Source organism: Ceratotherium simum, chromosome 29 (genome assembly GCF_057802395.1).
Source record: "Ceratotherium simum simum isolate JZ-2026a chromosome 29, ASM5780239v1, whole genome shotgun sequence".
NCBI lineage: Eukaryota > Metazoa > Chordata > Mammalia > Perissodactyla > Rhinocerotidae > Ceratotherium > Ceratotherium simum.
In genome coordinates, this window is record NC_141928.1 from 1,941,862 (window position 1) to 2,063,757 (window position 121,896).

Below are 121,896 nucleotides of genomic sequence, written 5' to 3' on the forward strand. Positions count from 1 at the left end.
TTGCGCTGGGTGGCCCTTGGACAGGTGGACAGGTGCAGGCATGAAGAGGGGGCTCGGACAGTCCAAATTTTACCACGACCTCGCTGGGCACAGGAGGAAGTGGGCAGCAGGGCCTCTCTGGGCACGCAGCTCCCCATCCCCCACAGCTGTCCCCCTCGACCCCGGGTCCATTAACCCCTCTTGTCACCCCGTGACTAGGGGAAGTCAGAGGAGACAGTTCCATTGAAATACTCCTCGGAGGGTTTGTTAAAGATGGTGACAGGAGGCGGGCCGGCCAGCCTCTGGGGGGGTGGGGCTTGGGCCCTCCTAGACCCTTGGGAGCGCCTCCCTACCCGCCTGCCTGCCCGCCCGCCTGCCTCCCATGCACAAAGGGCCAGATGGACGAGATGGATGGCCAGATGCAGGGGTGGGGGATGCGGGCCACCGGGATGGGTGTGTGGTTGGACAGGCGTCTTCCCAGGGGCCCACCCTCCAGAGTCAGTCCCCCAGACCCACTGGGTGCCCTCCAGCTCATGGGCACAGTGGGGCGGCCACACACCTGCATCCCTGCGCCAGAGGAGTGGCGGGGAGCCAGTGATGGAGAGCGCCGTCCAGGGGCTACGAGATAAGGATGGTGTGGAGGTGGGGGACCCCGCCCGAGGGCCCCCAAAGCCTGGAGGTGAGATGGGCCAGCAGAGGCAAGGTGGGCGCCATCTCTAGTGAGGGCGACAATGACGATGACACCATTACAGGAACGGATAAGAATGAGAAACAGCGACTGCTGTTCCTGTGGGAGGCACCGTAGGCCCAGCCTGTTCGAGGTTCTTCTCTGGGCAGCTGGGACGTGCCTCAAGGTTTTCCTCCACCTCCCCACGCGCCCTCTTCCTGCGGCTCCCCCCCACCAGCTGCTCCCCAGGTGCCTTCTCCTCCAGCCTTGGTTGTCACCGTCATCGCCCCATGCTCCGCAGATGCCAGGCTGAAGAGTACCCAAAGCCAACATCTAACCCAGACACGAACCCTCCTCTGATGGGCCGATGTGCCTCCATATCAGCTGCCCCCTAGAGACCCCTCGCGCTCTCTCAGCTGCCCCCCAAGTCCTCCCTAAGCCCACAACCACACTCACCCACCCCGAGGCCCGAGCCACCCCCCGGCACAACACACCACGTCAGAGACTTGCTCGGAGCACCCAGGAGCTCAGAGAGCAGCGGCCCTTCTGCTGAAGTTTGAGAAATTCCACATTACCAAACCAGGGACCCCGGGGGAGGAGGAGAGGGCTGGGGGTGGGGTGGGAGCCATGGAGGCGACCATGGGCTCCTCAAAACTGTGCTCAGAGCCCCATCAGAGACAAGGAGGATTAGGGACGGGGGACAGGGAATGGCCTTGGCATGGGAACATTCTAGAAAGGAAGAGGAAGTCTGTTTAGGGTTGTTCCCTTTGGCCAGATGCCCATGGAGAGGGAAGATGCTGATGCTTCCTGGGTGGAAACCCTCCGGACTCTAGGGCATGGAGGAGGGGCAGGTGTGCCCATGTGGCCCCCACAGCCCGGTGAGCTGCCCTCTCCCCCCTAGGCTGGGCTTGGTCCACGCTGCCAGGAGCTGACGTCCCAGGAGCCCCGTGGACACGGTGAGAGGGGCCAGGACAGATGCCAGAACTCAGATAAGGACACCAGCAGAAAGCATCTTGGGAGGGACATCTGACGGCCCAGGAAAAGGTCGTGGTGTCACACTAAAGTGAGGAAGCATGTCACAAAGCAGTTGGGTATAAACACAACCGTGCAAGACACGCCTGCGCGCAGCATATAAAAGTCTGGAATGAGCAACACCAAAATGGTGTCTGGTTAGAGGAATTAAGTGCACTGGGGGAAAGAGGTTGTTTTTTTACTTTTTCCAAATTTTCCCCAATGAGCATGTAGTACTTCCGTTTATAAACACTGAGAGTGGCCTCCCCACCCTGGTGGGGGTGACCAGGCCAGCCCCAGAGCCTGGGAGATGGGACAGAAGGGGAGAGACCCCCAGGGAGGGCCCAGGGCAGGAGGACCCAGTGGCCCCAGAAAGGATGGATGCATCACCCGCCAGCCGCCGGCCCACCTTTCAAATACGTGATGGGTCCGGGCTCGGTGGTCCCCACCGGTTACATCATCTCTCCGGGCTGCGGCGTGTCCCACGCCTGCGTATTTCACCCCGACAGCCTCACTACCAGCCGGCCCAGCTCCTCCCCCAGGTTCTGCCGCCGATGTCACCTGAAGGAGAGAATTCCGCCCACCTGAGTTACGACCCACCTTGCAGCAGCCAAGGCCGCTGTAAAATTCCTGCCTCGTGATCCGTCTCTGCCCCATCAGCCGTCTAGCCCAATCCCGCCCCCACCTGGCTTCATTTTAACTAATAGGACACTTAGTTTAATGAGGAGAGTTTGCATAAGAGGAACTTGCTAATTAAATTTTAAACCTTGTCATTCTGAAGATTAGCTGGAGCTGCGAACAAAGCATTAGTCAGGGAGAGAGGAGCCACGAGCCTCACCCCGAGGAAAGGCTGTTGGGGGTCTTGGGTGCGAACTACACAGAGGCCTCTGGCTGACTAGCTCAAAAGGAATCTTCTGGAAGGCGTGGGAGACTCGTGGCCCCAGGACGAGCCTGGCTATTCGGGCCGTTGCCCTGAGGAATGGTAAGGGGAGGTCTCACACACCCCACCCCTGGATGCCCGGGGCCTGGGGGGAGGTGGCAGCCCCCTTCTCAGGAGCCCGACCACACAGGTCTCGGGTTTTCTGGAGGAATAAGTGCCACGTGAGGTGCTGGCGGATGGTGGGGGCCCAGGGGTCCGTCTCCCTGTCATCCTTTTCTTCACCCCGCCTGCCATTGCCTGGGGGCAGGCCCCTCGCTCAGAGCTGGTGGCTGCTGGCTGGCCAGCGCCTCCCTGTCCTCCAGGGAGGCCACTGCAAGCCCCTGCGGAGTGTGGACGCCACAGCAGCCACCCCCAGTGCTGGCCGCCTGTCCTGTGTGCTGCCAGCATTGTTCCCTAAGCAAAGAAAGAAATGGAAGGGACACGTGAACCTCCAGCCGTGTCAGCCTGGAACATCACAGGTCTCGACCTCTGACCTTTCTGGAGGTCAAACGAGGCTGGTGGTGAGGGCAGGCCGGCCCAGCGACGACAGCGACAATGGCCAGGGGCCTCTTGCAGAGCTTTTAACGGGGGTCGGGGAGGGGGGGAGGTGGGACGACGGACACGGGACCACGACAGGACAGAGCCACTTTACAAATGATCACCAGGCCCCAGGGGCCAGCGGGTCGTGGGGACTGGATACACACTTCCTGCTGTGTCCAGGGGCCTCCGCCCCCACAGGTGGGGGTCTCCAGGTAGAACCTTCCTGTCCAGACACTAGCCCTTTCTGGGGAGGGGGCAGGTTGTTCACGTCCATTACTGTCACTCCCCAGCAGCTGACGACACCAGGCCGGCTGGACTCTGCTGCCCGCCTGCCCGCATTGCAGGTCAAGACCACGGACGCTGAGCACAGGAACACTCATGTACATGTGCCAGCGGCGCCTCAGGCCTCCGTGTGCTCGGGGTGGGGGGGGGGTGGATTGGAGGCGGGGGTCTCCCAGGAGGGGTGGCATTTGGAGTGGGTGGGACGGTGATGCTGACTCCGTGACCTGATGGTGGGGGTCCTCCCACGGGCGGGCCCCAGGCTGCTGTCGTTAATCACGGGATCCCCTGTTTGCCAGGAGCAGGGCCTGCCGCGGAGGGGTGCGTGGTACCCTCTTTTATTTTTATTTGTTTATTTATTTTTAGGAAGATGGGCCCTGAGCTAACATCCGTTGCCAATCTTCCTCCTTTTTTTCCTTTTTTCTCCCCAACGCCCCAGTACATAGTTGTGTATCCTAGTTGCAGGTCCTTCTAGTTGCTCTATACGGGACACTGCCTCAGCATGGCTTGATGAGCGGTGAGTAGGTCAGTGCCCAGGATCCGAACCAGCCAAACCCTGGGCCACTTAAGCGGAGCACCCGAACCAGGCCGGCACTGCCCCCTTTTTAAAATTGAGGTGAGGGCCGGCCTTGTGGCGCAGCGGTTAAGGGCGCGCGCTCCACTGCGGCGGCCCGGGGTTCTAAGGTTCAGACCCCGGACGTGCACCGATGCACCGCTTGGCAGGCCATGCTATGGTGGCGTCCCATATAAAGTAGAGGAAGATGGGCATGGATATTAGCTCAGGGCCAGTCTTCCTCAGCAAAAAATAAATAAATAAACAAAACAAAATAAAATAAAATTGAGGTGTGTGACCACCACCTCAGTCTAGTCCCCAAATGTTTCCATCCCCCAGAAAGAAACCCCGGCCCCATCAGTAGTCCCTCCCTCTCCCCGCCCGTGACCACTGATCTACTCATCATCTCTGTGGATTCACTTGTCCTGTACGTTCTATATAAACTGAATTATACACTGTGTGGCCTTTCGTGTCTGGCTTCTTTCACTGAGTGTGATGTTTTCAAGGTTCGTCCATGATGTAGCGTGTCAGGACTTACTTCTTTTCGTGGCTGAATGATATCCCACTGTATGGATGGAACCCATGTTTCAATTCTGTGGTTTTACTATTATTGTGGCCCCCCTGTGGGTGTGAAGTGGTATCTTTCTGTGGCTCCATTTCCCTGGTGATCTCCTGTGCTTGGTGACCAGGATCATCCCTTTTACAGATGAGGAAATCCAGGCTCACAGAGGTGCTGAGCTACTGACCGCCCGGTCCCACGGCTGGCAGGCCGTGGGGGTAAGGGGTAGGACGACAGTTTCCCTCCTGGCCCTCAGGTTCTGAGGTGGGGCCTGCTGGGACAATGTGTCTTGAGCCCTCAACTTCCTCCCACCATTCCGCCGCACCTTCCCTCTGCCTGCCCGCCAGTGGACCAGACAGGGGCGGGAGCCGGGCAGACGGACATGAACCAGCTCCCATCTGCCTGGGTTCTCCGCCCTGGCGCCCAGATTTGGAAATGCTCCATTCAGAAGCACCAAGAACACCAGCGCCCCCAGGACCTCAGGGCACAGGCCGTGCTTCACTCACAGTGACTGGAGACCTACCTGTTAGGAAGGAAGTCCTGGGGTCAGTCAGTCCATCCCCTGCCTCGGGGCAAGTCTGGTCTGGCCTGACAAGGGGCAGGAGGCCAAGGGGCATTTTGGCCTCTGTTACAATGGACAGGAGGTCCCCCTGACAAGGACACTCCAGCCACCACAGTTCACGTATCCTTGTCCTCTGAGAGTCTGGGTGGGGTGTGTGAGTGAGTGTGAGCTGCGTGTGCATGTGTAACTGCATAGAGGTGGGTGACACGTGTGACAGTGCGTGTGTGTGCACACGTGCTGGCACAAAGCACTGGGTTCCGAGTCTTGAGGATGCGTGGGATCCTTGGGTCAGCGGGATTTGCCCTCAGAACCTGAGGATGGAGGCTTAGGCACTGCCCCCAGGTTTGCCAAGCACTTCATTTGTGCCTGTTCCCGGCTTCGCCTCAGTGAGCGTCACAGAAACCCTGGAAAACAGGTGTGTTTGCTGCTCTTTGCAGGCTCAGAGAGGTTGAGCCTCGCACCCAAGGTCACACAGCTGCAGTGAGCAAGTAGCATGGATGGTAGGGTACCCGGGTCAATTCGCCCTGAGCCTGTGCTCGGGTCCCTGGCTCTACCAGGTCCTTAATGACAGATTAGAGGGACTCTTCAGGGAGCCCAGGCCAGCCCCACGCCGTGTTTCTCCGGCTCCCGGGACCTAGCTCAGCTCCAGCTCTGCAGATGTCGGGTTGACCCCCGACATGTCACGTCCAGAGACCTGGCTGAGACCACACCCCTGGGCATCTCTTGGAAACACGTGGAACTGAGGGTCTGGGGGCTGCAGCCACCCCTCCAGGGATGACTCCACACCGGTGTGCTGCAACACGATCACACACATTCACGCACCCTCGTGCACACCATCACACGTGTGCATCGCTGAGTCTGGGCTCTGCAGAATCTGTAGTCTTCTCCCAGGGCCTGCCTGGGACTCCATCCCAGTGACGCCCCGGTGACAGCTGCTTCTTAGCCTCATATCTATTTTTGAACGCCAGGAGGGGGCTCCGCTGGTCAGGAGGGAATATTTTTATGGTAAAAAATGAGGCTTGTTGCATCAGCTCCAGGAGGGGTGGGAACCGTTACCTCGGGTCGCCCGGGCAGACTGATGAAAATTCTGCTTATGAAGTCGCTGCTCCCCCATTAATTAAGGGGGGAGGGGGGCGCTCGCAGCACCGTGCACCGCGCCCACGGCCAAAAGCTTGTCAACATTTTCCACGAAGAATGAAAATGTAAATAACTTTCAGATTATTCAATGTCACCAAGGTATGGAAAAAGGTCGCAATGCTGGGTGTCATTTATCTCGTTGCGGATTTAAAGAGCTTTTTTCTATTAAATTTCTTAAAATTAATGTTTTATGTTCCTCAGAGTAATTTGAACAATTATGGGCTTAAAGAATTGATCATTACAGCCGCTGGGATTCAGCGCTCCAGACAGACTTCTTTGAAAACCCACTGATTTATCACCGTGCTGCTCAGCCAGGCCAGCCCTGGGGTTGGCACCCCAGCCCCTCCCATCCACATCTGAGGGGCCAGCACCCACGTTAAACCCCCGGGTTCTGCCATCAGATGGGGAGGAGGGAGATGAGGAGAGGAGTAGGTGGGTCCCTGATGCGGGAGGGTCCTTTGCACCATCGTTCAAATTTTATATTTAAAAGAAAAGAGGTCCTTTTATGTATTGGTCGAAATTATTTGTGTTATTTAGGTATTTGCCTTTGATGATGTAATACAATCGCTGAGTTCAAAAGTTAACAAGCTCAAGTGGGTCCGGCAAGCCCGCCAGGGGGCCCCAACCGGAGCCCGGGCGCCCCTCCGGCTCGCCCCTTTGTGCCCCAGTTCAGGTCGGGGTCCTGCGCAGGGCGCGGTGCCGCCCCTCCTGCCGGCCTCCCGTCCAAACAGCGGAAGGCACGACCCCCGCCCCAGCGCTCCGCGCCCACTGGCTTCGCAGCGCCCTTCCCCACTGGGTCCCCAACCAGCCGCGCCTCCACGGGCGGACAGGACGCGCCCGCTCGGGCGTTGCGCGAGATCCACAGAGACCACCCTCCCCCACTGTGCCCGGTCTGAGGCCCCCAGATCCCAGGCCGTGGGCCGGATCTCAGACTTGGAGCTGGGCGCCCCCCGGCCGGTTCCGTGGAGAGAGGGGGCGCCCCGAACCCCGCACCCTGGGCTGACACCCACGCGCGCCGGACGCTCTGCCCGGGGTTCATCGTGGAAAGTAAGTCGTCGTCTCCGGGTGACTCCTGCAGACGGCCCGGAATGATGGGGCGGAGGCCTCCTTCCCTTCACCTGCAGACGCCCGCAGCCCGAGGTCCTCCCGGCCTGAGGTCTGCCCGCCTACCACCTGCCGGCGGCGGGCTCGGAGGTCCCTGGTCCACGTGCGCCGGCTGAGCGGGACCCCGGAGGCGGAGCCGGGTCACCCCGCCCCCCTATCAGGATAATGTGAGAGCGGGCGGCTCCGCCCAGATGGGGAAACTGAGGCCAGCGGTCAGGGTAACGGGGCGGGTCTGACTCAGCTGAGCCCCACCACCAGGCCCAGCGGGTCACGCTGCTCCCCACGCGGGGGCCGGGCCTGGGGCCGCAGGGGGCTCGGACACCGTCTGCTCCTCCCGCCTCTCCTCTCTCCAAGTCGGCGATCGGCGATCGACGCGCGGGCAGCTGGAGCAAGCGCCGGGGGCTGCTTCCAGGCGGAGGGTCCCGCGGGGACATTTAGCACTTGATTAACCTGTCAGCGCCTAAAAGGTCCCGGGCGGCCTGGGGGAGGGGCTGGAGGCTGGGGGGCCGTGACTGGAGGATTTATACCCCCCTCCTCAGGGCTGCCAGCCCAGACAGCGCCTGCCTCACTGGGGCCACCGCTTTCCCTGCCCCCACCGGGGACTCTTTGAGCTCAGAGAGGGTCCCAAATTGTCCCCTCCAGCACACCACCCCACCTGCCACTGCCCATCCCTGACCTGAGAGCATCGTCCCCCAGGCCATCCCAGGACACTGCTGCACACCTTTGCTCACAACAGTCATGGTCCCCAGTGCTCCACCCCCACGTCCACTCTGCTGCAGCGCACGCTCTTCCCGGGTGGAACCAGCCGGGTAGACTGAGTGGCCCCTCTCCCACCCCCGCATCTTGTCCCAGGTGCCTCCTGTTTCCAGTCCCTGGCATCCCCATCCCGAGGCCTGCCCCAAGCACCCCTGACCGTGAGACACCACGAGGACACTCGAGGACACTCGGGTCTGTGGCTGCTGGCAACATTCCTCTAGGGTGGGCCACGTGCTCTGGATCCTGGGGTGCGGCTGGCGGTGGGGCCCTGGCTATCCCTGCCCGGCAGGTGATGGTGGGGGCGACTTGACCACGTCCCGTGGGCTGCTTAGCTGAGGGGATGTCTGGGGAGTGCCCCCTCCTCCTCCCCCACCTGGGGGACCCTCAGCCTAGCCTCCATGGGTTTCCTACCCACCTCAGTGCTCCACTGTCCAGTGGGGGGCATAACAACAGCCAGGCCACTGCTCTCTAGAGAGCACTCACTGCCGGGTTAGGGGGGCCCCATATGCATTGACCCCTCTTCAGTTTCCCTTCCAGAGGGCTGTCACCACTGTCTCCACTTCACAGGCTGACAGTGGGGCTCAGAGGGGCGAGTCATTTGCCCAGGGTCACACGAGTTAGCAGATGGCTGGGGTTGGAATCCAAGTTGGAGGGACCCCATGACCCTGTGCCATGAATCTCCTGACCAGCTGACCCCAGTGCCCCCTCCCCCTGCTGGTGCCAGCTCCAAGTGGTGAGCAGTTGTGGTCACGTTCCCTGGCCACCCCGGCCCCTCCCCTCCATCACAATGGACGGTCTGTTCTCCCATGTCTCCTTCCAGTGCTCAGAAGTTTGGCCAAGATCCAGGGACAAAGCAGCCCCAATTCACAGGTGTCATCCCTGGCAAGGAGCCAGCAGCTACTCCAAAGGCCCCCAGCTTTCAAAGAACCATCCACCACCCCCAACTCCCTCCTCCACCCGTGCCCCCCAGACTCACTAAAGACGGGGACCTTCCAATGACTGTAACTGACAAATTTATTGAAACTTTGGAAAGAGCCGATGGTAAGAGAATAAATAAAAGACACGGGACGTTCACAGAACCAACAGGTAGCTCGGGTGCAGGTTTGCGGAGATCACCTGGACTTGCGGGGGCCAGCCTGTGTCTGGGGCAGGCAGCAGGAGAGTGTCCGGGGCAGGAGGCAGGGCAGGCTCCGAGGGGCCCAGAGCCAGCCCCCTCCAGCGGGCGTACAATCCTCGGGCAGTCAGAGCCGGCTTGGAGAGGGAGGGCCCAAAGCTGTTTGGCAACTGAAATCAGTGGGCTGGGTGTGGGCTGGGTGTGGGCTGGGTGTAGCCTGGACGCTGAGGGCCTGGGGGTGGCTGTGAGTGGGGGGAGGGACTGAAAAGTTAGCCTGGGCTGGGAGGGAGCTCCTTATGGGCTTAGAGAGTTGATCAGGGAGAAGAAGGGCCCCCAGGTAATGAGTCCAGAGGAACAAAAAGATCTAGAACCAGCTGCCCGAGGGAACAGGGGTGAGAAGGCTCCTGGGAAAGGTGAGGGTGGTGGCAGGGAGGCCCCCAGAGGGACCAGGAAGGACGTGGCTCCCCCACCACCACCTCCCTCCTGGACAGATGAGGCCCATCTCTGACCCAGAGTTGGGGGTGAAGGGGCTACACCATTCAGACATACAGAGCCTGGGAAAGGAACGCATGGTTAGTGTTATTTTTTAATTTTAGAAATGAAAGCATCTTCCAGCCTGAGGGCTGTGCTGGTCCGGGCTGAGGACAGGCCCCAGAGCAGAGGTCTGGCCTAGGCGGGGCGACATTTCATGTCTAGAAAGAGCAGCAAGCACTCACTTAACTCGTCGAGAAAGGGAGAAATCTGCTTACAAAACAGGCTTGCTGGGGGGACACCAGCCGCCAGCCCTGTGTCCCAGGAGGAGCGGGCACGGACAGGAGCCAAATGAGCCCGTGGGCCCCAGGGAGGCGGCTGCGTGGCTGGGTGCTCCGCAGAAACCAGCCCTCCCTTGATGTCCTCGTCCTGTCCCCCGCCGGTGGCACCTGCTTCCCGCTGAGGTCCTGGGCTTCAGGAAAGGAAGAGAGCACAGCTCCAGGCGGCCCAGCCAGGGGCAGCACCGCTGCCCACACCCCTCATGTCCGCTGCGGTGGAGCGGGGGCGGGGGGGGGGGGCCTCCGTCAGAACTGAGCGTGGTCCACCTCGTCCAGCCAGGAGGCGGGGCTGGCAGGGAAGTCAGGGTAGCCCCCGCTGCTCCCCGTGGACAGATCAGAGCTGGGTCCGTTCCCTGCCAGCACCCTCATGGGTGGGGGCCCACCTGGGGCCCCCGCGGGCACGAGGCCCAAGCCGGCATCTGGGTACACCAAGCTGGAGAGGAGGGGCTGGGGGCCAGGAAGGCTCTGCAGGGCAGCTGGGGAGGGGGGGACGCCGTAGGGGCTGCTGGCGCGCAGCTCCCGGTACTGCTCCGGGCCGGCCAGGCCTCCATGCTCCAGCGGGAAGCTGCCTGGGGCTCCCGTGGGCCGGCCCAAGGCCGGGGTGGGCTCCCCCAGGCTGCCGTAGAGGCCGTTGGCAGGGCCCATTTCGGCCATGGACGGCTCTTCTGCAACGGAAGCGGAGGGCACTGCTCAGAGCCCGCCCTCCTCCACCTCGCCCCTCAGGACCCCTCCTGCAGGGACGACCTGCCCCACGTCATACAACAGGCCAGCCCAAGTCCCTTCTGCTCTTAGAATAGACAGCTGCCTTCTGTCCCCACCCTCCCACCTCGGTGTCCAGCTCAGTCCCACACGGTGTCTAAAGAATGATGGCTGTAGTCCAGTCAGAACCCAGGGTTCCATGACCATCCCCAAGTTAAAGAGGCCCAGAGAGGCTGGGTGAGCAGCCTAAGGTCATCATGCAGCCCAAAAGAGTCTCTTGCACAAACTCTCTGAGGATGGGAATTAAGGGGTGGGATTGAAGTCTCCCTGGTATGGAGAATGAGGTCATCGGATCCCACAGAGGAGGGTGGACCCTCAACTCCAAACAGCCAGAAATTTGTAATCATTTACCCCAAAATCGTGCTGCCCGCTTTTCTAAAAATCATCGCAAGGGCGGGGAGCCAGAAAGATGGTCGCGACGCCCCCCCATGAGAAAGCCTGCTGAGGGCCAGGCCGGGTCATAGGGGTTCTGGCCCCCACCAGGGGAAGAGCAGTGGTCCTGAGTGGCCAGCCCACAGTGTTTGGGGATGGGGGACCAGGGTCCATAAATGAATTTTTTTTTAAGTAAGGCTAAAGAGGCCACTGACTAGGAAATTTAGATTTCCCTGCAACCAGTCAACCCAACGTTCTTCCCGGCGCGGGGCTGCGCGCTTCCGAGGCCGCCCGCACCGGTGAAGGAGACTTCGGCGTCGCTGTCCTGCCCCTCCTCCTGGACGCTGTCCTTGTCGGACTTGGAGCCGCCGCGGGCGCGCTTCATGCTGCGGAAATACTGGCCCCAGCGCTGCCGGCCCGCGTCCTTCTTGAGCCTCTTTTCCTTGGCCCGGCGGTTCTGGAACCACACCTGCGGGCGGGGGCGGGTGAGTGGCCGCAGGGCGCGCGGGGGCGAGTGAGTGGCCGCAGGGCGCGCGGGGGCGGGCAGGGTGGCGGCGGGCGCGGGGCGCTGACCTGCACGACGCGCATGTCGAGGCCGGTCTCGGACGAGAGCTGCTCGCGCACGTGGCGCGCCGGCTTGGGCGACGTGTTGTAGGCGCTCTTGAGCGTCTCCAGCTGCTTGGCCGTGATGGTCGTGCGCGGCCGCTTGGCTGTGGCCTCGGCCTCTGCACCGCGGGCGGGCGGTGGTGAGGCGGAGCCTGCTCCTCCGGCACCCCAGCGCTCCACACCACACCCTCCTGGGCGCGGGGACCTCGGGGCCCCTAATACCGCCCCCCCAGCGACCGACCGCCGTGGCCGCGGGGTCAGGGGGCTTCGCGGGCCGCGGGGCACTGGGAGCAATGGAGAAAACCCGGGTGGGGGCGTTGGGCCTGGGCGGAGGGGCGGCTCGGCTGCGGCCTTCATTGGGGACCCGCGCGGCCGGTGATCGCGGCGCTGCCACCTCCTGCCTCGGCCCCCCAGTGGCAAGCGCCCCGCGCCCCCGCAGTTCCTCTTTGTTCCAAGGGTGTGGGTAATGCCAGATCTCCACCGTAAGGATTTAGGGTGATAATTCAGACCAGGGTGAGAATCCACATAATTCGACCAACTTCCCTGTGCTCCAGAGTCAGGCGGCCGCTGTGACCCCAGACCCCGGCTTCCCCAGAGCCGGGCTGTTAATTGTCCCCACCCGGCTCTGGCCCCGGCTCCGGCCTGGGGGTGGCGGTGCCCCCACCGCCCCGGCCTGTAGGGAAGGCGGGTAAATTCGCGTCCCTCAGGGAGCGCTCCGAGGCGGTCGCTGGAGGCGAGGATCCCTCCGCGCCCCGACCCCGACTGGCCTCAGTCCCACTTCGCAGGGGAGGAAGAGGGGCCCTACCCAGACCGTTGCCCGCTCCCGCTGACCTCGCTGCTTGGCAGTCTCGTAGTCCGCCTTGCACACGAGTCGGCTGTCCTCCATGAGGTAGAATTCGTCGCCCGTGGCAAGCTGCCGCTTGCACACGACGCAGGCGAAGCACTGCAGGTGGTACACGAAGTCCTGGGCGCGGCGCACCACCTGCGTGGGCGGGATGCCCAGCTGGCACGCGGCGCACTTGGTCCCGAACCGCCTGCGGGACGCACAGGGCGCGGCTCAGCACGGCGCGTGCGGCTCCTTCGCCCCGAGCGGGTCGGAGAGCGGCGAGCGCAGCGCCGCGCAGGGCGGCTCTGGGAGGAAGGCTCGCCCGGGCCCTGCCCCTGGTCACCCGCCCGCAGCGCCGGCACAGCCGCACAGACTACGGAGAGGGGGACCCGGAGGCCCTGGGGAGCAGAACCGCGCGTGGTGCTCGGTCGGGAAGGTGAATGTTTTAGACCCCGGAGGCCTGTGTTCGGAAGGCGCCGGCTCCCCAGCATTAAGGACAAAAACAGGACCAAAATTAAGAGGAAGTAAGTCCAATAGAGTTCCACAAACTTGGGGTTATCTTTTTTAACGATTGCTTCGATGATTCACAAAATTAATTACTCTAAAAAAAATTTGCTGATGTGCCAACCAGGCTGGGCCACCCAGGGAGAGGCCCCAGGGGCCTCAGCCGCCCTCCCCCAGAGGCCCCAGGGGGCTCTGCCGTGACAGGAGGGGGCCTGGAGGTGGAGGCTTCCCGGGCTCTGGACGTGATTATTGTGAGGGGTCAGGGGAGTCCCTCCAGGGCCCACTCCGGCCTCCTTTCCCCCCGGGGCAGACAGTGCCGCTCGTCCCCCTCCAGCAGCCCTGGGCTCACTTGAAGAAGTCTTCCTTGCAGTAGACGCTCTCCCCGCGGCTGAAGCAGCGCTCGGCCAGCGGCGTGTGACAGTCGCTGCATTTGAGGCACTTGCTGTGCCAGTGGCGGTCCAGAGCCTTGAGGATGAAGCGGTCCAGGATGTGCTGGTCGCAGCCGGCACACAGCGGGATCTCTGGAGGCCGAGGAGTCGCTGCGGTCATGGGCACGGCACAGAGTGGGCGGCATCAAAGTCACTTCCCACCCCAGCCCCCAGGACCCAGGGCTGCTGAGGGAGACCCCCTTCCCTGTGCACCCTCGTCCCCAGGCGGTTTGAGCAGCTGCCTGGCACCCCGGAGCTGGCAGTGCATGGTACCAAAGTCCACAGCCTGGCTCACAGCTAAAATTCAGGTAAACTGAAAATGGATTTAGAAATGTGCCGGTGAGCAGGAAGGTGCCCAGGCGATTCCATTGGGCCAGATACCGTCAACCACAAAATGTTCCCAGCACGCATGAAGGGTGCACACTGAGTTCAAGTTAAAACTCCTCCCCAGGGGCTCTCTCAGAGGCCAGGCTGGAAAACGGGCCCTTACCATCACCCAGAGGCTGGGCATATGTGGTCCTGGGGCACCCACCACCCAGTCATCCTCACTACCTTGCACAATTAAGCATCATAGCGGCTAGAGGCTCCTTGTGCGTGTGGCTGCCCAGCCCCGTGGCCCTGTCTGCGGGCCACCAAGGTAAAAACCGACGCCCTCTCCATCTTTGGGTGGCTTCGGGGTACTTGTGAGTGGACTGGACAAATGGATCTGCTGTCCTCACGCTCCAGGTGGGTGCCTGAGCACACAGAAGGTGGTTTGCCCTCCCCACATGGTCATAGTTACTCCAACACATGGGTTCTGGCGCGTTCTGCTCCCCCAGGACTGCAGGTCTTTGGGGGACCAGGTTGGGGAAATGCAAGGGTGGCCTGTGGGGTCCACGGGGCTTTTCGGGGTGCTAATGGGTGAGGACTCCTTGTTAATTTAGAAAAGGTCTCCCGGGGGAGGAGAGAGCCAGGAGCAGGAGGTGGAACCTACGCAAATATTGCTCCCACTTCTCCGCACTCATCTCGCTGCCCCCGGACCCATCTGGCTCCAGGCCGGCCCCACAGTGGGTGGGAAGACCAGAGAAGGACCTCCTTTGGCCCCAGACCCAGGGAACCGGATCCACCTCCCTCCTGAAGCGGCAGGAAACCTGCGAAGGACGCGACCCCGCGTCGGGCAAAACCTCAGCCCTGGGTGCTGAGCGTGGGGATCCGAGCCCTCCGGGCCCCCATCTCGGGCGCGACGGCAGGTTGGCGAGGACACCGGGCATAGAGTTGGTAGCTGCACAGGCCCGCACCGCGCGGATTCAGCACCGAGGCCCGGACAGCGCCCCGGCCTTGCCGCCCCTGGAGCCCGCGTCTGGCAAAAGCCGCTCCCGCCGCGCCCCTCGCGCTCCCCGCAGCCCCGGCGACGCGGGCCTTACGCTGCATGACGACTCCGGCCTCGGCGGGTCTCCTGCCCTCGGCGCCGGCGGGGCCCGCAGAGCCTCGCGCCCGCCCGTCCCGGCCAGCTCTCCTCAGCCGTGGCTCTCCGAGCCCGCCTCCCCTCCCTCCCTCTCCCTCAGCCCTCCCACCCTTTCCTCCCAGCCTCTGCGGCCAACCCCTCCCAGGAACCGTTGGAAAATAAATAAATAAATAGGGGACGGATGAGACCCCACAGCCTGGAGGTAACCCCTTTCCCACCTGCTCCCTCCCTGCCGCTCCCCACTGCGCCAGGGTCGCCTGTCTCCATCCAGTGGTCCCGCCAGCCCGGAAGCCCCGGGAGAAGGATCCCGGTTCTCCGGGAGCCAAAGCGCTGGGGGCGAGACTGGTGCCACCAGGAAGTTGGGGGTTTTCCTGTAGAAGGGTTCTGAGGACCAGCCGGGAGCAGGCCAACAAAGCAGGTGTGTGTGGGTGCAGATGCCAGACCCCAGCTGGGGGCGATCTGCGGATGGGCTTCGGCTCCACCCCGGCCCCTGCATCTGACTCTCTTCCTCTGGAAAGTGCGGCGGGTCTGGGTGGGGGCGGCCCTCTTGAGGATCCTCCTGCTCAGTGGTCACTGAACCCCACTTGCTCCCTGCACACTCTCCCGATCAGGGAGAGGACTTCCTCAACCGGTCCTGGGGCCCCGAGGGCTCCCCGGCCTGAGCGGCGCAGCTTCGGGACCACACAGCCGACAGCACAGCTGCAGGGGCCCCGACGCAAACTCGCCGCTGGGGCGCCCAGGAGGGGACGTGCTGGGACCCTCGCATACAGTCCTGCCGGGTCCCCTGGCTCCCGCCACCTCCGTGGCCAGGCCCGGAAAGGAGAGAGGACCTCCGGGTCTCGCCGGGGTCCGCCCTCCCCGGTGCAGGCCCCTTGGCGCGGGCACCCACCTCGGCGCAGGTCCTCCCTCCGCGCCAGCAGCGCCAGCAGCAGGTCGCCGCCCGCCGACTCCCGGCCCGGGCCCAGCTCCCCGCGCGCCTCCATGGGTCCCGTGGCCCGGCGACGCCGCTCTCCGACCCCGAACTTTCCCGGGGCTCGGCGAGGCCACGGCCGCAGTGGCCCCGGGCCGGCGTCTGAGCGATTCCCGCCGTTGCTGGGCGCTGCGCCCACGGGCCGCCCTGGGGCCCGGAGCCTCCGGCCGCGCGGAGGGCGGGGCCGCGGGGCGGGGCGGGGCCGCAGGGCGGGGCCGGGGGCCGCGGGGCGGGGCGGGGGCGTCCGGCGGCACTGCACTCCTATGCGCGGGGACCCGCGGTGCCCAGACGCCACCCGAGTGCGGGCCTGAGGGTGGGGACAGGCAGGGGAGGAGCCGGACCAGGGCTGCCCGTGGGCGCTGCAGCTGCTTGCCCCCGCGCCGGCCGCGGGCTGAGGCCTGGGCTCGGGCGTGCAGGCGCGGAGAGGCTGACGGTCCCGGGAGGGGGGTCAGGGAGGGAGCCGCGTCCTGCCGCCGCTGAGGCTCCGACTTGAGAGAGCAGAGAGCCGAGCTGGGAGGCTTGGGGACAACGTCAGGTTGGCACGAACGCGACTCGAGACCCAGAGAGGGTGAGTGTGGCGCCCAAGGGCTCACAGTGAAGCCACCAGGCGCCGGACGGGACCTCGGACCTGCCAGCTCCGGCCAGCTTTTGGGCACCACTCTTGGAACTGCAGCCCAGAGTGGGAGCAGGAAAGAAGGGCGCTTCTTGGGAGGGAAACCCAGTGTCCTGGGCCTGGACACGCAGCCAAGACTCCAGGTCAGGAGGGACACCGGGGCTGGGAAAGCCGGGCATCCGTCTGCACATCCCTCCACCCCCAGCACCCCAGCTTGCACAGAACGCAGCCCCTGTGCCTCCTTTTCCAACATCCTGCCCCCAATCCAAGCAGGTGAGCCCGCAGGAACCCACCCATCCTTGTCTGTAGAGATGCACCCACACGAGGGTGGCTGCTGCTGCCCAGAGGGCACACAGCATCTGGACACAGGCCAGCGCCATCTCCCCCTCCCCCCGCTGTCACCCACAATCAGGACAGCAGTGTGGGCCTCTTGCAGGGAGGGGTATGATTAGGGCAGGGGCCCCAGCAAGTGTTGGGGGACTAGCAAGTTGATGCCATTCTCCAGGTCTCTCCACCTCAGAGCCCACAGCAGCGTCCCCATCCACCCTGCCTTCTCTTGGCCTCCAGCTGCCTGGTCTGTGTGCTGTAACACGGAGACCGGCCTGGAAGGACCCAGGCAGGAAGAGCACAGCCGCCTCCCAGATCCCAGCAGACCTGAGGCCTCACAGGTTTGAGCAAAGGCCCATCGGCCTCCACACCCCTTTACTTGGCCCCACACGTGTTACCCAGCAGCACAGGGAGGGGTGCACAAGCCAGGGGCTGAGTGGTGCTGGGTGCGCTGGGGTGTCGGCCATTGAGTGTCAGCTGTTGCAGAGGCGTGCCCCAGAGGGGCCATGTGTGGTTGGACTGGGGAAGGGGTGGGCGGGCGGGCAGCCAGTCCAGGAGGTGGCGGCCCCACGCGCTCGGCATCTGGCAGGTCCGCCAACAATGCCTCCATTATTTCCCAGCGCCTGTGGCGATCGAATGGCCCTTGAGGAGGGCGGTTCAGGCGGGAGACTCGGCCCAGGTCTCCCGGTGCTGCACTGCTGGACCGTTGGGAGAGGTCTGGGCCGGGCTGTGGTGGGAGCTGAGGGGCGTGAGGTCTCTGGAGGAACTTGGTGCCACTTGCTCTGCCCCGTCCCTTCCCCTCAGCAGTGTCTGGGAGACCCCTTCTGTTCTCGGGCGCTCCAACAACTCGAGTCAGGGCCTCCCGAACCATCCAGGGAGCTCCAGGTCCTCCACCCACCACGGGATCTGCCAGACTTGCCTCCCCTCGCCCCACTCTGTCTCCCATGTCCTACCCACGTTCTCTCTGGACTCTTCCTCTCTGCCGTCCGTGCACCGTGCCCCTTCCTTCCCACCTCTGCCGCCCTGGCCGTTCCTCCCCTTGGGGCCCTCCTGCCCGGGCTGGAGGCAACAGGGTGCCAGGGCTCTTACCCCGAGTCCCGCCGAAGGTGCAGACGGCAGCGGCCGCCGGGGCCCCAGGCCCATCTCGGTCACGCTGGAGCTCTGTTTTCAGCAGCATCGTGGTGCCAGGCCAGGGCTGGGGCTGAGTTTTTCCGGGCGCTCCTCCCTCTTCCTCTTCGACCCCTGGCAGGGCTTGGAGCTCCCCGAGGCCCGTCGCACCGCCCGCGTCCCTGTGCGCACGGCCTCGCCAGACTCGGGAGCCTCTGGGCTTGGTGCTGTCCACGGTGCTGAAGGCGGCACGCAGCTCCCCACCTCCCCCGACCTTAACCACCGCCCTCTGTTCCCCCAGCCCGCCACCCCCTCCCCCCTCCCCAGGTCCCCTGTCCCTCCGCCCGCCTCCTCACCCCACCCCCCACCCCCCGCTGGCTCACCAGGCACAGCTCCACCCTGAGCTCCAGGCCGTTGGAAGGCGTGGGGATTCGCTGCAAGCGGGTGCTCCACCTTGCCGTTCCTGCTCACAGCCTTCTGGAGGGGAGAGTCCAGGCCACGGGCCCAGGGTGGCCCCTCCAGCCCCACTGGCCTCCAGCCCAGGTCCCCACTGAGGCCTTGGCTCCAGGTGCAGTTCAGAGGCGTTCAACTGTTGCTGCTGGGCTGAGGAACTTTCTGGACTCACAACCTCTCCAACACTCAACCTCTCCCAGATTTCAGGCCACAGCCCCACCCCCAGGGCAGCCAGGAGGAAGGGCACCTGGGGCGTCCCCAACAGAAACTACTCAGGACTCAAGGGCCACGAGCTCCAAGACTCGGCTGTAACCCGTTACCGGATGGTGGGTCTACACCAACACCAGTACCACACAGACCCGGGCTGGCGGGCAGGGTACCCACTGGTCACTCAGTGCCCTGACAGGGTGCCAGATCAGGGGCTGCCCTGAGGGAGGGACCTGGGCAAAGCCAGGGACGGCGTAACCGTCCAGCCTGGCTGGGAAGGTGGATCCACAGGAACCACAGCCAGCAGGTCTCCCCTGAAGTCCGTACGTGGCTACTGGAGACCTTCCCACCACAGGACAAAACTGGGGACAGAAGAAATCAAATCGTTCAGAGGCTGAGGCAGCAAACAGGTGTCCGGGCAAAGCCTGCCAGCGACGCTGGGGCACTCAGGCCCGGGCAGCAGGGGGCCAGTGTGAGCCGCAGTCTGGAACTGGGTGGGTGGGCGCTCCCTTCACCAGGCGCCTCTGGGGCAGTTCCTGCCACCTGTCACCACTCCTACTCCCTCCACCGTGTGAGATGAAGGGCACTCAGTCCAGACCAGCCCCAAGAAAATAATCGACCACTGATTTCCCATCTCTCACTCCACCCGACCCCTGGGCCATCTCCAAAAAGCCTCAGTTCAAAACAAGAAATTCTAGAATTTCAGGTGTCCATTCCATGAACTCTAGAGGGGAAAGAAGGCTCCATCTGCACACCCACCCGACACCCGGACCACCACTGGTGAGCCAGTTCACGTGTCAGACGCATGACAATTTTTTCAAATGTCAGATTTCTTTATTTTTAAAACATGTACATTATAGTTGACTTAAATACAAAACTTTCCTGGCAGGTAAGAAATTTCACTGACATCACCAAGTCAATTAGCTTCTTTTTAATCAAAGTCCTTCCATTAAAAATAAATACACATTTAAATTACCGAACTATTTATTCATTAGTCTCAATACTTACAACTTTAGAAAACAGACCTTAAACCTAGCCTAAAAGTGGGTCCACTCCTGAGCGGGCCCCGGGAGATGTGCAAGGCTGTGTTCACACCCGCACAGAGATACACTCCCTGCAGCCACCTGGGCACACCCCTCTCCCTGACCACTCTGTCTGCTGAGAACCTTGCCCCTCGGAAGTCGTAAACTGGTCCTCAAACAGTGGTGACCTCCAACGGCAGGGTCAGTGTGAACCGGGGAGCCGACCCTGTGCTTCCGAGGGGCCTGGCACAGGTCACCACACACGATGGCGCACTGCAACATCGTCCGGGTCACTCCAGCGACAGAAACTCACTGAAGGGGAGAAAAGATGTTCCACACACACCAGAAGGCAGTTTAGTTGATGGTTCTAAGTATTTCCCTTTGGATTCCGTGTGTAAATCTGCCTGGTTTTCAAGTTGAAAAGAAACAACATGGTGTCTTCAATGACCCAGGCACACAGCGAGCTATGAGGACCAGCTCATGGGTTTTAAAACACAGAGGCTTCTGGGGGTTAAAAAAGTGTCAGACAAGAAGGAACCTCCTCTCTCGGGGCAGAGTGGGGAAGCAGTGGCTTGGAGTGGCTTCCTGGCCAGAGGCCTCCAGACCACGCCCGCAGGGCTCCGCTGCCCTCCTCCGCCGCTCCTTCCCTGAAGGCGCTAACGCCAGTTGTCCGGGGGACCAGCTATCCATTTCCCCAAACTGCAACAGTACTACAGTGGTCTTATAAACACCCCACGCCAGCCACCGTGATTAGTAAACACATGAGTATAAGATGGGCAAAGCAGAAAAAACGACTTACAACCATCACAGTGACACACACATACATGCACACACCCGCACCTGCGAGATAAACCAATGGCCGTGACGGATCTCATGGAAAGGTTCCCAGGCACTGTTAGTTTTGTTTACATCTTCAGAGGCAAATTTACCTCTGAATGTTTTGGGTTTACAAATACTGTGTTGAAATCATTAAATGGTAAAAAAATTAATCACCAAAGTCCGGAGGTCCAGGGCCCTGTGCCAGAACCCACCATAAAACAGCTCTAGGCAAACGAAGTTTGGCCTTAAAGGCACCAGCGGGACCACCCGGCTACCCCCTGTTCTTAACTCTGTTTAGTTCAACAGCGGGCCTTGCAGGTGCTGGACGAAGAGCTCCTTCAGAGAGCCCCCTGGAGACTCCGGCCTGAGAGAGGAGACCACCCCTCACACCCCTCCCAGGACGCAGCTCTGCTTTCAGGCCTCGGAGGACAGACAGACCAGGGCGGCCCTCACTCACTTCTCTCGTCGCCAGACTCACAAACAAAAGGGTGCCTATGAAGAATCAAACGGGCCACTGCCCTGTCCACTCCACAAGGCCTCTGGAGTTATTTTTGAAATGCAGCCAAGCCACAAACCTGTCAGTGCCTCCCTCCCCGTCCCCCTCCCGCTCCGCGTCTGCAGCGAAAGCTGCGGCAGGGCACGGAGACCCCCGACGGGTCCCCTCCGGCTCGGAGCTGCCTCAGCACCACTGAGGCGATCTCTTGCTTCAGCAGCAACAACCAAGCAGCTGAAAAGCACAGACGCACCACTGAGGACCAGACTGGCTTCAAGGAGCAGCCCGCAGGGAGGCGTCTGGAGAGGCCCTGCACCGGCTCTGCGCCGGGTCTGCGGCTACATTACATCGCCCAGCAGCCTCCCGGAGGGAAGGGCTTGGTTCTTCTCCAAATCCCCAAACACGGCCTAGTGGAACAAGACACGTGGTCCAGTAAACTCCAGATGAAAGTGGGTGGGAAGAGTTCTGTTCATTGGCCCGGACTCCCCACCCCACTGTTAGACCTAAGAGAATAAAAATATAGAATTCTTTCTGCCATAGGCTCTGTACAAGGCGTCCACTGAGTATGCCAGCAATGAGCAGTCCCACCACACACGCCGGCCTGCCCCTTGCAGGGAGAGCGTCTGTAAAACGAGGACTCGCCGAAGGTGCCATCCGATGTGAAACCAGGCCCAAGGTGTTTATAAAATCCCTGATGTTGAACAGTAAAGCAGCAGGTGGCGTGGGGGGGCTGTTTTCCCAGAGGCGCTTCCACGGTCTTGCTAAGTTCTACACGGACGGGTGGTGATGCCTGACTTTCCACCGCTTGGACCGCACTCGGAAGAAAAAGTACATCACCATGAGAAACAGGGAGGAGGCCACATAGAGCACGACGCAGAGGCTCATGTCCAGGCTGGAGAAGCCCAGCCCGAGAAAGGGCATGGCTGCCCCCGCCTCCCTGCGGCCCGCGGCCCCGTTCAGACTCTCGAGTTTCAGGTCCAGTCCTTGGTGCAACCCCTCTGACCGGCGAGGTCGGGGAGGCTGCGCGCTGGGCGGATGGAGACTCTTGGCCTGGTCTCTATGCGGCTTCTCTGGGGAAGGGCGGCCCCTCTCCCCATCCTGGCCCTCGGCCGGGGGACCTCCTTCGCTGGCATCTCCCAGGTCCGCGGAATATGTGTCTACAAGGTTGTCGCTGCCGTAGTGCCGCTTCAAGAACAGGAGCACCTGACCTTCGTTCCAGCTGTCCAGGCCCTTAATTTCCTCGTGGCAGGGTGGACAGAGGTCCGGAGTAGGCCAAGGAACCTTTGGAAACTGGGGGTCCTCACTCAGATGGCCTGGGAGGAAGAGGAGGAGGGAGAGCAACATGGAGAGGCCTTTCAGTGACAAGACAAGACAGTGGGCGCACCATGGCCCCCCGCGGCTGCTCCCAGTACTCCAGCCCGCCTACCACCTGTCCCCTCCACTCACCCCCGCGGCAACCTCCCAGGGGGTCTAGACAATGCCCTATTCCCTCTCCCCTCACTCCCACCTTTCCTGCACAGCTGCCAGCCCTTTTCCCTAAAGCACCCCACATAAATGTCGCGTCTTCCCTTCCACCTCTGACGGGTTCCTGTGCCCCCAGCAGAGGAAGTGTCTGTACTCGGACACTGCCACTCTCCTGGCCAAACCCTGCTCCAATCCACCCAGCTACTTTGCTTCCAAAATGGGCCATGCCAGGTTCTTACCACTGTACCTTTCACCCTGAGGCCCCTGCTCAAGGTGCACCCCATCCTCCTTCCCTAAAGGTGCATCTGAGGCCCACGGCCCACCAAAGCCCCCAGGGGTACCTGCCCCTGGACACTCGCCATCCAGCTGTTTCCACAGCACTTCGGGTACACAATGCCTGTGCTGGCCCCTTCCAGACCCTAAACACCCTTTAAGGATCTCTAAGAAATATTCCGGGAGTGAGACTTGTCCACTTCAGGAAAAGCTAAGAACTACTGAGGTACAGGACACGCAGCCGGCTCCCCATGCTGTCCCGGAGGTCGCAGCGCTGAGCTGGGTCCGTCCCAGCCTGTCCTGCACGTGCAGACGTGTGCTCGTCTCTGTACAAAATGGACCATACCACACACACAGGCGTAACTGGATTTGCCCTTCCACCAGCAGTAACAGACCTGCCTCAGTATTCCTGACAACCGTACGGCACCCAGCACTGGTTACCACGGTCTATCCAGTCAGTCCCCTGTGGACGGGCAGGTACACAGTTGTGCAATGGACGTCAGCTTTGCATACTGCCTGATAACTTCTAAAAGTGGAATTTGATTCAAAAAGTATCCACATTTTCAAGGTTTTTGATACTTACCGCTCACTGACTCTTCACAAAGGCAGTTCACTTCACTCCCCTCAGCCACACACAAGAGACCATAATTTACCCCTTTCCTATCCCCTCGCCCCTGTTCAATCACTCTCTCCTCTGATCCATACGGACTGACGGAGCACCGCCCCAGGGAGCGCCTGGTGCAATCGGCACCCGTCCGTGTGCAGGCCTGGGGGCGGGCAGGGCCATACAGCCAGCCTGCACCCAAGCTTGCAGCCCTCAGTTCCTGCCTTTCCCCAGTGAGCAGTGACCACCCAGCGCAGGGCCTCTGCCGAGGACACAAGGAGCACACAGGCCCGCCGCACAGGAAGTGCAGCACAGGGCCCGTCTCAGCCCCCAGATCTTCCCGACCTGACCTGGGGACATCTGGCCCTCTCAAAGTGCTTCTCAAAGAAAGCAAAAAAGAAGTCACTTTGTCGGTGGGCCTCCGAGGTGCCTGAAACCAGTGGAGACGGTCTACTCCGGCCCATTCACAAGCGAGCATCTCTCCTGCTCTGCTTACTACAGGCCCGGCACTGCGCACGGAGCCGGGAGGGCGACGCGGACCAGCACTGCCCCAGCACTGCCCTCCGGCTGGCATCCAGCGGGGGGTTTGGATCCTCTCACACGGAGACGAAGGAAGAGCATGGAGTCAGGAGCTAACACTGGACAGGGAGGCCCAGGTCAGGTCTCGGGGCCTCTGAGGAGTCTGAGCCTCCATCCAGAGGCTGGGGATGGGCTGGAGGACGTATGGACTCTAAGGACTGACACAATTCCATGGGCTGCAGCATAGCGACCCAGGGCCCACGCAGGCCAGGGGCAGGGGCACACAGGGCTCCAGAAAGGGGCAGGCCTGGCTGGAGTCTCATCCGGCTGCCTCCGAGCTGAGTGCGGCTGGGACAGCCAGGTGGACCTCTGTGAGGAGCGAGGGAGGCGGGGGACAGGGGGAGGGAGAAGTCTCTGGACGGGTCACAGCGAAGCATCTTAAACCAAGCCGACCGAGATGGACAAGTCCCGGCAGACAGAAAAGGTGCCACTGTCACATGACCCAAGCCCCGGCAGTCGGCTCTCATGCAAAGAAAAACCAATTTCCTTTAGTGCTTCAGTGGTAATATGTTTTTATAATACAGTGGATTAAATAAAAACCAATAGTTTAGTGGCATTTTCTATTCATCTCTACTAAGATTTATTTCTTAGTGGAATTATTTTTAAGCCTAATTTTAATCTGCCACTGATTTAGGAACAGTTTGAATTACTTAACTCTGAGAAAATATATGCACCTTATTTAGTTTTTTTAAATAAAACCACTTTGAGGGGTTTGGTTTATAGTCTGAGAGCAGATTGTAACGACACTAAAATTCCTGACTGAAAATTAATTGTATTTCTAGTTTTCCAGCGTCAAATTTACTCAGGGGCCTAGTGGGCCACCTGAGGGTGTGAGGGGAGAAGGACGCACATCAATTCCCACGCCGCCCAGGAGCCCTGAAGAGACAGAACAATCTGGAAACCCAGGGACACTGCAGCCGGGAACGGCTGCTGTCTATGGCAGCCCTCCGCCAAGGTCGCCGTGGTACTAAAGTCTGACCAGGGCAGAGGCCTGGCCGTGAGCCGGGTGTGTGCAGGAAGCCTGGGCACAGTGGGCAGGCAGCATGGCGGCAAAGCTCAGACACCATCGCCTAGCCCATGCCATCCCCACTGCCCGCAGGACACGGTGACAGGGCCGCCCGCCCACACGGCCTCAATCACTGTCTGGCCCCTCAGCACCCAGGCTCCCGCCACCCAGTGTGGCTTCTGCTCACCTGCCAGGCGGTTGTTTACCAGGTTATGTTTCTTCCACAGCCAGAGAATTGCTTGGTCTGGGGTTTTCACAGAATCCATGGATTCTTTAGCCATTTCCTCAAAATGCTCACCACATTCCTTACAGCCAAAGAAGGTGTGAATGTACCTCCTGATGGTCTGCAGCACTGCCTGGGGGTCGTCTTCAAACCCTGCGGAGGGAACCAACACCTTTGCGTGAGCCTGTCTCCACTAGAACCACAGTGGAGCCAGGGAGCCAGGAACGCGGTGAGTGCCTGACCTGGGACAGGGGACAGCCCCGCCTGTCTGCACAGGGACATGGGAAGGAACCAACACCTCCCCAGACGCCTATTGCAACCAGAAGGTGCCCGCTCACTCTCACAATACTGTGCCAAACACGCACACCTCGAAGAGTAGGCACGTCACCTGTGTCCAGCGCAGGACGTGCCCCAGAACACGCGCTGATAGCCAGGACAAAGAGCAGTGGGCTCCAAGATGCCACAACCCCAAGGAGCCCTCAGAGGGAGGAACTGCACCTTCGCCCAGCCCTCCACCGTCTCAGCCCTCGGCCGCACGACCTAGGAAGCAAGGGCTGTGCCTGGGGGCCGCCTCCTGGACGCAGTTTCTGGGGCCCAAGCCACCCCCACAGGCTGGTGCCGGGGCAGCGGTGGCTACTCATTCTGAACTTGCAGATGTTTGGTTTTGAAATCCTTGCAAAACACAAGCCCAAGTGTGAACATGCCTTAGGAAGTGCCTCGGGCTTGCTGCCAGCCCCCCTGCTGTGGATGATCTTTCATGAGAGGGGGCAGCGTCGGGGCAGCAAGAGTCACGGACCGCCAGGTGAGGGCCCGCACTCTTTTTTAAAAGGCTAAACCTCTCCATGTGAGGAGATCTCCAGCACCTACCAGCACACAGACAGTCTCCACCCCCGTACACAGACGCACTGCTAACGGGACATGGGTGCCTGCGAAGACACTGCGAACGAGTCCCACACCGAATTTCAAGGAGGCCATCCCCCGACAGCAGAAGGAAGCAGCCAGCGTCACACTGACACGACCCCAGCGCCCCGTTCAGACAACTAATACGAGGGATTGAGCGTACAGACAAGAGACCAAGAGATTAAAACAGATTAAATGTTGGCATTAAAAGAAATGCAGCAAGATAATTGGAAAAAAGAAGACGTGCTTTTGAGACTGAATCCGTCTTAATCAGCAGCAGGCCTCCCCAGTGATCTCTCTTCACACAGCATGGCCCGAGGCTTCTCGGGGTTTTCCTCCCGAGGGCAATGCTCCCTCCATAGGCCCTGGAGCCAGAGCCCTGGGCGAACTTTCCGCATCCGTCATTAACCTTGGTGGCCCTCGTTCATTTCCTCACGGAAGGCCCAGACTGAGGACCGCCAGCTTCTCCTCGGCCCTGAGTGTGTTCAAGGGCAGCCGGGCGGCGCCCAGGGTGGGAGCCAGCACACACAGCCTAAGCACACGCTGCTGGCTGGGCCCCTGGCCCCTCAACACGGCTCGTCTGCCCCCTCTCGCCAGCCGGCAGATCTTGGGCTGACATCTGCCACGCATCACTGGGTAATCCTCCTTTTCTGGTTCCCCACCAAACCGAGGCACACTCGGGGCCACCCTAATCTTTAAAGTGGACAAGAAGCATAAACGTCTACCTGTGGGGATTAGAGGACGCGGCAGGCTTTTTAGCCGATGGGGTTTAAACACGCCGTAAGGAGAGGAAAACCTTCCAAGACATAATCCGGCGGCCTCGGCCTGACCCAATTCTTTTGGCAGGAGACGTACTCCTCGGATATTGCTTCAATTTACGCCGATAAAGGGAAAGAATGCTGAAGATCTTTGTGTGTGCTTTATCATCCTGCTGCCTTTATGACCTCACGAGACTGGCGTCAGTTCTGTCACATCTTCATAGAACACCCTGGTCACCACCTCCTTCCCTGGCTGCCACCGTAATGCCCTTCAAGTGCTCGTCCTTCCCTCAGCAGAACCCCCCGGGAAACACCAGGTTTCCGTAACTGGGGCTCATGTTTGAGAAGTGGGTTCTGATGGCCTGGTTTGCGTTAAATCAGGCAGTGTCAATGTTCTGGTTTCACTGTCTGTTTGGGAGCTCTGACGTTTCTCCTGAAAAACACACTGCTGTTTTTTCTGCATGATTCTTAAAGTAACTTGTGGGTCAGAGCCCCCCTCCCCCAACAGGACCCCTGGGAAGCAGAAAGCCAAGGTCCCCTTAAGGAGAGCCGGGTAGGGAGGAGTCCCCAGGACAGCCACACGCCTCTTTTGAAATGTGGCTTTGCCGCTTTGGACAGGTGGACTCTATTTCCCCACCATGAATCTGGGCTGGACGAGACCTACATGACCAACAGGACACAGTGGGAGTGATGCCATGTGCCCCTCGCCCCAGCTGGGGCCTCGAGAGGTCCTTCCTGACTGTGGTGTTGCCCCCGGGGGGTAGGGGAGAAGAGGGCGGCCTGCAGAGTCTGACCTGGGAGTCTAGACCAATTGGCTGTGGCCACACGAGCGAGCCTCCCGGGGCAGACAGAAGAGCCACCCAGCTGAGCCCCAGAACCGTGAGCATGTCCGGTGGCGGCTGTTCTGAGCCACAGCATTTTGGAGTAGTTTGTTACACCGTAAAAGAGAACTGTGTGAGAATTTTACAATTTTACTAGAAAGAATATTGATGTGTGTGAGTCAAAACACTCCACTTTCGACTTAATACAAACATTAGTGACCCTGAATGAGCTAAAAACAAGTACAAGATAAGCCATTCTTCCCGAGGCTGCAGGGGCCTGCTTCAACTGTGCACAGCCCAAGTGGATACAAACCCAACACTTTCTTAGTGACTCGTGCAGGAAATAAAACATGACAATGCTGATTGCGCTATGTCCTGATAACTGAAATGATGAAACCCAGCTCACAGTTCTGTAGTTCTAACCTCTTGCAGCAGGCAGCCTGAGACAGCCCCGTGGTCCCCCTCCCTCTGTGAGCAGTCTGGGCTCACTGCCAACGCCAGGCCTCACACTCAGAAGGACGCCCCTCACTCGCTTGCTCCAGTGGAGTGGGCTGCTGTGGTGCGAGCCTCCCATGGCGAGGCCACAGGGTGAGGCACTGAGGCTGGCCTCTGGCCAACAGCCAACAAGGGCCGGGATCCAGCCGCCACCTTGAGAGTGAACACGGGGGGGCACTCTTTCCAGTCCAGCCTTCAGATGAGGCCCAGCCCTGGCCAACGCCTTGCCTGAGGCTCGCCAGAGCCCGAAGCAGAGGACCCTGTTAAGCCACATCTGAGCTCCCAACCCACACGCACCGTGAGACATCCATGTGCGTTGTTGTAAGCTCCTAAGTTTTAGAGTGATTTGTTACCCAACAATAGATACTAATACTCCTCTCCAAATATGTTTCACTTATTCTCATGTTTTTTAAAGCAAAATAAAGAAGCGCATACACTGCAGAGGAACTCTTGGCCAGTGTCCTCATTCCTCCCTATGATTTATTTCCTGCAGCTCAGCCGTGCACACTTCTCACTCAGGGAGGTGGGCACTCACACTCCAGCATCCAGCGCCCGTGCAGGGCCCACAGACTCCTGAAGAGATGCTCACTCTACGCTCCTCAGCTCCCCAGGGGCACCCTCACGACATGCTGCCTCACACACAGCACAACAAGCCTGCACGTGTGCTTCTGACAGCACCTGGAGGCTCCCGTGTAAGCGTGTCCCGTGGACTAACGGCGCCCCACCACGCAGGATGGGTTACCTGTGTCGTCCAGCGCCTCTGGGTGGGCCCCAGCCTCCACAGTCAGAGTGTGGAACAACTTCCAGAGCGAACACGTGTAACCCCTCAACTCTGGTCGGCTCCCCTGACATCCAACCCACTTTATGTGACTAGGAAGGAATAGTCCAGAAATCTAAAAAAAAAAAAAAAAGGAAAAAGTAAGAGAGAATTGAACTGTTAAAATTAAAAACAGTTGGTGAAGGTCCTCTATCTTCACTGGGTGGTGGTGACCCTGGGCGTTTATCAAAATTTGCAGCTGGACAATTGACCAGTAAATTTAAAATTCAATACCAAACAAACGAGAAGAAAAAGTCTATTTTACTACAGGCGTTCTCAAAATACGGGAATGTAGCCTGTTCTTTCCAGTGTTTGGGGAGAAGGGAAGAGTTTGTCTGTATCTTGAGAAATTAGCACTAGGAAACACAAGAACACCCACCTTTTCTCTTAAATTAGGATCAGTTATAATGAAATTCATAGGAGAAGACCAATGAAATAGAAATAAAAATTTAAAAATTTCAATTGCCAAACGCTTCTCAGCCAGAATGAGTAATGACCTTCATTTGACAAGCAGCAAGCTCAGGGCCGCACACAGTGCTCACAGCTCAGGAACCAAGGCCCTGAGCGCTCGGGGTCACGAACACTTCGATGAGCCGTCCCGGCCGCTCTGGGAGCCCCCGGCGGGCTGACCATCGAAGGGCTACCCACAGTTGGGTCTGACGTGCTCTATCCCGGCACCCTCCCCGCTCTGAGCCCGGTCCACGTGCTCCCACGTGGGCCCTGTGCTGGAGGACGCTGTGACGACCTCAAGCTCGGACTAGCGGTGGAGAAGACCAAGGCAAGAACCCCCCACCACTCGTTTCTCCGAGGCAGACAGCAACGAGGCCATGAGAGCACAGCACAACAGCCCGCCGTGCCCCTGCGAGACGGCGAGCGCTGACTGTGCCAACGTCTCGACGAGCGTGACGCCGGTTTACTTCTGGTGAGTAAACTCTCCGGGTGGCCACAGGCGCCACCGAGCCGGCCGGAGGAAGGAGCTCTGAGGCCCTCCCCTGCCAGCACCCAGCCTGTGGCAGCCCCAGCAGGGCTCCCACACTTCTTATTGAACACATTATTAGCTTTTTAGGTGTAAAATTTAGCTGAGTTTACTAAAAAAAAATTTTTTTTTTTTTAAAGAGTGAACTGTAGACTTTATTTTTTTATTTATTTATTTTTTAAATTTATTTTTTGTGAGGAAGATCAGCCCTGAGCTAACATCCGTTGCCAACCCTCCTCTTCTTGTTAAGGAAGACCGGCCCTGGGCTAACATCTGCGCCCATCTTCCTCTACTTTATATGGGACCCCGCCACAGCACGGCTTGACAAGTGGTGCCTTGGTCCACGACCGGGATCCGAACCTGCGAACCCAGGGCCTCCAAATGAGAACTTAACCACCACGCCCCCAGGCTGGCCCCTAAAAATTTAAATAATAAAAAAAAAGCCCTACAGTGCTAGAATGCTTGAGAAAACCACCTATTCTCTCTGTAGGACGGTTGTCACAGCTCGTTTCTGCTCAACTGTGCTGAAATTGAGGGCTTCAGTATGATGGTGACAGCACTACAGAGGAGGGAGCGGATGTGAAGTCGTCATGGAAATGGGGACGCTGAAAATTGCTGGGCCATCACGTGGAGGGTAACGAGGGCCCGTGAGGCTGCGGGCATGAAGGTGTCTGCCACGCTGTTGGGCCAGGAGGCAGGTCCACACGCACTCACAGTTTCCTCTCCCCACGTGCTGCGTCGGGGCCCAGCAGGTCAGTTACAGAGGACAATGAGAGCAGGAGGGGCTGGCTCACCCGCATTTTGTTGTTGACCAGGTCGACGACGGCATTGTAGGGGATCCTGTCCAGGGGGAGGTTGGCCAGCCACTCCTGCAGCGTCTCCAACAGCTTCCTCACTGGCGGCCGGCCGGGGAACAGCTGAGCGAGGAAGGACCACATCAGAGACCATTCAGGCCAAGTGTCACTCACGGCGCAGCCGTCCCCGGGACCGAGACCAGGCCCCACCCTGACACCGACCACCAGGGCTGGTGGGAAGAAATGTCTCCCATCCATCCAGGGCCTTAACCTGGGGGGTGGGGGGGGGGGCGTCTCTGGAGGAACTGGAATTTCTCCAGAAGACAGAGGGGTACTTGAGGTGCTGGCTGCAGGGTGGGCTTCTGGCCAACCCTTCCAGGAACTTGAGCCAGAGCCCCTTCCTCCAGCCTCTTTCTTCGGCGTCTCGCCCACCCGCTCAGCACCGTGCCGATGGCTGCCTGTCCCCACGCCAGGTAGCCACTTCACAGTGACAGAGGACACGCCACACTGTGCCTTATTTATCATGCTGTCAAGGGCATTGTGGTCCTTTCTGAAATCACTGCCTACTTACTTATTCCGTGTTCCTCATGGTAATTTATGCTAATCTGCCTGCTGCACACTCTCGCCCTCCGCCTCCTGCCTGTCTCTGGCTGCGTAACTACTAGGAAAAGGTGTGCACACTACTGAGGATTTTATGCAGAAAGGGGCGACCTGCTGGCTCACTGACTGTGGACACTCGTGCTGTGCTAGCTATGCAGCTGGCCGCGCAGCAGCAGCCCGGACAAGCATCGAGCTCAGTGATCCCGAGGTACCGTGGCCCTTCTGGCAGGAACTTCAATTAGGTGTTGCCTATTAAGTGTGCAAAATGAAGGCTGCCGAAAAAGCTTCCAAAAACCTGAGCCAAAGCCTCACTAATCACGATACTAAAATAAACAGAGCAGAACCATCACGTTTTCAATCCTATAACGTCTTTTCTTCCCTACACAGATTACAAATTACCACTAAACCTACCAGCATTTATTTTTACCAGCATTTGATTTAAAGTTTAAGTAAACTTTAGACAAATTATGAAGTCATCCGGACTCACAGAGCTTTGCAGCACGTGTGTACAACCGCATTGTTACCCTAACCGAAATGAGGGTAAAGGAGAGAGAGAGCTCCTCCGCGGAGGGCAGCTCTCATCTACTCTCAGCTGGAGACTCGAGCGCAGCCCGGGGGATCACACGAGGGACAGATTAGCAGGCACTTTCTTTCTTTTTTGTTTTTTGTGAGGAGAACAGTCCTGTGCTAATATCTGCCAATCCTCCTGTTTTTGCTGAGGAAGACTGGCCCCGGGCTAACATCCGTGCCCACCTTCCTCCACTTTATATGGGACACGGCCACAGCATGGTTTGCCAAGCAGTGTGTTGGTGCGCGCCCGGGGTTCTGAACCAGCGAACCCCGGGCCGCCGCAGCGGAGCGCAAGCACTTAACCGCTTGTGCCACCCGGCCGGCACCTAGCAGGCACTTTCTTAAAGGAATGAGGACAGCTGGAGATTTCTGAACTCTGACAGCATGAGGGGGTAAAAACCCGTCTAGATGATTTTCATCTCTTCATTTGAAATATATCACGAGACTCATTCCTTTAAACATTAATTCTATCTCCTTCATTTTCTTAAAAAATCCTACTATATAAGTAAACTCTGACTATCCACAGTGCTGAAAGTGAATTATTGTATGAGGGACCTTTCATTTGGCAAGAGAAATCCTTCTTTTTTTCCTGAGGAAGATTGGCCCTGAGCTAACATCTGTGCCCGTCTTCCTCTATTTTGTATATGGGACGCTGCCACAGCGTGGCTTGATGAGCAGTGCGTAGGTCTGCACCCAGGATCCAAACATGCAAACGATGGGCCGCCGGAGCAGAGTGCGTGAACTTACCCACTACACTACCGGGCTGGCCCAAGAGAAATCTTTTAATTAAGCCTCCTCATCTCTTAGATAACAAGTAATTCAGGTCTCAGCGTTATGACCGAGGCCACTAAAGCAAATATTTCTCCTGTGGCCAGCAGCAGGAGCAAAGGGCCCGGTTCCCAGGCCACTGTGACTGACAGGGTGGGGGCAGGACTGGGGGCTGGGCTATCCCAGAGGTCAGAAAGCAGAAGGGCCACGGCCGGGTCCAGACAGGCCTGCTAGGGCCAACAAGACAAGGGGTCAGGTCCATCCCCAGGGAAGAGGGATGACCTCCTGCTTCCTGCTGCTCTGCCCAAGATAAGAATCCTGGGCCAAGAAAAAGACAATACGCCATGGAATATTAGCCCCGGAGCCAAGAGTTCTTGGCGGGAATGTGACCCTGACAGCCTCTCATCTCTAAACTTTAGCTAACACTCAAGCCATCCACCTGCTCCCTCTACTGCTCAGGGTGGAAGTGCCAGCCCGGCCCACCCACGAGCTCCTGTCTAACATGACAGATTCCAGCGGACAACGATGGCTATCACCCTCCCTAACACCCCCTGCACCCTCCCTGAGGGAGCTGTCTGTCCAGCATCTCTCCTCCAACCCCCCGCCCAGACGCACCTCTCCTCCTCCACTCACAGTCACCCACGACCATTGGCACGTGCCCCCGTCACACCACGCCAAGTCAAGCTCCTTCCAACCCCGTGCCGCCCCTGGACAGTCCCTGCCCCTCACCTGAGGACAGCAGCACCTCAGGCCTTCCCAATAGGTGCCCAGATCTCAGCCTTCTGCTCAACACCCTGCCCTCCCCACCGCACAGGGCTCAGAACAGGGTCAGGCACCCAGCAGGCATCTGTAACTGTGGCCAAATGAATCCCAGTGCAGGCCTCCAGAGCTGAGAGAGCACACCCGCTAACTGAGGTCGGCGAATTCCCCACACACTGGGGGAGCAAACCTCCCAAGCATCTGCTCTGTGGAGCCGAGCCCCCAGCCCAGCCCGGAGCCCGCGCACCTTGGCAGCGACAGTCACAAAGTCCTTGAGGGTTTTCAGCTCGGCCCCGGCCAGGGACTTGTGGGCAGCCAGCTCCACTCGCAGGAGGTAGTGCAGCCCCGACTCGAGGTCTGCCGTGTACAGTTTCGACCTAAGATGAAACACTACAAAGTCAGGTGAAAATCCACCTTTCTCTTTACGTAAATACCCCTCCTCTCACTCCTACCCCAGAGGGACCCCACTCCCCACAGGGAGACAACAGCGATAATTCCTGAATGGCCAACAGTTCGGCGGTGGGTTCTGAATGAATCGACCCTGCCAACGAGCCAGGCCTGCAGCCCTCCACATCCCGCCCCATGGACGCCACACACGCGGTCGCTCCCCAGGGGCAGTGTGAGCCCAGGAGGAGTACTTGCCTGTCAAACTCTCTCCAAACCACAACTGCAGAACTGTCTTCGTGTGGTTTTTCAGGCAATGCAAGTGATTTTTTCCTCACATCCGGCAACGACTTCAAGTAAGAGGAAAAGAACGATCGGAGAGGCTTCCCACTGTGAGAAAGGGGAGGGCAAGGCGGGCTCAGAGCCGCTCCAGGGCCCAGGCCATCTCTGCAGGGGTCACCCCGTCACCCACGTCAGCAGGCTGAGAACAGCCCCCCTCCACAATTTAGGGGAGTTACTCAGACCTCCCCCTCATTCATTCTTTGGCATTTATGACAGGTAATGTGAGCAGGGGGGCGGGGTGGCGGCAAAGCCCGGGTCTCAGGGAGCTGGCCCTCTACCTGAGAAGGTGAGACAAACCCACAAATAACACCTGAGTTATAGCTGTGGTAAGTACTATGACTCATTTTCGTCCATGGGACACTAAGATGGTTTGTAAAGCTGATCTGAGCATCTGCCAGTATGTTTTATTCAAACTGTGGGTTTGAACATGCCTCAGAGCCATCACCCAGCCAGCTCTGAGTGGGACATCTGGAAGTCGGGGCCGGGGGAGGAGATGGGGGCATCCTGATGGCCCCTCAACTGGATGGGGGGGCGCACCCTGAGGGTGTGTGAGGGCCGTTACAGCGCACTCCCAGTGTAGCTCGGGGTCATCAAAAGCATCCAGAGCTCATGTTCATTCCCAAAGAGAGGACACGGCAGTGTTGTTGGTAAAGACATCAACATCGTTTTATAAGAAGTTGTACAGATGACACTTTTAACATAAAACAAGCATTTTTCTTCGAGACAAAATCTCAGTGTGTTCCGGGAAGCCCCGTTGAGTGCCATGGCCGCCTCGGCTACAGGCCTGGGGGCCCCGGTATGCTGGCCAGGTGCTTCGAGCGCCCTAACGAACTTCACCGCAGAGCGTGACACCAGGGGGCCCAGCTCCAGAAACCTCCTTGCTAACCCTGAAGTCGATTTGTTTTTTCCTTTTTTTGTGAGGAAGATCAGCCCTGAGCTAACATCCATGCCAATCCTCCTCTTTTTGCTGAGGAAGACTGGCCCTGGGCTAACATCCATGCCCATCTTCCTCTACTTTATATGTGATGCCTCCACAGCATGGCTTGACAAGCGGCGCATCAGTGCGTGCCCAGGATCCAAACCGGCGAACCCAGGGCCACCAAAGCAGAGTGCGCGTACTTAACCGCTGTGCCAACCGCTGTGCCACTGGGCCGGCCCCTCAGTCTGTGTGTTTTTTTTTTTGGGGGGGGCAGGTCAGCCCTGAGCTAACATCCAATGCCAATCCTCCTCTTTTTGCCGAGGAAGACTGGCCCTGGGCTAACATCTGTGCCCATCTTCCTCTACTTTATATGTGACGCCTCCACAATATGGCTTGACAAGCAGTGCATCGGTGCGCGCCTGGGATCTGAACCTGGGAACCCCAGGCCACCGAAGCGGAGCGCGAGCACTTAACTGCTGCCCCACCGGGCCAGCCCCTCAATCTGTTTTTTAAGAACAGCAATATACCTAAGGAACGGGGCGTGTTTGAGGCTTCAGGGTAGGGCACCCTCAGTGCCCAGTTAAATTTTCCAGAAGCTGAAACAGAATCCTGGGGTGGGAGGAAACTCGTCCTGTCTTCTCACTGCTGTGTCCCCAGCACACGGTGACTCCCCAGAACTGCTGGGTAAACACATGCTGTGTTGGCATGAGGCCTCCAGGCCAGTGGGCTACATGGGGACCACCAGGGCAGGGCAGGCCTTCTCCACTGTAAAGAGATGGGACCAGGGCAGACACCACAGGCTTCAGGACATCGCCTAACCTCCTCATCTGTTATGCTTCCCCCAATCTTAATCCAAGCTGTCTACTTTTTAGTCTGCGCCCCATGCAGAGGCAAACGGCATCCGGACGGTTTCTGTTGGCCTTAGCAAGGAGAGCAGAACGTGAGGGGCCTGGAGCCAGAGCCCATCCGCCCCACCTCTCATTCTGGAGCAAGGGAGGGAGCACACTGGGCTGCCCCGACACACAGACTGGACCAATATCCAGCCCAGGGGAGCCCCACACCTGGAGAGGTTTCCCGGATCCCACCAGGTGTCACAAACACTCCTTGAGCCCAACCACACTTACATGTTAATTAATCCGTGTGACCCATTTGGGTAAATCAAGTAACATGAAGGAACAGAGGTAACACCAAGTTTCTCCAGAAAGGCCTTCTCCACACTCAGTGCTCTCTTCACCACGATGTTCTCATATGGAATCAGGTCCAAAATCACCTGGACAACGAGAAATAACGTCACCTGCTCGGTGGACAGCAGTGTTCTCAGCAACTAGTGTGGTGACAAAGGAGCACGCTTACAGAAACGAGAAATACCATCATTCGGAACAAATCTACATTTGTCTTCTCTATAAGCCAGGCCATCATTTATAGCTTAATTTTTATTGCACTTTAAGGCAAATGAATGAGACACAGGCCATGGGCAGAAACTACAATCTCATGTAGTAGTCGTACAGACTAGCCAAGAAAACGAGTGTCAATGAACTTGATGGTGCTTTTAAGTCAGCACATCCTCCACAAAACCGACAGTCATCAGGCAAGTGCGTTCACTGCCACGTGTCCACGTGGGGCCTCGCCCCAGCCCTGAGCTTCCTCTTGATGCATGTGTCCTGCACCAGGCGGTATGTGCCCTGAACCTGGGAGGCTAACAGCACCCTAGACGGCAGCAGGGCCCTGGTCAGCCAGCTGAAGTACCAGCAGGCTCCAGGCTGGCCGTTCCTTCCCTCAGGACCTGCCCGTCTGGTCCTGTTTAGGCTGAAGGTGCAGTGACGGGGTCTCTGTGGCAGAGGACCCACAGGAGTGGCATCTCAGGAGCTAGACCAGAGTGAAAGACGACCCGCAAACCCCACGTGCGCCACCAAGATAATCAGGCGCAGAACCTGCTTCTCTTGACTTCTCTTAGAAGCAACAGAACCAGCCGTGTCCTGAATAGGGGTGTCTGCTGAAAGTGTGGACCAGGCACCCGGGCACAGCAGCCACTGGGACTCTTGTGAACTTAGAGCCAACCACGCTCAAGCCCGGCTGCAGAGCAGCCTCCTGGGGCCTGTGTGCGTGAGGGCAGCACCCGAGAGCGCAAGTGAGAGAGGCGGCCTTGGGAGAGTGGGAGGGTCATGCGAGAACTCTGCATCCCGATGCTGGTGGCTCCTCTGGTCTCCAATGAGAATCCTGGTCAGCCAGAGAAGGCGGCACGATGTCACCACCAAGCCCAGAGGGTGTGGGGCGACGCAGCGAGATGGTCAGATGGCTAACATCCACGGCCTCCTGCTTATGCACGCATCAACAAAAGGGCCCACGGGAGCACAGTGCCTCCTGCCTTCGCCCCCAGGCTCACGGGTGACGGGGCAAAAGCGGCAGCCAGTGCTGAGGACGCAGTTCCCCGAGGAGCCGTTTCCTCTCGACTCGCAGACGACCTGGGAGTCAGGGAACTCCTCTCATCCGTCCCCATATCTGGTACCGGATTCTACTGAGACTCTGCCAAAGGCAAAGGCTTCAGACCCACACGTGAAATGATAGCAGGACAAAGTTTCATGATAGAAACAACATCTTACAGAAGCTTGGACTCAGCAAAAAGTGGAGAGTTCAGAACACAGCAGAGAAAAAATATTGCTAGCAATGCAGAATAGAAAGCAGCCTCGCGGAGAGCCTCCTGTGTGCTCCCTCTCGGCCCCACGCGGAGGATGAGGGCGCACTCACAGGCCTGTTTCTGCTTTACGCTTGTGGGCGCACCCCCACTCTCAGTCTCCTCTGTACACCAGTGAATTCGCTGAATAGCACGAACTACAATTCCAAGAATTAACGAGAACTAACAAAACACGTGAACACAAGTCAGGTGGAAGCAGCTGCTGCTGCCCAGGAACCTAACTGCAGACCCGACAGGGACCCCATCACGTGGTCAGCTGGGAGAAGATGCAGACACAGTACCTCACGTCCAACGTAGGAGCTGTTGCCTTCAAATAAAACCGCCACGTAACGGCCATCACGGTTGTCAAGGAGGGAAAGAACGTCACTGGGCCTTTTAAGAGGAAAAAAGGCTTTTAGTGCTTTTAAGAACAGTGAGCTGGCCATCGCAGACCAGAATCCACAGCAATTCAGGCAAATCTATATTTTACAAAACTAAATTCACCTTGTAATGTGCCACTTTTTTCGAGAACTACGCACCGAATAGGGTCCAAAGATGGGCAGGCAGGAGGCCTGTTTCTGTCAGTGTGGTTCTGCAGGAAATCGATCATCGTTCGTCTCACCGTTTGCAGCTCTCGGTCGGGCCCTGCGGGGAAGCACGCCACGATCACAGCCGCATCTGCTGTGCTGAGCGCCCACGCCCCGAGGGCCCCAGAGGGCCCAGCACGGGCACACGGCCCCACTCAGGGAACCCCAGCAGGGTGCGCCAACGTCGTCAACAGTGCGCGGTACAGACAGTGGTGGGTTCACACAACAGGAGACGACACGGCCAGGAGGGTGGGAACGCATGGGATTCAGGGACACACGGCGATGGGGATGAATGCCACACCCGGCGTGGAGACAAAGGGGCCAGACAAGCTTCGAGTCCATCTACACTAAGTTCAGGAACAGGCAAACGACCTCTGATGCATGAAGAACAGTTGTCACCCGCAGGCTGACGTCTGTGTACTGGCCACCGGTGGGCTCGTTCCTAAAAATTCACCGGGTGTGCCCGTGTGATGTGGGCACTTCTCCAAATGTTTTTTTCAATAAAAAACTTTACTTAAAAAAAGAAAATTCACCACTGTATTTGCCAAAGAAGGCAAAGCACAGAATAAAAAGTTCTCGGTGAAACTATGAATGCTTGAACTCTTAAAGGAAAGACAGGTAGGACGGTGCTGATGCAAACATGCTGAAGTTGGGGGTGGGGACAGACCACATTGAGTGAGTTTTCTAGTCTCCTGAAACCATTTTTACTGTAATAGGTTTATGAGGTGAATCTAGGAGCATAGAATATAATGCTTATGTCCTTACCTTTAAAATTTTCTCCAGTTGTAAAGTCCTTTGTAAATGCTTTAAAATACTAAGAGGAAAAACACAGAACAAATAAGAAACAGCCTTGCCTGGTGTCTGTGTAAATGTTTAATCTTTAAGCAACAAAATGACCATCATCTTAAAAACAGAGCGTCAGTCCATTTCCTCCAGAAAGGTTAGAGTAACTGATGACGAGCCACGTTTCTATGTGTGTCTGCGATATTCGTGTTTCCCACCAGATTCACGAGTGGGTGGTTAGTACCAATCAGAATTCCGTAATTTACATTTTCTGACTCAACAAGGCTAGAACCACAAGGACGGCGCCCTCCCTGTGCTGGTGCTAAATGCGTCCTGATGGTCAGCTCTCACAACAGGGAGGGCTTCCAGGGAGGACGACAGACCCTCTCAAGGATCTCTGAGCACAACAGGAGGATTGATGTTGAAATTAAAAACTTTCTTCATGGGGCTGGCCCCGTGGCTTAGCGGTTAGGTGTGCGCGCTCTGCTGCTGGCGGCCCGAGTTCGGATCCTGGGGTGCACCGACGCACCGCTTCTCTGGCCATGCTGAGGCCGCGTCCCGCATACAGCAACTAGAAGGCTGTGCAACTATGACATACAACTATCTACTGGGACTTTGGGGGAAAAAAATAAATAAATAAAAATTAAAAAAAAAATCATTAAAAAATAAAAAAAAAAATAAAAACTTTCTTCATGAAAAGACATATTAAAGACAGTTACAAACTGGGTGAAGACTTTCCCAATACTCACGACTGAAAGAAAGGTAAGAGGTGAGAACATGCAAAGGGTTCTGTAAACTATAAGAAAACACAAACAGCCCAAGAGGAAAACAGGCAAACACAAAGAGACATTTCACAGATGGGGTGACACACAGGCCACAGACACAGAAGATGTGGTCACTATCACAGTCAGCAGGGATGGTTCGTGTGCCCTGCGGCCCAGCGGCTGCAGTCCAGGCCCTGCCCACAGGGAACTCCTGCCACGGACACAGGAGACGCGTGTGAGAGTGCTCACGCCGCCAAAGCCTGGGGCAGCCCAGGTGCCCAGCAGGGAGAGGGGACAGGAACCCGAGCTACCGTGACACAAGGGGAGATCACTAGGCAACTAAAACCAACAAGCCACAGCCACACCCAACGGTGCTGGTGGTTCTGTGAGAGAGACGGCCCAGGCTTACACACAGCACAGCACCCTGTGCCTACAGTCAAAACAAAGTAGAACAGGAATACATTCGATGTGATAAAACTCTTGGACAAGTGACGCAGGACTCAAGGGGAGGGTCCCTCTGGTGGGGCTGGGCCACCAGGCAGGTCAGAGTGCGTGGTCTGTGTAGGCGACAGATGCACAGCTGCCTTTGCGACAGTCACGGCCCAGCTCAACAGAGAGTGGGGAGCATGGATGCTGCACCACACGGAGCACAGGATTCCAGGGCTGATGGGGGGACGGGTCGCAGAGCTTCCTAAGGGATGCCTTCCAGAGGCACTGCGTTCTTTCTGAGATGGAAATGTCATCGTGAGGCGCTCGTGTGAAGGCATGTGACCTCACACGAGCACAGACAGACATTCACGTGGTTCTTCCCGACCATCCACGGATCCCTGTTTACCCTCTGCCCCCTGGTGGAAGAAACGGGTACAAACCTTTCTTAGGGGCAGACCCAGCAAGCAGGCCGGTGTCACACCAGCACCGGACGGATCACCACACGTGTGGAGCACCGAGGGGGGCCATTCTCACACAGGCCACACGCGTGGGAGACACAGGGGCATTGAGGCCTTAGACCAGGGCCCCAACAGCACCTCCCGATCGTTCCCACACCCACTGGGTATGCAGGCTGTCACCTTGCTGGCTATAAGTGGGGCTGTGTGCGTGCGTGTACAGTCCCATGGCGACTTACACACCCAACAGGGTGGAATGAAGAAAGTGACCCTTTGCAAACAGAAATTCCTACTAACTTTCAAGAAGCACGCCCAAAATGCTAAAAATGTAGGAATTACATATGTGGTGAATTTCAACTTAAAAGAAGCCCCTCGAGAATTAAGGTGGGCACAGATGGCAAGGCGGTCAGGGGAAGGAGCCTGCCCAGAGAGGGCAGGATGGCGCTCACCCGGAAGGTGGGGTAGAAGTGGATGTCGTAGGCTCGGCACACCTCGTGGTTCTTTTCCTCCGCACAGTCCAGGGCGGCGACTCGGACGGCAGCGGCCCAGTCTGAAACACAGGAGCACGGCCTTCAGCGTGGTGGGCGCTGGGCTGGCCCCCTGCAGCCCCACGCCCCGCAGGCCCCAGCCCAGGCCCGAATCCACGTGGGCCACCAGTCCACACCCCCCTCCAGGTCATCAAGTAAGCCCCTCCACGCACAGGACACCCCTGTGTCAAGGCAGAGAAGAGAACGGAACTTCAGCCAACGAGACGGATGTGTCTCCAGCGCTGATGATAACACGGGGAACTGATTTCTGCTGAACTTGCAAATCGCTCCGCAGCCTCCGAGGCTGCGGTCTCCTAATAAAGCAACCCGCTGACGGATGACAGCGCTGGAACAGCAGGGCTGTCAGCGCCTGCGGCCAGCCCTCGGCAGGGACACCAGGGGAGCACGTGCAGATGAATCGGATGCAGTCTGGCTGCGCAGCCAGAACATCCCCACGCACTCATTCAAATGAGTCCGCACCGGCAGCATCCAACCACTGGTCTCTCAAGTCAAAGACGCTGGTGTGTAACAACACGAGGAAGTGGCTTCTAACACTTTCCCAAGACGCCACCCACAAACCCTCGAACGCTGCTGCCATTCTTGCAAACAGAAAAGGAGCCATTTTAAATATCTGTTTTTTCCCATCTTGAAAGTTTTTAATTATGGAAAATTTCCAACATACGAAAAAAATAGAGATAATAATATAACACCCCCAGGTGTCCCTCATCTCAGTACCAAGAGTGCCCAGCTCACGGTGAACTGGTCTCCCCCAATCACCCCCGAAGAACTGTCCAAGCAGACCTCAGACCATGGTCACTTCTTACTCGCCAGCCTGCGCCTCCAAAGGCGCAGCGCTTCTTTCCCAGCACAAGCACGCCGCCACTGTCACACCAACATGCTCGCCAAGAGCAACAGATGGCCGGTCAGGACTCGAATCTCCCTAACTGTCTCATTTTCACTTAAACAGTTAGTCTGAATTGGTCCAAATAAGGCTGGCTCGTTGCGATGGGCAGACACGTTGGCATTCACTTGTCAAAGAACTCGGGTCCCTTGTCCTGTGGGCTCCGGCTGTCTGGATTTTCTGTAAACTTCTGTACCTAGATCTAGACTTGCGTCTGACTCTTTTGGGAAGATTACTTCCCAGGTGGTGTGGTGTGCTTCCGTCAGGAGGTGGGCGACCTCTGGCTGCCTCCCTGCTTACTGACCGCCCACCTCCGCATTAATTCCTGAAGACAGCAGCCAGACGGTGGCGGCTCATCTCATCCCCGCTTCACTAACGGGCTGGGACGCTTCTGCACAGGGGAACCTTCGCTCACAGTGACCCTGAGGCGCAGTTCATACAGGAGAGGTAAGTGCTAGGCTCATCCCTTTAGTCACCACCAATTTTAAAGGAAGCGTTTCCCCAACATCCTCCAAGGGTGACTAGCGAGGTTTTCTCTTTTCCTGGCTCCTCGCTCGCAGGAGACGGCCTAAGGAAGCAGGATAGACGAGCAGTGTGGTGGCCTTGGAGAGACATGAGCAGCAGAGCACACAGCAGGAGCCAGCAGGCAGGGGAAGGGGGCCACTCCCGGGACCAGGCAAGTGCCAATCACCTTCTTCTGCAGCTAAGTGACTTCTGGGTGGAAGCTGACAACCGTCTGTCACTGAGACATTGAGGAGGCTCTTCACTGCCCTGTGTTCCGACACACCACTGGTCTAAACCAGTAATGGGGCTACAAATCATGTAGAAAGAGTTTTCTCTGAGTACTAGCTATGATCTAAAATTTCAGAGGTTATATTAAAAACATGTCTGGGGGGGCCAGCCCCGTGGCTTAGCGGTTGGGTGCGCATGCTCCGCTGCTAGCAGCCCGGGTTCGGATCCTGGGCGCACGCTGACGCACCGCTTTTCCGGCCGTGCTGGGGCGGCATCCCACATACAGCAGCTGGAAGGATGTGCAACTGTGATATGCAGCTGTCTACTGGGGCTTTGGGGAGAAAGAGGGAAAAAAAATAGGAGGAGGATTGACAATAGATGTTGGCTCAGGGCCCGTCTTCCTTGGCAAAAAGAGGAGGATTGGCATGGATGATAGCTCAGGGGTGATCTTCCTCACACACAAAAACAAACATGTCTGGAAGAAGAGAGAAAATATTGACCATCACTAGATACTGTACAAATATGAAGGGGGGTGTGTGTGTGTGTATGTGTGTGTGTGTATATATACACACCACTTTTGCTTTAAAATGCATGCCTTTCTCCTCTGTAATTATAAAAAATATTTACCAATATTAATATAATGCAAAGGATCAAGTGAAAAAACCCCAAAGCTGTCTTTCACAATCAATGACCACATACTGTTCCACTTACATGGCCTCAGTGAAACCAATTCGTGTCCCGAGGTCACTGTAAAGGGTGGAAAACACAGCCACAGAGCACTCCTGCCTCGCAGGTCACATCCCTCTGGAGTCCCACGTGACACAGAACTGAGGAAGGACAGTTAATGCTCCATCCAGGTGTGCAGCAGATGGCACAGGCGCCAAGTGCTGCGCTTCACAGAGGCACCTTCCACTCGACCGCTCTGGCCGCTCTGCTGGTGGCCTTTCCGAGCCTGTCATCCTAGCTTCTCATCCCATTCATCTTGCCAAAGCGGCTCATTGGTGCCACCCCTTCCTTGGCTCATTAACACATGGCTTCATCATTTACTGGGACTTTCCAAGACACACTTTCATTTCAGGCTTAAAAAAAACACCCCACTGCCCAGAAAGAGTATGTAAGAAAACGAGAAACCGCCCCAAGAGCTGACACTGTGTGTGCACCACGGTCACAGGGAAGTAATCACGCCAGCCCAGAGGCAGAAGAGAACAGAGACGCTCTCTACAGTTGGTTGTCAGAGTGGAACTCAGTCCTACTTTTTTGTTTCTCAGATTTCTCTTAATAAGTATGTGTTATTTATAAAAATAAATGTAAAGACAGTCTAATCTCCAGGGTACTTGTGGAGACCGTGTACGGTGCACCATTCACCGCAGGCCGTGTGTTCTGTTTCTGTTTCCACCTTCCTGGAGGTCCGAGTGCAAGGAGGCCCGGCACAGCACCCGGCCACACAGACGCTGGTGTTCACGACGCTGCAGGTGAAGTGATGCTGGACAAAATCTGACCCCAGCCAGGGCAACCTCTTTTTAATAACCCTCTTGAGTCTAACACAGCACTAGAGAAAGCATGGACGCATTGGTCCCAAAGGTGGCTGGCAGGAATGGCTGTCAGCCCTGTGTTACTGGCTTCGTAACCCCGGATGCAGCACCCCAGGCGCTGTGAGCCCGTTCCAGGAGAACTGCAGGCTCCAGCGGCTCTCCTGCACCTCCACCCCAGGCTTGGCCCGCAGGTCTAGATCAGAGCACGGCCTCGACACTGCCCCCTGTTCCCGGGCCCCAGTTCAGCCACCCCGCCACCATGACTGTCACCCTCAACAGTCACTTTGATGACATGGTCCCTCAGACATGGGCCCAGCTCTCAGCACACAGGATGACGTGCGTGTTTCCCTGGGCGGCAGCCAGCAGCTGGGACTTGCAAACCTCCACCAAACTCACCTCATCACTGACTCTTCGAGCTGCTCTGTCTTTCCTGCTAGACTTCAAATTCCCCGAGGGCCACATATCTGCCAGTTGTTCCCACCTACTGTTCTTCCATGATAAGAAAGGACACATTCAAGTCAAGATTTAACTATGTGATTCTTAAAATCCTATTGGAGGGTGTCCAGCCCTCAGCGAGGCTTGCATATCTGGAGGTGTGTCCTCGGGACCTGTCATCAGCTGCAGCGCTCCCCGACTTGCACTCTCCTCTCTCTCTCTCCCTCACCCCTGAGCCAGGTCCGCGTGCACTCCTACCCCGAGACCTTTGCACCTGTTCTTCCTTGGGCGGAGCACTCCTTCCTCTCACCTGTACTTGGCTGCCTTTTCTAAACACTTTCAACACAAATGTCACCTCCTTGGAGGGCCTTCCCTGACTCCCTACCAGGCACAGTTACAACAGCAAGAAAACCTCCCCACCAGTCTTACTTCCAAAACAGAGTAAGTTTACCAAGTTTTCTTACCAAGTAACCCACCGCAGGAGTCTGCCTGGTGATGGAGGTGGGACATCACGGATGAGGAGCTGAGGAACGTGCACCAGGCTCAGAGTCCGCTGGAGGTTCCAGAGCCTGTCGCCCGCCATCACAGGCACGCAGAGCAGACGCCAGTAACAGTGTGGTCCAGGGAGGCGTGCACTTTCATCAAAGTGTTGTGAGTGTCTAATCAGAATATTCTCCTCCCTTCGTCCACTAGCTCCAAGTGCAGACACTCCCCCTTCCGATGCAGTCCACTCCACCACTGCAGCGCAAACATCCCTCCTCTACACCCTTCGATGGTCACAGATGGAGGAAACCAACCGGTTACTTCATCAAAAGACTTCTTTAAAAAGCCTCTGCATGACACTTTTCCTTCTTAAATATGTGGAAAATCAATTCTTTGGGAAAACAAATTATCCTTGTATTCCCACGGTATTTTGTACCTTCTCTCCTCTAGACCGTGGGCCCTGCCCCAGGCGCAGGAACCGTAACAATCCACACGGTAGCCCCCCCCCAAGGGCAGGAGGCGCCCAGTGTTCACCGGACAGAACGCAATGCAACAGCAGGAGAGCAGTCGCTTCCCACTCACAGCATCATTTCTGACCCAGCCCTGACCGACACGACACCGTCTGCTCTGCGAGGACTGTCATCATCACCTCCTTGCATCTTGCTCAGGACTCAATGTTGTAAAAGCACTCTGACCACCGTTATCCCACTTAAGCTTTACATCCAAGCCTGGGATGTGACTGTCACTGTTCCTACTTTACAGCTGAGGAAACTAGGCCCCAAGTCCCCACAGGACAATTGAGGAGGGACTCAGCGTTCTGCCTCCCTAGCCCTGCCCGCCCCGCTCCCCAGCCACAACGAGCCATCCGCCCTTGAGCAGTGCCATCCCTTGACTCCCAGACAGCAACCAGGGAGGCAGAAGAAACGGCCAGGTGGGCAGCCTTCCTCTCCCCCGACGCCCTCTGTTCCTCATTCACTCATGATCCATTAACCTAAGAAATGCTTTCCTCACTGACCTCCGTGCAGGGTGGCCCACACGTAACTGGCAGATCACACTTTCCCAGCTCAGTGTTGACAACACACCAGCCTAGTGGAATGGTGGGAAATTCTTTTCAGCCTGACAAAGGAGACGCTTGGGTGGGGAAAGAGGAGAAGGAGCCGAGCCAGGCCACGACGGGCTTTGCTGGGGTGGGCACCAGCTCACACCAGCACCCTGGGAGCCCTCCTGGGAGGGAGCTGGTGTGCACCCGCCACTCCTTCTTGTGGACAGGCAGCAGCAAGCTGGAACTGGGCCACCGCCCTGAACGGACCTGGATGGCTCCCTGCGGTCTCAGAAGCAAGGCCAGTCTCAACCAGCTACACAGTCTGGATGAGCCCCCGGCCCCTTCTGGTCCTCCAGCCTCACTATGCCCCACCCCTACCCTGCCCCCGACAGCCACACTGCACATCCTTCCAGTTTCTTATTAGGTCACATCCTGGCATCTCTTGGCTTCTGCCTGGACCCCACCCCTGCCCCCTTTACTGAGCTCACTCCCATTTGCCCTCCAGGGTCTCTGTCTAAACGCCACTTCCTCCGGGAGTCTTTCCCGACTGGTCTAGCTCAGTGCCCACGGAGTGGCCCGGGCCGGCCTAGCACCAGCAGGCCCATCCTTGCAGCAGACAGACGGCAGGCAGTGCCCGAAGACGCAAGGACACAGGTCTGCAGGCAGAGGGTCCAGCCACTTGAAGGTTTTGAGAATCCGGGCAACCAGTCAGTCTTTTTGTGCCTCGGTTGCCCACCTGTCAAACGGAGATGCCAGATAACATCTTCCTCCTCAGGGCACTGTGAGGAGCAAGCAGGCTTGCGGCAAGCAGGTAAGTGTCTGCTGCTAGAACGTGTCCTGAGCGCCATCACAGCCAGCTCTGGCTGGCAGAGCAGCGGGAACACGCTCACTCAGACTGATGGCAAACTCACGGTGACCCCGGGAACTGCTGTCCTATTGGACAGCGATCACTGACCAGAGCCCAGAGGAAGGAAAGAGGAGGGAAGACAACTCCAGGCAGAGCCCAGCAAGGTGGGAGGGAGGGTGGCCGCTCCAGCACCTCCCGAGTTAGCGGGCTGGGCCAGTCCCTGCGAGGCTGCAGACCTCGGGAGGGATTCTGTTCTTTGTCCCAAGAGCCACGGCAGCCACTGAGAACTCAGAAACCTCCGTGTGGCGGTGACTCCTGCAGAGTGGCTGCCACCCTCCTCAGTGCCAATGACACGCAGGCAGCCTCCCACGGGGCTCTGGCAGCTACAGAGAACAAGGGCGAGACGGCTCCTCTCCACGTCAGTCCCCTGCCCAACAAGCAGATCCTGGGCAGAGAGAAAGGCCCTCACCCCACCCGCACCCCACAGTCCTTCCCTGATACTAACGTCTCAACCACTACTCTCTGGCCATGGAGATTTTGGAGGAACCAGGCACAGATCACCAGTAGAACAGGAACCTTCTGCCTCATCTGAAGACCCTGGGGTTCAGGGCAGGGTGGAGGGTGGCTGACCCATTGCCTGTCAACCCCCTGACCTCTCCCCACGCTCCAGCCCAGAGTGGAGCATCACCCGGCTACATGCACCTCTATTCAGCTGTCCCAGGCATCCCTCTCGAAACTCAACAGAAAGAGGACTCTTGATCCTCCACCTCCTGCCCTGCACCCACCCCCGCCCCCCAGAAGCGGGGAGCCAGCTCTCCTCCTGAGGCGCCAGCCCAGAGGGACTGGCTGCCTTCCCAGATGCAAGGGGAAGAGGGGAGGCCTGGCTCCGAGGAAATGGATGGTTTTGGCTCAGATGCCTCTATGCAGAGGAAGCGGAGACGGTGCAAACTGTAGTACCCAACTCTGGTTGTTCAGCCTCTGAAGCGCCTTGAACCTTCCCAGGTGTCCAGCAGGTGGACCTTGCCCTTTGAAATAGGGCACAACTGCTGGCGGCTTAAAAATGAAAAAGGAAAACCTCGGTTTTCCCCAGGTTTTAACCAATTGCCTATTCCCATCACGTGGTGAAAAGAGCCACAGTTGCAGTGTGACCCAAAAAGCAGCAGACTGGGCAAGGCCGCCTGCGGGGTGTCGCAGGGAGACCCACACCAGGCTCGTCTGCACCGATGCCTCTGCTCAGGAAAACACTGGCAAACGCATCGCTGTGAGGGTTCCACACTGAGTCCACCCTAAGCCAGCGTCAGGCATGATTTCCAAAAAGCTCATGTCACAACTTGGACACACACAGACGGCACAGGAGTCACTGAACTGCTCACAAAAGGACCCGTCAGGGGTGCGAGGGGATTGTGGGAGATCAAGATTTGGCCACCCTGAAATATATCTCTTTACCTTGATTGTTTTCTCTGACGGACATTTGACCTCCCCCACTACCTGCCTAAAGAATTTGACATGGTGACTCCTTCCTGGAACAGATCTTCCATCTGATGGCTGTAATATAATGTAAAATAGATGTTACAATAGAAAAGGCACCAACAAGCCCATCTTATCGGAAGTTCTGTCTCTCTGGCCACATACTCTGGATGGCCCTGCGAGGAGTTGCCAGACAAACATTTACATTTATAAGGGAAATCTCCATTTGTAAAGGTATCTCCCTCTCTGTATTGGGAAGAGGGGGGATGATCTCCTTTCTAGAAACTTATCAATGTGGAAAGTGAGGCCTTAAATCTGCATAATAACCTTACTCTTGTTTACTGTGCTTTAGTGGTAATCTCCTGTAACTAACTCCCCCCACCCCCAACATCCTCCTTTGTGTTTGGCTGAACATGGTATTTAAGACGAGAATTTCTGCTATTGTGTTGAGAAAGGCAGTGTCCCTGGTTTCTCCCATATATACATGTTATTAAACTTGGTGTTATTTTCTCCTGCTAACCTGTCTTGTTAATTATTTGGCCAGCCATAAGAACCTTAAGGGAAGGGGCAGAGGGGGATTCTCCCTCTTCCCCCACAGGATCGAGCACGTGGCCCGCCGGAAACGGCCCGGCCAGGAGACAAGCTGGCCAGGGCCCCCAAGGGCAAGAAAACCCTCACCTTTGGGGCTCCCTGTTCTCCTGGACAGAAGTTGTTTGTATCTCCACCAGATAAGGTCTGTGAGCTAACGTGCAACCTCAGAGTCTGAGCCCTTAGTTAACATTATTAAGTAAAATCAAACATAGGCCCCAGAAAATCAGCCCTCTGGGAGCCTGTGAAATGACGCCCCAATATGACACTGAGATGACATGCGACCCACTTTTTTTGTCCTATTTCCCAGTTTTAAATAATGTTTCCTGGGCCGGCCCCGTGGCTTAGCGGTTTAAGTGCACGCACTCCGCTACTGGTGGCCCGGGTTCGGATCCCGGGCGCACACCGACGCACTGCTTCTCCGGCCATGCTGAGGCTGCATCCCACATACAGCAACTAGAAGGCTGTGCAACTATGACATACAACTATCTACCGGGGTTTTGGGGGGAAAAAAAAAGGAGGATTGGCAATAGATGTTAGCTCAGAGCCAGTCTTCCTCAGCAAAAAGAGGAGGATTAGCATGATGTTAGCTCAGGGCTGATCTTCCTCACAAAAAATAAATAAATAAATACATACATACAACTGTTTAATAAATAAATAAATAATGTTTCCTACAGCAGGACGTAGACAAAAACCAGCAGGCACTGGGAAGTGACTGGCCAAGGGCAAGGTCATCAGCTGTGCCCTGGAAACACATGTGACTGCGACACTACAGACCCCACATTCAGCTCCAGGAGAGACACTTCTGCGGGAGGTGACACTTCACCTGGCAAACTCTGGCCAAAAACAATCCATCCAAAGATAATTCTACCTGGAAGGCAGTCTTTCCTTCTGTTCACAAACTTGAAGGTCAACCCCAAACCCCTGAACTTGCTCTAGGAAGACAACCTCCTCATTCTCTCCTTCCTCCACCCAGCTGCCATCCCCCCACCCCCGCCTGAAGTCCACCAGCTGCCTCACAGGGCCAGCTGCAGCAGTGGGAGCCACCTCACCTCTCCCTCAGCGTCCCCGTCACGGCCCCTGCTGGTTTCTGGCCCTCAGTTCTCCAGGGAGCACCACAGATTTTTTACACAGAAACCAGATGACAGGACTCCCTGATTAAAACCGCGCTTCTTTCCTGCTGTTCAGGAAGAGCATGGTTTACCCAGCCTGTAAGCCTGGGGCCGCCCACTTCCGCACGCTGCCCGACCCAGCAGAACCTCCCCGATTCGCCACCCTGGAGCCAGTCCCCTGGACTCCACACAGTCCTGCCTGTCTTGGGGCTTTGCACTAGCTGTCCCCTCCATGTGGCATGCCCCTCCCTCAGCTGCCCGGCCTCATCTTCTGAGTCTCAAACGCTGCCCTCCGAGGCCTTCCTCCATTGCCCTGTGCCAGTCCAGTCATCCTGTTTATTTTCGTAGGATGGATCACTTGCAATTCACCTATCCATTTGGTCTCCTTTTCTGCTCACTGTCTGTTCTTCCCCCTGAAGTCCAGGCTCCACTCAGACAGGCACCTACCAGGGTGCTTGGGCAGGGAAGCACGCTGGACATGTTCCAAAACATGCAGGAATTAGCGCAGAGCAGACACCAAATTCCACTTTTGCAGGGAGCACCCTAACCGGAGGGGACAGTGCTGTGCGCCAGGGTGCAGAGGCCGCAACCTGCCCTGGCTTCTCAGGATTCCTGAGAAGCAGCAAGTCGGTCTGCAGAGCTCCACTCCAGCCACAAGGCGGCCCACTCGCACCCAGGCTGGCCGTACTGTTCGAGGGGCACGCCGAACTTCAGGAGGCCTGGTCTGTCTCTGGAAGACGGCCTCCCTGTGCAAGGAAGGGAGGCTCATGAGGGAAGCAGATGAAGGAGAATTTCGGTTACAGAGGCGCCAGAAGTCACTGTAAGTATCCGGCAGATGGACAGCATTCACAGCCACACAATAGAGAGACAGTCTATTTTATCAAATAAAATGCAGACCGTTTCAAAGGTTTAGCTTCAGGGTATCGCCTCATTCAACTTGTCCCCTCCCCTCCGCCTGCCTTGCCCACCTGTCTGGATCCCACCAGACAAAGGAGAGAAACGCTCAAAACCGAATGCAGACAGCCTGCCTCCGGACATCAGGCCACTCCCAACCACACCCGGGGAAAGAGCACCAGCTGGGAGGCACGTGAGGCCCACCTGCCAGGGGCACCCACAGGAAGAAGGCAAGCCACACGCTCACGAGCCTGCCTATTTTTAGTACCACAGGCTTAAAAAATACTTGTGAAATAATTAAGCTTTTATATGCAGTAGAATAAAAATTATTTCAAGTTTACTTAAGTAACTATATTACTTAACCTAACAAGATTAAACCTTATACCATTACTTGTCAAGTTCTAATAAAAAAGTCTATAAAAGTCTGATTTATGGTCAAGCATCAATTAGTTCTAGAAAATGATCACAGTACAGATTAATTAATCTCCTAGGTTTTAAAGAATGCAGCTGGAGTGTGGTTTGTAAGGCAGAGAGCTCCATCGTGGCTTCCTCACCCTTGTGAGAAGTCAGGGCCACGTTGGAGTTTCCAATCCCACATTCTCTCCTCTGGTGTAGGCCCCTTCCTGGCTGAGCAGAGGTCTTTTTAGATAAGCTCCAAGTTCAAGCCACAAGCTTGGGATATATAGGCCTGGGTAGAAATTCAGCCCACATACTAACAAGTGGAGGCTGCTGCCACCAGTTATCCAGTCACCCGGAGTTGGCTTGAGAGTCCAGGTGCTCTATCTCAGCTACACCTTGGAGTCGAGGGCGGGGATGGGGTCTCAGTGGTCCTTTCATCCTCGGTCTTCGGCCCCGTGTGGTCAAAGTAACACTGTACATAGGCTGGCAGGCATTCTAGAGCGCTAAGGGTAAACGGCAACTCCCGGGATGCTCATCATCTCTCACTGGTTCAATACCGAAGCATCACAGCAGTGTGGCATGAGAAAGGAAAACCTTTCGAGAACCTAAGTCCCCCAACTCATCTTCAGAGCCAAGGCGGGGCCGGCAGCATTTACGACCTGCGTTCCTCCCCTCAGTGTCACCGAGCTCCATGTGCAGTGGTGCTCCTCTGGACGCGGTCCTAATGAAGCCTGGGTCTCACAGGTGTGTCTCAGTGGGCCAACCACAGCTACCCGGGAGGAGGCACGACAGGCTTTTCTGGCCCATAGCGGGAGGATGCCACGCTGCCTGCCTCTCAGCTTCCCTTTCCGCCCTCTCCGAGACCCCTCCAGAGCCCAGGTGAGCCCCAAGCAGCCCTCCTGGGGCTCTCTGCTTCGCCACACCCCTGCAGGCCTGCTCAGCCATCACTTCCGTTGCCATCAGCAGCCTCCCCCCTCAGTCCCCTCTTCCTTCTTCCCGTAGGGAACACCAAGTGGTCTAGTTCATCTCCAAGAAACCTGTGACCCGGCCAAGTAGACAGGAGACCGACCAGGTGGTGAATGAAGAGCTCAGTGAAAGGCAAGACTGCCGACACCGTGCAGCGGAAGAACTAAGCGGCCATCTTTGCCCATAAGCTGGGCCCCCGACAGTCTTTGGCAGACACAGGGGGTGAGCCGTCGGGGTTCCGGAGTCACCCAGCCTGTCACTCTGCTGTGTGACCGTAAGTGGATGACTCAGTCTGACTCGGCCTCAGGTGTCACCATCTGTGACCTGAGTGCACCAACCCCCCCCCCTTGCAGGACTGCAGGACTGCAGGGCGGGGGAGAGAAGACGCGTGTTGTGTGTGACTGCCACCAAGTCTCGAGTTCCCCTTCACATCTCTCATCTAGAATTCTGAGGCCAATTACACAACATCTGCTCCTGCTTCCCCTGGCGCTCTGCTTCCCCGAGACGGAGCGAATGAGAGCCGAGAGAGGACAGATACCAAGGACCTGGCAATGCTGACAGGGACAGCGTTGAGGAAAGTTCCGGCAGAGACATCTCAGTGGTGGAGCACTGCCCGGGGCCAGAGGCGCCTCAACTCCCACCCAGAAGGAGGTGGCACCACAAACCAAGCTGACACCGCAGCTCCAGGCCAAGAGTCCAGGAACACAGCAGGCTTTGTTTTGTGAAGGACTCAGAAGTGACAGGCCTAAACCAGGTCTACATAAGCACTGGAATGACATCTGGCTATACCCAACAGTAGACCTTTTGTTTGTTAAGCCACCTTCCTATGAGGAAAAACACTTATTTTCAAAATCTTGAAAATGTCAGTGAAGAGCTAGAGTTCCATCCAAATCTTTTAGGAAACGAAGGTCTCCCTAAGCCATGAACAGAGAGGCCTTGCCAAGCTGCGGACGTGGAGCCCCACCGTCTGTAGACCACCCCCTCCGGCTTTCTGCTCATTCTGAGCAAATGGAAGAGACCAGTTAGGAGGCAATGGTGGGGGAACAGCAACGAAGCAGATGCTCAGCTAGCTCAGTGTTCCCCTCACCCTGAGGCAGTCTCAAGTGAGGGAGCAGAGCCTATACCATAACCACCCACCTTCCAGAAGCCACACTGGTGTAGAGACTGGGAGGGGGCGGCAGACGGGGAAAGCTGGCGGGACGCTCTCCATTTCGAGAGGGGTAGGGAGAGGCACCTGAGGGGTCCTAGTCCAAGGTCTGCGTGCCCCGGGTGACTCAGTGGACAGCCCAATTCACAGGCGACCGACTGGGACCAGAGTGGTGCCAATGGGAGTTTTGAGTGCACCGAGACTAGACCATGTGGGCAATGGGCACCCGCTCCCCTGTGGGACGGCCCACGGTGGGGAGCACGGCGCTGAGCAGAGTGGACTGCCGCCGACATCCAGGGTGAGGGTGAGGGTGGTTCTTCCCAACACATTCTACGGGGAGTTCACTGAAATGAGGCATAGAAGGGTGCTGTGGTCAACACGTGGGAGGCAAATGGTTAAGTGAGGAGCCCCCGCGTGTGGTGGACAACCACGAGGGGGTCACACGCCACACTTCCCTTTCTTGCAGGTGTCTTGTGGGCTTACTGTCCCTGAACAGTGATCCTCCAACTTCGGGGCTTGTGCTGACAGGATGCTGAGCCTCACGCCCAGTTTCTGACCCACCAGGCTGGGTTGGGGCCGATGACACATATTTCTAACAAGTCCTCAGGTGACCTCACTTTGGGGACCCCGAGTGGGACACTCCCCAGTGCCAAGGGCTCTGCCTCCAGGCGGAGCTGGCGCTCGGGCAGTGCTGCTGGCAATTTGGCTCTGGGGGCCCTCTGCCTGGGCACGGGCAGCCCCTCCTCCCCTGTCCCCTGCTCCTGGCCCCCCTGTCTTTCGGGCCTCACCTGTCTTTCACTTTCAGCCATATCTCCCTCATCTCAGGCCTGTTCTTCCTGCCTTGACTTGGACAACATCCAACCCTTTTAAGATAGCCTTATTTAGCTAATAGTTAAGTTAATTACACCATTAGGAATGGATTTCACTATCTTCCCTTTCAGAAATAACCTCCTTCCAAGTTCCAGGGACAACTGCCAAGGCTGGCTCAACTACGGAATAGTTTGCAATATTTGAATCTGGTTTGTGATTTTTATATTTCAGATACTAAACTGGAAAGAATCAAAATATGCACAAAATAGGTGACAAATGTCTTGCCAGAGCTACTTGCATTTTAATTTACATATCTGTGTTTCTGCCACCAAGTAACAAACGAGAACCGAAACGTTCTCTGTATTATTAAAGTGGTTGTTTGTTCTCAAAGCAAAGGCTTAAAAAAAAAACCTACTAAGCCGTGGTCTGTCTACTTCTTAGTCTCTGATCTCAGTTCTGACCAGGGCCGAACACTAGGGACTTAAGGAAACATTAGATCAAAGAACAAACCCTTTAGAATCAAAAGGCCCAACACCTCGAGGTAAGACAAGAAGGCATCTGAAAGACAATCATTTATAACTACCCACCAAACTCTATTTGGACTTTTAAAAAGTGTCTTTCTGAACCTGTTTAGATATGAGACAACTATAACAGGGTTGGATATAAGACTTAAAGACAAAGGTGCAGGAAGAAAGCTCAGCAATTTGTTACCCTCCTGCCCACTGAAACATACAATTAGAGGTTTGCTCAACATCGGCAGGAGTCCTGCCAAACCCTGCTCTTGCTGGGGACCAGCTCCTACTTCAGAACAATTTACCTTCCATTTTAAAGCAGGGCCAGCTTGCAGGAAGGATGCTGCAAATGCTCCCTTCCGCTCCAACTCTGCCTTTAGAGCAGGTGCATAACTTGGTGACTGATGAGCAGTCTGCAGCATGACTGAAGTGCCAAACAACAACGAAGCGTGGGAACACGCCCAGTGGTGTGGTGGATGACACATTTATCAAAGGCTGCGCATCTACGAACGAGGAACCTCCCAGCGAAATGCTCTGAAGGTCGTTTTTTGCTTCTATAGAGAAGTCCGCAGAGTGTTTGCAAGTCTAAGTTAGGGGCTCACTTGGAGTACCCACCATATGGTCAACCATGCACAACACAAGAGGATGAAAAAGAAGGACTTAAAGGGAAAGGGGCTTGGGATAGGAATGGGGATCCTCAAAGAATGGGGACTCCCGGCACTGAAACGGAATACTCAGGATGGGCTGTGCACAGGAAACAGCTAGGATAAAGTCCCCAGGGGGTTAATAAAGCTCTTGGGGGCTGGAAACTAGGTGTCTGGAAAGCTGGGCAATCCTGGGAGGGTTCCCCTGTCCCCCACTGTGGAGTGAGGGCCGGGGAAGAAGAGTTCTTGTCATTCCGACTTGAGACACATTCCCAGGATCTCACGGGGTTCACACGGGGGACATCCGGAGCGCAGGCCAGCGGTGGCCGAAGCGGGGTGGCTCTGTAGGGCAGGGGGAAAAGGGCCCGGGAGGCGCAGCGAGCAGGAGGGCGAGTCCCGCGGGCCGCAGGGTCAGGCCCCGCCGGCCGGGGTCGGAGTCCCGCGCGGGGGCGCGCCTCACCTCGCACATCCCCGGCCAGGGCCCGCCAGGTGGGCGCGTAGCCGATGCAGTGGCCGCACCACGAGGAATAGAACTGCACGAGCCACGCGGCCGAGCTGTTGGCCGTGGCCCCGCGCACGCTGCCGCTGTCCAGCACCCACACGGCGTCCTCGCCCGCGCGGTACAGCCGCGCCGCCCCGCCCGCGCCCGGCCCCGCCGCCGCCGCCAACAGCACGAGCAGCGGGGGCAGCCGCGCGGGCCGCGCCGGGGCGGGTGCCGGGCTCGGGCCGCCGTCCCCGCCGGGGCCCCCGGGCTGCGCGCCGGCACCTCCGCCGCCTCCCCGGCCGCCGCCATGTTGGGAGTGCCGCGGCGCGCCTGACCTTTCACCCTGGCAACCGCCGTCACGTGCGCCGCGCGCGCCTGGCCCCGCCCCGAGCGCCGGCGCAAGCCTCCGACCCCGCCCACAGGCGCCCTCCAGGCCCCGCCCCTGAACCCCGGCCCCGCCCCTCCAGGCCCTGGCCCCACCCCTTCGCCACCTCCGACGACCCCCATCGGAATCTGGGGCAGGGTCGCCGGGTTAACCATATGAAAATACAGGACGCCCACTTAAATGTGAATTTCAGGGGCCGGCGGGGTGGCCTAGTGGTTAAGTTCGTGCTCTCCGCTTGGGCGGCCCCCGGGTTCACAGGTTCGGATCCCTGGCACAGATGTACACACTGCTTGTCAAGCCATGCTGTGGCAGGCGTCCCACATATAAAGTAGAGGAAGATGAGTACAGATGTTAGCCCAGGGCCAATCTTCCTCAGCAAACGACGAGGCTTGGCAACGGATGTCAGCTCAGGGCTAATCTTCCCCACCAAAAAAAAAGTGAATTTCAGATAAGCATCAAATTGTCATTAAGTTTAAGTATGTCCCGGTATGTCCCGTATCTGAAATGCAAATTTAACGGGATATACTTAGACTTAAAAATGATCCGCTGCTTATCTGAAGTTCACATTTAACTGGCATCCTGTGTTTTATTTGGCAACCCCACCTGGAGCTTCAGAGGATCTGCCACCTGACCTTTACTTCTTAATAGATTGTAACTCTTGGAAAATGTAGCAAAACGTGCATGCAAACTCAGATGTGTTAGGTGCTGAATTTTAGGACTTTCGAGTCGACCACAGCTGATTTCTCTGCAAACCTAGGAAATAAAGGTTCATTGGACTTATTTGCTTAAGTCAACAGGAGACCTGGTTTTCTAATTGCTCTTCCTAATTGTTATGCATATCAAGATTTTCTCTGAACTGTGTGACCAAAACAAGAAAGGAAGGAAGTGGATCATAGAGCGATATGAGTCAGCAAGGGTCATCCATTGTCCTGGAAATTCACATTCTTACATTCCAGGCCGCCTTGCTCCTGTGGGTGATTAACTCTTCAATAAGTAGACGATACGATTTAAACTTAAACTACATTTACAGTCGTCCCCCCATAATCGCGGGGGATACGTTCCAAGACCCCACGTGGATGCCTGAAATGCTGGGTAGTACCAAACCCTCTGTATACTGTGTTTTTTCCTATACATACATATCTATGATAAAAGTTTAACTTATAAACTAGGCACAGTAAGAGATTAACAACAGTAACTAATAGTAAAATAGAACAATTATAACAATACACTGTCATAAAAGTCATATGAATGTGGTCTCTCTCTCTCTCTCTCTCAAAATGTCTTATTGTACTGTACTCACCTTTCTTCTTGTGATGATGTGAGATGATACAATGCCCATGTGATGAGATGAAAGGGGAATGACAGCGTTATTTTCAGACTGCGGTTGAACGCGGGTAACTGAACCAGCGGAAAGCGAAACCACAGATAAGGGGGACTACTGTATACCAGTGCAATCATCTCGCTGCTCACATTCCAGGGGGCTGCGTAAGACTGTTTGAGAAGAGGGTTTTGTTGTTGACAAAGGTCAGAACACCCTGGATAAGATGATCCAAACCAAAGGGCCCCTGGCCGAGACCCTGGTGCCCTCCCCGTGTCCCACCTCTCCCAGTTCACTGTTCCCCCCTTCCTTTTTTTTTTTTTTTGTGAGGAAGATCAGCCCTGAGCTAACATCCATGCTAATCCTCCTCTTTTTGCTGAGCAAGACCGACTCTGAGCTAACATCTATTGACAATCCTCCTTTTTTTTTTTCCCCCAAAGCCCCAGTAGATAGTTGTATGTAATAGTTGCACATCCTTCTAGTTGCTGTATGTGGGACTTGGCCTCAGCATGGCTGGAGAAGCGGTGCGTCGGTGGGCGCACCTGGGATCCGAACCCGGGCCGCCAGTAGCGGAGCACGCGCACTTAACCACTAAGCCACGGGGCCGGCCCCTGCCTTCCTTCACTAACATTCACTGGGCTTCTGCTCCAAGCCAAGCCCTGGAGACCAAGCAGGAATAAAACCAAGCCCTGGTGCCACTGGGTCTGCCTTCCAGGAGAGACACCCCAAACAAGTAAATAAGTAAGACGGAGATAAATGCTATAAAAAGCAGTAAAGCAGGGCAGGGGGAGGGGGCTGTTCTACCCAGGGGGGCCAGGGAGGCCTCTCTGAGAAGGTGACCATGGGTGGAGAAGGAGGTGTGAAAAAAGGCAAGCAGACCAGGCAGAGGAACTGCATGTGTAAAGGCTCTGAGGTAGAAGGGGTCGAGCACGTTGGAAGAACAGCAAGGAGGCCAGCGGGGCTGGAGCAGGGTGAGCCAGGGCAAGAGAGGGGAGCAGAGAAGCAGCCAAGAGCGAGCCCGCGTGGGGCCTCACCAGCCAGGCTGCAGACTAGTGCCCTGCCTCTGAATGTGGTGGTGGCCACGGGAGGGTGTTGAGTGGGGATGTGGTTCTGCCCTGCTGGCTGCTGTGTGGAAGGGGCAGGGTGGAAGCAGGAGACCCTCAAAGAGATGGTGGCACTCAGGTGAGGGGTGGGTAGCAGTGCAGGTGAGAAGGGTCAGACTCGGGGTACGTGTTGAAGGTAGGACGGGGGATCAAATCCAGGGTGTGAGACAAGGGGGGATCACATCTGCCAGCAGGGTTTTGGCCAAAGCCACCGGAAGGCTGAAGTTGCCCTGGGCTGAGGTAGAGGACTGCAGGGAGGAGCGGGAGAGCAATTTTCGGGGTGAGAGGGGAAATGAAGAGCCTGCTTTGGACCTGATGAAGTCCAGAGGTCTTTTCAACATCTGAGGGAGGTGTCAGGACACCGGTTGGCTGTGTGAGTCTGCAGCTCAGAGGGCACCTTGGGGCTGGTCGGGGTCCCCACGGGGCACAGCAAGGACAGGAGAGGGCCGGCCACACGCTGAGCCCCGGGCCTGCAGCCGCAGGGCTGAGGCCGATGAGGGAATCAGAAGGAGCAACGGTGAGGCAGGCGGGGAACAGAGAGTGTGGAGGCAGGAGTCCAGGAAGAATGTGCAAGACCAGACGGAAAATCAAGAATGAGAACCAACTGACCCCTGGATCTGGGGAGGGGACTCACTGGTGGCGGGACAACAGCGGTCTGGGTGGATGGGGGGACTGAAGTGTTTTCAGAAAGAATGGAGGAGAAGAAGAAGAGGCAGTGGGGACCCGGGAGTCTTCCCAGGAGTTCTGCTGAAAAGGAGAGCAAGGAGAGCAAAGAGACCGGGTGGGGGCTGCAGGCCGGGGGCGTGGCGGGATGGAGGACTTCCAGGGTGGGGTCGGGGATGCGAGGAGTAGGAGGGAAGAGGAAATCCAGCCTGCCGGCAGGACCTGAGGCTGGAAGGGACAAGGGACAGAGAGAGGCCCCCGCGCCCCCACGCTTGCCCAGCCCAGCCCCCCTCCTTCTCTCTCCTAGGGAGCCCCCCCTCCAGCCCGCCCTTCTGAACCCACCAGCATGGTGCTCCTGCTGCCCTTGGGGTGGAGCCCAGGCTCATCTCAGCCTCACATGGCCCCTGCCCCCAAAGCCACTGACCACAGGTAGAGTGTTGGCCTCAGCCTGGAGGGGCATGGCCACAAAGTCACGTGACAACTGTTGAGCAAACAGACCAGAATCTGGTCATCCAGTCAAGGCTGGGCTGCTGGAAAGGTTCCTGCAGACCACGCACACACACCTGCTTCACTCTTGCTGATGGTCAGAGCATGGTCTCAGTCTGCCCAGGCTGCCACAGCGAAACACCACAGACCCGGCGGCTTAAACAGCACATGTTTGCTTCTCACAGTTCTGGAGGCCGGACAGCCGAGATTGGGGTGCCAGCATGGTCACTTTCTGGCGAGGGCCCTCTTCCTGGCTTGCAGATGGCCGCCGCCTTCTGGCTGTGTGCTCCCATGGCCTTCCCTCTGTGCAAGCTCACGGCGAGAGGGACGGGGAGCTCTCTGGTGTCTCTTCTCTTAAGGGCACTAATCTCATCATGGGGCCCCACCTCAGGACCTCACCAGACCCTAAGCACCTCCCAAAGGTATCTCTTAACACCATCACGTTGGGGGCTAGGGCTGCTACATATGAATTTTGGGGGGACACACTTCAGCCCACAGCAGACACCCAAAGCCACTTGCAGGGACCATGCCCCTCCCCCACTCCAGGTTCAAGTCCCACTGTCACTGCAGCTCATCCAGGCGCTAGGGGGTTGGAGGGGAGGTCTCTGGGACCCTGCTCTTGGGGCAGCCGGTGGGTGTGTGTGCTGGCCCCACTGAACGCCATTAGGGTTCTCCTGGCCCCTCCTCAGCCCTCAGGTGGCCGGTCACCTGCTCTACTGGCAACGGTCCCAGGGCTGAGTCCCTCCTTTCCTGTTGTGCAAATCCCCTCCCCTCACCCGGTATCCTCAGGGGCTAGAAGGGATTGCAAATAGCAGCACGGTGTCTCTCCTAGTCTCGGGGACCTGCCCCCACCACATGGGGGAAGGAAGCCCAACTTGGGGGAGCACATTCAGCATGGCAGGGTAACACCCCACCCCAAACCTGCTCCGTGAAATTGAACCACCAATGGAACCAAGCTTAGCCCAGCATGGAGAGGCGGCACCCCAAAAACGCCACCGCAGTTTCTCAAATCCAAATGCCACTGGCCCCACCGCACACAATCGATTTAATAAAAAGTTCTTAGGAAAAGCGCCAATTGTAAAATGCAGCCCAATTCAGAAGCATTGAAACGGGAGGAGGGGAGGTGTGTCTATCTTAGAATCCGAGAAACAAGACGATGCAAGATTCTCGCTTCCACTGATCAGCCAGGCCTGGCTGGAAGCCCTGTGCCCCACCCGGTGACCTCCTTAGATCTCCTCCTCCACCTGCCAGGGAGGTGCCTGCACTGCATGGGTGCCTAGACCCGGGGGATTGCGAGAAAAACCTTCGTGTACGTGCTACTGAGGAAGAAAACACGTTGCCAGAGACAGTTTTCAGAGGCCTCAGAGAGAAAGATGCACTCTGATTTCAAAGGGGTCAGAATGTGGGAAGACCTGCATCTTAGAGCTGGTGAAATGAGGCACTGGTTTCCTGTTGGGGAAACTGAGGGCATCGGGCCAGTACCGTGCTTACGGGCACATGGCATGTATGTGACAGAGGGGTCTCAAACCTGGGTACCCCCAACACCCAGGGGGCCTGTTCTGAAGCCTGTGTCCGGGACAAGGCAGAACCCCCTTCCCAGCCCTGGGCTCCTGCCTTTTGGCATGTGGTCATCCCCGGTCATGCCAGCTTGTGCCAGCCGGATGGACGTGAGCCCTGGAGGCCAAGGCTGGCTGTCCCTTCTCTGACACCCCCCAGATGGGACAGGTTCTGCTCAGGGAGAAGGAAGATGGGGGCAGACACACTCCAGCTGCAGCCCTGGCTCCAAAGCGGGCACTACCTTCCGTGTCACACCCTTCGGTTGGCGTACCGAATTCGGGCTCAGCTGCTTAGGAACGCCACCCGTTCTCTGGAAAGCTTACAAGAAGGGTTATTCCTGAGTACTCGCCATGTGCCAGAGACGGAGCCTGGTGGGGACAATCCTCTGTGTCCTCACAATGACACTATGAGGAGGGCAGTGATTCTGGGCATGAGGCATGGGGACGGCGGCCCTGCCGTAAGGAAGAGGTGGAGCAGGACTTAGGATGCGGGCTCTTAGCATCACTAAATGCCTGTGCTGTCATGTCACAACCTGGATGGACACGGCCTGAGGGAAAAGGGCCCCTACAGGTGAGCAGGAGGCAGCGGGAGGGCCGCAGGGAGCCCCTGGGGCAGGGCCAGCTGTGTGTGTGTGTCTGTGTGTGTGTGCGTCTGTGTGGGATCCTGTCCTGTCCCCCGAGCCTGCAGTCAAGTTTTGCAAACACCACCACCTGCTCCCAGCTGTGCTCATGGGGCATTAGGGAGGGGCCTCTGCTGGGGGCACAGGAGACGCTGGGTGGGGCACAAACACCAAGAATGGCGTTTTGGTGTGTGACGGCTGGCATAGGGTGGGCGGATAGGACAAGGGGCTGTGGGGACAGATGTGCAGCTTGCAGACATTCTTCTGGAACCTCAATGCTGCCTGGGGAGCCAGTGTGGAACGGGACTAACTTCCCGAGCCTGGTTTTGTCTGGGCACTCACCGGACAGCCCTGTCCCTGGCGGCAGGAGACCCTGAGCCAGTGGGGACCCAGCTCCACCTGGAGGGCAGGCCTGCTCGCTCATCTCCCGCCCCACAGGAGCCAGGTGCCCCAGCACGGAGGGCGCCGTCTCAACGGACGCTGCTGTGTTCCTGGGAGTGACCGGCCCTCACGGCCTTCATTTGTGCTTTGAGAGTGGCTGTAAAAGGACTCTAAGCTCGTCTGACAATTTGGGATTTAAAGTGCTGGAGGTGTGTTCATGGGCATTTTATGCAGGAGGGAGCGGTTAAATGGGGAAGCCGAGAGACAGATCACAGGAAAATTAAATGTGGGGTTTAACTGAGAAATAATGATTTTCTATGAAAGATAACGACTTCTCTGGAGGCTGGTATCAAGATTTATTGGCCCCAGAGGTTACTAGGGATTGAAGCTGAGGCAAGTGACAAGACCCCGGAGGGGAGTCATCTTGATATTGAAGTCTGGCCCCCCGTCATTGTATCTGAATGCCAAAGCCCTCAGCTCTGCACGTGACGTTGGCTGAGATTAAACGTGTCTGACACCTTCGGTGGACATACTTTTTCTCTTCCAGCCGATCATTTTATAGCCTCAGCTTCTCTCGGATCCAGCTGTCATCAGAAGGCGTGGCCAGGATTTTCATTACTTCTCCTCGACCAATCTCCCTTCCCGGGTGCGGGGCCACAGGCTGAAAAATGACTCCAGCCGCTCCACGTGCCTGCCCGGCACCCAGGAAGGTCATTTCGGGAGGCCCTCATTCCAGCTGCAAGTGCAACCACAGCATCACACTGAGCCGTCAGCGCCCACCCCACAGCCACCAGACGGGAGGCTATAGAATTTGAGGCAAATCTGCAGGGTTTCGATGTGGGAGATTTATTACCGTGCCAAACCTGTGTGTGTAAAATACATAATTCCTCTCACTTGGCCTCATAAATCCAAAAGGGTCAGCAATAAATAGAAAAAAATAAAAAATTACAGACTAATTTGTTCAGAAAACTAGAAAGGAATCAATAAGAAAGCTGTAGCTCAAAATCTGTTTTGAAATTGTGCACACAGAGGATGAACACATTTTCCCCCATGGATCCAAACCTCTTCTGCTCTCTGGGGTGGGCTTGGGAAAGGCTGAGTGTGGAATCAACATGAATTATCTTAGCTGGTGCTTCCCTAGACCATGAACCCACCCACAAGAGCTGGCATGTGACCAAGTTCGGCCCGGCAGGCTGGTCCACCTGGACCGGAGCGGCCGCCCCAGGGGCCGAGGCCTGGGGAAGGGCTGTCTGGAGGGGGCTCCCACCTCGATGCAGGGGGCCCTGCAGTGATCTAAGGGGCCTGAGGGGTCCCTCACCAGAGCTCCAGGGGACAGGGCACAGGCAGCACCTCGGGGCTCTGCCAGGCCCGCTTTGCAGGCGTCTCCCACTGTGAACCACAGGTGCGTGCAAGTCTGTTTCCCCAAAGGTCCATCAGTGCGGTCAAGTGAACAAGCTCCTCTCCTAAAGCTGGGGAGCCTGGGGCCCAGACAGGGGAAGCCGCGTCCTGGAGGGATCAGCACCAGGACAGAGGTTTCTGAGGCCAACACACTGCCCACCTGGTTCTGGACTCCCCAGCAAGCAGAGGTTTTCCAATTCAGGAGGAGAATTGGAAAAAGACGGATGGATAGATACGTGGTAGATAGATGATAGACGGATGGATAGATAAACAGATGATAGATGATAGGTAAATGATGATAGATGATACAGACAGACGATTGCTAGATGGATGATTGATAGACAGATAATAGACAGACAGTAGGGAGAGAGACGGCTGCAGGACGTGGAAAGAAACTTCTCAGAGGTCCAGTCACAGTACAAGTGAGCCCATCTCAAGAAATCCTAACCACGTTAGGAGCTAGATTTGAAAGCTGCTTCCCTTTACAAAAAAGTGACTGCTGGGCTCATTTAAAAGCCACTTCTCCAAGTGCACAGATGATACGATTCAGGACAAAAATACTGAAAATATTGAAATGACACACCCCTCATCAGGACGCTTGTGTTGTGGGAAGCCACGTACATTAAGAGTGTTACCATAGTTTCTAGTGAATTCCTTTGAGCCCAAGCTCACGTGTGCTCTCACGTGGGAACCAACACACACTCACCAGCATTCTGATCTTACTGGGGAAGATGTAGCTCAGGCCCCACACTGTGGCCCTGAGACAAACCTCGGGGACCTGGCAGACAGGACTTGAGGATCCACCGTCGTCCTAGTCTGGACACTGGTGTTCTGCGGCTTCGGCCAGGATAGTGGCGATGGCTACAGCACAGCCCTGGGGGAGGGCTGGGCTGCAGGGACCGGTCAGAGCCCACCAATGGCTTGTGGTGGTGGCGCCTATGGGCAGAGGTCACTGCTGCAGTGGCCTGCCTTTCAGGCCTGCGCCCGTGCCCGTTCCACTGACTTGGCCCCAGGGCCGCCCTGCCCCCAACCTGCTGAGACCCCGTCCCCAAGGGCCTGCACGCTGGCTGGTCCTGTTTCCTTCCCACGGTTCATCTTCTCCTGACTTCTCTCCCCACAGGAAACCCTCTTTATGCTTGAGTCAACATTAATTTCCTGGACTCTCGCCTGAGCACCGATGCTGAGACAAGCAGACACTCGGGTAAAGAAGAAAACCTGGAGGGCCTGTGGGGTCCTCAGGACTTCCTTGCAGAAGCACATCGCCACAAGAGCCCACCTTTAACACCTTTGAAAACACTGGGTCCACGCCGTGTTAGGGGGCTCATTCGATAATGGACTGCCCGCGAGGAAATGGGCTCGTTTCTTCCAGAAGGAGTCCTGAGCACATTCGGGGAGGCCTTGGCCCACCCACCCCAGAGGACAGGCCTGAAAGTGGGCTGGCCACGGGTAAAGTGACCTTCAGCCTTGAGTTGCCACTTCCTCTAATCTACAACTCGGGCACACACACCCATCACCTCGCCACAGGTAGTTGGCTGGACACAGGGAAGGCACCTAGGCCCTCGGCCCTCAGAAGTCAAAAGCAGTAATATCGCCACGAATGATTTCCCAGGAAAGCTGAGACGCACGTCAGTGTGGACGTGACCCCCAGCCCACCTCAACCCCTTGCTTCTGTGTCTCCCCAAAGCCGCTCTTTCTTCCTCTCTTGGCTTTGCTACTGGCAGCTGTCCTGGCAGGTGGTCTCTGCGGCCCGCTGCCAAGTTTGTCCTCGGGAGCGGCTCCCCCTCCCGGCTCCCCGGGACTGTTCTCCCTCAAGTCCCTGAGCTCCACGCCTTCTCTTGGCCAGCCAGCCTCCCGACACGCCCCACACAACCCTATACCTTCCTGCCTCTTAGTCTCTTCTATCAGGGACCTCCTCAGGACCCTGATGGAAACAGTGGACCCAATGCCCAGAAAAACACAGACGGAGCCCATCTGCAGTTGATGGCAAGGAGTCACCGTCTAGTCTTTGGCCCTGATTCAGATGACCATCTGCACAGCCAGCCTCGGGGTGGCGATTCCGCACAGCGGCTCTGCCCTGGCCAAGTCCGGGCTTCCCAAAGCCTCCCGCACGCACGCACGCACAATCCTACAACGATATCTCAGACGATGACACAGGTCTGTGCATCACCGTAGGCCCTCCACCATCTCCTCAGAAGTCCTGTCTTCCCCAAGACTGCCCAGTGGCTGCTGTGTGAGCCTCGGGAACACGGCTGGCACCCGCCAGCTCCTCTGTCGGTGGGCTGCCCGGCTGGGCCAGCTCTGACAGCACAGCTAGTGAATCGCACAGGATCCTTCTGGTGAGCTGGGTGGAGACCAAATCCACCACCTCGGCTCTCTCCACACCCAGGAGATCCACGCAGAGGCCTGCACCCAGAGAGGGAGCAGGGTCCCCCCGCCCAGTGCCAGACAGCCCTGTGTCACCTGCCGCCAACAGCATTGGCAGCCCCTCCCCCACCATCCAGGCCACTCTGGACAGGGTTGGGGACTGCGCTGACAGCCTTGGGAGTCCCCCTGGGGCATCGCCTGTCCCCCTGCACATGGAGGACCCTGGTCAGCTGACTGGCTCAGACCACTGGCCGCCCACAGCCTGGTCCCCCACAACAGAACATGATTTACCCAATTCATCCCCAAGGCTTCTGCCCTGTCCAGCTGCCCCCAGGCAGAGCCTCGACTCCTGGGGCCCCGGGGACAGTGCCTCGGGCAGGCCCTCCCCGGACAAGGAGGGCAACTTGCCAGCGTTAAGGGAGGCGTCCTCCCCCTGGGGGCCCAGCCAGCCCCCTGGACATGTGGCGTCTTCGGGCGGGGCAGGGAAGTCCTCTGAGTGGAGGCTGTCGGCGTCGGCCTCACTGTCTGCTGGGAAGATGTGAGGCAGGGGAGGGAGGTGGGCGTCCCAGTGGGTGGAGGAAGAGAGGGTGGCACTGCCACAGGACAGCACCTCATCGACAGGGGACAGGATCTCAGGCAAGACACAGCCAGCCAGGGGGGAGTGGGCTTCCTCCGGGACAGAGGGGCTTCCGCTGCCCCCACACCCAGGCACCCGGCTCTTAGCTGCTGGAGCTGCCAGCCCACTGGGGTCCCCAGGAGGAGCCTGCGGGCTCACAGGGACCTCAGGCTCAGGTGAGGCCTGTAGGGGTTTCCTGTCGGTGGATGAACTCAGGTCAGCATCCTGGGGCCCCTCTGGGCAGCCAGCCAAGGCCTGCGGAGGCCCAGTCTCTCCTCCTTTGCTGAAATCCACCCCTTCAGATGCCAAGGTCCTCAAGGGAATGGAAAGGGAAGGGTCTACGTCACTGGAGGAAGAGGCTTGGCATGGAAATGCCATGCAGGCAGCCTTAGGGGACGTCCACTTGGCTTTTCCTGTACTTGATCCACTGGTCAGGCTCCCACTGGCTCCAGAAGCTTCCTGTCCCTCCCCAGGGTCCCAGGAAGGAAGTGCCCCTCCAGGTGCCTCGCTGCTTTCCAGGTCGGAGGAGCCTCCTGCAGGCAAGGAGCACCCTGAGGCTATCTCGGCACCAGCGCCAGGCTCTGGCAGATTCTCTTCGTCCCGGACCTCACTGGACGCCACTGACAGCTCCGACCCTGACCTCGGAGAGGGGGCATCGGGGAGAGGCAGTGGCCAGCCCGCCCGCAGAAGGCCTCGCACTGGTTCTGGGCCTCCTGACACAGGGGAGGAGCTGCGCAGGGGACCGGCCCTGCTGCCCTCCGGCCTCTCCCAGGTCACCTGCCCTCCGCCCTGGGGGCACCCCCAGGAGTCTCCCGCAGATAACTCCCCAGACCAGCCGCAGTCTGCATCCGGGGTGTCCCCGGCTTCCCAGTCCGACAGGGAGATGGAGCTCTGGGAAAGCTGGACCAGGATGGCAGAGGCTTTCTGAAACTCCTGGAGAGAGGGACACGACAGGCCGCTCCCAGAGGACGAGGCCGAAGACCCCGAGCAGGTCCCGGGAGCAGACTCGGACGCGGGGCCCAGGTCCAAGGGGGCTGTGAGCCAGGGCAGGGGGCTGCCCTTGTGCTGGGCGCATGGCGCCATCTCCTCAGCTGCTGCAGGAGCTGCAGAGAGAGGGGAGTTTGAGGACAACACTGCCGTCCCTGAGGACGTCCCCCCAATGCTGGGAGGGGCGGCAGCCCACACTCCCAGCCCCTACGCCAGTGGAAGAAAACCCCAGACAGAGGCAGAGGGCGCGCCTACGGTGTCAGCGTGGGGCCCCTTCAATTCTACGCGGTCATCTCAGCCCCATCCACCCGACATGTCAGTGAAGCACGTCTGGGCGGACATTTCCGAGGCCCAGGGATCTGGCCTCAGAACCGCAGCTGCTGTTCAGAGACTGAGTGGCTGGCTTGGCCTTGTCTTCTTTCTGTTAGATGTGACGGTTCAGACAGGGAGTCTACCTGCTGTCATGCACCTGCCGCTGGGGACCCTGGGATGTGAGGGGACACGGAGTGGCTGCGGGAGCAGGCTGGCTCTGATTTAGAAGCTGGTCTTGCATGACCCTTAAATGGGGACTCGATGGTCCTTGTGCAAAGCAGGGGGCCCTTGAGGGGGGCAGGGAATCACCTGGAGAGGCGGTCAGCTGGGCAGCTTCCTGCCAGGAGAAGGGGTCATGGGGGTCCTCCTGCCAACAGGTCTCTATCCTGCAAGCACATTCAGGAAGTCCGGGGGTGCCCCCGGGAGGGAGCCCCATCCTCCCAGCCTCCTCCCCAGGACTCAGGGTCTCCGCAGGGTGCCTTCAACTACCCAACAAGCTTGAAAAACATGCCTGCCAGTCACCTGCCCCCAAAGGGAGGTGACCCTCAGAGCACAGGGCTCCCCGGGTTGGGGTGAGGGGCCTGTCTTTAGGGGGTCCCCACTGAATCAGGCAACTGGGGGGATCACCATCTGAGAGGCTCAGAGGCCCGTGTTCCCTGGAGGGACCCCTCCTGCTGCCCCCATCGCTGGATCCTGGGCCGATTCACTGGGTGACATCTTTATTGCCAAAGGGGGGTCAGACTCAGGAGAGCTCGGGGGTGCACAGCTAGGCCAGGACGAGGGGCCCCAGGAGAGAGTGAGGGTCTTTCAGGGAGAGGTCAGGGAGTGCTGGCTGAACTGTCTCCAGGCCCCAGGGTCCCACCACCCAGGCAGCCCTCCCAGGCCCCACACCTCCGCTCCCCTGACCAGCTTTCCGTCTCGTGGGGCTCCCCTGTGGGGCTGCCGGCAAAACCCAGCCCCAATTCCGATCCCGCTTGGCTCGTGCTGCCTCCAACCACCTGCTGGAAACACTGCGGAGAAACAGCACAGTCAGGGCGTGGCCACTCTGCCAGGGCATCGGCCCACCTCTCTCAGCTGTGGATAAAACCCCTGGGCTCTGTGACCAGGGTAACAACGACCATCCCCCTAAGAGGTCCATGGAGACCCCCACTCACCAGACACCCCTCCTCCTGGGCAATTTCAAAGACCCATCAACACCCCATCTGATGGACAAGGGGATCCCCTACCCAGAGCCACAGGCAGGGCCCGACAAGGCAAGGCCAGACCCCCACTCAGCCTGCAGAAAGCACAGGGCCAAGCCCACTCACGCTGGCTTCCCGGGGGCTGCAGGGACCCTCTCCGGCCAGGGAGTGGGGGCTCCGGCCCTGGAAGCTCCGTGCATGGCTTTCCATCAGAAGCCGGGTCTTCTCCTCTGCTGACGAGGGGCTGGGGTTGGTCTGGGGGTCTCCTGTGAGGCAAAGGGACTGTCAGAGCCAACGGGTGCAGGAAGCAGGACACGGAGGGCATGGTGCCCAGGAATTCTGAAGCCATGTGAAAAAAATCTTAAAATTCAAACCAGCTGCAACACTTATTTGCAGTAGTTGGTTAGTGCAAGGACAGAAAAATATGTGGCTATCTGCCCCTAAAATTACCCTGTTGTTGGATAGTTACTGGTATGAAGTCCCAGAAAAACCTTTTAGAAAAATTGTTTAAAATTTAGGGACCTCTTTATTTTAGTTTTGGGGAAAAACCCCCCCTTGTGACTTGCAAACCCTTTGCCATAACTGTTCTCCTGCCCCACAGGGACTCTCCAGGGGCTGCGCTGTGGAGCTCCAGGCTCTGCCTGCTTGGACGCTGGCGGGGAGGGGGCGAGGAAGGGCGGTAGGAGCAGGCCTTGGACACGTCAAGGTCACCCACAGCACAGCTGAAGATCAGCCAAGTGGGGACACGGAGGGGAGAAGGGGGCTACAGCAGGGCCTCCACCGAGAAGCTCCTGGAGACTTCCATGTCCGTGGGTCATCTTCCTACCCCTTCATTCCACCCTGGGACCTGGCAGGTGTTGGGACAGCAGGCCCAGGGGTCTAGCACGGTCCTAAGGCCGCTGGCCTGAAGGGATCAGAGCTATCTGGCTAAAGCCCAGATTTGTGGAACCTCTGCCAACATGGGCTCTCATCCACAGCCAGTGGTAGGCCACGTGGAAGGACCCCTGGCTTCCCGAGGACCATGATGGGGCTTCACCCAGGGAGCCCCTGTAGGCACAGTGTCCTGAGTAGAAAGCAGCCAGCGCCTGGTCAGACAGACCCAGTGCATACTCTAGACCGCCCGGTCACAAGCTCTCCCGGCAGCCCCGAGGGCCTGGAGCGGCTCTAACCCTTCACCTACACCACAGGCTGGAGGGCGAGCTCCGAGATGGCATCCGGGCACTGAGACAAGGCGGGGGCCACGTGACCCCCTGGCTGTCCAGCCTGCTGTCTCCCACAGCGAATGAGTCTCCTCCTGCCCCGGAATTCAGTGCGTGTAACAACCCCTCGTCAGCTACAGAAGACATTTATGACAACGCTGGTTTCCAAGTCACTCAAAGATCTGTTCCAGATCAACAAAGTGTGACTGGAACAATCAGAGCAATTATGGCTGAGCTGCCGCGTCGCCCATGAGACACGGAGCAGGCGGATCTCCCCCTGTGCTGGGGTTAGTGTGGTTTTCCTCCCGGGCCTCCCTGTTCTGGTCCAGCGGCTGGCACAGCCTAGGAGGGGACCCACGGCAGGTGGAGGAGCTTCTGGCAAGGCCCACGCAGGGGAGCCCCCTACCGTTCCCAGGGGACTTATCCGGGGGCGGCTCCTTCGCCTGCTGGAACCAGAGCTGAGCTGCAGAGACACACCCCTCCACCTCGCCCATCTGCGTCTACAAGAGGGAAAGAAAGATGCTCGTCCTGCAGGAGCCACTTGGGAGAGGGCACCAAGGATGGGGACTGACGGGGACCCCCACCAGCACACCTAAGGGCATGCTGGCGCCGGGGCCCCAACCAAGATCAGTCACACATGGCAGAACGCGGGGAGGGGGCCCCTAAATGGGCAAATGGGGGGAAGGTCTTTCTTGGGGTTTGCATACAGGTGAGGCTGGGCCGAGGGGCCGTCCAACATCCAGGGAGGTCACCTGCTGAAGGCTGGGTAGGGGGACACAAGGCTGCTCCCCAGGCTCTGAAAGACACACAGACCCAAATATTTTGGCTTCTACCTGTCCTTGGGAAGAGCTCCCCAGAGCTTGGGGACAGTCCCCAGAACACGGGGAGAGCCCCCAGAACTCAAGGAGGGGCCTCCAGAGCTCGGGGGAGCCCATAGAACTGCTGAGGAAGCAGAGCTAGTCCCTGAGGAAGGTTCTGGAAGATGCTCCTGTCCTCCTGCCCCTCCTTCTTTGGAGCCCAGTCCTCCGTGCACCCCAGGCTCCCTGTTCCCTGGGACCCCTCCTAACCCCTCCTCTACACCATCCTCTCCTTTGTCATAAAACCCACCTGTCCCCCCCGGCAACCCTTCCGCCCCCTCTACCCTCAGATACCGGTGACCAGAGACATGGCTGCAGGCCCAGGGGGTCTGTTTCCACAGACCCCTCAACACTCCACCCAGTGCTTCCCAGACCGTGTTTCAGGGCACCCTTGGGTTACAAGATATGTCCCGGGGTGACACTGGGAGGCTGGAAGAATTCATGAGCACAGCCCTGGAGCCCCCTCTGCAACTCACCGCTCACATGTCCGTTCTTATCCGCTTACAGATAAGATGTGTGCGGGAGGCCCTCCTGCAGGCGGGCCCGCTGCCCACTCAGAGAGAGGGATAGAGAGGAGGGGGACGCCCCCGCAACACGGCTCAGGCGAGGCTCACTGGGACGAAGGTCTGTCTGACCCCGAGCCTGGTGCTGCCCCAAGTTGCTGGGGCCCACCGAGGGAGTGACCGTCTGTCCTCGGGCTGCCACTGCCACTGCCCTGTCTAGTTACCTTGGCCCATATGGCTGTGGCTCTCCACCAGCCCGCCTCCAGCGTCAGGCCAGCTGCCAGCCTTGGGAGTGTCCTCTCCCCGTGCCGGCCTCGGAGGCTGTAGGTGACAGTCTGCTGCCAAAGTTGCCCCGGGGGGTGTCCCGTCCTGCTGCCCAGTGAGAAGGCTGCAAGGCAGTGCAGAGTGGCAGTGACTGCCTGCCCAGGCCACTCCCTCCCAGGGTGACCAGCCCTGACCAGAACACTCCACAAGTGGAACAACACGCGTCACCTCCTGCGGACAGCTGAGGTTGGTGGCCAAGTGGTCAGCACACGGGTGAAGGAAGACAGGTCCTGGCCCCTCCCTGCCCAGCAGCTTTTCAAACAGGGCCCATTGCCCCCAGATGAGGCCATTGCTGGGGGTGACACGGGGCGGACACAGCACTGGGGCGTGGTGGCAGGGTGACGTCCACCTGTCCCCCAGCACAGAGCGAGGCACCGTACGTGCTCCATCAAGACTTCGGCACGGAAACGGACTGCTGGTCCGTGGGGCAGCACCTGTGTGCGCTGGGCCCCCCTGAGCTCCGGGAGGCATGCGGGTCAGAGGTCTGGACGCCACACACCTAGGCCCGCTGCCCTGCTCTGGGCACACGGCCGAGCAGCAAAAAAGCGCCCCCGGTGCAGCCTCAAGGCAGCGGCTAGTGGAGCGAGGCTGCCAGTCTCCTGACTCCTTCTGGGTTTAAGGTCAGTGCCTGCAGGGAGGCCTGCTCTAGAACATTCCGCCGCTCTCTCTCGTGCAGCTTGGCATTACTTCTGTTCCCTTTCTCCCCAGGAACTCGCTACAACTGGGCACAGCTTGCTGCTCCCCCCAGGGTGGCCCTGAGCGTCTCCCCCTAATTCACACTCATGTCAGGGGTGTGGACAGGGAGTGGGGTCAGAGGGCCATCCTTAGAGCCTAGAAACCTCTGAAGGAGGAGGCGACTCAGGGGCCAGAGCTCTGACTTTGCTGGGGCACGACCTGGTGGGCGCCTGTGTCCTGGATGCAGGCCCCACACGGCCCCTGGAGCAAGGACGTGAGGACAGAGCAAGTGGGCTGTGCCTCGCGCCTGTCACCCACCCTCGGAACTGCCACGGGGGCAGAACCAGGCTGACAGAAAGGAATGGGAGGCTCCACCCCACGCCCTTTGAAAGGCTTATCGTCCCTCCCGAAAACCATCCCTGCACCCGGGGTCTCTGGTCAGGAGCCCAGGCACCCTGGGGGGCTGAGCACGAGGAGGGGCCCCACAGGCACGAGTTCATGGATGCACCCGGGGCCCTGACCCGCTCTGAGCTCCGCTGAGCTTCTCTTGAACAAACAGAAGAATGAAACTCACCTATTTCTCTGAGTGGCATGACCTCCAGCAAAACATTACAAGTCATTCTTTCAGGGGTGGGGTCAAGGAGATCTGGAGTATCTCCTTGTATATACACAGCTGTTCTCTGTTTTCTAACTTCCCAACAGTGACTACGCACCATTGGTGTGATCAGAAAAGCAAAGGAGACCCCACCCAGCCATGTACCCCCAAGAGGACGGCCGACCCCCCGACCTCGGGGTCCAGGCCTGCCAATCACATGGGCTAAGGGCCCCGCCCGCCCCAGCCCTACAAACAAACAAGAGAGGGCATCAGCCTGGAAGCCTTTTCAAAGACCTGGGACTGGCGATCAATAGCGGTGTGAGTTATCAATCAGTCCGTGCCGAGTTTTATTGGAAAAGCGCGCGTGGAGGGAAGCCAAGGGGAGCTCAGGGCCCAGCGGGCGAGTGGGCGAGGACTCCCTTCCCTGGGGGAGGCATGCACACAGGCCTCGCCACCCTGGAAGAGGGCTGCTGGACAGTGACGGAGCCCCCATGGGCAGGCAGGGGTCCCTGAGCAGGCTGCTCCTGGGGGGCAGGCCCCTTCCCAGGGGTGGGGGTGCCTCCTGCATCCTCACCTCCCCAGGTTCCTGCTTCTGGGGTGCTGCGGTTAGAGTCTGGCGGGCAGCCAGCCCTTGGGGACAAGGCTGGTGGCCTCCGCCTATGGGGCCGTTTATTTTAATGGAGACGGAAGTGAAGGAGGCGCGCCCAGTGCAGGGAGCTCAGGAAGCTCTTGATGGGAAAAGCAGCTCGGCTGGTTCCCACAGCAAGGCTCCGGGTCAGGTGGTACTGGTCCTCCCCGCTCACCCCCGCCCCCGCCTCGTGACTCAGCCGGGGCCAAGCCCTCTCATCTGCCACGAGAGGCCCTTTTGCTGCAAACCAAGGCGAGTGGCCACATGGCCAGGCCCGCAGGAGGAGGCTGAGCGGCCAGGACTGGCACAACAGCCCCGTGCCAGTCTCGGAGCGGGGCGCCCGGTAGCTGGGTGGCCACACACGTGCTGCCTGCTGCCCTCAAGCCAGGGCCATCTGCCTGCTCTGTCTCACTGCACCCCACAGCAGCCCGGGGATGGGGGCACCCCTGTTCCCATTTAGCGGATGAGGAAACCAGCTCAGAGTGGGGAGGACCCCATAGGGCCACACCCCGGCCAGCAGCCCAGCTGGGGACTCGCCAGCACGTGCCTGTGCTCCTTCCACTGGGCCAGGGCAGCTCTGGTCTCTGCCCACACCCCATGGGCTAGCCAGCCAGAGCAGGGTCCCCCCAGTGCCCCCAAAACCCCCCTTGGCAGGGCCGGGTGACGCAGGGCCCAGCAGCCACAAACACCCCGGCTGCCGAGCACAGGAAAGGCTTTAATGGTGACCACCAGCTAGGGCCACCCCGTGACCACTCACTGTGGGCCTCGTGGGCTCTCGGGACTTCCCCATGGGGCGTGGCTCGTGGGGCTGCCAGGCCTGTGTGGTGTCGGGGGGCACGAGGAGCCCTGCGCAGGCCCCTCCAGCTGCTGGCTTGTCTCAGAGCCCTCTGCCCAGGCAGCCTCGACTTCAGGGCTGGAGCTCTATGAGAAACAGCACAGGGTGAGCTGGCGTGGGCACCTCCTGTCCATCTCCTCAGGAAAACGGTGGCAGGCTTCATGTGGCAGCCACTGCGGGCGGTGGGTGGCGGGGTGTAAGGTGTGCTCCCGCAAGCGGGCGCCGGGCTGCATCAGGTGGTCCTAGTGCGCAGGAGCCCTGAACCCTGGTGCTAACAGTGCCCCGACAGGCGCAGACACAAGGCCAGAGCAGGGAGTCGCTGGCCCGCACCCAAGGCTGTGCTCTGGCATGGGGCAGCCGTGGGTCCCCTCTCCCGCAGGTGGGCCTGGGGCAGGCAGCACAGGCCCTGGTGGTCATCTCACAGGGTGACTGCTCACCTACACCAGGTGCTTCATAGAACCCAGGTCATTCCAGCCTCACTCCCCAGGTGAGACCATGGGCACCCCAACTCACAGACGAGACACTTAGGCAGGGGACAGCTGCCCCACCCAGCATCCACACAGCTTCCTTCATGCGCCGGCGGGCGGGATGGAGAGCTGGAGCAAGGATGCCCTTGCTGCTTGGGGTCCCCCAAGGGCTGGCCTCTGCAAGGAGGCCCTGGCCATCCTCTCCTTCCTGCCCCGGCCCCCACTGGCCCTGCAGGGACCCTTTCTCCACCACTGCCCCCAACATGCTCTGGCCCCTCAGCTCTAGCCTTACCGCCCTCCTTCCCACTGGGCTCCCCAGCTCCACCTCCAGGCCTGGAGCACCTTCCACCACCACTGGGGGTCTGGCTCCTCCTCCAGGGCCCAGCCAGAGCCACCTTGACCAGGAAACCTCCTTGGCCGCCCAGCAGGTGGCCGCCCCTCCTGCCCTCCATCTGTACCCCTCCAGAGTCCCTTTCCACCCTGGGTCACAGGTGTTTTTACAGGGACTTGCACACGCCCATGAAGCAGCCAGGTGACAGTGTTTCCTGGCTGCTGCCCAAGCTGCCAGCCCAGGTGAGGGTGCCCACCTGAGGTGGCCTAGTCCGGGCCAGAAGCTCCTGCTGCAGGGAAGCCACGGACCCCTGCGTGGAGAGGAGATCCCTCTGATGCCGCAGGAGCAGTTTCCTCTCCTGGTGCAAGAACAAGTGAACGTCCCTCAGGTACTGGATTTCCCTCTGAGGAGCCCAGCCAGAGGAGAAACGTCAGCCCAACCCCACCCCGCACAGAGGCACACACTGGAGAGAAATCACACGATGGACGGGGCGTGGGGTGTCTGGGGGGACAGCTGGCCCTGGCACTGTGTGGGCCCCCTCTGCCCATCCAGATGCCCCTGCGCTTCTCACCCTGCGTGCCCACGAGCCCCCACGCACTTTGGCTCCACTTGGGTTTGGCCAACAGGAGGCTCCAGCAGGAGGCAGGAGGGAAGGTGGAGCGCTCATCCCCGGGACCCCCACAGTGGGGCTGGCACAGGCTGGCCACACCCCTGCCCTCTCCAGGCAGAGCTCCCTCTCTCCAGGTTCTGCGCGCTGTCCTAGCCCCCTGGAACTCGTCCCTTTGTTAAATGGCCCCCGACTGTCCTCTACTGCGTTCAACGGCACACCCCTCGGCAGAGCCACCTAGCCGGAGCACACGCTCCGCTCGGGTCTTTGCACATCCACCCCAGGAGGTGGCAGCCTTCATAGGTCCGACAAGGACACTGAGGCTCCGCAGAGCTGGCTCCCTCACCCCAGGCCCCAGTCTCCGCCACAGTGTCTCCACCTGCAACACAGGACCCCAGGCGCCGGTGCTCGTTCCCGCCCCTGGCCAGCTCCAGACCCTCTCGCCAGGGCTTGCTCGCAGGTAGGAGACTGCGGCAGCCCCCCCGAGAGCCTGTTCCCTCAGCCACCTTCACTGCTTTTGATAACTGGACCCCCTTCTAAGCCCTCTGCACAGTTCACTGGTCTGGGCATGTCCTCAGGGCACGCCCTGGAGAACACGGATCTCAGCCTGGGTCTCCTCCCATTGCCCCTCTGCCTGGAATGCCCCAGGCCTGCCACCCTACCTCCCCAGTCCACACAGTCCATCCAGGGTGGAGGTTAGGAGCCTGGGCTTTCCGTCAACCCAAAGTCCAGCACGGCCCCTCACTCCCGGCTGAGGGTCCCCAAGCAAGGCAAGCCCCCCACTCCCTGGGCCTCGGTTTCTTCCTCTGTATAAAGGGTGTTAACACTAGCCCTCACCCCACAGCGTGTCAGGGGACTGAGATGAGAGGACACCAGCCCAGCAGCCCTGACCCCATTTTCCAGATGAGGAAATTGGGCTCGGAGGAGCTGGGAATCCCCTCCGAGGTCATGCACACTCACTCCGGCCAGTGCTGGCTGCACTCAATTCTTCCGCAACCCCGAGAAACACACACTGCTGTCATTCTCCCATTCAACGAGGCTCTGAGAGGCCAAGCCACTCTGCAGAGGCCACAGGAGCCAGGACAACAGGGCTGCACTCCATCCAGGACACACTGCCCCCGTGGGCCACTGGATGCTCCCCGCGCACTGCAGGGTCCTGAGGGGCTCTAGAGGGTGGCGAGGGCTCGGGAATTCTCGAGCTATGGTGTGTGATGGTCACGTTCCCAGCAGGTGGGCGGCAGGACCACCTTGGTGTCGGCTGCCCACCCACCGACTGGGGTCAAGCCGGCCCTTACCTGCTCCTGCTCAAGGGTGCTGAGGGCCTGCTGTTGCTTCTCCACCAAGGCCACCAGCGCAGCGTCATCCCCTTTGCTGCCCAGACACCTGGAGAAAGAGGCAGGATCGACAGCGACCTCGAGTCCAGCAAGTGGATGTGAAAAACCACAGACATCTGTTTGGCGGCCCAGTGGACCCGGGACACCCTCATCCTGCAGCAGGCACTGGGAGGAGGTGGCCACGCATGGGCAGGCTGGGGGAATCCCTCTCTCGCCCAATGACCACTTTTGGGCCTGAGAGACGAAGGGGGGGCACCACCCCCAACCCTGGAGCCCCCGCTCAGCCTGGGGGCCCTCTGGGGAGGGGGAGGTGGGGGCCATCATGGAACAGAACACCCACAGCCTGGCAGGCTCGTAAACTGCAGGTGAGGATCTTAACTGGAACAACCTTTTTGGAGGCCAGTACAGGAATATCAAGAAGCTTGAAAAGAATGCACTCTCGCTGACACGGCAATTCCACCTCTGGGAATTTACCTTAAGGAAATTACGTCTCGGACGTTCACTTCTAGTGACACAAAGTTGGAAGCAATGGGAAGGTCCAGCTACGGGGCAGGCTAAGGGATCTGTAAGGTCTCCCTGCGCTGGGCGCCCTGGATGCTGCAGCGGTGACGCAGGGACACGGAAAGGTTTTAACCAGAGCTGGGCAGACAGACTGGAAAACAGGCCGAGATGATCTCGGAGAGGTGGGACTAGGCTGGCTTTAATATTATGTACTTATTTTCTGGTACTTTACTGCTTTATCTAACTTTCTGCAAACACCCATCACTACTTGGGTGAGCACAATGCGTTCCGGCCCAGGCTGTCAGAACCCGGCCCCGGAGCAGGACGGCCGCGGGGCGGGGCCTGAGCGGGGCGGGGCCGGCGCGGCGCGCATGCGCTCACCCTCGCTGATGCTCCAGCCAGGCCAGCTCGGCGCGCATCTTCTCCTCGAGCGCCTTCTCGCGCAGGCGCAGCAGCCTGGCCTGGTGCTGCGCGCGCAGCTCCTTCTCCCGCAGGCTCTGCTCGAGCGTCTGGAGCGTGAACCGGATGAAGGCCCCGGGCCTGGTGCTCTGGGACCCCCTCGGGGCTCCACCGGGGCGGGGCATACCCACCGGGCTGCATTACCACAGCCGAGCTTCCAGGCCGCTCTTAGGACCGGCCTCGCTCGATGGAAGGGGCGCCAGTCCCGGGGAGGAGGCCGCTGTCTCCAGGAAGCCCTACCGGACTGCCTGCCCCACGCATCCCCATGTTGTGTCCCCCTTCCCGGAGGGGGGTACCCCCCTTCCGACTGTGAGCTCCAGAGGGCAGTGGGGGGTCCTCATCATCTTGGCCTTGTGCCCAGGCCAGGCACTTGTTTGTGCTCTAGAGGGTCCAGGAAAGGCAGGGCCACCTGCCCTGAAGTGTGTAACCTGGGTGGCAGCAGCCAGCCCTGCCCGAAGCAGCCTGTTGAAATGCCTGCCCTCACCTACCACCCGGGGTGGGAGGAAGGGGCCTGGGCAGATGTTAATTGGAAGAGTGGGTGATGCCCATGACAGGGAGTGCCCCCCCCAGCCCAGGAGCCACAGCAGAGACACCCTGGGCACAGGCTCCAGGAGAGGCAGGCCCCAGCACCTGATTGCCCCGGCAGCTGAGGGGGGACTGGGGTCTAATAACCTGCCAGTGCCTCCCCTGGACCCCACTCTTGTGCCCTCCCCCCAGGGGACCTCTCTCTGTACCTGGTGGGTGGAGTTGTCCCAAGGGTGGAGCCTGGCCAGGGGCACCTGGGCAGGGGCTTGGTCTGGCCTCCCTTCCTGCACGGGCTCTGAGGACAGAAAGCACCCCTGGCTGGGTCACGTAGGGGTTCTGAGTAGCCGTGGGTCACACAGGGTTTCCACGGGCCTTTTCTACAGGAGGGCCTCACAAAGGTGGATGTGTGGGTGGTTTAATGCCCCCACATGCACACAGCTTCACACCAGATCTTCACAAGGCCGAGCCAGAAGAATTAACTGTCTCCTCCCCCTGATATGAAGTTCTGGTGTGCGAACACACTGAGCCTGCAGAGACCAGACCCAAGGCAGAGGGGCTCGGGGTGACAGGCCAATTGCTTCGCTTACACAGACGGGAAGACTGAGGCCAGAGAGAGAAAATGACCCGTGCGAGGTCCAGCACCAAGCAGGTTGGGGGACAGCAGAGCCCAGATTCCCAGCTTAAGCAGCTACCTTGCCACTGACCTCTGCTGGCCACCCTGCGGTGCTGAGTGGGATGGAGAAGGGACCCTATACTTTCAAAAAGGTCGTTTGAGGACTTGAGCTTCCTGCTGAGAGAGAGTAAAGCGATCGGATTGTGGATTTACTGTCCCACTAAAAAAACAACTTAAGGGGCCGGCCCGGTGGTGCAAGTGGTTAAGTGGTCGTGCTCCGCGGCGGTGGCCCGGGGGTCCCCGGTTCGGATCCCGGGCGTGCACTGACACACCGCTTGTCAAGCCATGCTGTGGCGGCGTCCCATATAAAGTGGAGGAAGATGGGCATGGATGTTAGCCCAGGGTCAGTCTTCCTCAGCAAAAAGAGAAGAGGATTGGCAGATGTTAGCTCAGGGCCAATCTTCCTCATATACACACAAAAAAAACAACTTAAAAAAAAAACCAACTAAACAAAAAAGTATGAATGTATATGTGTACATACAGACATAAATATACACAGACACAGATATGAAAGAATGGTTCTCCAGACACTGCAACACAGCACAGCAATCCCTGAGAGACAGAAAACAAGTGAGGTGAGACCTCTGATTGCCACAGCGTGCTTCTAGGCTGCAGTGCAAGGAGGGGAAACTGAGGCAGAGCCTGGCAGGCCCCTGGGTAGAGGAGATAGAGCTGAGAGTCTGGAGAGACCAAGGCAGCGAGAGCACGTGGGGCAGGGTATCAGAGAGGAGAGAGCCGCACAGAGAGAACCAGGACATCTGTGGAGTGTCCCCCTTGAGCCACCAGTAGAGAGCTGATGGGTGAATGCATGTAGGGAAAACACAGGTGCTGGGGTAAGAAGCATCTGGAAGGAGCAGAGGGTGGAAACTATGCCGGAATGCACCAGCCAGGCTGGGAAACCTCATGATTCACGGGTCTTAGGGCAGAGTGCATGCAAGGTCCTGCCTTGGTCCCAGACCAAGCCATGCTCTGAATTCGCCGAACAAATCAAAAACAGGACCTGGAAGGATCAGACTGCTTCTGAGTAAGTGCTTCCTGGAGGAGAGCTTCCACTGTGCATGGGAGCACACATCCAGCACTCAACAAGGTGAACTTCACAGCATCCGCAGGCGTGCTGAGAAGCAGGAGGCACAACCCATAATGAGAATAACTGATCAGTTAACAGAGAAGGACATTGGAAGTTTTTATAACCATAGTCCATATGTTTAAAAAGTTAGATAGAATCTTGGAGGATATAAAAAAGGTCCAAATGGAACTTTTAGAGATGAAAACTGAAACATCTGAGATGAAAAAGACACTGGATGGGATTAATGGCAGATTAGACATTGCAGAAGAAAAGATTAATGAACTTGAAGACAAAATAATGGAAACTATCTGAAAGAAACAGAGAGGGAAAAAGAATCCAAAGGAAAAAAACAGGGCCGGCCCCGTGGCTTAGCGGTTAAGTGCGTGCGCTCCGCTACTGGCGGCCCAGGTTTGGATCCCGGGCGCACACCGACGCACCGCTTCTCTGGCCACGCTAAGGCCGTGTCCCACATACAGCAACTAGAAGGATGTGCAACTATGACATACAACTATCCACTGGGGCTTTGGGGGAAAAAAAAGGAGGAGAATTGGCAATAGATGTTAGCTCAGAGCCGATCTTCCTCAGCACAAAAAAAGAGGAGGATTAGCACAGATGTTAGTTCAGGGCTGATCTTACTCTCACACACACACACACACACACACACACACACAAAAAAGAACAGAGCTTCGTGAGCTCACAGCTTCCAAGTGGCCTAATGTACAGGCCTAACTACATATATATATGTGTCTACATGTGTGTATGTCTATATATACACAAATTTTATTTATTTTTGTGTGTGTGAGGAGATCAGCCCTGTGCTAACATCTGCCAATCCTCCTCTTTTTTTTTTGCTGAGGAAGACTGGCCCTGGGCTAACATCCATGCCCATCTTCTTCCACTTTATATGGGACGCCACCACAGCATGGCCTGACAAGCAGTGCGTCGGTGCACGCCCGGGATCCGAACCGGCAAACCCCAGGTTGCCGCAGCGGAGCGCGTGCACTTAACCACTTGTGCCACCGGGCCGGCCCCAATGTACACAAATTTTAAAAGATTCCTGAGTGTTTAAACAAACAGCAATGTATTGTGGAGTTTATAAAACATGTAAAGTAAAATGCATGACAAGAAGAGCAGGGGGCCGGCTCCGTGGCTTAGCGGTTAAGGGCGTGCGCTCTGATGCTGGCGGCCCGGGTTCGGATCCCGGGCGCGCCCCGAGGCACCACTTCTCCGTCCAACGCGAGGCCGGGTCCCACGTACAGCAACTAGAAGGATGTGAACCTACGGCATACAACTGTCTACTGGGGCTTTGGGGGGAAAAAAATGAATAAATAAAATCTTTAAAAAAAAAAAAAAAAAAAAAAAAAAAGAAGAGCAGGAAGTCCAGAAAAGGAGAAATGGGGTATTGGAAGAGCCGTCTCCTGCAGGTGGAGTGGTAGACCGTCACTGGAAGGCAGGCCACATAGACCCTATGAGTGCAGGCGACCACTCATAGGGGTCAGTTATGGCTCAGAAGACAACCACGGAGATGAAATCCTGAAAGAATACTTGTTTAACCAAAGAAGCCAGAAAAAGAGAAAGAAGGAGACAAAGGAGAGATGAGACAAAAGAAAACAAATAGCAAGATGACGACTCAAACCTACCCGTCCGATAGTCATGTTAAATGCACACAGTGTAAGGCTCCGACTGAAAGGCAGAGTTTGCCAGATCAGATAAGAAAACATAGAGCGAGATCCAGCTCTCCGCTGCCTACAGGAGCACACTTAAAATACCAAGACACAGCTAAGTCAAAAGTAGGATGGGAGGGGCCGGCCCGGTGGTGCAAGCGGTTAAGTGCGCGCGCTCCGCTGCGGCGGCAGCCCGGGGTTCACCGGTTCGGATCCCGGGCACACACCGACACACCGCTTGTTAAGCCTTGCTGTGGCGGCGTCCCATATAAAGTGGAGGAAGAAGGGCACAGATGTTAGCCCAGGGCCAGTCTTCCTCAGCAAAAATGAGGAGGATTGGCAGATGTTAGCTCAGGGCTGGTCTTCCTCGCACACACGCACAAAAAAGTAGGATGGGAGGATGCACCACGTGAACGCTAGTTACGAGAAAGCTGGAGCAGCTGGATTAGCATCAGACAGCAGATTTCAGAGCAGAGCCTATTACCAGGGGTAAAGAGGGTTATTCATAATGACATAATGATAAAGGGGTCAATTCATCAGCACATAATAATCGTAGATGTGTACGTGCCTGTGTCAGAGCCTCAGAATACATGAAGCAAAACTCATAGAACTGCAAGGAGAAATAGACAAATCTACAGTTACGGGCAGCCTTTTCAGTACCCTTTCTCAAGAATGCAGAGGAAAATCCACAAGGATACAGTAGATTTGAACAACACCCCACCCAACAGCAGCAGAATACTCATTCTTTTCAAGAGCATAGGGAACATGCACCAAGACAGACCAGATTCTGGGAAAAACCCAGGTCTCAATGTATTCAGGGTCATACCATAGTGCTTTCTGACCGTGATGAAATTAAACCAGGGACTGATAGGCGCGGAGTCTCAGAGCAAAGCAATCGGCTCACAGTCCGCCGCCAGCAGCTCAACCGAGAGCTCGAGGCTCTCAGAGGTTTTGCGAGGCCCTCCCTACTGGGACCCTTATTTGCCGACACCGGACACACAGTAAGGGGAGTTGGTCCAGGTACTTGCGGGGCCAGCACTTGAGAGGCCTCAGGGAAAACCGTTCAAAGGGAGGGAGGTGGGCACGTGGATGGGCCTGGAAAGAGTGTAGGGGTCCCTGCTCCCAAAGGGGCTGAGACAGGCTGTACCCAGGGCTTCGGGGGGATGGTGACGGCCACCCTGGAGGTCTGCTGGGAGCGGGCTGGAGGAGCTGAGACCCCCTCTGTCCCAGAGCAGGGTGGACAGGGCTGGATGGCACCCCCACGCTCTTACTCTGCCACGGCCCCGGCTGTTGGGCTGCTTCACCGAGTGTCTAACCGAAAGCTTTCTTGCTGTAATCCAGGCTCACTGTCCCCCAGGTCTGTGTGGGTGGGGACGGTGGCCACTATGTCCACTTGCCGGCTCTGTGGACGCCCAGCTTGCCCTTCCCAGCAGGAGGCAGTGGTCCCCATGGTCAGTCACACGGTTCTGGCATCAGACTCAGTTTCAAATCCCAGTTCTGCCCTCACCGTGTGGCCTTGGGCAAGTCACCCCTCACTCTGGGCCTCTCCGTTGTGAACCTGACTCAGCTGCCCCCTCGGGGTCCATGCAGGGAAGGCACTCTGCCTCCCAGCAGGCACGGGGTTAAGCGCCTGGTGTGCGGGTGTTTTCAGGCCACTCTCACCTGCAGAAGCTGATCCCTCCGCCTGACTCTCTCGTCCTTCCTGGGGACCTGGGGAGGGCACGGCAGTGTCTCCGCCCAGGGGTGGGTGTGATCTGCTGGGTGAGAAAGCGCTGGAGACTCACAGCTCCAGCACCAGCCCCCGATGTCTGTCCTGACCCCCACCCCGCCCACTTCTACGATGGGAGGGGCCATGGGCCCCCACCTCGGGCCCCACCTGGGTCTGGCTGTCACGGTGCTCCGAGAGGTCATCAGCTCCGGGTTCCCACACACCTGCAGCCGCTCAGGCTCTGAAGCCGTTTTGGACCTGGCCTGGGTGGAGTGTTTCTCCATCAGCCGCTGTGAGTACAGGAAGGCGGTGTGCGTTGTGGGGTTCGAACGCGGCAGCCTCACAACCTGGGTCAGGCCGGGTCCCAGGGAGGAGCCCGCGACCGGGCAAGTCTCCAACCTCAGGGGCCTCGTGAGTCCATCCTCCACGTAAGGCCGACAGCTGCCTCCCTGCCCCCTGGGGAGGGCTGGGCATCACAGTGGGGGAAGGCTGGCAGGGGCTCAGCAGACACAGAGCAAGGCCGGGGCTGGAGCATCCTAAGACGTGGGGCATCACGGCAGGGGCTGGCTGTGGGAAGGACCCCTGGGGAACCACAGCCCGCGTCCCGGCCACAGCGGCCACAGTTACCCAGCAGGTGCGATGCTGGAAACAGGAGGAAGGGAAGGGAAACCAGGGCCAAGTGTGTCCGTGTTGCTGTGGATGCATGTGTGCATACATGCACACATGCGCACACATGTTCCCTCGGGTTCAGTCACTCCTGTGGGAATGTCTCCCTAAATGTACTGTGAGTCAGTACATCCCACCAACAGTCCCTGGACCAAGGACACAGAAGAGTCACTTCCACGAAGGTTCATCACATCCAACCAGACCACAGACGTCAGCCTCCTGGTCCTCACCCACCAGCCCTGGGCTGGGTACCATCTTCCCCTTCGCGGGGCAGTGCTGGGCCACCCTGACCAGCGAACGCTGCCTGTCTGATGGGCTCAACGATGCCGGCACAGGGGGCTGGGCAGAGACGGGCTCGGAGATGTGGGCCCCCTTCCCTTCCCGGGCAGCAGCCGTACACCTCAGCCGTGAGCTCCAACGGAGAGCCCGCAGCTCAGATGCCCACAAGCCCACAAGGGACATAGGCAGGTGGGAGGCTCAGGCGGTCATCTGTCCCCCCTGCCAGGTGCCCCCAGGACATAAGTGGGCCAAAACCTCCTGTTTCTGCTTTAAGATGAGCATCCTCGCACAGCCTGTTGAGCTGGCCCCTGGCAGGCAGTGTGCTCCACTCTTCGGGGCACAGGCAAGGCCCCACTTCATTAGCAGAATGTCTGCACCACCCCCAGCTTGACCTTCCTCAAAGGCAGGTGGCCCCCACGCAGCGAGGGAGCCGCATCCCCCTTAGACAGGCCTCAGGCTCGGCCGGCAGGGAGCGGGGCATGCTCGTGAGAGCCCTCGGAGGACCGGCCGGCTGACCTGCAGCTGGCGTCTGAACAGCAGCTCGTCCAGGGCCTTCTGCGTCTCCCAGACCTCCAGCTCTGTGCGCTGCCGCAGAAGGGCCAGTGCCCGCTCCTGCTTCTGCTGGGCCAGCTGCAGGGAGGGCCCAGGCCTCAGGATTCCTGGGACCCAGCCTGCTACCCACCACAGCTCCCGGCAAGCCCTCAGCCGGAGAGGGCAGATGGGTGCCCCCCCAACACGGCAGGACCCTCCCTCCAGCCCCCTGACTTGCTCCTCCTGCCTGGAGCCTCCCCCACCCTGCCCCCCTCCCCCAGCTGGGAACGTCCTGGGCCGGTCTATTTTCTCTCCCTCCGTGCTCTCCTCCCTGCTCTCGCAGCCTCCCCCGCTGAAGAGCTGCCCGGCTCTAAATTCGACAGTTCCCTGCCGTGGAGCCTCCTCTACTCAGCTTCGGGGGACAGAGCTCCCAGCTCACCCCAAACAGAAGTGGTCTAAGGGGACATAGCTGTCATCAGCCTGACAGAACAGGGCGGACACACCTTCAGTGACTCGAGGAAGCTCAGAGACTTCTGCTGGATGGCAGCCAGGTGACCCGAACGCAGCCCGCCAGGCTCCCACTGACCTGCGGAAACCACGGGGAAGGGGGCAGTGAGTGGCCTGGGGCGCCCTTGGGCCCCCTGCTCAGCCTGAGTGCTCTTGACAGGCAGGGAAACAGGCACTGTGGGAGGAGTCCAGGCGCCGGCTCCTGGGGGCAGGGGGCTGGGCTGTGCGCCAACCACGCCTGAGGAGAGCCCCTTGCTCACACGTCCAGGGAGGCCTGGAAGGGGCCGTGGCTGCAGAAGAGACAGATGGCTGTTTCATGACCTCGACCTCCCCCAGGGGCTCACTCTGCCCGACCCTCGGCCACACTCCCCCCAGGAGCAATGACCCGAGTCTGCAGAGACGACAGGGGCCAAGAACACCTTGGGGTGTTGGGGGCTTTGCCACCAGGCAGACTTCGGCTCGTCATGTGTTCACCGGGTAACCTGGAACAGATCACTACCTACCAGAGCTTCCGTGGGGAGACGGAGGTTCCCACCTCCCCAGTAGCGAGATGATTTAATAATGCTCAACGGTGCACACTGTAATCACGGCGATAGTAATGACCATGGCTGGGGGGTGCGCGCTAACACAGGCAGAGAGGTGCAGGCCCGAGGGCTCCTGGGATCTCTGGGATTGTTCCGGAGTGTGAGCATGAAAACCTCAGCCTCCCAGGATTGGAAAGTCCCCGAGGGCAGCCCAGGGGCTCCTTTTTCCCCTTGGTGGGAAAGTTGATGCTCCTCGGCCCGTGGAGGCTGCCTCTAGGGGTGATACCATGGTCGGAGGGGAGGCCAGTGTGCTCCTTCCTTGCCCCACCCTCCATTTTCTCGGCCTGGGTCCTGGTGAGAGCAAGCAGGGGAGGGCATGAAGGACAGTGGGCTTGCTCTCAGGCCCCGTGCCCCCAGTCTGTGGATGGTGGGGCCCTCCTGATGACTCCTTGGATAAGCTAGTGAGTATGCACAGAGAATAGCATCCTCTTCCTGTGCTCTCCTTCCAGGACAGAGCAGCTCAGCTCTCCATGTTTAGAGCGGTTAAAGAGCTGTGAACAATAGCTAAACCAGTTCCTGGGCATTTCCACAGCAGCTGAGAAGACTCTGAAGCACCAAGCCCAGGTGAGAAGCAGGGCTCTGGCCACCGAACATGTACCGAGCACTTGGGTGATGCTTGGAGCGCTCCCTCCTCCTCCCCGCTACCTTGCTGCTATGGGAAATGAAGACACTTTCAGGAATTGGTTTAAAGTGTCTGTTCTGAGCTGAAGTTCCCTCAAGAAGGGAAAAACCCTCCCGTGCTTTGGTTTTGTGGTCCTCGAGAGAGGCTGAAGCCAAAGAAAGGGCCCAGTCCTCCACCAAGCCCCACCAGCCAAAGCTCCCGTGGACCCTCCTCAGGTACCTAGGAGCTGCAGAGGCCCGAGGCCCCAGCCCTGTGGCTGAGGAGGGAGGTGTGGGAGATCAAGATTTGGCCATCCTAAAATATATCTCTTTACCTTGATTGTTTTCTCTGAGGGACATTTGACCTCCCCCACTACCTGCCTAAAGAATTTGACATGGTGGCTCCTTCCTGGAACAGATCTTCTATCATGATGGCTGTAATGATAATGTAAAATAGATGTTACAATGGGAGGGGCACCAAGCCCCTTTTATCAAAAAACTCTCTCTCTCCCTGACCACATTATCTATAGATGACCCTGAAAAGAACTGTCTTCCTGCCCTCTGCAGTCCCAGACCACTACCCACCCCCAACACGTTCCTCACCTTTAGCTGCAATACTTAAGCAAGCAGCTTAGACAGAGGGACAAGTTGCTCATTTCTGAGTTTCTCCCATGTATACATGTTATTAAACTTGGTATTATTTTCTCCTGCTAACCTGTCTTGTTGATTATTTGGCCAGCCATAAGAACCTTAAGGAAAAGGGCAGAGGGAGATTCTCCCTCTTCCCCCGACAGAGGGTTCCTGGTCATCTCTGGCCACAGGAGCACCCCCGACAGGTCACCAGGGAGACACAGGCTGCATGCCCCTGAGCTCTGAGCTGTGACCCAGGAGAAAGCAAGCTGTCCCCGAGATGGGCATGGCCCTGGCCGGCCAAGCAGCTGGCAGCCCCTAGAGACGCCAGAGTCACCCTGCTGAGCAGAGGATGGCACTGGTCTCGCTCCCCAACTCCTCTAATGACAACTGGTGAGAGCCCCAAGAATCCAGCACCATAGACTGCCCCACAGTGCCCGGCAGCTGAGGATCCAAGGAGATGGTTTAATACACGCTGAGCAGCTGGAAGCTGTTGTTATTGCCAATAGTGATGATGCTGATAACGCTGACAACCAGGGGTGTTCTCAGTTACGGGGCTGGGGCCGGGGAATCACAGCCTCAGGTCAGAGCGAAGCTGAAGGCCCGCCCCCTGGGGTGGGAGACCCCGCGTCTGAGAGCGAGAGCTCCGCTGTCCAGCAGGCAGCCGGCAGACACACGTGCTGGTTCCATTTAAACTTAAGAGGAAATAAAATGTCCAACTCCACTCCTCAGTCACGCTGGCCACATTTCAATGGCTGGACAGCCAAGGTGGCTGGTGGCTACCCTACTGGATAGCCCAGAATTTAGAACATTCCTCTCATGGCAGAACGTTCTGTTGGACAACAGTGTTAGATGTTTGAGTCTAGAAAGTTCTGCCGGATAACACCGTGCTGGATGTTTGAGTCTAGAACGTCCTGTTGGACTGCTGGTCTAGATGTTTGAGCCTAGAAAGTTCTACTGGACGGCATTGCCTCCACTGGTAAAACCTGGAGCCGAGTAACTCAGAGCTGGGTTGGAATTCCTGCTCTGCTGTTTACTGGTCAGAGATGACGGATGCCTCTCTGAGCATCGGGTTCCTCTTCCATAAACATGGGCGTGAGGATGAGACCCACCCCTGAGGCACGGCGAGACCAAGACGCTGTGTGACACGCAGGGCCTGGCCTAGGGGTACTTGGGGCGCTCAGTGTTCATTCATGCTTTCAGCAGTTGTTCCCCGGGCACCCCAAGCATGGCAGGGCTGTTCCAGGGGCTGGGGCTGCAATGAGAACCAGACTCTCAGAGTCTGGACGTGGCCCAGAGACAGATGCACAAACATGAGTTCAACACCCACAGAGCAGGCTTTGACAGGGTGAGCAGCAGCACCTGACCCAGCCTGAGTGTTATCTGGGAGGCTTCCTGTAGGAGGCGTCTGACGCGAGCCCAGCACAGGCACCCCTGGTGGTGCTCACTGCTTGGTGTCTGGCTCCCAGAGGTCCTGCTCAGCACTCCAAGCAGGAACAGCTTGGATTTCAAACGACTCTTTGGGGCTGCCTGTGGTCTCAGGTTAAAGAGATCTGTCAGAGAATTGCAGTCCGCACACGCAGAGAGGAGACCCTGCCTAGCCCGACGGGGTTGCAAGGGCAGCTGGCTGAGGGCTCGGCCTCTTCACGCAGGAGGGTGAGAACTTGGGGTGAGCCATTGCCCCATCGCCCAACCTGCTCCCCACGTCCAGGGAGAGGAGCAGGTTTTTCTGGAGGGCCTGGCACCTGGCCTGCTCAGGGTCAGCCTGCAGAAGCTGCCAGCACCCCCGGCCAACATTTCCACCCAGACCAGACCTCAGGGGCTCCAGGAGGGACGTCCTCACTGAGGCGGGTGGCTGGAGGGACAGCTCTGCCCTGTTCCCTTTCTCTGGAAGGCACAGCAGTGTGGGTGGCCCCTGGGGACCCCGAGGCCCCAGGGAAGCTGGGCTGGTGCACCCTTTACCAGGTCCCTCCTTTCCCAGGAGCTCTGTGGCCCGGGCCCTTGTCCAGCTGAGAGGCACCCGAGGGAGGGGGCGGCTCTGCAAGAAGGGGCTGCTGATGTCAGTTCTCGTCTGTCCTGGCCCTGTCACCCCTGAACGTGCCTCGAGGGAATGAACCCGTGGGAATGCTCGCACCTTCCAGACCCGGGATCTGTGGTCCACAGTTCAGGGATGTTATCCTTCCAGCCAGTGACTGACAGTTTTCCCTTGGGGATGCAGAAAGGGTGTCCTTCTCTGCCCCTCCCCACGGGTTCCAGGAGGGGCTGCCTGCCCCGAAATGCCGTACCACCTCCAGGCCCCCGCCACGGGCATCGCACGCCCCGCACGCGTGGCTGTCCTCACAGCTGACCGGCCTTCTGTCTTAACTCCCCAAGTCCTCACATCACCACATCTGACAGATGGGGGAGCCGATGGTCAGGAGGGGCCGGGGCTGCCTGAGCTCTCCCAGCTTTCCAGAACACACGGCTGTGCCCAGGTTCCCAGCAGCTGCCCCAGCTGCCGTCGGACCGGCCCTGGCGAAGGTCTTCAGGCAGCCAAGGGCCCAGGTGCGGAGGCCGTGGAGAGAGGGGCAGTCTGCTCTGTCCCCTGAAGCCGCCGAAGCAGGTGGTTCCCAGGCCCGCACCCTCACCTTGCTGCAGGGGCACCCCCGGCAGAGCCTCCCAGGGGGCTCTGGCATCGTGGCCCACCCAAGAGTAGGGAGCCTGCTACTGCTCGTCTCCTCAGTGATGTGAACGGGGGTGCTGGTAAAGAGAGGGCTCCCCTTCCGAGGGGAAGGCCAGAGCCTGACCCCCTTGCAGGATCCTGGCCAGGAGGCAGCCACCCTGCTGCGGTCAGGTATTGTCCTTGACCCTCCCAGAGGCTGGTCTGCCCCCTGTTCAGCCAGCCTTCCAGAAAGACAGCGCAGTGGGGGACAGACTACTGGCATCTGGGTCTGAGCTCTGGTCCCAGCCATCCCTGGGTGCCCCCAGGCAGCTCACTGTCCCTCTCTGGGCTGCACTTTCTGGGGCGAGGAGGGGCTGGAAGCTCTAGCTGGGAATCTACCCCCTTCTGGTAGATTCTCCTCCTTGGCACTTATCCCTCAGGACCTGACGTGCTGTGTATTGTCACTTGTGCATCTTCTGACCGAGCGCCCCCCTCAAAAGGCAGGTGCCTCGAGGACAGGGTCTGGTCTTGGGTCAGAGCCAGGCTCAGCAGGTGCCCAGCGAGCGTGTGTTGAATGAGGGAGGGAGGAATGAACAAGGACATTGGGAGGCTACTGAGGCTCTGGGCAGAGCCACAGGCTGGGATCCCCTGCAGCCCCCACCGGAGGCTGGGAGAGTCTCCCAGAATAAGAGGCTAGGGAGGGAGGGAGAGAGACCGTGGGAGGGGGATGGCACAAACTCTTCCTCCCTCAGAGGGCTCAGGTGTGAGCCCGACAGGCCCCTTCTACACGCACACACTGCACATGCGTCCACAGCTCACACACGATCCTCTGGGTGGGCTGGAGGAGGCCTGGCCCTGCAGGCGTGTTTTGGTAGCCCCTGGAGGGTTTTTGCCCCCAACCCGGAAACCAGCCCCTTTGCCCTCCCTGGCCTGTGGTCCTGAGTCTGCCAGGGAAGGCCAGGTGTCTGCTGGGCACACTGCAGGTCCCAAACCGGGAAGGGCCTGCCACACTCCCAGCTGCCCATGGAGGAACAGCTTTGAGCCCAGCTCTGTGGGACTACGGAGCACAGGGCTGAAATTCCTCCCCGCCCTCCCCCAGGCACCAGGGGACAGCGGGGCTGCTAACTGGCCCCCTGGGCTTTCGCAGGCCACTGGGCCCCACAGCCTCACTGTTCCCTGTGGGATGGGCAGCCCCCACCCGCCTGTAAGGAGGTACAGGTTTTATCGGGGGCCGCCCCGGGTGGCTGGGGTGGGGTTGGGGGGTTCCCTCTGAATGTATCCGCAGTGCCTGATTCTACAGGCAGACATCAGCGTGTTTCACTCCCATTTTCTTAAAACTTTAGAAGAAAATCAACTGAAAAACAGCGATTAACCAGCAAAAGTGCATCCCAGGCCTTTCAGAGTCGGCACTCGGTTCCCAGCTGCTGTGACGGCCCCTCCAACTGCCCCCGCCCCGAGCCCACACTGGACAGAAATGTCCCTACGTCCAGCCCATGTCCCACTGCACAGGCCCTCGGGACCCGGGCCCAGCCTGCTGTCTGGACAAAGCCCCCAAACCTGGGAGAGGGGAGTGGGCACTGAGCAGGGGCACCACCTCCACGCCCCCTGCCACGCACCAGCTCTGGGGCCCTCAGCAAGTCCCCTCCTCTGTGACCCGGGAACAAACACCCTTCAGCAGCACAGAAGGCAGAGCCTGGGCCAATGGGGCTCTGAGGAAGTGTCTGTGGGGTCCCACGTCTGCAGAGCAGCCCCAGGAGCGGCTGGTAATGAGATAAGCTACTGGTCCCCCTCGGAGGAACTATCAGTCATGGCACAGGCATGGCAAGAGCACGGAGCAGGCAGCTGGATCCCACATGCCTCCGAAAAACTTTAATACTGACGCGTGGACGCTCTCCACGCATAGAGAGTAGAAAAGCCTCTCTCTACACCCGCAGGACGTCGCCGGAGCGTTGGGCAGTGGAGGCGGTCCCCGGTGGACCTCCCCGGCCACCCGACCAGCCAGCCCAGGGCCTGGCCGCAGGCTCGCCCTTACCGCAGCTCCGGACAGTCCAGGGCGTGACCAAGCCCGCCCCTCTGGCCCATGGCATCTCCGGCCGCAGGGAGCCGCAGGTGGGGTCCAGTGTGGCTGGCACTCCTCGTGAGCTGGGGACACAAAACACGTGTGAGCAGGGTCGGGCAGTGAACATCCACGAGGTAGGAGGCAGCCGGGGGACTGGGGGGCAGGAATCTGGGCTCCTGGGGCCTGAAGCAGCTCTCAGACCCACACAGCGTCTAGGGCGGGACCCAAGAGCCAGAGGCCTATGAGGCCTGGGCCTGTGACCAGAAGGCCAGGAGGGCAGCGGTGAACCGGTGGCCCCTCTAGATGCCGACACTCACAGTGTCCCCCAGCTTGGCAGGGCCTCATCTGTGAAGCAGCGGCTAGGGGCTCTGCACTCAGGTCCTGGGGGGACCAGCTCCTGGCAAGAGCAAGGGCGGCTGAGGCTTGGCTTCCACAGTTGGGCACTAGAGCTGGGATCAGAGTGCCCGTTGCCCACTAGCCCACACCTGCCCTGGGTCTGCTCCTGCCCCAGGCCCTTTGGGGAAAGCTGCAAGTGGCCGCTCTGGGAGTGACAGGCTCTTCATCTCCATCAGCCCCTCTGCCATCTGCGAAGGGGCACTGTCCACCAGGCCCAGAGTGGAGCGGGGTCCACGCACCAGCTCTAACCCTCCCCACCATCTTCTCGAGGCAAACACTGCCGCCCGTCCCTGGGGGGCCTGAGCCGGCCAGGTGACTGAGGAGGCAGGGGTCAGACCAGGCTGGTAGGACCCAGAGGCCTGCCCTCCATCAGGGCGAGCTCAGCTCCCACCCGAGGCTGGCCAGCATGTCCGATAACAGGATGAGGAGGAAGGCATGACGTCGGGCCTCTCCCAAGAGGGCAGCGACCCAGGTTGGCGGGGGAGCCGCCGAGCACAGGTGAGCAGCAGCTGCCCAGAGTAGGGGCTTTAGGGGCACAGAAAATGAATGTGTAAACGGGGTGCACACAGCCCGGCCTCGCTTCATGTTTCTCAGTAGGACACGCAGCGACCCAGGACCTGCTCCAGTGACCGAAGACGCCAGCCACGCCTGCGGGCCATGGAGCCCGGGGCAGGGACTTGCCCTCCTCCAGCAGCCCTGGGGCCCACGGGCCACAGGTGTTTGTCCAGCACCTGCTGTGTGCCAGGTGCTGTGTGGGGTCTGGGGGTGACCCATCACCGGGCTCCGCCCCACAGCTCACAGTCTTGCAGGGGAGATGGCGTGGAAAAGAGTGTTCCAGAAAGAGGGAGCAGCCCTGGGGCTGAAGAGGTGAGGGACGGGCCCAGGGGCTGGAGCCAGGGCTGCTCCAGGAACGTGTGCCCGAGAAGGTCTTCTCTGGGCTCAGGCTCACTCCCTCCTTCCCGATCCCCCCCCCACTGAGCAGATGAAAAACGGCAGGAAGGAGCCACCTCCTCCAGGGCTTAGTAAAGGGAACGCCAGCAGGTCCATCGATTGATAAACCAGTGTCTCCCTCAGTTATCTAGAGCAGGGCTCAGCAAACATTTCCCGTAAAGGGCCAAATGGTAAATAGTTAGGCTTCGTGGGCCACACAGTCTCTATCTCTGGGGAAACTACTCAACTCTGCCTTGCAGCAGGAAAGCAGCCACACTCATTATGTCAAGGATGAGCAGGGCCATATGCCAATAAAACTTTATTGACAAAGACAGGTGGTGGTCCTTGGGTCTGTGGCTTGCTGACCACTGGTCTAGACTTTCTAGGGCAGTGGTTCTCAAACTTCAGTGTGCACCAGAATCACCCAGAAGACTTGGGAAAACACTGACCACTGGGCCCACCCCCAGCGTATCAGACTCAGGAAGGCCAGGGTGGGCGGGACTCTGCATTTCTAATGAGTTCCCAGGGAACAGTTTGAGAACCTCTGGACTAGGAAATGGGCATCGTGGAAAAACCATGGGCTCTTGACTCCAAGCCCTGGGTCTGAATCTTGGCTTGCCCCCACACAAGCTGGGTGATCCTGGGCAAAGTCACTTCTCCTCTCTGAGCCTCAGTTTCCCCATCTGTAAAATGTGGATGAGAACACATCTCACGGGGCCTGAAAGCACTGCATGAGGCACGGGAAGGCCCACGGGGTGGCACACACTCCAGCACCCTTTCTTCCAGAGATGCTGGGGTGGCCGGGGCATCCTGGGGCCCAAGCCCCTGGAGGGTGGGAAACCCCTGCATCCTCACTACACGATGCTAGTAACAGGCTGGGCCCCCACCCCACCACTGAGCACCGTGGTCCCAGCAGGGAAAGGACTGGGTGGAGGAAATCGTCCCACCCCAACTCAGAAACTGGCCAGAGGCACCGCCACAAAGCCAGAGCCCCATGAAGCGGTGAGTGGCGACTGCTATTTTAGGAAAGATAGGCCAGGCACCTTTCCTGGACGCCCGGAGAGGCCCGGCAAGCCCCTGGGCCCTGATCTCCTGCCACAAGGGTGCTGGGTCGTTGGGGCATCAAAATTAACCTCTGGAGAGTTCTCCCCATCCCTCGCCCCTTCTCCAGGTCCAGAGGAGGAGCTGCAAGTGTGTGCAGAGAACAGACGTCCAGCCCAATGCTGCTCCCTACTGGTGGCAACAATTCAGTTCCACCAACTAGACAAGGCTGGGCCCTGGGGGTGCTAGGGGTGGGGAGACGGGAGGGAGGGGAAGGGGAGCAGAGGCGAGGGGGAAGGGAGGGGTTGAGATGATGGGGGGAACTGCCCCTCCTCTTCAAAGTGGACACCCCCCCCCCATTTCCTAGGGAGGACTCAGGCTGCCTGGGCATGAGACTCTGCTCAAGGTCAACAGCTTTAAGCCAGACCCTGGTTTGCAGGGACCCCCAGGATGCCCTGGGGCAGCTCCATGTGAAGGGGCATCAGGCCCCCTCTCCTCAGAAACACAACCCACCCCCACGTGGATTCCCTGCTGCACAGCTACCCTGTGGCCCACCCGCAGTCCCCCGCATCTGTTACAGGCACTACAGCCGCAGGCCGGCCCCTCAAGGCCCCCTGACCCAGGCGCCAAGCTGGGGACCGCTGCCCCAGGGCGCATCAGACCCAGGAGAGAGAGGTGAGAGGGGCGGGGGTGGTCCCAGAAGCTCCGGGGGCAGGCGGCATGCCAGGGAGCCATGGGCAGGACCGGGTGGCGCTGGGGACCAGGAGGGAGCGCTGGCCGCTGGGGAAGACTGGATAGGGCCCGTGCCTGCTTTGGCACGGGAAGGAGACGCCAGGCCGGTGGGCAGACGATTGGGCTGAAGGAATAGTTGTTGGGGTGGCAGAGAGGGGTCTTTTCAGGAGAACATGTTCATGACCCAGGACTTGGGGCCACAGCTGCTCAGCGAAGGTGAGATATCGGCCGGGGACAGCTCCCTGCGCAGATCGACCTGCAGAGGCCTCGTGGACAAGGCTGCCCAGGGACTGGAGGGCCCACAGGGGCCACAGGGGCAGGAAGGACGCCCCTCCAGAGGGAAAAGCAGAACTGCGAGGGGCTGGGGCACAGAGCAGGGCACAGGAAGTGACAGCAAATGGACCGCTGGGGGAGGATGGCTGAGGCTCTGGGGTCCTGGGGTGAGAGTGGGGAGAGCAGAAGGTCCCAAGGAAAGTGGCTGCTCGCGCCACATCCCAGGCCCAGGCTGGGCCGGCCGGGTGGACAGTGGGGCAGCCGAGGTCCCCCAGTGCCCCAGCCTCAGGCCAGTCATCTGTCTGCAACTGGACTTGTGTCCCCTGGACCCATGCAAAGGGACCTGAGTGAAGTAGCCCCCAGAGAAGGCCACAGCCAGCACTGGGGACGGAAGCCACAAGAAGGACGGGAGGACTGGACGGGAGGACTGCCTCCATCAGTGTCCTCTGGACACAATCAGCCTGCCAACCCCATGGGCCACAGTATCTCCCCCAGGCCCTGAGCCAGTGCAGAGGAGCGTGGCGAGGAGGGGACAGCACGGGGGGCCTTTGGTCAAGGGCCTACTGCGCACAGCCCAGCCAGAGAGGTGTCTGGGAGCTACTGCGTGAATGGGGCTCGCCCGCCCGGCCCTGGCCAGCGTCAGAGCCAGCACGACCTGGTCCAGGTTCGGGGGCTTCTCTGGACGGGTCAGGAGCTGTGTCACCCCCCTGCCAGGCCTGGCTGCACCCAGACTCCTGGCCTTGGCCAGCGCAGGCTGGGCACCGAGGGGCACGAGAGGCAGCCCCCAACAGCTCACGGCACGGCCAGGGCGTGAGGAGGGTGTTCCTGGGCTTACCTCCCTGTGAAGGAGCCGAGGGTCTGGCAGGATGCCGCGTTTCTCGCCAGCCTCTTGTCCAGCTCCGAATGCCCGTCCTCCATGAAACCTTTGGAGAGATGGGCACCAGGACTGCACCTCCCACACGTCGGCAGGAGTGGAAGGGCTGCTGGTCGGTGGGGAGCGGGGGGGGGGGGGGCCACCCACCCCACAGCAGGAGGGCCCTGGGCGCCTCGTCCCACTTCCCTGTCCCTCCACGGGATGCAGGGCAGGGAGGTGGCGGGCACGTGAGTCTCAGGACCAGGCCTCACCCCTCCTCCAGCCAGAGCCAAGACGGTGACAGTGGCTGAGGCTGACGGAAAACTCAGCATGTGCTCTGCACTGTGCCAGGACTGTCACCTACGTCACCTCCTCAAATGGCCTGGACAACTGCTATGGCATTATCATTATATCCCCCCTCTCAAGAGAAGAAACCAAGGGACAGGGAGAAAGTGAGGTCCCCTTGGCCACCGTCGGGGCTGGCAGCCATCCGCGGCCCGGGGGGCAGCCCTACCTTGGGGCTTGCTGGCTTGGTGGCCCCTCAGGCTCCCGCTCTGCCGCCACTCCCAGCCAGGGCTCCACGGCAGCGTCTCGTCGTCCGGGAGGCGGGTGGGAGAGAGAAGCGGCCTGGCCTGCATGTCCTCCCAGTCCCGGGGCGACCCCCTGCCCCCGCTGGGCATCCAGTCTCCAGGGCAGGCTGGGGCTGCGGGCATGGGGGCAGCAGGCTCGGTGCTGGGGCAGGAGGGTGGCAGGTCTGAGACCGGGTCCCCGTGGGTGCCCACTGCCTCGGACTCCTGCAGCTTCGCGGTCAGGATGTCGATCCGCTGCTTCAGGACGTTGGCCATGGTCTCCAGGGCCTGCAGCCGGGCCTGCTTGTACCGGAAGTGCAGGGGGCCCGGCGTGCCGAGGCGCTCGGCCTCCTCGGGGTCCAGGTAGATGCACAGCTCCGGGCGCGGGTAGCGGGTGGTCAGGTCCTGGAGCTTCAGGGGGCCCATCAGCAGGGGGCCACCACCCCAGCCGTCTTGGGGGCCTCCCGTCCCCAGAGTCTCAGCGTGGTGCAGGGCTCTGTTCAAACACAGGCAGAAGCTGCAGGGAGAGGGCGACAGTCAGGCCTGGTGCAGCCGTCCCCGGTGGCGTGTGCGAAACACATGTGTGCAGGGATGGGCACGGTGGCAGCTTCTGTGACAGGCCCAGTGTCTGTTTACACGTCTGTTTATGCCCAGGGGGCTGGTTACGGGGCGTCCACACAGCGGGCCGCACACAGCTGTCAGAAAGGTTGAGGATGTGGGCAACTCCTACGTCTCAACAACAAAACCCCAATAACCCGATTAAAAAACAGGCAAAGGACCCGAACAGACGTTTCTCCAAAGATACACAAATGGCCAAGAAGCACAGGAAAGATGCTCAATGTCACTGATCATCAGGGAAACGCAGATCAAAACCACCATGAGATCCCACCTCACACCCGTCAGGATGTCCACTGTCAAAAATAATAATAATAAAAACAGAAAATAACAAGTGTTGGGGGGCCGGCCCCATGGCGTGGCAGTTAAGCATGCACGCTCCGCTGCTGGCGGCCCGGGTTCAGATCCCGGGCGTGCACCGACGCACCACTTGACAGGCCATTCTGTGGCGGCGTCCCACATAAAGTGGAGGAAGATGGACACGGATGTTAGCTCAAAGCCGGTCTTCCTCAGCAAAAAGAGGAGGATCGGCATGGATGTTAGCTCAGGGCTGATCTTCCTCACAAAAAACAAAAACAAAACAAACAAAAAATTAAAAATACACAAATAAAATTTAAAAAAAAAGAAAATAACAAGTGTTGGAGAAACTGGAACCTTGTGAACTGTTGGTGGGAACGTGAAACGGTGCAGCTGCTGTGGAAAGCGTGGAGGCTCCTCAAAAAGTAACATACAATTACCATGTGACCCAGCAATCCACACCTGTATACACCCCAAAGAAGTGAGAGCAGGGGCTTGAAGAGACATTTGCACACACATGTTCACAGCACACTATTCACAAGAGCCAAAAGGTGGAAACAACCCAAGTGTCCATTGATGGATGAATGGATAAATAAAATGTGGTGTGAATATATGGTGGGATATTATTCAGCCTTAAAGAGGAAGGAAATCCTGACACATGCTACAAACTGGATGAACCTGGAGGGCATTGTGCTCAGTGAAAGGAGCCAGCCACAGAAGGACAAATCCTGTAGGATCCCACTTATTTGAGGGCCCTGGAGGAGTCAAACCCACAGAGACAGGAAGTGGATGGTGGTGCCAGGGGCTGCGGGAGGGGATGGGGGCGAGTGTTGAATGGGGACAGGGTTTCTGTTTGGGAAGATGAGAGTCCTGGAGATGGATGGTAGTGACGGTTGTACAACAATGAGAATGTGCTTAATGCCATTGAATTGTACACTTAAAGATGGTTAAAATGGTAATTTTATGTCATGTGTACTTTACCACAATTTTTTTGTGAAAAAAAGCAGCAGCACACAATGAAGCAAGACGAGGACCCCACAGCTTTCTGCGTCCACGAGGATGAACCCCCAGCATCGCATCAGGACAGCCAGGAGCCCTCCGCCAGCTGCCCTCGGGGCGTGCTCAGTTTCTGGGTCCGGGTGTGGGTTACACATGTGCTCAGCGTGTGAACGTCCATTGAGCTGCACACTTAGGACCTGTGTCCTTGTCTGGATGTCACCAGATGTCGACTTGAAAAAGGTTAAAATGCAGACTCCTGGGCTACCCGAGATCTTGGGGAGTGGCCCAAGAATGTGTACTTTTCAGACAAAATGAAACAAAAGGGAGCCAGAGAAAGTTCCAGGGACCAGGGGAGGGGTGTCCATCCCACGTGGGGGTTGGAGAGCTGCAAAGTGGGGTGGGAGCTGAGCACTGAGGGGGTCAGCCCAAAGCCCCCTCGCAGGACACCGGCTGCCAAAGCCACATCCAGGGGCCAGGTCCAGAGTGAGCCCAGGGCAGGAGGCTCCTGGTGGGTGGCATCTTGAGGGCGACCCCGTCCTCAGCCTCCAGGCCAGCTCCCCACTCCTGCCGTGAACAGATCGTGCACAGGGAGCCTGGTCGTGAGTTCCTTGTCATGCCACCCTCTCCCCTTCATTGTGCAGGTGGCCAGGGAGAGGCTGGCACTGGCCTGAGGCCCATGTGGCATTCCATGGAGCCCTTCCCAGAGGAGGGCAGGCACTGGGAATGCCAGCCTCTAGTGGGCAGCGACACTCAATCCCCCCAAGCAGAGTGGAGGAAGTTCCCCGACCCCATGTTTCAAGATGCTGCCCGGGGGAGGACCTTCTGGACAGCTGCCCCGGCAAAATTAAAATACATGGTAGTAAAAATAAAACAAAAGCAAAGTAAGGGAAAAAACAGAAAATGAGTGTTAGCAAAAAGACGGAGAAACGGGGATCCTCCTACACCACTGGTGGGATGCAAAATGGTGTGGCTGAGGCAGGAACCAGTCCACAGGTCCTCAAAAGTTAAGCATAGAGTTACTATATGATCTGGCAATTCCCCTCCCAGGGATGCACCCTGGAGAGATGAAAACAGGTACTCAATCAGTGCATTCCTAGCAGCATGATTCATAGTAGCCAAGAGGGAGAAACAGCCTAGTGTCCATCAACTGCCCTGTGCATAAACAAAATGTGCAATATCACACAATGGAATATTACTCAGCCATGAAAAAGGAACACAGTCCAGACACACGCTACAACAGAGATGAACCTAGAAAACATTATGCTCAGTGAAAGGAGACAAACACAAGGTCATACGCTGTGGACTCCATTTACGGGAAATGTCCAGAACAGATGGATCCACGGAGATGGAGAGCAGATTGGGGGTTGCCAGGAGTGGGAGAGGAGTGAGGAGTGACCGCTAATGGGGATGCGGTTTCTCTTTGGGGGTGATGAAATGTTCTCGAAGCAGACAGAGGTGGTGGCTGCACAATACTGTGAATGTGCTAAATGCACTGAATTATTCACTTTCACACGGTTAACTTTGTGTGATGGGACTCTCACCTCAATGAAACAGATACCCCGTGATCACTGCTCTGCACAGCACAGGGTGAGGACGCCCACCCCTGCCCGGGGGAGCCCCGCCCAGGAAGTGCAACTCCACGCCTGCTACCCACCTGCCCGGGGCCTCCTGGTCCCCCAGCACCATGCCAGAGGTCACCTTGCTCCACTCCAGCACGGGCGACCGCAGGCTCCCAGGGGCTTCCAGGGCCTAAAGCAGGGGAGGACACAGTCAGAGCCCCACCCCAGGCCAGAAGACCCCAAAAGTCTGTCTCGGCCTCAAAGCTGGCCCTGGCCTCCACGGGGGTCTCGGGTGGGACCCCTTGGGGGTCAGAGGCAATGGGGTCCCTGCAGGGCCCTGTTGTACCCAGGGAGGCAGGTGTGTGGGGACCCCGGGGAGCTCAGTGGCTGAGCTGGCCGGTACCCCGTCCTCACCCGCACCCCAGCACGTACCCTGGACTGTGCAGCATGCGGGACAAAGGTCACGATGCCAGGGGTCGTCTGGGAGACCACGGGGACGGCTTTGCGCCGGACGGCCTCCCGCTGCTTCCTGTAGACCGCCTGCAGCCTCTGCCTCCTCTGCTCCAGCGCCCGCACAGCCGAGGCCTTCTCCTGCAGGGCCTGCTGCCGCCTGGCCCGCGTCCTCTGGCGCATGAAGTCCCTCAAGGACTCGGAGCTGTAGGGGTGGCCCAGGGGCCCCCGGGGCTTCGGGCAGGGCAGCGGTGCCCGCCCCTCGTTCTCCTTCCCGGGTGTGTTCCGAGAGGCACTGCGGGCAGGCAGCCAGGCGAGCTTCGCTCCCGAGGGAGGCAGGAGGGAGCCCCGGCCTTTGCAGGGGGTGCTGGCCCTCTGTGTGAAGGAAGCGCTCCAGGGCCGCTGGGCGGGAGGGCTTGCCCTTTCCAGAAGGCTCCGTGGTCCTCGGGCAGCGGCCTCCCAGTATTCACGAGTGGCCCAGGCCCTCTGGGGACAGGAGGCCTGCCGGGCCGAGGCGCTCCACGGCCGCTGCGGGAAGGGGCCCAATCTTTCAGAGGGGCTCCCAGGCCGCTGGAAGGAGAGGTCCCGTCCTTGGGCCGCCCAGGCCCTCTGCGGACAGGAGGCCTGCCGGGCCGAGGCGCTCCACGGCCGCTGCGGGAAGGGGCCCAATCTTTCAGAGGGGCTCCCAGGCCGCTGGAAGGAGAGGTCCCGTCCTTGGGCCGCCCAGGCCCTCTGCGGACAGGAGGCCTGCCGGGCCGGGGCGCTCCAGCGCTGCCTGGTAGGGAAGCTCCCAGCCGTCTGGAAGGAGGGCTGCCCCCCTACTGTGGCCCAAGGACTCTTCGAGAAGGAGCCCTGCGCGGCTGGAGTGCTCCAGGGGCCCTGCTGCCTCCTCCCAGCCAGGTCCTGCAGCCGCAGCTCTGAGGGCCCGAGCTCCAGCCCTGCCCTGGGGTGGTGGTCCCGGGCCAACTCCAGCCCAACCTGCAGTTGCTGGCGGAGGCCTCGAAGGATGGCCGGAGCAGTGTGGATGGGCATGGGCTGATGGCAGGAAGGCAGGTTGGGCGTGTTGACAGTCAGCTGCGGGCCACTGCAGACAGAGGCTGGGCTGGGTGCCCGGGGGCGGAGAGGGGAGCTCTCAGCAGCTCGTACTGTCTTGCTGTCTCCTGCAAAGACAGGCAGCTCAGGGCCACTTCCTCCACCCAGGGGGACCCTTGGTCCGCCCCCAGGGAGGTGCCTCTCGCCTCCGCACTCCTCATCACCCGCAGAAGCCCTGTGGGGACAGGTGCCACGTTGGGGTGACCCGAGGCTGTGCCTGGGCACCTGGCACAGAACTGCCCGCTCTGGACACGGTGAAACTGAGCACACATGGGGTGTGACGGGCGTCTGCTGGAGAAGCCAGCTCCTGTCCTGCGGCCCTAAGTCGGCAAAGCCTCGATGGCCGGCCCTGCCTCCTGGGAGCCAAAACAGCGCCTCTCGGGGACGGAAATCCTTTTCTGAGGCTTTTAAACAAAATGACTTCCCAAAGTCCCATCTGATGGGGGCCTGGAGGGCGTCTGACAGGTCGCGGGGAGGGCAGTGCTGCTTCTGCACCCAATGCCACCTCCTTCCCAGGCGTCTCTCCCTCCGTGCCACCCCCAGGTGCCACAGCAGAGGAGGGCAGAGCCCCAGGCGGAGGCACGAGGTACCTAATTCCGCGGCGGGGGCCAGGTCTCCCGAGGGCGCCTTCCTCTGGAGCCTGGGGATGACGGGAGGGGGCCCGAGCAGCACCCTCACCAGGGCTGGTCCTTTTCTCCAGGCGGAAACACCAACCAACTCAGAGTCTTGAACAGAGAAAACACACCCAAGAGCTGGGAGTCCAGGGCTCTCCGAACGCCAGCCCAGATGAGGAGGTTGGCACCTCATGGAGCCCCAGGAGACCAATTCATATGCTCCTGGGAGGCTCGGGGTGACATCCCTAGTGTCCAGGCCCCTCTGGGGCAGAGCTGCACCCTCAGCCACTAGCCAGCAAGAGGAGGGGCTGAGTCCCAGGATGACCCTGAAATGTGACCTGACTTCTCTGACCTCGAGTCTCTTCTTCAGTAAACAGAGGTAATAAAATGTGTTCCCTACGGCTTGTCTGTAAAACACTCAACACGGGCCCAGACACACCACACATGCTCAGTGCGTGCTGGCCAAAAATAATGATATTAACATAGAAATTAATAAAACAAACCTCAACTCAGTTGGAGCTGAGAGCTCTCACCCCATAACATGTGGTCAATCACTCCAAATAGGAAGTACAACTACTTTACTCCTGAGGGAAGATTTCTCTCTCTACCTGGCAACAGGTCAGCCAATCAGAAACACCACAGCCCAGCCAATCAGAAACACCACAGCCCAGCCAATCAGAAATGCCACAGCTCAGCCAATGAGAATCTGTTGCCGCCCTGATCTGTTTCTCCCCCAATGGACTTTCCTTTAGAACAGCCCCACCCTCTTGCCCTTTTTCTCTATAAAAGCAGCTCCCTCCTTTGTTCTCTGGATTTGCATGTGGTTTTCCATAGCATGCACATCGTGAATAGCTATTCTTTTGGCTATTCCCAAATAAACTCGTTTTGAGGATAAAATAGGTGAATTTGCTTTTTAAGGTGACAGTAATAATAACAATCCACCAGCACACACATCACCATAGGGCAAGTGGCGGGTGACATTATAGCTGATCATTTGCACTGGGCTGGAGAAGATTAATTTTTAAGCTGGTGATACTTAAAGCTGTTGGGGGGGGTCAATGAAGATGCCCAGGCCGGAATGCGCAGGCCCCCCACCCCCCAAACACAAACGAGCTTTCTTTAATAGATGTCGCCACATAATAAAGGCCATTAATCGAGGTTTTACTTCATAATCCAGATTACGCTCACCAAATGCCAATATCAGCCCCACTGTCATTCCAAACCCATCCACAAGGGCCCTGGGAGAGGCAGCGGGTGGTGGCTGGCCTTTAGCTCACATCCACACTTGTGCACACACTCAGACACACACGTGCTGCACCTCCCCCAGGGGGCCAGCCCACGGCAGCACCACCGGAAACACCACCACCCAGGCCAAGACTTCTCCTGCCCCCCAAGGAGGGGGCATTTCTGCCAAGTGAGGGTGCCTTCCAGCAGAGACCATCCAGAGAGCTGACATCCAGAGTGGGCGGGCAACAGATAGGGTCAGGGCATCCCTAGCACACACTGCCCCCCAGACATGGCACCCTCCCCAATGCCCAGACCCAGAGACATCAGCCACAGGCCTGAGGCTGCAGATCCAGGAAGGGGAAGGGGCCATGCAGAGCCAAGCCCTCCAGAGGCCACACCCCTGGGAAAGGCCCCTGAGGCCACGCCCTGAGGCCACATCCCCTGCTGGGACAGGAACTGAGGTCACGCCCTCTTTAAGCCACGCCCCTCTGGGACAGGTCCGCTGAGGCCACACCCTCCACTGCCAGGCCCCTGGGGGACTCCAGAGGTTAAGAGGTTGGTTTCAGGAGCCCCAGACCTGGGTTTAAATTCCGGCTCTGCTGATCACTAGCTCTCGGCCTTGGGCAAGAAACTTAATTTCTCTGTTAAGTTCAGTTTCGCCATCTGTAAGCACCTCCCCACAGGGCCACAGGGATGAAAAAGTGGTCACTATCACTGCAGGAGTTGGGTCCAGAAGGGTCAGGATTCTGCTGGCTCAGGGCAGAGTCAAAGGCCAGGGCTGAGGCCAGGACTGCCCACCTGGCGACATGTGGGTTTTGAGTGGGACGGTGGGGCTGGGATCGCCAGCAAGGGCCCTCCGTCCTGCCCTATAGTTGCTGAAATGCACAAAACTGGCCTCGGCTGGGGCACTGGGCAGGGACCCCGCCAGGTGGGGAGGGGGCAGCCTGCTGGCCAGGCCCCTCTCAGCACCCCCCGCCCCACAGGCCCCTCCATCACTGGCTGCTCAGCTCCCCCGTTAGCCCGCCAGAGGGGTCCAGGTCAATAAATGGGTCCTGATGGGCACATTTTTTTCTTCCACTGAGCAGTTTAATGGCAATTAATTTTTTTACGAGAGGATTTTTAATCTGTGGAAATGGATGAAGTCCCCAAGTGCCCTGTCAGAAGTTCCAGGGCCGACCTAATCTATGATAAAAAATGCAAAATGAGGTGATATAATCTGAAATTAAATATCGGGCTTCATTTTCCTTCAGCCCGGATGGATGAATATTTTATAACTATTGTGATTTAATTTTTTGTTAACTACAGCAAATTTCCAATTCATCCAATTCCCAAGTCCTGTGGTTCTGACCTCTGAACCCAAACTCATCTCTCCTTAGCCCAGCTGTGACTTCATCACTGACAGAAACTAATGGTCAGCTCCGTCAGGGTGACACGGTGGTTACGATGATGAATGCAGCCCGTGGCACGCCCTTTTGACCCAGTGTCAGGCAGAAAGCAGGTCATTTTTCAAGTGAGCCATTAAAATAAAACAAACCAAAAAGCTGAGGGAGGGGGAAGACGATGATGCAGAAAATTGTTATATTTTGTGCATGTTCAGTGGGCCTTCCGGAACCTTCTCTGTGTCTCCCAGCATCCCTCCCTCTCTGGTTCCAGTGAAGGTTTCCCCTCCTCTCCCACGTCCCCTCTCACCCAGCTGAATAAAAGCATCTGTCCCAGTGCCACGCAGCCCTGCCCAAGCTTCCCCCCATCACTCAGGGCCCATCTCAACAAGGCAGGGACAAGGAAGATATCCATTCATTCTGCTGGAACCGCGGCTCTCCCACAGAGCAGAGGCGGCGGGAGTCTGATGACGTGGGGCAGAAACACGGGTGCCTGGGCCTGGGCAGAGCACACACCGTCTACTCTCGGTCCAGGATTGTGATCTCATGCCATGGGGGAAACTGAGGCATAGAGATGTGCAGGAGCAGCTCGAAAGCTGCACCCCAGTGCTGCATACTCTTAGACTGAGGGCCCCACAGAGCCGAGCTCAGCCCCAGTGGGTAGGGTTCTCCCCACCTGGGGGCTCTTGGTGGTGTCCCCAAACCCTGTGAAGTGGTGGTCCCAGAGCCCGGGACCTGTGAGAGGACCTTGAAAAGGTGCCCAGGTGTGGTCCCAGGTACACACAGCTGGGATCTCTCAGGTGAGGAGCAGAGGCCTGAGCTGGACAGGTCAGGACCCAACCTGGGCTCGCCTGTGCTGCCCTGGGCAGGCTGTTGGACCTCTCTGAGCCTCGGTTTCCTCATTCATAAAATGGAAGCAACCTTTCAGAGGGAGCTGTTAGGATCACGTGAGTCATGTCCGTAGAGTGCACGGGACACAAGGAGCCAGGCAGTGTGTATGGCGACTCCACCCTGAGCGCCGAGAACATTCTAAAGGAGAGCCCCAGAGGGACGCTGCCTCCCTCGTTCCCCACACACCCACACCCAGCCCTTCCTGGGGGTGGATGGATCCACTCGGGTTCATCCCACAAGCTCCACAAAAGCATCCAGGCTACACAGCCAGGTCCTTGCTGGGCGCCACTCCCCGCCCAGCCATCAGGGAAGAGACGCCCGAACTAGAAATTGCTCTGTGACTGCAGGCCCACCACTGCCAAGACCCCTTAATAGAACTCTCCCAGGACACATTTATGAAACCATCGTCACACAAGTGGTCAGCTGACTTGCACCCCTGCATGACAGCTCCAAGTGCTAAAGGGGCTGGAGAGAGTGGACACTGCCCAAGGCCTTTCCCGTCACCAAGTGCTCAGGTGAAAGGAGACCGTGGGCTCGCTGCCTGGAATTCTAAATCCCACACCAGGGTGGCAGGGAGACTCACGCCCTCGATCAGACTCCCCGCTGCTGAAGGCAGCAAACAGGAACACTCGGTAAGCGATGCCGTGTAACAGAAAAGCAGACACGTCTTCAACCACACACGTTCCGGGCCGCCTGCCTTCATGGACCGTTTCAGACACGGCAACACTCGTGTAGCAGCAGACTACAAATGCGTACTAAAGCGTGGCCAAGTGGCTCTGTGTCATTATAGACGTTCTCTATCTAGGGCTGTTGAAAGGATGGCTAACCGCACATGGGTTTGCAGACTTTCACTTCATCACAACGGATGACCCCCTGCCCCGGCCGTCACCTGCCACTCCAGTGATGGCCAGGGTCTACAGTCACCGGAGACACAGACGCCCATGCTGCCCACCTCCCTGCACCGCAGATCCCCACTCAAGCCCGGCTCCTGCCAATCCCAGATGCCCCCCCGAACCCTGCGCCCACAGTGCTCCAGGCACCGCAGGCAGCCAGCCATCCTGGCACCAGAAACGAAAGCCACTGCCCACCTAGTGAGCCGGGACAGTGCACTTGTGCCCCCAAGCCCTGCCGGGGACCTGAACGAGCAAACCTTACCTTTGTCTTTGGTGGCTCTTCTAGGGGTGGGAGACTTGGGGGCCTTCTCTCTTTTGCAAGAACTACCTTTCATCCTTCTGGTTTTTTCCCGTGGAACTTTAGCAATAGGGGTGGGAGAGGAAGGAAGGGAGAAAGGGTGAGTAGTGACACAGCACACAGAACGGCCGCCTTGCCGCCCCGGACCCATGGAGGATTGTGCCATCCTGCCTGTTCCCTTGTCCTACCTGCCAGTGTTGGCGGTTGAGCGAGTGCCAGAGGGGGCACACCTGACTGTCTGACCCCTTCAGGCATTCTCCCCCAGCAGGACCGGGCACGCCACACCCTCCCTCACAGCGCACCCTGACTGCACAAATTCCCGGGCGTCTGGAGGCCAAGAACCCCGAGGACAGGAACAGCCTCCCATCTTGGTCTCCCGCACCCAGCTCAGGGCTGGCCCATGGCACTCATGTTTGTTGAATGCATAAATGACTGAATGGGCCCACAAGTGAACCCACGGCATGGCAGCCAGCCAGACTGAACATCAGCTCAGCAGGGGGAGGGAGAATGAGAGCTAGAGCTGGAGGGGCCTCCCCACGGCAGGGTCCACCCCTGGCACAACAGGTGGGGACACGGAGACCCCCAGAGGGGAGGAGGCTGTGCAAGTCCCCGGCAAGCACAGTGGCCAACCAGCGTGGACCGACTTCCTGAGGGCCAGTGTGGTCGCCTTTCTCTGCGCCGTTTGGCCTCATGTGTCTCTGTCCACAGCTGGGGTAGGAGCTGCATCTGTGAAGCACCAAAAAGCCAACCAGCCAGGGAGCGTGTGAGAGCAGGGCCGAGGGCGCAATGTCCCCGCGGGGCTGGGGGCGGCAGGAATAGACTGGCCCGAAGGACTCTCCAGGCCTCCAATGCACTGGGTCCTAGCCTTGGCCTGACCCTCCCTCCTCAGAGCCCCGACCCTGATGGCAGGAGGAGCCTCAAGACCCAGCCGGGGGCCGGCCCCGTGGCTTAGTGGTTAAGTGCGCGCACTCCGCTACTGGCGGCCCGGGTTCGGATCCCGGGCGCGCACCGACGCACCGCTTCTCCGGCCATGCTGAGGCCACGTCCCACATACAGCAACTAGAAGGATGTGCAGCTATGACATACAACTATCTACTGGGGCTTCAGGGGAAGGAAAAAAAAAAAGAAGGAGGATTGGCAATAGATGTTAGCTCAGAGCCTGTCTTCCTCAGCAAAAAGAGGAGGATTAGCACGGATGTTAGCTCAGGGCTGATCTCCCTCACAAAAAAAAAAAAAAAAAAGACCCAGCCGGCACAAAAGGAGAGATCCTCTAGGACTCCCCTCATGTGAGGGACGAGAGGAGTCAACACAGAGACAGGAGGGGCTGGGGGCAAGTGTTTAATGGGGACAGAGCTTCAGTTTGGGAAGATGAAAATTCTGGAGATAGTGGTGGTGATGGTTGCACAACAATGAGAATGTGCTTAATGCCACTGAACTGTGCACTTAAAAATGGCAAATTTTATGTTATGTGTAGATTACCGTAATTAAAAAAAAGAAAGACCCAGGCCTTGCCCCCACACCCTGCTTCCAGAAGGCTCTAAAACTGGGAGGATGAAATGTGACTGCCAGGAGCTGGTGACCAATGGCACTGGGTCCTGAGGTCCCTGAGTGACTGATGGCTGAGTCCCAAATTTGGCTGACAGGCCCCAGTGGCCTCCGCGAGGTGGGGACAGGGAGGGTGACCAGTTGGATGAGCTGAGGCCATCAGGGTCCTCGTGGATGGAGGAGGAGGAAGACAGGAGCGTTTGCCATGAGCCACAGCACGAAAGGGACAGGGCAGGAGTGCCCCAGCTCCTGTGGGGAGCTGCCGGTGGCCGTGGTTGGGCCAGAGCTGGGCTCGAGGAGAGGACTCTGCCCCTCAGACCTCAGCTGCGTCTGCACTTGCTCACACATCCTGCTGGGACTGGACATACACTGGAAAGCGTGTCTGTGGCTGCTGCCCAGTGAGGTCCCCGCTCAAGTGTCGACTAACCCTCACCCCACCCTCCCCACCACGATGCCAGTGGGACGGGTGACAACTGGCCCCTGGGCACCCGACTCTCACTGCATCCTCCCCACGGCCCCGTGGAAAACCCACCCTGTTCCCCTGGGCGGGAGACCCCAGCAGCCTGGGGCATCTGGGGCAGCTGACCTCTGCTCCCGAGTCCTTCCCTCACCCTATTCTGGGGTCTCCGGAATCTTGCTGGAGTGGGGCTGCCTCTCCCTGGACTGTGGAGACAGCCTCCTCCCCCATTCCCCATCCTGCAGAGCGAGTCTGCCGAAGCCCAAACTCGCCGTGGCTCCTGCTCAAACCTCCACCGGGGCCCGCTGCCGGGGATGCAGTCCAGGCTCCTCAACGCTGCTGCCCTCCAGGCCCCGGGAGCAGCTCCTGTCCCGCCTCTCCATCCTTACCCCTCCCGTGTGTTCAGTGGGCAAGTGAGCCAAAACCTAGTGGTTCCCTCGGCCCCTGGACCCTTCCCCACCTGTCTGGAAGTCTGCCGACCCACTGCCAACCCTTCAGCACCTCCTGGGCGAGGCGGGGACACCTGGGGGACAGGCGGGCAGTGCCTCCTGCCTGCAAGATGGAACGGGGAGCCCAGGAGCTGGCAGCACCTGGAGGGCCTCAGGCCCAGTCCCTGTGGCTCACACGTGACCATGCAGGAAAGACCTCACCTATTTCGTGAAGGAGATCTCAGCCAGGAGACGCCCCTGCCCAGCTCCTCTGCCCTTGAAGCCCCAGCCCGCCCTCCAGGGCCTGCCTGGATTCCTTCCCTGCTGGGGAGGCAGAGGGTGAGAAATCTGGCTCCAGAGAATGGCAGGCTGGCTCCAAATCCCTGCTTGGCCCCTTCATGGCTGGGGTCCTTCCTGACCCTCAGTGTCCTCATCTTTGAGTGGGGATCATAACAGAGCCAATCACACAGGGGGAGAGAGAACTGCATGGAGCATGCTGGGTCCAGAACCGTGCTCCCCACACTGGGGCCTGAGCATCCAACTGGGGGTGCCAGCGTGGCCAGCCGCAGAGCCACTCACCTGAAGCCTGGCTCTGGGAGACTCTGGAGGGCTCACGGTCCTGGCCAGGGATGGCCTTGTCTTTGACTCTGTGCTCAGTTGCACTCAGGACGCCTGAGCCTGGAGCAGAGTGATAACGAGGGAGCACTGTAAGGAGAGAGATTCCGTGAAGAATTTCCAGGAAAAGGTCCCCGTTCAAAAGCTTTTAAACACAACGCCTTTGATGGAGGCCTCAGGCCTGAGCGCATCCCACAGGCCGGTCCGGACACATGCTGGTGCTCAGCTGGGAAGCCGGCTGGCGGCGGCGCGGCTTCCCAACCAGAACCAGCACAACCGTCTCCCGGCAGCGGCCGCACCCCAGAGTGTTAACTGGGGCAGTTTAGGGGAGTGAGGCACACTGAGAGCAGTGACCATTCCGTGTCATTCTTCGTGCTTTCCAGACGACACAGCAGCAGTGCTGCCTCCTTTAAGAAAAAGTCACAGAAGGACAATCCTGCAGGACTCCACTCCCGTGAGGGCCCTCGAGGAGCCACACCCACAGAGATGGGAGCTGGGATGGTGGTGCCAGGGGCTGGGGGAGGGGGTGGGGGGGAGTGTTTAATGGGGACAGGGCTTCAGTTTGGGGAGATGAGAGAGTCCTGGAGACGGATGGTGGGGACGGCTGCACAACAACGAGAATGTGCTGAATGCCACTGAGCTGCGCACTTAAAATTGGTTAAGATGGTAAATGTCATGTCATATACATTTTATGACAATTTTAAAAAACAAAAGAGTATATCTTAAAAATAATAAAAAAGAAAACATCTTTCCTGTCTCCTAGAAAAGTTATGCAGCTCCAAGGAAAGAAAAGCCAGAAGGTTTTGTCTCTACCGTCTGTCCCACAGAGAGGCTGTGCTGAATATTTCTTTAAATCCCCACCCTGGCCCTGGCCTGGACCCCACGCCCCGGGGCTGGAACATGCCTGGTCTTGAGGACCTTACAAATCCCCTGCAGGCTCTTCAGGGTGCTCCTGACCTGAGCCTCCACATACCTGACAGCGCCACCCGCCCACCCCAGCCCTCTCCCTCAAGGCTGCCCACTCCAGGCCCAGGGGACCCAGTCCCTTCCACGCCTCATGGCACACCCTGCAGGCACCCTGCCTCCATCGCATTATCCCTCTTGCTTCCATCAGCCTCCCCAGCCTGTCTCCATCACCATCCGTGAGTCAAGTCTTCTAGTGCTTAAGCCTAGCTGGGACGCACCTCCCGGGAGGACCCTAACCCCCACACGGCTTCCAGGCTGTGAGCCCCTAGCGGGGCCCGGGGAGCACGTTGTACTCCCCTCCCCAGTTGGCCACCAGCCCAGGCGGGTCCACCCAGGGGCCCAGTACAGCCTGGCCTGCGGCAGCCCCGTCCCACCCACTCTCTACCCCTTCCCACCCGCCAGCCCCTCGCCAGGGAAAGCTGCCACTGACCTGGGCAGGCCGAGGCTGGAGGGGGGTTCATCAGCTTTCGGGCCTTCCTCCGGGGGGCTGGCATGGAGCCTTTGTAGAGCCGTGAGACACTGGAGGGGGTCCAGCTGCCCAGGGAGGCACAGCTTGCCTGCCCCCGCACCTGGGCCCGGATCTTGTCCCTCAGCTGCTCTAGCCGTGGGTTGCTCTCCCTGGGCTGCCGCCGGGGCCCCGGCACCTGGCGGGGCCTCTCCTTCCAGGGCCCATGGGGAGGTGCACACGACTGGTGGCCCCCTGAGGAGCCAGAGAGGCGGCCAGATGACACTGAGCTGGACCCATCCTTGGCCTTCTCACCTGCTGACCACACCGGGTGGCTGCAGGCCTTCCCCCGGGGGTCTGGCTCCTCGGTATAGTCAGACCAGGCCACGGGGGGAGCTCCCCGTGGGGCGCCTGGCTGCTGGGAGGGCCCGGGTCCTCTCAGGGCAGCCATGAGGTCATCCTTGGCCGCAGGTGGACGGAGCCCGCCTTACCTTGGGAGAAAGAAGCAGACACGGCTGGTCAGTGTGGAGACCCGGAGGGGCTGAGCAGAACATCTCACTCTGCGCCCCCACTGTCCCCAGCACCTCCTGCTCCCTGTCCTTCTGTCTCAGAACATCCACAGACTGAGAGAGGTGCAGGGGACCAATAACATGCCCCCTATGCGTGGCGGTGCCATGACATTCTCTCTCTGACCCAACCTCACCCCTCTGAGGTAGGCACCACGATCAGCCCAATGTACAGATGGGGAAACCGAGGCTCAGGAGAAGGCAGCAGCAAAGGCACTCTGGCCCCCAATCCTCACTCCTCATGCTGGCTCCCTGGCCCTCCAGGGGAAGGCATGGCCATCTCCAGCAGCGCTGACCCGCCCGTGTGCTGACAGCCGCCTACGTCACAAACACTACCTGGGCTTGGCGCTGGCCTTCCCTGGTCTCCCCGGCCCCCGGGGGAGAGGGGGCACTGCCTCTGGCTATCTTTAGGGCGGGGCTGGATCATCTCCTGCAGGCCGGCAGGGTTGACACGGCGAGGGGCGGGGAGCAAGGGTGGAGCTGGGGTAGCTCACAGTCACCAGGAGCCCTGGGGTCAGATGGAGCGCTCACAGAGCAGCCTCGGGGTCCCGGCACCCACCCCTGCTCACAGCGGGCCGGCCACCGCTCCACTCCAGGTGTTGGCCTGTCCCCGTCCCCGGCCTGCGATGGAAACCTTCAGGACATTCATGGGAACTGGGTGGGCATGGTGGGCTGCTGGGCCCTGGGCTGACAGCCTGGGGGGGTCTTCCTGATGAGCTGCCTGTCGGCAGGTGGGACAGAGTTCCAGGTGGCCCCGTGACAGCACAATAACCCCTGTCACTCAGCGACAGAGAGGCGAGGACTTCAACTCCCGCCGGGGCTCTGGGGCTCCGGGCAGTGTCCCACCCCAGTCCTCCCGGGGCGCCGGGGCCAGTGGCTGCCGTGCATGGTGAGTGAGCTGGCCAGGGGGCGGGTTGGGCTCGGCCTGGGCCACAGTGGGGGTGCAGTGAGGGGCTGGGGGCAGGGGTGGCTCCCAGGGTCAGTGTTAGCGGCAGGGGCAGGGCTCAACCCCAGGCTTGACCGTCAGGATCAAGATCCGGTCTGAGGGCCAGCCCCGTGGCTTAGCGGTTAAGTGCGTGCGCTCCGCTGCTGGCGGCCCAGGTTCGGATCCCAGGCACACAGCGCTTCTCCGGCCATGCTGAGGCCGCGTCCCACATACAGCAACTAGAAGGATGTGCAGCTATGACGTACAACTATCTACTGGGGCTTTGGGGGAAAAATAAATAAATAAATAAAATTATAAAAAAAAAAAAAGATCCGGTCTGGGCAGGGTCAGCCCGGGAGCCTGGTGCAGGAGAGAGGAGCAGCTTGAGGCCGTCCCTAGCAGCCGGACGAGGCGCTGAATGCTCCGGCCCTGGCACCAACGAGAAAACATCAGCCGCCTCACCCCCGCCCTCTGGCCTCTTGGGGCTGGTCTGGGAAGCAGGCGCTGGCTTCCCAGCTCTCCTTGGCATGTGCTCAGGGCCCCCTTTTGCCCATAAAAACAGTCAGTATAGACACCCAAGCACCCTGGATCCCAGGCCTGCTTCCCCAGCCCTGCGCTCCCAGGAGAGCACCCTACCCCATCCACCTCCAGTGGGTATCATGAGCCTCACTGAGTTCACTCCGCAGTTCAGGAGCGCTGAGGCGGTCAGGGGTATTTACTAGTTTTAGCAATTGCCCTGCAGGCGCTCCATCCAGAGCGGCCCCAGAGAAACGGGGGTCTGCAGCAAAAGGCCCTAATTCCGGGCAGCATGGAGAATGAAGGGCCGGAGGGCCGTCCCCAAGGCTCATTCAAAAGAACCTGTCCTGGGAACCAGGACGCCCGGAGACGGCTGCCATCTGGACAGGGCACGAGGGCCCATCGGGGTCCTGGACATGGTGGAGGCAGCCCCACAGGTAGCTGCCCACAGGGGGAGGAGTCACCCCGGGGACAGGCCCTGCCCGGAATGTGAGGTGCCACCTCCTCCACCCCCAACCAGCCTCCCTTATAGTTCGGATGAGGGGAAGGACGTGCCTGCCTCAGAGTGCAGAGCCAGCAGGACCCCAAATCCAGCCTCTGGCCCCAGGGCCCAGGACCACACCCGGTGGCCCAGACAGATGACCTACCTATGTGGCCAGGTCCCCTGTTGGCAGCACCGTGGCGGCCATCCGGCTCTGCCCCGTCTGCCTGGCCAGGAGTCCCGCCCTGCCCAGCCTGCCTGCAACACTAGGGACATCGCCCGGCCAGGCTGGAATGGAGCAGATCCCACCCGTGTGTTTGCCCCTGGTCGGCCATCCCAGAGAGCTGACCCGGGGCCGCACAGGGGAGCCCCAGGCCCTTTCCGTGGGCTGCGGAGCACAGGCGTGTTCCTGTGATGTGCTGGGATACACTGGGCCTGCAGACGGCGCCTGCTACACCAGGAACGGGGGGTAGAGTTACACCAGCTCTTGGGGCATTGCAGCAAGCTAGGGGAGACACAATAAGGGGGTGACCACGGCATCCCCCACACCACCCTTAGAGGCTGGACAACTGAGGGGACACTCGCAGACAGCTCGACCTCCTTCTGTTCCCAAAGAGCCTCCCCGCACCTGGGCAGGATCTCTCTGCAGCCTTGACAAAAATAAAAGCTGAAGGACCCCCACCACTGTGGCCCCAGGGGCCATCCAGCCATGCAGAGGCCCGGCCCCTTTACAAAGGCCCTCCCTCCTGCTGGGCCCTCCGGCCCCCACATCAGTTGTGGGCCTGGGGGGCACTCTCCCCAGTGTCCTCCTGGATTCCCCAGCCCTGCTCCCGAAAGGGCAGAGGGAAAGGGTCACTCTGAGCAGAAGCGGCGGAGCTGGGTGCCGGGAAGTTTCTCCTAACAGAAGGGCCTGGTGGCCCTTTTCTCCTGTTAGCAGGAGCACCACGCAGGAAATAAGCTGTCCCAGCAGTCAGCGGAGACCCTCTCTTCTCCAAGAAGAAGCCACGTCATAAACATGACGGACCATCAGTTTAAATGATAAAAGCAAAATCATGAAAACAAATGTGTAGTGAACTTGAAGACAAACCTGACAGGGTCCCCGTCACCCTGTGAGTGTGACAAGCCAGGGAACTTCCTCCCTCTCCTCCCAGCCCTGCCGGGCCTTGTCGCAGCCCCCTCCTTCACCACCAGGGCTCCAGATGTGGCTCCCAGAGGCCTGTGAGGGGAGACAGGCCCAGGGAAACCCCCTCCCCCTGCACAGACCCCTGCTGATGTCGCCCTGCTGGCCCCAGCCTCTCGGCACCCCCTAGGGCGACTAAGGCTCTCTGAGCTGGGCTGCACCCCGGAGGCCACAAACAGCAGCATCAGCTCTCGCCTGGGGTCGCAAACAGCAAGGTTCCGACAACACCACTGGGCAGAGGTACAGCCCGGAGTCGAGGAACGTCCCCCCGGGTCAGGCCTGAGCTTGGCCCTAGCAGCATCTCAGCTAACCATGGGCCCCGCCGCAGGTCCAGCTGGAGGCCTGCCCCCGCTGGGTGAGGCACACGCAGCTCCCCTCCTGACCCCTCCCTAGCTCGAGCCTGCCTGATGCCGGGTCCCCTCACCCAGCTGTGTGAGCAGGACCCCCGTGCCGCTCTCACCCATCTGCCTCCCCCAAAGGCCGGGGACTGCTGGGGCAGGGGTGGCCTCGTGTGCGAATGCGCGTGGCTGTAAGAGCCCCCAGAGAGGTAGGACGCTATGCAGAACACGGGATTCACGTCACGCCGTCCAGCTCCGTTCCACAGGCTCAGCACAGTCTTGCGTCCAGAGTCCCAGCAGGGCCAGAAGCCGGCATGGTGAGTCTCCACAACTGGCCACACTCCCAGGGCCAGGAAACAGGGTGGCCCCGGCGGCCATGCCGAGCCATCAACGGGGTGGGCGGGTCACAAGGCTTCTGGCCGGGAGAGGCCAGTGCGAAGACCCAATGGAGCAGCCCACGTCCCCCTGCGGGCACACGGTGGACACAGTGGTGGAGAGCCCTGACTCCCAGACATGCAGGGGCCTGTCAGTGATCTCGGGCAGGTCATTGAGCCCTTGGGCATCAGTTTGCTCCTCAGGAAAGTGGGCAGAACACTAGCCCCCACTTGAAAGGATTCTTGTGAGGGCCCAAAGACACACAGAACACAGAGTGTCACCGGGGGCTGGGCACACGCTAAGAAAAGAAAGCCAGGCATCTCTGTCCTCACTCAGCCACCGCAGAGCCTGGACCCCCAGCCCAGGTCCCCATGCACCGCCTGGGGTCATGAGGCACCTGCACAGTGCAGCCTGAAACTGGTGACTCCCTAGGGCAGCAGTTTCTGTCCCTCGCTGCCTTCAGGGCTGCCCCTCGCCCGGGGGGCCGGGTGTGCCCACCCACGGCACCATAGCCCGCTGCACCATGAGGAGCACATGATGTTCCAGCCTGGGCTGGCTGGCGGGGTTAGGCAGCTGCAGTTGGGAGCAGAGGGGCCTCCTTCTAGAAGCTAGCAGGCTCTGATCTAATGAGCCACACTGTTTACCCCTCCCTACCTCGTCGCTAGCAGAGCCAGCCTGAGCAAGCCTGGACAGGCTCAGGGACAGTCAGCGGACGGGAAGGAGAAAGGCCTGCCACGCCACTGCCTCCAGGCCCTGGGGTTCCAGACCACAGAGAACTCGGCAGCACAACAGCGGGCACAAGCCTGGACGTTGGCATGGCACCCAACGGCCACCTGCACAGACCCAGCCTGGGGAAGCAGCAGTCCCCGCAGTGGACAGACCCAAACGGCCATGCACCCTGATCAGAGTCTCAGCTGCAGCAGGCTGTGCCCTGAGGCTGGAGAGGGGGTGGGGGGTGCGGAGGGGCAGCTGGAGGGTCCAAACGGAAGTGCTCCCAAGGCTGACCCAGGCTTGGCCACAGCTGGGGAAATGAGAGCACCTGGGCACGCTGGGCCCTGCTGCACAAAGCACATTCCTCCCCTCTGATACACACATGCACACAGACACACACACAACATACACACAGACACACAACATACAGAGATACAACACACACACAACATACACACAGACACACAACATACAGAGACACAACATCCACACACACGGACACGGACATGCAACACACACAATCCACAGGCACAGACACAAAACATACACAGAGACGTATAGACAGACACAACACACACAACATACATAGACACAACACACACAGACACACAGAGACACACAGACACAATGCACATAGACACACAACACACAGACACACAACATACACACATAGACATGGACACACAACCCACATACAACATACACACGGATATACAACAGACACAACATATACACAGGCATACAACATGTATACACACAACATACACACAGACACACACACACACCCCCAACCAGGGTCTGCAGAGTAGGGCAACCAGGGCAGGCCACCCGGGGTGCCAACAGGCTTCAGGTGTGGGTCTGGTCAGGGCAGTGTCCCAGCCTCTGCCAACAACCACAGCGTCTCCACCAGCTTCTCCCCAGGGAGGCCGACCGACGCCTCGGCGTGGTTGGGCCCCAAGGGGACTCAGGGCCACACAGAGGTGGCAGACGCAAGAGTGGGAACCAGGTGACACAACGGGCAGAGATTTGGGAACACAGGTGGAGGTTGGGGGGAGGGTGTGGTGTGGGAAACCAGATGGAGGCGCTGAGGGGCGAAGCGAGGCAGAGACTAACACCATGGACAAATGTGGACAAATGGCCAGGCGCAGAGCCGCGGGCTCTGCAGTCAGAGGAGATGCGAGCACAGCTGCCCGCATTCCCCAGCCTCTGGGGCCCAGCTCCTGCAGGCCCCTCGGCTAAGCAACCAAGAACTAGGAGGCAGCAGCCCAAATAAACCCACCAGCCCGCAGCCTGCCCAGGGGGCCCAGGGACACTGTCCCCTCGCGACAAGGAGATACTCATGGCCACGCCAACAGAGAGAGGTCAGCAGGGGGCTCCCCCCACCCCCAGGCCTGCCCAAGTACAAGGCCCCAGGCCCTGCCACCTCCCTGTTCTCCCAATCCCGCACTCCCCCACCCCCGCCCCCAGACCTGGTGTTCCTCCAAGGCCACAGTCAGCCCCAGCCCCTAGAGCAGGGCACCCAGCACTCCAGCCACGGAGAGCTACGTCTCCTGAGCCGGCCACCGCTCGGAGCACCCCGCCAGGGGCCAGAGCCTGTGCCCAGTATGTTCCCCGGGCAACGTGGGGCTCCTCACCACAGCCCATGAGGAAGGCGCTGTCACCTTGCCCACGGTCACACAACCAGAGCAGAGACCTGCCCTCGGCACCACCTCCCCCCGGCACCACCTCCCCCAAACTAGGAATGCCTAGAGCAGCAACACAGCCGTGGATCCCAGCTCCACATGGAGACCCCGGGGAAAGGAGCCTGTGGACACGGACACCCCCTCCCTGCAGACCAAAACCCTCCCCAAGGGCTCAGAACAGTCAATATGGGCCATGGCCTTTGGGGGACCCAGCGCTGGGTCTCCTTTCACCTGCTCTAAGTCACACTCCTCGACGGGAGCCTTCCAGCAGGACGGTGTTGCTGGGGGGCCCAGGCCCTTTGCCCAAGGAGAGTTAGCTAGAGGGGGTCCATGCTGAGCTGGCCCTTTGTTGGATAATGGACCTGCCGGGGGGACCAAACGCAGAGCCACTCATCAGCCCCATTCAGGGCCTGGGACTGTGTTTACCCCATTTTACAGATGGGGAAACTGAGGGACAGTTCATTAGGTGACAATCTAGTACCGGACCCACAGCAGCACCTGAGCCTAGAGACAGGACATCCCAGTGGGTAGGGCCAGCAGGGTCCCACTCCCAGGGGCAGCCTGGCTTTGCCCCTGAGGAGGCCCCAAACCCTCAGAGGGAGCCACCAGACAGGAAGACCCCTTCCCAGGGAAGGAGGACAGAGGAGGGGCGGCTAGCCCTCACCCAGCCAAGTCCATGAAAGAAGGAAAGGCTAGCCCCCTCCCTAACCTGCCTGTGCCTCCATACCTATCCACAGGCCCTGCTGGCCCCTCCTGACCCTCCTCTCCCCAACCCCTCCGCCAGGCACCTCGGGCGCTCTGGGCAGGGCTCAGGTAGAGCCCCTCCAGGGTACTCACCAGCTGGAAGGCTCCAGGCCTTTCTATCTGCAGAAAGGCGCCAGGCAGCAGCCATGGCTCAAAGGCCAGCTGCCAGCAGAGCGCAGGGACCCGGGCACCCGGCCTCTAGGTACGCGGGAGGTCGGGCGGGAGGCCCGCCCTGACGTTGCCACAGAAACGTGGGCGTCCATCTGTGCGGGCTCCTCCTGCAGGTGGCTCCGCGGAGCCCGGGGGACCAGTACCACGTGCCAGGGGCCTCCCCCGCGCGTCCGGCCCCACCTGCGCGAGGGGCACACACCTGCGGCTCTCCTCCCCGCCGGGCCCAAGGGGCAAGGCAGGTAAGGGTCTCCGGGCACCGCCTAGACCCCGCCCCGGCTGGGGAAGGGGCAGTACGCACCTGGCGAGGGAGGGGCGAGGGAGGGTCTCCGGAGGCGCGGTCCAGAGCCCCGCCCCCACGCGTCGTCGCCGGGCCGGCCTCCGGAGCCCGCTGTCCCTGCTTTCTCCTTCCTCCCCAGGGAGCCCCCAGCAGCGCCCCCCGGGTCTCCGGCAGCTGGGAGCCAGGGTCCTGGAGGCGGACGGGGGCCATCCCGGTCTTCTGAAACACGGCGTGTGTAGGGGAGGGACACCTGGGACAGGCCAGGTGGGCGGCGGCGGGAGGCAGAGCGGCGGCGAGGTCCGGAAGCGCCAAACTCAAAACCCGAGAAGCCCCTCGCGTCCTGGGAGTCGGCGTGGCAGCCTCGGCGGAGGAACGACCGGAGGGGCGCGAGGGCGGCCGTCTGTGCCTGGACGCGCGTGCGGATGCTTGGGGCCTGGGTCGCTCGGCTTAGGATCTGCGCGCTTCCCCGTGGGCCTTAGACGAGCGTTTCGACTAGGGGACCTGGTCAGCGTGTAGGGAGGGCGAGCCGCCCTCACCCCCGCCCAGCTCCAAACGCGCGCCTGCGGGCGGGCGCGGGGCCCTAGGAGTCCTGGGGGCGGCAGCCGGCTGATGAAGATCCGGGGTCCTCCCAGGGCGGCTCAGGTCGGTTGTGGGGCCATGCCAGCAGGTGGCGCCCTGTCCCCGTCACTGCCGGCGGGGGAGCCAGCCCCCGCCCCACGGGGTACTGCGGAGGGGGTCACCCGGAACTTGGCTGTCTCTGCCGCCACCCCACCCCAGAAGTTGTGTCCCTTCCCCTTAAGAAACATTCGAGTAGAACACTCTTTTGCCAAGAAACTCCCTTGGTATTCAGGGAATTTGGATTTGGGGGCAGAGACTCAGAGCAGGGGTATGCCTGCCGTCCTAGAGGTGGTGTGGAGGGGCAGCAGCCCCTGGTCCCCTGGGGAGTTGCTGGACACTGTCCCAGGAGAGCCGGCGACCTGGCAAGGCTACCTCGGACCAGAGCCGGGCCCTCCAAGCGAGACCCTGCTGGAGGCGGCCTTGTCCCTGGGCCAGAGGGTGGGGAGAGGGGCGACCCCTGCTGTTGACTGACAGGCGTGGTGCTCAAGCTCTGCACCTGCCTGGACCTGCCTCAGCCACCACAGCCAGGAGACGTCCCAGACTAGGGCTGTGTCTGGATCCCAAGTGTCTGGCCTCTGAAAGTGGATGAGGTCAGGTGTGTGCTGGTCCTGGGGCACAGGCTGACTTGGTCCATCGATGTCAGAGAAATGGGGAAGGCGTCCAGGCCCAAGGGTTGCACACAAAGGCTGGAGCCTGCACGAAGGAGCTGGAATTCCTCCCTGAGAGTT

The 121,896-nt window shown here is 59.0% G+C and overlaps 3 protein-coding genes across 4 annotated transcripts; all 3 read right to left on the reverse strand.

Moving 5' to 3' along the window:
- Nucleotides 1–10,235: 10,235 nt before the first annotated feature.
- Nucleotides 10,236–18,015, reverse strand: LHX3 (LIM homeobox 3). 2 transcript variants are annotated; one of them, XM_087419566.1, is made up of 6 exons: nucleotides 17,928–18,015; nucleotides 13,406–13,577; nucleotides 12,558–12,760; nucleotides 11,694–11,845; nucleotides 11,418–11,589; nucleotides 10,236–10,654 (listed from the first exon to the last, which is right to left on the reverse strand). In XM_087419566.1, exons 1-6 carry the CDS (start codon nucleotides 18,013–18,015, stop codon nucleotides 10,236–10,238), a joined length of 1,206 nt encoding a protein of 401 aa, XP_087275692.1. The 2 variants fall into 2 exon arrangements, with proteins under 2 accessions (XP_087275692.1, XP_004423711.1); XM_004423654.3 differs by lacking the exon at nucleotides 17,928–18,015 and adding an exon at nucleotides 15,818–15,911.
- Nucleotides 18,016–19,417: 1,402 nt separating this feature from the next.
- Nucleotides 19,418–56,511, reverse strand: QSOX2 (quiescin sulfhydryl oxidase 2). Its single transcript, XM_014781976.2, is given in 13 exon segments — nucleotides 19,418–22,252; nucleotides 25,053–25,241; nucleotides 28,805–28,955; nucleotides 30,650–30,772; nucleotides 33,594–33,723; nucleotides 33,989–34,120; nucleotides 36,116–36,261; nucleotides 37,965–38,055; nucleotides 38,202–38,307; nucleotides 39,015–39,063; nucleotides 41,130–41,230; nucleotides 56,179–56,424; nucleotides 56,427–56,511. Coding segments are annotated over 13 exon segments (2,094 nt in total). The 3' UTR covers nucleotides 19,418–21,707.
- A 6,602-nt stretch (nucleotides 56,512–63,113) lies between these two features.
- Nucleotides 63,114–120,760, reverse strand: CCDC187 (coiled-coil domain containing 187). Its single transcript, XM_087419607.1, is given in 28 exon segments — nucleotides 63,114–68,195; nucleotides 68,701–68,777; nucleotides 69,283–69,401; nucleotides 69,699–69,838; nucleotides 71,178–71,271; nucleotides 71,479–71,710; nucleotides 72,112–72,181; nucleotides 72,356–72,519; nucleotides 75,111–75,274; nucleotides 76,243–76,389; nucleotides 77,889–77,976; nucleotides 78,810–79,028; nucleotides 79,128–79,707; nucleotides 84,478–84,569; nucleotides 84,692–84,813; nucleotides 85,985–86,098; nucleotides 86,503–86,585; nucleotides 92,994–93,103; nucleotides 97,228–97,315; nucleotides 97,760–98,331; nucleotides 101,380–101,474; nucleotides 101,717–102,894; nucleotides 108,093–108,188; nucleotides 111,138–111,263; nucleotides 112,570–113,070; nucleotides 113,997–114,104; nucleotides 120,147–120,264; nucleotides 120,572–120,760. Coding segments are annotated over 28 exon segments (7,581 nt in total). The 3' UTR covers nucleotides 63,114–66,300.
- Nucleotides 120,761–121,896: the final 1,136 nt, after the last annotated feature.

Excerpts from the sequence above, each read along its gene's own strand:
- LHX3 (XM_004423654.3), bottom strand. The coding sequence starts at position 15,911 with ATGGAGGCGCGCGGGGAGCTGGGCCCGGGCCGGGAGTCGGCGGGCGGC. Across the intron at positions 13,578-15,817 it reads GAGGGAGGACCTGCGCCGAG|AGATCCCGCTGTGTGCCGGC; the intron begins GTGGGTGCCCGC and ends CTCGGCCTCCAG. Across the intron at positions 11,590-11,693 it reads TCGACATGCGCGTCGTGCAG|GTGTGGTTCCAGAACCGCCG; the intron begins GTCAGCGCCCCG and ends CCCCGCCCGCAG.